Source organism: Cydia pomonella, chromosome 9 (assembly GCF_033807575.1).
Source record: "Cydia pomonella isolate Wapato2018A chromosome 9, ilCydPomo1, whole genome shotgun sequence".
Taxonomy (NCBI): domain Eukaryota; kingdom Metazoa; phylum Arthropoda; class Insecta; order Lepidoptera; family Tortricidae; genus Cydia; species Cydia pomonella.
Window position 1 is genome coordinate 21,509,762 of NC_084711.1, and position 144,179 is coordinate 21,653,940.

General features: G+C 37.6%; 3 protein-coding genes and 1 long non-coding RNA gene across 6 annotated transcripts; 1 reads left to right on the forward strand and 3 right to left on the reverse strand.

The window, feature by feature from the left end:
- Positions 1-7,329: 7,329 nt before the first annotated feature.
- On the reverse strand, positions 7,330-114,639 carry LOC133520941 (uncharacterized). 3 transcript variants are annotated; one of them, XM_061855649.1, is made up of 2 exons: positions 114,562-114,639; positions 7,330-9,416 (listed from the first exon to the last, which is right to left on the reverse strand). In XM_061855649.1, exon 2 carries the CDS (start codon positions 8,994-8,996, stop codon positions 7,551-7,553), a length of 1,446 nt encoding a protein of 481 aa, XP_061711633.1. In that variant the 5' UTR covers positions 8,997-9,416; positions 114,562-114,639; the 3' UTR covers positions 7,330-7,550. The 3 variants fall into 3 exon arrangements, with proteins under 3 accessions (XP_061711633.1, XP_061711634.1, XP_061711632.1); XM_061855650.1 differs by lacking the exon at positions 114,562-114,639 and adding an exon at positions 12,419-13,990 and having other exon boundaries at positions 7,330-7,807; XM_061855648.1 differs by lacking the exon at positions 114,562-114,639 and having other exon boundaries at positions 7,626-7,807; positions 8,103-13,990.
- LOC133520970 (uncharacterized) lies at positions 28,363-33,302 on the reverse strand. Its single transcript, XM_061855690.1, has 2 exons — positions 32,000-33,302; positions 28,363-28,838 (listed from the first exon to the last, which is right to left on the reverse strand). The coding sequence occupies exons 1-2, from the start codon at positions 32,084-32,086 to the stop codon at positions 28,641-28,643; spliced, it is 285 nt and encodes a 94-aa protein (XP_061711674.1). The 5' UTR covers positions 32,087-33,302; the 3' UTR covers positions 28,363-28,640.
- LOC133520954 (uncharacterized) lies at positions 35,381-56,388 on the forward strand. Its single transcript, XR_009799845.1, has 3 exons — positions 35,381-35,666; positions 55,727-55,804; positions 56,060-56,388. It is a non-coding gene; the product is annotated as an uncharacterized LOC133520954 (long non-coding RNA).
- Positions 67,031-70,751, reverse strand: LOC133521660 (uncharacterized). Its single transcript, XM_061856747.1, has 2 exons — positions 70,281-70,751; positions 67,031-70,193 (listed from the first exon to the last, which is right to left on the reverse strand). The coding sequence occupies exon 2, from the start codon at positions 69,448-69,450 to the stop codon at positions 67,447-67,449; it is 2,004 nt and encodes a 667-aa protein (XP_061712731.1). The 5' UTR covers positions 69,451-70,193; positions 70,281-70,751; the 3' UTR covers positions 67,031-67,446.
- Positions 114,640-144,179: the final 29,540 nt, after the last annotated feature.

The window sequence follows — 144,179 nt, forward strand, 5'->3', positions numbered from 1 at the left end:
CACGTCAGCAGCTCGAACAAGGGTAATTTGCTGCTTAAAAACAGTGAGCAAAATCGCATTTTGCTCACCGAGTGAGACAAAATATCATTCAACTGACCTTTATATTCGAATGTCATTTCGACGTGCGGGGCCTAATACAAGTTCGAAATATTTGGATTCTATTGTCTTTATCCCTTTCACGTCTTTAGCAAAAAGAAAGAGACAAAAAAGTGCATACGTAATTCAACGGTATGCTGACGGTTTATAATAGACCCCCGAAATAAGTCAGACCGCATCGTTCCAAAACACCCTACGAGTCTTCATTCGTAATAATTAATTAATGAAATAAAAGTTTAAAATTTAATAAAAACACCATATTTTACGTATTTTATTATACCATCAAAACAATGAACTTATACAAATTTACGCAATTGTTACGCAGTAAATAAATAATTTTATTTAACTACTTTTAACGATCTCTATTATAGTTGACAAATAGTAGTATCCGCAATTCGGACCGGATGTTACAAAGTTTTTTTTTACAAAAAAAAAGTTGTCGATTGAACTGTCAATTGATGTTCGTTAATTCATTATTTTCATATTATTTTATTGTAATTTCTTTCGTTTTGTTTTATTGCGGTAATTATAGTTAATTGTTAGAATACCTTCAGAAAACATGAGTGAAATAGTGGTACGTCCGTCTGGATTACATTTTTTCAGGTTGTATTTTTTGATGGCTGACTGACGTGAAAAATTTTGTGTACTACACGAGATCAAAGTTATTTACATCTCGTGCGCTTATGAGTCCCTTACTACGCTCAAGATTCTAAATTAGATTCACTCGCTACGCTCGTGAATCTATTATAGAATCTTTCGCTTGCACGGGACTCAAAACAAGCACTCGAAGAAATATCAAACTTTGCTCTCTTGTTGTACAAATAACTATTGTTATGCTTATTCAGACTAAGAATTCAATAGTATTAAGATAATTTTACGGCTTAAGAAGAAAGAATAGCTTTGCGATCCTAACCGAAAGTACGTACAGTTTTGATGAAATTTCTATTTCAGGAGAAAACAGTTTTCACTAACGAAATCTTAACAAATCACTTTGATTTTGATGTCGATCGCTTCATCATTTTTTTTTTTATATACTACGTCGGTGGCAAACAAGCATACGACCCGCCTGATGGTAACCAGTATCCGTAGCCTATGTACGCCTGCAACTCCAGAGGAGTTAATTGCGCGTTGCCGACCCTAACCCCCTCCCGCCCCACGTTGAGCTCTGGCAACCTTACTCACCGGCAGGAACACAACACTATGAGTAGGGTCTAGTGTTATTTGGCTGCGATTTATATCATAATGATATAAATACAATTAAATAACAAATAATATAACGCCTTAGTTTTAAATTGGACACTCAATATAGTTCTAGATTCAACTTGTATACTTGTTGGGTTGTCACCACCAAAATAATATGATCTTAAGCAATTTGGCTCGTCTAGAAAGTCTGCCTATAATCTTGGGTGGTTATAGTGCCAACTTTATTGGCTGTGAACCAAATCTTTACTCCAACGACGTATGCTTAGCATGAGCATGACAGCTTGAGCACAGATTACTTCTATTAGATTCATTATTATGAAACACTAGCCCCTCTCTTGCGACTAAAGGTACGGTTCGGATTCAGACTGCACTAGCATGCAGTATTGCAGCGCGACATTACTGCCGCAAATGTCAAAAATCCGGGCAGCAACATCGATTTTGACATTTGTGTGCAGTCGGTAGTGTCGACTGCATTACTGCAACTGACTACTGACTAATGTGGCTCAGCGACCCAAAGAGGGTCTTGGCCTCCCAAACAAGAGCACGCCACTTTCCTCGATCCTGTGCCGGTTAATGCCAATTATTGCATTACTGCAGAAAATGTTAATTTACTTAATGTACCTATATTTCTCGTTAAAATAACCTTCATAAAGTTTGCTGCCGTAATATAGTTGGCTGCATTACTGCAGCATTGTTGACAGCGCGACTGTATATAAAATAAAAATAAAATAAAATTCATTTATTTCAGACCTTGGTCCATACAGTGTTAGTTTAACTTACTCTAAAAATTATATATAGAGTCAAACAAAGATAAAGATAGAGATAGTTTATTATTCTAGTAGGCATATTACAATGCGCTTATGAACGTCAAATAAAGCTACACCGGCTCTAACCCTACACCTCTGACCCGAGAAGATTTAAATCCTCCCTCAGTTGAAGGAATGTATCCCAATAATTAACATGCATTAAATAAGAAAAAAAAATACAATTTAGATTACTATAGAAATCATGCAATTACATACAGTAGCTACTTTTCTTTATAGAAATTTGGTAGCGATTTTCATCAATGTTGCTGCTCATATTTTTGACATTTCCGGCAGCAATGCAGTCGGCAGTAATGTCACGCTGCAATACTGCTGCATTAATACTGGTCTAGTCTGAATCCGAACGGTACCTTTACCAATTTCAAGCAATTTGGCTCGTCTCGAAAATCTGCCTACAATCTTGGATGGTTAGTGCCAACTTTATTGGCTGTGAACCAAATCTCTACTCCAACGACGTATGCTTAGCATGAGCATGACAGCTTGAGCACAGATTACTTCTATGAGATTCAGAGAGAACAAGCCTCTGCTCAGGACTTGGGCCGCGTAGAGGACATACCAGCTAAAGTATGAACGCTAAGCATGAATAATTTCGTACACTGGCCCGCCTATTCCTATCTCTATCGCACGCGCATGATTATATTGCTGTCCCGCTCGCACAGTGGCATTGTATGCCGGCATCATTGGCCTTCGTCCTTTCTATAGGCGGTTATCACACCGGGGCCGTCAATCCAGAAGCGGTGTGTTAAAATATTATCCTATTTTAACTCACTTAAATGGACGGTTGCCGAAATCAATAATACAACATATGGTAATTGAAGTTAAAACCTTTTTTTTTTCAGTTAATTACAAAAAAACTAAGCTTATTTACTAAGTATCGTTAAACCTGTAAGGTTTGTCTCGATACTCCAAAACCTACATCAATGTTTTGAATGAAACTGTTGTTTTGCGTGATTAAGTAACCGTAGTTCTTTACTTACTTAATGGTGCAGAAACCCAAAATGAGATTGGCCTCCGACACGAGTACACGCCAGTTGTCTCGATCCTGTGCCATCTCCCACCAGTTATCGGCTTGGAGATCGCGCAAATCCGCTTCAACAGCATCCTGGGACGTCCAATAGTAGTAGTAAAGTGGTGTAGTTCTGGTAGCAGTAGTGATAATTTTGATTGTTTTTTTTTTGTACCACGTCGATGGCAAACAAGCATACGGCCCGCCTGATGGTAAACAGTCACCGTAGGCTATGGACGAATGCAACTGCTGAGATGTTACATGCGCGTTGCCGACCCTTTAAAAACCTGTACACTCCTTTTTTGAAGAACCCCATACTGTATACCCTCGGGCAAACCTCGGCAGAGAGGTCATTGCACATCCGGAGCGTCTGCGGGAGGAAATTCCTCTTGAACCGCACAGTACGCGACCATTTAGGTTCTAAGGTGTGAGGATGAACTCCTTGCCGATGGCGAGCGGTGCGGTGATAGAAAGTGGCCGTCAAACAATTCCTCAGAGCACAGCCCATTGTACAAGCGGTAGAACACACACAAGGAGGCAAAGTCTCTCCTTAGACTTAAAGGTTCAATACCGCTTGTGAGTACTTTTGCAACAGTTCTACCATAAGAGATTTCACTCCTTTTAATTCCACACTCCATAAGTTATACAGCTGCAGTTAACATCCGAATAACACCTTAAGCGTAAGTATGACAACGATAATAACGTAGCTCTTATATTCATATCATCTAGTAACGAGTCTGAGCGTCATATCTCAAACAATATATCCTAACATGACACCCACTACAATCGCGAACGCACTTGTGAAACATCATAAATTCATACCCATCGTAAACGGCTTTACGAGCCATTAAAATTAAACTGGCCACTAACATGGGAATATACTTATCATAACCTAAGATGACGGAGGAATACACCAGGACATGCGAAAATTATGGACACGCGATGGTTGGGAATTTAACCTTTTAACCGCCGTAGTCTGATATATAAGACATACAATATCCAGCTCGTTTCGCCGCAGACTGATAAATAAGACAAATTAAAACTTCGTGTAACTTTTTGCCCGCGGCGACACGAGCACGCTCGAAGAAAAATTATAAGCGGTTAAAAGGTTAGGAGACATACGAGCAGACGAATCGCCTTATCGTCGAATCGTCTTCTACGGACACCCGCAACACCAGAGGGGTTGAAAGTGCGCTACCGGCATTTTTTCAATTTATTTCGAAAACAAACAACCTTTTACTGATTTTATAAACATGTCTTTCATAAATGAACTAAAAACCGGCCTAAAGCTTCCTACGTTTCTAAGAAAATTATTACAAAGAATTGTAGATTACGCAATTAGTAGTACTATACGCAAGTAACAAATACAAAACAATGCAAAATATGACTGGAACCAATTTATCAATTTCTAGAAAACAAAATTACTAGGAGTACGCTCATTTATTGAAGGTAAGAAGGTCGTATTGGTCCGGAAATACCGCGGGCGACAGTTCATTCTACAGTTTAGCTGTGCGAGACAGGAAGTTTCTGGAGAAACGCACAGTTGAGGACTGCCAACCATTTATTTGGTGGTTAATCACGACAATTAATTTCATCTCGCTCAAACTTATAATGATTATGCGGGTGAGTGCGAAACGCACTGAGATGTCAGTTTAAAATCAGATATAGAATTAGTGTCACACTTGAGTGAGATGTTATTGACTGCGTATAGTTATAATGTGATACATACTGATTGTTGAATAAATGACTAGCATAAACCGTGGGGACTCACCTGTGATGTGGTCTGCAACTTCCTCAGGGGCCCCTGGTTTGGTTCCTTCGATGGTGAAATGTCGTAATCTCACAGGCTGGCGTCGGGAGACGACTTCTATTTATGCTGTACACGGTGTCAATTTGATTTTGGGTTTTTCGGCTCAAGCTTTCGACGGAGCGAGCAGATATCGCGCGTTTCGATTTGGAGATCGTTGGCAAGAGAGAATGGCAACACTCGAGCTTCGGTGTTGCGCGCTTTTAGGAAAGCGTTCCGTTTCAGGCTTATCCCGTTTGGAATATGCTAGTCCATGAAGTATTAATTGATTTTAAAATAATAAACGAAAATACGTAGTATTTGTGCGTACATATACAAAAGTACCGAACACTGATCTAATAGGTATCATTCCAATATGAGATGGTTCCAATTTCCTTTAGAGAACCTGCCGAATTGCGCATTATGTGAACCTTAAACCAAAAACGTCACTTTTGACACTAACAGATCACTATCATATCAGTATATAAAACTCGAATTGACCTGTTAATCCTGTATATCTCCTGGATTAACCACTGTTTATAGAAAACGCTCTAAGAACAAAAACTTGAATATCTTGTCCATAATTTTCACCTCGTTGACGTGGCTGTCGCATTACTTTTATTTTGATCCATATAGGTCGAATGCATTTAAATTGCTCCACTTAGTGTTTATGGGCGGGAAAATCGCTGAACTAACCTAGTGCTAGGCTTGGCAGCCGACAGGGCTTGTTCGAGCCAGCAATGTTCGGGGAATTTTATTGCGGCTGAATTGGCAGCCATATTGGATTAATAGTGTAATCAGGGGTGCTATTTGGGAAGTTGTCATTATACTGTGTGTAAATGTAATAGGGGCGAATAGTTACGGTGGTTAGTGTAGGATCTAAGAATTATATTGAGATTAATTTTGCTTAAGAATATAATGAAAATATAGTAAACACCCCTATATATGGAACAGGCACCAGTAATGGTATGGTATAGACTAATGCTGTAAAACAAGTATTTGCCATCAGTTTTTAATCGCTGGCAACATTTTACCATAAACAAGAGCCAAAGACCTGCTTAAGTTTAATTTTTCATTCTACCCAAAAAAATTCTACCCAAACACAAAATAACATGATTCAAAATTAAATATCATTCTGTCAGCCTACGTTCGAACTGACCTGTATTTATTTTACGTGTGGTTTATCCATTCAAGGCTAATTTAATTGTTACGGCTCGATTCGAATAATGATAAAGACACGTTTAAGATCTTGGAAAAATCTTTAAAAGATCGATAACTAAACGACATGTCAAAATTGACGTTTATTTCGTTTCCGCTGTGATCCCAGTAAGATCTATCTACGATATTCGTAACGTCAAAGTGACATTGGTTGCCCGAATCGAGCTCTTTCTGTCAATTATATGACACACAAATAATATCTAAATGAGAACTTATCTAAACCAGAACTTATCGTTATCGTATCTCATTCTTCGAATCGGGCCGTTACACAATGTAGAGCGCAGCACAACGTAGCTCGTACAGATGTAGTAAATATTCCTTTTCCGTCGTATTATCTCGGAATCGTTCGTATTTGTCATGTTAGTCAATCAACTTCAGTAGGGCTAAGATGGTCGGCTCTTTATCATTTGTCACCATGCCTGTCACGTTCTAACAAGTATGTAAGTGCGAAAGTGACGGGCATAGCGACAAGCGATAAAAATGGAACCATCTTAGCCCTACAGTACTTTTTGTATCGAGACTGACTGAAATAGCAAGACACGTTCGTGTGTTTCCGTGAAAATACGATAGGAAAGGATTATTATTATTAACTACATCTGTAGCAGTACTTTGACCAAATTCGAATTTTAAGATACGTCAAATATTATTAGGTCTGGATACGATATGAATCGGACATGTCAGTATCAAAAGTGACGTTTTTGTTTGAAGAAACGTCACTATATGCCTCTATTGTTAAAGTGTTAGACTGCGTGTTCAGATATTTTTGAGCACTTCGGTCACTCTGATATATCTGATGGCGACTGTACCACCTAAAGTTGAACGAAAAATATGTTTTTATTCAATTTCGATTAATTTCGAAATGATGAATTAAGGACATAATAACAAACTGATGGCCCGTCTGATGGTAAGCAGTCTCCGTAGCCTATGTACGCCTGCAACTCCAGAGGAGTTAAATGCGTATTGCCGACCCACACTTCGCACCTTCGTTGAGCCCTGCGACCTTACTCACCGGCAGGAACACAACACTATGAGTAGGGTCTAGTGTTATTTGGCTGCGGTTTTCTGTAAGGTGGAGGTACTTCCCCAGTAGGGCTCTGCTCTAGATCTGGAATGACATTCGCTGTGTTGCACCCTACCACACAAAACGAGATGACACTTGTTGACGAAGGTTCGTAAATGATGAAGACGACACCAAATTGTACTTTAAAACCGTATATTGGTCTGAGCGATTAAATTACATAAAAAATAGGTACGTGTATCGCGAGCACTGATTAGCGGTGTGCGCGCGCGCTCTGGTCGAGAGCGCTGGAGGAATGAATCGCCGACGCGCGATGAGGCGACGGGCCGGCGGTGGCGGCCCGCGGGGAGCGAGCGCGGGAGGCGGGGACCCGATCAGCGAGTCCGCGAGTGGGGCGCGTTAACAAGCTGGCCCCCTTGGACCATCCTGGTCCAATGTCAGTGGGAGCGGGCAGAGCCTGTTGTAGGCCCTTCTCAGCGTCCCTGTGGTGGTGGTGACGTCAGCGACGCGACTGACTCCGTCGTTGCCCGGGTAGACTGCGGTGACTCGCCCAAGCAGCCATCTGCTGGGGGGCAAGCGGTCGTCTTTGACGAGAACCATCTCGCCAAGCTTCAGCTGGCCTCCATCCCTGCGCCATTTGTTTCGGACCTGCAGTTCTGAAATGAATTCTTTATAATACCGCTTCCAAAAATGCGCTTTTAGTGCTTCTATTCTCTGATATCTCGTTAGGGTATGTATCGGCGAGTCTTGCACCAAGGGAGCAGGTATCATAGTGAGCGTTCGGCCTATCAAAAAATGCGCAGGGGTGAGAGGAGTAAGATCTGACGGATCAGATGAAATAGGGGTTAAAGGCCTAGAATTAAGCAAAGCTTCAACTTGAACCAAAAATGTAACCATCTCTTCATAATCTAAGTGAGCCATTGAGGTAACTCGTTTTAAATGATGTTTTACCTGCTTAACTGCGCCCTCCGCCAAACCATTAAAATGTGGGCTATAAGCAGGACAAAATTTGAATTCTATTTCCTTTGTAGCTGAATATGACGTTATTTCTTCAGAATTATTTTTAAGGAACTTTGCTAATTCGTTACAAGCCCCTATGAAACAAGTACCATTATCTGACAAAATGGTGGCTGGTTTGCCTCTGCGGGCTATGAATCTATTTAAAGCGGCAATAAAGCCCATGGCTGTCAAATCAGTGACGAGCTCCAAGTGTACCGCCCTCACTGCCAAACAAACAAAAACAACTATATATGCTTTCTTCGTTTGACAACCACGACCCTTTCTGCTCGCTATCAGGATTGGCCCAGCGTAGTCACAGGATGTGTTAGCAAATACATATTCGGACTGTACCCTTTGCAGTGGCAAGTTGCCCATAATTGGCTGATGAGTTTTACCCGAGTATCTTAAACATGTAATGCAGCTTTGTGAAGTCTGTCTGCAAAGGTTACGGCCGTTAATTATCCAGTACCTGTGACGTAATGTTGCTAGCATCAGCTGTGGTCCAGTGTGCATCAACATTCGATGGTAATGGTGTACTAATATTTTAGTGATGTGATGCGATGCATGTAATAAAATAGGGTGTTTTGTATTATAATCGTAATATGAACTTGCAAGTCTACCGCCTACTCGCATAATTCCGAAAGTATCTACAAATGGATTAAATTTCAACAGAGTATCTTTGTGAGAAAGTGGGCGCTTATTTAGCAAACGCGAGAGTTGCTCGCTAAATTTGTCAGTCTGCACTTGTTTGCACAACATTTGTAAAGACAGATTAAGCTCTGACACCTTTAATGGACCTGTATTCTTGTTTGTTACATTTTTACAGTTATGAACGAATCTATTCATGTATGCTACAATACGTTGCAATTTACAAAAGTTTGAGTATTTAGAGGTAAAATTATCCTCGCATTGTTCAGTTGAAACGTGACATTGTATTTTGACTTCAGGCAAATTTTCTAAAGGTAAGTTTTGAGGTTGAGTAGGCCATTGTATTTCCGTTTCATGAAGGAAGGGCGGTCCTTCCCACCACAAAAGTGAATTTTTGAGGTTTGATGCGCTCTGACCCCTACTACCTATGTCGGCAGGGTTCAAGGTTGTGGGTACATAGTGCCAATCTATGGGGTCAGAGTTGTTACTGATTTCTGTGATCCTATTGTAGACAAATTGTTTTAATTGTTGTTTACATGTTTTTATCCAGCACAGAACTATAGTTGAATCAGACCAAAAATGCTGTGAATCGATATTCAAGCGCAGTGAATTTTTTACCTTTTTTGCTAGTTGTATCGATAAGAGGGCCCCTAGTAATTCTAAGCGTGGGGTACTTAATTTCTGTTTCAGTGGAGCAATTTTGCTTTTGGCTAATGCTAAATGTACACTAACCTGTCCTGTATTGGAAATTGAGCGTAGGTATATGCATGATGCATAAGCTTTATTACTGGCATCGCTGAAAGCATGTAGCTCGACCTTGACGTAAAAATCACATATTATTCTGCGCGGGATACGAATTTCGACTATTTCTGGTATTTGTTTAGCAAAATTGTTCCACTGAGCCTCGATGTCCTCGGGTAATTGACCTTCCCAAGAAATATTTTTAGCCCACAAGGATTGTAAAATTAGTTTAGCTGGTAGCAAACATGGGTTTATTAGTCCCAAAGGATCAAAAATCGTGGCAATGGTGGATAGAATGCTGCGTTTGTTAGTGGGTTTGGGTTTTAGATTTTCAGCTACAGAGAACAGCAGCTCATCAGATTGACATGACCAAAGTAAACCTAAGGTTTTCGAGTGATTTTCTGTGTCCAATTTAAATAGTTCATCGCTACTGTTTTCTGCAACTAATTTATCAAGTAATGATGGTGTATTTGAACGCCACTTTCTTAAGTGAAAATGAGCACTTTCTAGTGTTTTAATGACGCCTCTGCATGTTTCTAACAGAGTGGCTTTGTCATCATTTCCTGAGATGTAGTCATCTACATAAAAATCGTGTAAGATTGTTTCACTTACATTTTTTTCTGCGCATTCTTGACCCAACTGTACAAGACATCTGGTGGCAAGATATGGAGCACTGGATGTCCCATAAGTGACAGTATTTAATTTATATTGTTTGATTGGTTGTGAAGTGTCTGAGCGCCACAGAATTTGCTGCAGACTTCTTTGACTTTCAGTTACATAGATTTGTCTGTACATTTTTTGGACATCTGAAGTGACTACGAATTTATGCTGTCGGAATCGAATTAATATGCTTAGCAAATCGTCTTGTACAGTCGGCCCAACGTATTGTATATCATTAAATGATTTCCCTGAGCTAGAAACTGCAGAACCATCAAAAACTGTCCGCAAGCGAGAAGTTAGACTGGATTCGCGACAAATTGCATGATGTGGCAAAAAATATGAAGTTTCGTTGGTATGTATGTCAGTGTTTTCTGACATGTGACCTAATCTTAGGTATTCGTCAATAAATTCTATGTATTTTTGTTTGAATTCTGGATTGCGCTTGAATTTACGCTCTAATGCTTGAAATCGAAGTAATGCTTGTGTTTTAGAATCGCCCAAACATTCAGGAGATTCTTTTAATGGTATTGTGACAACAAACTTACCATCTGGGTGGCGGGTTGTTGTTTGTGTAAATATGCGTTCGCATTCACTCTCACCTTTAGTGTGGATTTGTTGAGTGGATGGAACTGATTCTAGTTCAAAAAACTTGTCTAGTTTTGCATCGAGCTCAATGTTATTGATTAGATTGCAATGGACTGTATAGGGTTGCTTTTGTTTAGAATTTTGTGTATGTATAGAACCTGCAACAAGCCATCCGAGTGTTGTTTCAACTAGGACGGGTTTTTTCTTGCCCAGGGATATGTGATTGTATGTAATGCACTCCCAAAAGAGTTCTGCACCCAGCAGCATCTGCACCTCGGATGGCTCGTAAAAGTTCGGGTCCGCTAGGTGGATGTGAGGGGGAATAGTGAACGAATCACAATTTAGTTTGGTGAATGGAATCATATCAGTGATCTCTTGGACAACGAAGCAATTGACTTCTGCTGTGTAATCTTGCGTACGTGAAGTTATGGTTACATCACAATGTTCGGTGATGCTTGATCTTTTCTTTTCTAACCCTGTGACGGATATGCTAGTGGAATAAGAAGGTAATTTTAATTTTGCTTGAAGATCTTTGGTAATGAAACTAGATATACTTCCGTTGTCCAAGAGAACTCTAACTTGGTGTGTGTGGCCATCATAGTCGCTGACGTTGATGACAGCTGTAGATAACGGTACACGATGGCTACCGAACGTGGAGCATAAAGCAGCACTGTTTGTAATTTGTTGTGGAGCTTGTGTATGCTCTTTTAGAGTTGGTGATGCTACACAATCATTAGGTTTGGATGTGGAAGACTTAGGGTCTGCCTTTGCTTGATTGTTTATATGTAGCATGGTATTGTGTCTTTGTGTGCAAAGCCGGCATGAGCTCAGCCTGCAACGTTGTTCGTCATGTCCTGATCGCAAACAATTTGTGCAAAGATTCAATTGATTCACTTTATTAATGCGGGATTCAACTGGCATTGTTTTAAACTTAGTACATTGATAAATTGAGTGATTATTTATGCAAACAGGACACTTATATTTATACTGAGTCTGATTTTGAGCATGGTTTACAAGAAATGATTTAGGACGATTGTGAGTAATGTCGCTGTGTCGACGTGGTTTATTTAGTGTTTGTGCCTCCTCCATGGTTTCTAGCAAATCTGCGCGATTTCTTAAGAAAGTGGTAAATTCCGTTAATGTTGGTAGTTTTTTAATATTATTGCGCTCGGTTTCCCAATCGCGCAAAGTGGCTGAATCGAGTTTGCTAGTTACCATGTGGATTATGAGGATGTCCCAGTGCTCTGTGGGTAAATTAAGAGTCTTCAAAGCCCTGAGATTTTTATTGATTAAATCTATGGTATTTCGTAAGGCCCTTGAAGATTCTTGAAGCACGGGGTTTATGTTAAATAATGCATTTAAGTGATTATTTACCAATATTCTATCGTTTGTGTAACGTTCACAAAGCAAATCCCATGCGACCTTATAGTTATCAGACGAGAACTCTAGTGATTTAATTACGAGTGAAGCACCGTCTTTCAATGAACTTCGCAAATAATGAAATTTGTGGATGATTGGAATTGATTGATTATCGTGTATGAGAGATTTGTAGGTATCATGGTATTCTAACCAGTCCTGATAGCGCCCAGAAAAGGTAGGTAAATGAATTGTAGGTAATTTAATATTTGGCCCACCTGTGAGTGCAGTAACGACATTGGAACCCGTTACCAGATTGTCCTCAGGCGCCGCAGAAGCAGCACCAGCCGCGGTGTGCCTGCTGAGCAGTTCCTGCGCAGCAGCCAAGGCACCGAAGTAGCTTGTCTCGAAATTTTCCCGTTCTGTGTGTTCGTCACCTGGAATTTCCGTCAAATTTTCTATATCAGTTTGAACGGAATCAAAATCATTGTACATATCTTGGATTTTAATGAATCTGGTATTCAGCTCATGATTTTGCAAATTATTTAGCGTATGGCATGACAAAAGGGGCTCTAAATATGATTTAAATATGGTAAGCTTTGATTTGAAAGAGGCACGTGTTTTTTTGAGATTTTTTAAATCCATTTTGGCAATGCGTGAAGTATTGAAAAAATCAAATTTTTAAAGAAAACAAAAGATTTGTGATAGAAAGTGAAAATTTAGTTAAAAGTTATAGAAATGGCGATAGAATTCAAATTTCCAGCTGCAATAGGAAAATGTGATTAGCAAGTGCTTAAATTAAAAAAAATGTGAAATAATATAGTGTGTGAAGCGATACGTAAATTTTGAAATTTTGCAAATAGCACGTGTGCGAGAGGCAATGGCGTGGCGTGGCGTGGCGGAGGCAGGCAGGCAAGCAAGCGCGAACACTGACGGAAGCAGGTGTACACGTGCACGTGCACGCTGTAGCTCCGGCCCCGGCACGGCTTGGTTACGTGTAGGTACAAATACGAACACGTGTAGATTTCTGAAATATTCCAAGTAAATATTAAAATATAGCAATGATGGCACACGGTTGGCACAAATGGTTGCAATACAATTAATTAGGCCTTGAAATGTGGTTACTAATTTTAAGCTAATTTTACGGAAACTGTAATAAAAATATCCAAAATATGAACGGGAATGTTAACCTTGATAAGAAAGCTTGTAAATTAAAAAGGAATATTAAAAAAATATTACGATTTAACTAAGATGTAGACTGATTAAGAGTTGGGTGACGTGAAACAGGAATGTGATTTTAGTAGCTAGAAGAGAATTAAATTGAAAATTAAAGAAATAAGTACCAAATAAAGGTGGTCAAATTATACCTGCGCAATAAGAAATAAAATAGGAACGACTCACAAATAAATACTGCAAACCCTTTTCCTGGTATGTGGAGCCGTTCTTGGTTTGTGGAACCCTTTTCTGGTTTTGAATGTCTCGTTTCTTTATTCTCGGGCAGGACAATGACTTCACAAATTTCGCTTTATTGTAGTAGTTGTAGCTTAGGTTGGCTCGCGGTGATTCACTCCGATGTTATAAAAATGGCGATTGTAGTCTCGGCCAGGCGCGCTATCTTCTTTGTGTTTGATGGACCTCGTCGAAACGGCGTCTTTAAAGTTGCTTTACGTCAAATCCGGTTCGAAACTTGTTGACGAAGGTTCGTAAATGATGAAGACGACACCAAATTGTACTTTAAAACCGTATATTGGTCTGAGCGATTAAATTACATAAAAAATAGGTACGTGTATCGCGAGCACTGATTAGCGGTGTGCGCGCGCGCTCTGGTCGAGAGCGCTGGAGGAATGAATCGCCGACGCGCGATGAGGCGACGGGCCGGCGGTGGCGGCCCGCGGGGAGCGAGCGCGGGAGGCGGGGACCCGATCAGCGAGTCCGCGAGTGGGGCGCGTTAACAACATTCACAGTGCCCATACCTCTCATTCGGACGTAGTTTAAGGACATACTCGGGTCCACCCGTTTACGGAATAACTGCAACACACCTCACATTTTTGTCCCCGTCCGTGGTCCAAAGTCTATACCGTTTATTACATGCAAGAGATATATATCTTGGGTACACTTGAGAACAATTTTGGAGGTATCTAGTTATTTATAGTTGTAGTAAATAATACAGAATGTGGACTGTTATGGTACAGGTAAGTTATTGCGATAGAGCTGGGTGCTCTAGAATATTATACCTACAAGTACTTAAACTAAAGAGCATTTGAAATAGAGGTGTATTGTTAAAGAAAATTTTGTAGCGACGTAAATTTACTGCCATCTTTCGACACAAATTGGACACATATCAGTGAAAGAATAAGGATCAAAGTCAAATGGCGTTCTAAAAGTTTGAATAATGTGTTTTTTTGTACCTTTTCTAACATACTAAAAAAATATAAATATTTAAGTGTTCAAAACGCGTTTTTTCGCGGCCAGCGCCAAAAATATTAACTTCGATAATGTTCAAATAATATTAAAAATCGTGTGTGGTATCAAATTACAGGAAAAAAATGGTAACAAAAGGTTATGTCGTTCGTTGTTGAAAATAAAAATTAATAACAAAATGGTGGAATATATATGTAAATTTCAGCAATGTTATATCTAACACAAACAATGTTATATATAAAGAGATTACTATATCTTTTATTTATTTGTCGAATATTTTTATTGTTTTTTCAAACATATAGTAGTTTATTTCAGTGCTATGTACATAATGTCTAATTATATATAGTTAAAAGTGTGGTGTGTTCAGGGCTATAACCGCGAAAATCGAAGTTCGTCAATTGCGAGCATTTTTCTCTGTCACTCTAATTACGTGTTAGTTAGAGTAAAAGAGAAAGGTCCCCGCAATTTGCGAATTTCGGTTTTCGCTGCAGGTCCCCAGGAACCTCATGTTACGGCCGAAATTTGCGACATTTATACAGATAAGAAAATATTTAAAAAAATCGTTTATCTTTATGCCGGTCGGGATTCGAACTATTTCGAACCCGGTAAGTAAGTAAGTGTTTTATTTGTAAATATAGGTAGAGTTACATTGGTGGTCAGTTTATATATGTACAGTTTCACTATATTTTGCCAAACGGCGTACAAAAACATTAAACTTAATACTAGAAACAGTAATTATGTGATCCTACTTAGTCCGGGTAGGCCAGCTTCATAGCCAAGGGCTACCGACTACGCTAGGACGTCATTAGAATCATTTATAATCTAACTTTGCACCGATATAATAAAGTGTGGGGTGTCATTATAAACGTCGTATTTTCATAGAAATCTGACATTGATAGCGACATTACTACACTTTGTAATTGCAAATAAAATGTAAGCTGGGTCCTAATTCAGTTATGATATAAGAAGTTTACATATCTATGCATACTTATTGACCGAGGCGTTAGCAAAGGTCTCTATTTTGGCTCAGGTAAACCTTTCGTATGTCCGGATGTACCTACTCGTCTACAGGTCGCAATTCTCCACCGATTCTCGTTAATTTTTGTGAACAGGTTCAGTAGTAGTAGTAGTAAAACACTTTATTAAACACTTATTCTACAAAGGCGAACTTATCCCTTTCAGGGATCTCTTACAGTTAACCTTTGAGCAATTGAGGAAGAATTGGAGAAAGGTAGACATCAAAACTGTACTAAATTGCATAAAAGAAAATATTTAATTTCCTAAAAGATAGGTGAACCTATAAGTCCTATAACCTACAATATATAAATGGGATATGAAATAAAACAAATATGTAAATAGTCATATATACTTATAATATATAATACATTCTATACTATACAATACATATATACAAAACTACCTAACCGCACACATATTTTTGATTAACTCTATCCGAAAGCCACAACTTTTTTAGCGATGCGACCGATTGACACTGTCGAAGAGAAGACGGTAAGGAATTCCATAATTCAACAGAGTACATAGTAAAATACTTGTCATAGGATTGGTGTTTGTAAGGCGGCGGGTTCAGTAGTAACATATAATTTTTCCGTCGTTTCGTTTTTTGGAAATTGTTCAAAGGTGTCGAAATTGGCATAACACTTAAGTCACAAAATAAAAAATAAACAGAAGGTCCGTTCTCGCCGTTCTTGAAAATACATACCTAAACTTGCCCGACTCACTAGGGTTGCTTCTGTATTAATTTCGAATTTTAAAAAGGAGTAGGTAATATAAGTTTACAGACTACACCGATTCGTTTATACATACATCTTATCATGTTTACATTCCTTAGAGACTGTATTTTGACGTAGGTACATGACATTAGGTCGGCGGGGACGTCAAATGAGCAACGCGCGCACAGCCCGAGAGTGCCCGAGAACGCCTGTAAATGTGACGTCTGTGTGCGTGCGGCGAAAATGGCACTTTGTACAGTTTGTACTAAGCGGACTCTGCTCTGGCGCGCGCCGCCGCTATTTACTTTGTGCGTAAGTGCCATTAGGGTTTGTGTCACTTAACATCATTGTGAGTACGCTGTGATGACTTAATGAAGTAAGTATTTTTTGTTGTTACATTTTTTAAGCTCATCAATCTTATTGCGAGATGTACAGTCACCTTAGCGTCAAAATTACGCAGTCGATTTTGATGAGTGAGGTGTCAATCGATTCGCCTTTAACTGCGTTTAAGTATATGCCTTAATATACTCGTATATATCGGGTGATAAAATAGCTGCGTTTTGCAACTGAATTCCAAGCCACGCTTACCATACACCATTGGTTTTCTATCACCTCCTTTAACTATCTTGGACAGGGTATTCATTCAGCGTCAGATTACCGTTTTTATGATTTAAATGACTCATAATGTTTTATTTTAGAAAAACTACACATGATAAAAATAACAGCTAATCTATTACAAATAAAAATGATTCCAATTATGTAATAAACACAAAAAAAATACTTAAAAAAAAAACAAAACTTAGGACTAACTTAAGTCTAGTCAAAAAGACCCCCCGAGTTATCCCCGGCGCAAAGGTACCCATAACGCTAGCCGCATTGCCACGTTGAACGGTGATTTAAATTTAAATAGTATTTTACAAATTCGTGATAGAATAGAGAGCTTTTCAATCGAGTACCGTGTTTAGGCAACTAAGCTTGCTGAGTTGCGTAAGGTACGAGATTGAAAAGCTTGATTATATCACTATTGTATACAATACTTTTTCTACGAGTCATCTAAAATAATAGACAAATCGCGCGACTCCCGCCCCGCGCCCCGCGCCCCTTTAGTATTTTCTATAGGAGCGCGCGGCATGTGATTGGTAAATTTTTTTATTGTTTTTTTTTTTAATACACAATAAGAAATACATAGAATAATTCATTTTACATATTTTTTCGCCCGAAGGGTAGCACTCAACATTCTTCCTTAATCTACTGTGTAAGGTACTAACAGCAACACACTTACCTGACCAGTCCTTGGGCCTTATCTAATCGCAACAAGGTTCAAAACTGGTCAGAGAACTGTGACACTGATGAAATATTTGTATCAGAGAAAATACTCAACATACAATCTTATATCTAGTACTATACTATATTATAATAATAATTGTGTTTATACTAAGGAAATATAGGCAATAGGAACTAGTATAGTATGGTCGCCAAGCCGCTCCGAGGCCAGATTTAATTGACTCAGCTCGGCCTTACCCACAACCGGTATCAATGTGTTCGGACAGTTCTCCTGATCACCGTACATGCGGTAGTAAAGCGGAAAAATGGTGGAGGGGATAGTAATGACGTCACAAAGATGGCGGCCGGACCTATTCTTTTTGGCGGTGTATCTCGAAAACCACTTAACCGATTTTAATCATCGAGGTCAATCAAATAATAGCTTATATTATGGAGATTATTTCCTTTTCTACAAACATTTACGTGAAACCTATAGGAAAAAAAATAATCACAAAAAACAGTTTTTTTATAAAATTATTATTTTTATTTTGTAAAAATCTCCGTAAATATTAGCATTTCGCAAATTTTGTTTAATATAAAACATATTGCTTCATTATTAAGGAATATAATGAGCCTTAAAACAGACAGATCGAGTAATAAACAATGAAGCTACACTCATTTATTTGCGCATGGGTAACGATAACTGGCTTTTACCGGTCGAAACTGTGGTGACTGTTACGATACGTATTGAATGGAATTTATAGAGTATCGGTTTTAATTACTGAAATTATAATTAAAATTATAAAAACCAGACACAATAATGTTACCTTACTTCGACGTTTAGTCTCTTTTTTCGTCTTAATCATAGGTAGGTACATATTTCTTTTTACTTAAAAATTTTATACAGGGTGAACTTTTAACCACCAGTCATACTCTGCGCAGCGACTTTATAGGTCATACTTAACAACTTTTACTATGGGACCAATTCCGAAATCGCGAAAAAAATTTTGACTGTCCCATATAAAGGTGCGACCAACTTTACCAGACCAACACTTTTCCAAACTGAGCTACAGCTGTCCGATGAAGTTAAGTACTTAGGACTAACTCTCGACAATAAACTCAATTGGAACAACCACATCAACAAACGGATAGACAAGGCGGGAGTTGTCTTCTGGCAGTGCAGAAGGATGATTGGTAAGAGGTGGGGACTCAACCCGAAAATTACCCTCTGGCTCTATAAGACGATAATCCGCCCCTTACTCTGTTACGGTGCTCTGGTTTGGTGGCCAAGAACAAACCTAGGCAACGTACGAGACAAACTACAAAGACTTCAAAGGCTCGCATGCGCGGCCACCACTGGCTGCACGAGGTCTACCCCGACTGCAGCCATGGAGGTCATGCTAAACCTTCCACCGCTGCACCTACACATACAGCAAGAGGTCAGTCTCTCAGCGGTAAGGTTGCGAACCCTCAAGATATGGTCTAACATCACAGGAGCTCTTCACACAAAATGCCTGGAAAAGGTGTATGACGAATTTCCAGTGCTTAGGTCAGGCACGGACCGGATTCACAAACAAGCTATCATCGATAAAAGGTACAAAATACAGTTATATGAGGACGACAATCATGAAGGACTCAATCCCCGGGAGCTGAGAATCTTCACTGATGGGTCCAAGACAGACAGCGGATCGGGCTCTGGAACCTTCTCAGAAGACCTGAACATGTCGATCACCACTCTGCTAGGAGCCCATAACTCGGTATTCCAAGCTGAGTGCATGGGCATCATAAACGCGGCGGCTGCCATCACTGCAAGGAAGGTAGTAGGATCCTCCATCCGCATACTCTCCGACAGTAGAGCAGTCTTAATGGCTCTAAATAGCCATATAGTTACATCCAAACTTATACACGAATGCCACGAACGACTAAGGGAGGTATGTCATAATAACAAGATCACCCTACAATGGATCAAGGGACACAGTGGATCCCGAGGTAACGATGCTGCGGACGAGCTTGCCAGGCAAGGATCGAATGCGGGGGCGATTGGTCCGGAACCGATTCTTCCGATACCATTTAGCAAGGTACGCTCAATGCTGCTGGCACGTACAGGGAAACTACACACAGAACACTGGCTGAACCAGACTGGATGCAGACAGGCAAAAGAAGCCATGCCTGGCATCAACGGAAAACTCACAAGGGCGCTCCTGCAACTAGGGAAGGTCCGACTGAGTATGGTAACCAGTGTCATAACAGGTCATGGACTATTTAACAAACATCTTTTCACAACAGGTGTCACAGACAGTCCCCTGTGCCGAGGTTGCATGGAGACAGAAGAAACAGCCTCTCACGTGGTGCTGGAATGCAGCGGAGTGACTCCATACAGGGCTAAACATCTCGGATCTCCGAGAGACCTCCCCGAGGTCCTACTCAACATCAAAGGTTTGATAGGATTCCTCGAGGAGCTGGGCTGGCAGGACTAGCCCACCCCCAACATATCACGCAAAATAGGCGCAAGTCGTCGAGTTGCGGAAAAATCGCCCGAATACAATACAATACAATACAATACAAGGTGCGACCAGACCGCAGCTTAAAAAACGGTCACGATACGGAATCGCAGTGACGCGTCGTATGCGTACCGTTTTTGACGCATGCTCCCCACACCGCTGTTTAAAAAACGGTGACGGTACGGAATCGCAGTGACGTGCTTCACGCGAATCTTTTTTGTTCGCAAAACACTTGCGTCTTTTACGTCACCGGTACGGTGTCTGCCATAAGATCTCCGTGTAATATTTTTTGCGATTTTTACGCAGTTCAATTTACGGTGCGTCAGCTTATTTTAAGCAGCGGTGTGGCGAGCATGCGTCATGGACCCGGGTACGTCCTTAAACTACGTCCAAAAGAGAGGTATGGGCATTGTGAATGTCATCTCGCTTTGTGTGGTAGGGCACAGCCAGTGGGTGTCATTCCAGATCCAAATTTTCTTGCGTGATTCGGCATTGGTCCCATAATAAAAGTTGTTCAGTATGACCTGTAAAGTCACTGCGCAGAGTATGGCTGGTGGTTAAAATTTCATCTTATACCTATATTCGACACAAGTAGTAAGTACTTACAGACCAACTATGATACACATTTTGCCTGTATAGTGATACATAGTGAATAAATTAATACCTGATTTAAAAAATAAAACAAAAATAACAAATAGCATGTTATTTAATTCAGTAATCACTAATCAGTCTTAAACAATGAACATCATACTTTTAGATTAGACAACAAAATGTATATTTATACTGTGTTTCGACTTGAAAGATTTTACTGCTTTAAAACATAAGACAAACCTACCAACCAAATGTATAAAAAAAAATGTTTTTTGTGATTATTATTTTCCTATAGGTTTCACGTAAATGTTTGTAAAAAGGAAATAATCTCCATAATATAAGCTATTAGTTGACACCTCGATGAATACAATCGGTTAAGTGGTTTTCGAGATACACCGCCAAAAAGAATAGGTCCGGACGCCATCTTTGTGACGTCATTACTATCCCCTCCCACCATTTTTCCGCTTTACTACCGCATGTACGGTGATCAGGAGAAACGCCCGAACACATTGATTCCGGTTGTGGGTAAGGCCGAGCTGAGTCAATTAAATCTGGCCTCGGAGCGGCTTGGGGACTACTAATAGTAAAAGTTGTTCAGTATGACCTATAAAGTCGCTGCGCAGAGTATGACTGGTGGTTAAAAGTTCACCCTGTATAAAATTTTTAAGTAAAAAGAAATATGTACCTACCTATGATTAAGACGAAAAAAGAGACTAAACGTCGAAGTAAGGTAACATTATTGTGTCTGGTTTTTATAATTGTCATTATAATTTCAGTAATTAAAACCGATACTCTATAAATTCCATTCAATACGTATCGTAACATTCGTAACAGTCACCACAGTTTCGACCGGTAAAAGCCAGTTATCGTTACCCATGCGCAAATAAATGAGTGTAGCTTCATTGTTTATTACTCGATCTGTATGTTTTAAGGCTCATTATATTCCTTGATAATGAAGCAATATGTTTTATATTAAACAAAATTTGCGAAATGCTAATATTTACGGAGATTTTTACAAAATAAAAAAAATTTTTTTTATAAAAAAACTGTTTTTTGTGATTATTTTTTTTCCTATAGGTTTCACGTAAATGTTTGTAGAAAAGGAAATAATCTCCATAATATAAGCTATTATTTGATTGACCTCGATGATTAAAATCGGTTAAGTGGTTTTCGAGATACACCGCCAAAAAGAATAGGTCCGGCCGCCATCTTTGTGACGTCATTACTATCCCCTCCACCATTTTTCCGCTTTACTACCGCATGTACGGTGATCAGGAGAACTGTCCGAACACATTGATACCGGTTGTGGGTAAGGCCGAGCCGAGTCAATTAAATCTTGTTTCTAGAGGGCTTTTGAGATTTGGCGACCGTACTAAAGGGTGCGCGTGGGCTCCACAGGGAGCTTGGAAAGCGATTGAGGGAGGCAACGGGAGACCCTCGCGCAGGCAGTTTTCTCGCGCAAAGGCTTGCCGTCGCGATACAGCGCGGGAATGCTGCCTGCGTGATGGGCACCCTGCCAAGAGGCCAGTAGTCATAATTTAATTTAAAATTTTTTTTTTTTAGCACATTTAAACTAACTTCAATATAATTATACTGTGTGACATGTAAAATTATTTATAATTTTATTAATAAAGGATCTTATAGTTGAGTAGGAGCCCATGAAAAGTACGCAATTATAGTTTGGTATACGAAATCTTAATTCAACCATTACAGTCGACAAGTAGAAAAAATATAAAAGAAAACAAAACAAAACAAAGGAAGAGACATTTCCTAAATGTCGACCTTCGCTGTTCCCACTCTTTCAACATTTTCCGCATATTCCGAAATTAATGTAAAATTACAGCTTGCGAAGCCTTTGTTTAAAGAATCCATTGTTCTAAATATATTCTACATTCTGTCAAGTTAAAGAGAAGTTACAAACAGTCCGTAGACAAATTACGCACCGCCTTCGCCTACACAATGTTTGTTGAAGTGAGTTTGTGTCCGCCGGAACTAGGCACGAGCAAGATTTTATGTTTAAATTTAGAATTCGAATTTATAATTCTAAATTTAAACAATTAGCTATTATTCGGCATAAATGACGAGCATATAACATAATATTTTTGTATATTTTTTCATGCAGAATTTTTAGGGTGGTAAGGCTTTCATCGTGTATTTTTAGGGTTCCGTACCAAAAAGGTACAAAAGGATCCTTTGTGGTGTAACTCTCTCCGTTCATCTGTCTCTGTCTGACACATCATTATATCTCGAGAACCACTTAAGGTAACAATTTGAAATATGGAATAGTTATTAATAACGCTAACCCAAACAAATTAAAGTATTTTTTCCATTAACTATGGAAAATGCCCAATATGAAGAGGGGGCAACATTTCAAAATCTAGTGACGAAGTCAAGTGGGGTATAATTTGAAAGAGCTCAAATTGTATATCCCAAAACATTTTTGTTTTTTATGCATAGTGAAAAATAAAGGATTTTTGTAGGAGAATGTGAAAAAATACCCTCTCTATCGCACCAATATATCCGTGCACTACGATCGAGTTTATGCATTCGCTAACGTAAACATCAATTATCAACCCGTGGTACGGCTACTGGACAGTTCAAATCATCATTAGTTTTGTAATTGCTGAGATGAATCAAAATACCGCTAAGTAAAAAAGTATATTGCCAAAAAAAATATTAATATGTCGTGTCTTACAGGGACCTAAAGAACTTGGCCGAGGACCGCGAAAACTGGCGTCTACTCCACCGACAAGTGCCATGCTCTTAAATGATGATGATGAAAAAATATATTACATTGCTTATCCGCGAAAAAATAACCTGCTAGTCAATCAGTGCTAACCCGTTATACTTACTTGCGTATTTTTACATGCAATTAATGTTCCCACCCTCCCACCGCAAAAATAAATACGCAAATAAATATAACAACCCACCATCGAAAATACAAAACCCGACACGTGTTTCGCCTCTCTACGAGGCATCCTCAGGAGATGTTGACGGTCCGACGTCCGACGACTGACAGCGCGGCTTACGTGGGCGATGACTCGCGAATGCGACGCGGCGCGGCGCGGCGGCCCAACGGCATTCGGAGATCGCCCACGTAAGACACTTCCATAGGTATCAAAGGATTGAATTCACCCGCGTCGCGCCGCGCCTTCGCGAGTTATTCGCTCAGGTAAGACACTGCCTTAATCCATCGGACTGACTCAGTCTTTCTCAATTCTATCGAAAAATCAGGCAGTTCTTTTCATCTAAAAACCATTCATCAAAATCAACAATAATCTGTCTTTCACCGGTCTCCCTCATTGAAGTCGGTTTTTTTTTCTTAAAAATTATTACAAGCTTTCATTTAACTTGCCTTGTAAAAAATGTTAGTTAGTGTGGGTCAAATCTTGGAAGCTAAAAAGTAAAACTTCCCGGATTTCGATTGAGTGGAGTTATGAAATTTACTCCTATTATGACAAGGAGCATATCTGACGATGGAGACCGGAGGTGGCCATGGGAACTCCGTGATAAAACAACGCAAACTAATTGTATTCGGGGTTGTCAGAATTGTCTCGATGAGTATTAGTTGCCTGTGGAAAAAAAATTAAAGTTAACGACAAAAGTTTGTAACAAAAATTCAATTTGTGAAAAAACTTATTTTTTAATGCATTTTTTAGACAGCTTTAATTTAGAGTAAAGTGGATTCATCCCATCTCTAGCCGACACACTAGAAGTTGTACAGTCGCCTCCGATACACGAGCAAACTTGCGAGCACCCGTGTTAATCATAACTTGTTGGAGCAAGTACAACCGTGTTCGAGGATTGTTGCGCATATAACGGTTTAAAGCTGCCTTTCCACTTGAGTGGAGATGAGAAGAGATGAGCAAGAATTCATATAACATTGGCTCTCTTCTCCGCTCCGCTGAATTACAACCAACCACCCACCACCCTCGTAGTTTAAGACGACGCACTGTGGGGCTGAAATTTGGCTCTCATTGAGATAGAAACCGAAGATTTTTGTATTTAAGTATTTATATATTATATATATCGTTGTCTAAGTACCCTCAACACAAGCCTTATTGAGCTTACTGTGGGAATTAGTCAATTTGTGTAATGATGTAACTGGCTCTGTAATTCTATTGGAAGTTCTAGATATATATAGCGCTGTTGGTTTTCCATATACTAAAATAAAATAAAATAAATAAATAATATTTATTTATTTATTTATGTTTTTTTGATTGAAATAGGTTTAGCCCAGCATTGTTATGGTAACCTATGAATTTTAAACGATTTGGAATGAAAAATGTCGAGTTACGAATTTTCAACATAACAAACAATATCACAAATAATTCGTAGTATAACCACCTGCGAGGATATTACGGTCTGTTTTGCGGTTCTTGAGTGATAATGCTTTCTTGTTCCTGCTCCATATTTGCGAAAATTGCATACATATGTAAGTCGGGTGACAATGCAATATTATGGTACTATCGAGATGATCTGATGATGGAAACAGGAGGTAGCCATAGGAGCTCTGCGATAAAACAACGTAACCTAATTGTGTTTGGGGTTTTTAGAATTGTCTCGATGAGTATTAGTTACTTGTGGAAAGAAAAGCTTGTACCAAAAATGAAATTTTTGCCAAAAACTTATTTATAAAGTAATTCTAAAAATATGGTCAAACATTTAATAAGTACATAGAATATTTTCTTTTCAAAGATCCAAGCAGTTGTCTCGTCAACTCAATATTATTCCGATTGTGGCCAATTTTATGAACTTGTGAGTCGTCATGCGTATCCAAAGAAATACCCACAAGCGGCAGGCTATTAAATAACAGAGGGTCCGTAAATAATCCGCTGGGACGTGCGGGCCCTGCTAAACCCTAGGACCCCTTAGACCTCACGATTATTTCTCAGTCAGAACTGATTAGTTTTTTATCCCCTAAGGAGAGAATAGATTGGATGAGTAATACCTACAATAGATCAGCCAAGATTCATTGGTGGCTCTAATGAAAAGGCTCAAATCCCGCATAGCTCAAATGAAAAAGGGTAAAAGAGTCATTCAAATTAAAATAGTTACACAACATTATCATGAAATACAATCAGATCAGCAGATCAGAGCAGAATCATGAAACGTATACCCTTTTTCATCAGAGTTGCGCGATATTTGTACCCTATCAGCATTGATCGTGTTTGTAAAACCTAAAAACGAATTCGTTCTTCGAAATTGACAGCTAAGAAGACGGCGCTATATGGCTCTGTACAGTAGGTATGCAGTAACTTTAGTTGGAAAACGTTATTTTTTGTCAATTCTGTGTCCACAAACCACCAAACTGAGTAAGTTATCGGCAATGTTTGTGGAGGCACACACAGACAGCTACTACAGTGCGATCAATGGGGTGTTGCTGTTGAAGCGGACTTGCACGATCTCCAAGCCGACAACTGGTGGGAGATGACACAGGATCGAGACAACTGTACTCGTGTACACGCCACGCGTGTACGTGTGGCGTGTGTCGTGGCCCTCGGGCCAAGAGTAATTTTGGGTCGCTGCGCCATTAAGTAGTAGTATATAAGCACCGTATCTTCCAGTATAATGTTTGAATCGTAGAATGTACGGACCTCTTATCCTACGTTTTGTAATCTATTATTTATTTATCATTCCCACTCTTTCTCTCATCCTTCGTGCGTAACATATTTTCTCTATAGTTTTGACGTGTCGCCAACATGTCGCCAGTGTCGCTACCGTGTCGTATAGTATAAACGAATTATACGCGTCTTGTTTACTGTTCTATTATCGTTCGCACTCTTTCCCTTATCCCTGTGCGTATCACTTTTCTGCCATCTTGGCGCACACAAAATGACACTTATTTCAGATATTTCCTCCTTCGCAAGTTTTTATGTAGTTTGAGGCGCTGGTTCTTCAATACATTTAGATTTACTGAGTTCATGAGTTTTTTAATCTTGGTCCTTTGAAATTTCCTTAGACAAACCTATGAAAATGAGAACAAAAGTTTCTTGTCAAAAATGAATCAAGTAAAGTTTTATAGCTGACTGTATTTTTCCTTGAAAAATCAGCTAATACTCAACAGTACCTTACCAGTACCAGTATATTAGTGTTTATGTGAATTATAAAGTTATACAGTATTTTATGTAGAAGAAACTTAGCAGTAAACTACGAAAACAAACGAGTTCCAAACTTAATACAATATCTCGTAACATTTTTATTGTTACAAGTAGCGTCTTAATAAAACTATGCAGTTTAATAAACAAGTGACAACTCGTAAGAAATTTAATAAAATATCTGGCAAGTATCTAGAACTGCCAATATCCACTGTTTCGACTTTCGACTCGGCGCCATATTGCATCTGCCAAGCCATTTGGCGATTTAACAGATTAGAATAGAACTGCCACTTGAAATAAACCATTACAAAAGCATAATATTGTCTTTGACATAAACATACAAATATATTAATAATATATATTCTATGTCTAGTTTTAGTTGCTAGAAATTGTAACACAAAATAAAATAAAGCTATACTTCATTGTTTTGGCATTAGAAAGTTTTTATCAGGCTCTTTAATTGTTAAAAATGGAAGTATCTTGTGTAGCATGGTCAATATACTCATAGTTTACTTTAAACTTTTACTGCAAAAAATGCCCGCTTTTGAACCTCAAGCTTGCTTTTGAAGTTATTTTTAATGCTAAAAAAACCCAAAATATAGTAGAAGTTTTACATAGAAAACTTCTACTTCCTCTATTTTCCTAGACATATGTATGTTACGTAAATATCCAATATACTTAAGTTTAATTTAATCATGTCATTTTAAACTGAGATCATAACTTCAATTGTATGGAAGCGACTTTTTAGCGGTGGGTTTATGTGACTATATTTGTGTGGTGGGTTTCGCATTGACATTTTAACGAGTGACAAGCCAATTCGAACGTACACGTATCAGACTAACTGATGTCATTCAGTGACCGTGCATTTCGTACTTGTCTGGACATGTATTGGAGCAGGCGAGACACAGGGATAACTAAATAACATGATTCAAATATCATTCCGCTGGCGGTGTACGTTCCAAATCCAAGCGATATTTAACTAAAGTGGTTTCGTTGGACTAAAGAATAAATGCGGGATGGATGAAATGGCGACAGGTCTCTGGAACAACTTGCGATCCACGAATGCCCCTTAAACTTAAGGGGAAAATCTACAGGACGATCGTGAGACCTGTTGTAATGTATGGATCAGAATGCTGGGCGACGAAAGTGACGGATGAAAGAAGAGTGCACGCAGCGGAAATGAGAATGTTGAGATGGATGTGTGGAGTGACGAGAAAGGATCGAATTAAGAATGAGTATATAAGGGGAAGTTTGAAAGCCCGCACCGGTAGCAGAGAAGATAAGGAGTGGTAGGTTAGCGTGGTATGGGCATTTAATGAGGAGGGATGAATGCCATATAGGAAAAAGAATGTTAGGAATGAATGTTGATGGACGGAGAGCGGATGGTAGACCTAAAAAACGATGGATGGATTGTGTGAAAGAGGATATGAGAAAGAAAGGAGTGAGTGCTGAGGTGACGAAAGATAGAGGAGAATGGAAGAGAAGAACATGTTGTGCCGACCCCACATGACATGGGATAAGGGCAGGAGGAAGAAGGAGGAGGTTTCGTTGGACTAAGCTGTGGCCCTGCAATTGTCTAAGGCGACAGATGCACCATCATTGCCGGCACCTGCGACGAATACACTGAATGCTCCAGTTAAATAGAGCTTTACTGACATATAACTTTATACAGTAAATCTAATATTTTTACTCAGTTGTACGGTATAAGTTGCTATCCTTTTTTTTTATTGCGTTTTTATTAGAAAACGGTCATATCTTTCGTCAATTTATAAATTACAATTTCCTTATCTATTTTTCATTTGTCCAATAAATAATTTTGAAAAAAAAAGGCTCAATACAATTAAATATCATTTTTAATGTTATCTATGTCAGAAGGTATTTCGATTATACATGAAGCTATACGACATGATTGAACTGTAAAAGTATAATAGTATAGTCGGTCGTAATGGCCAAAACTGCGGTGAGCAGCCACATCTGCACCGGCCACGCCAACAGTCGCACGTGCAGCGGCGCCGCAAGCAGTCGCCGTGACAACGCACGCGCAGATCGCACGCACTCGGTCGCCTCGCGTGCTGTTGCTGAATAATAAAAACTCTTTTTAAAAACATCAGTAATAACTATGTGTCACAAGCATGTATATAGGGTAAAACCCCCTTGGTAGTGTTTTACAATGCCCCAGTTCGATAGGTGCCTCACTTTAAAAAAAATTAAACTTCCCAATATCAGAACGAAAAACAACAGTTTAAATAGGAAGCCCAAACCCCACATACCTCAGTCTCCCAAAAGCTATTGCCCAGGAATAAATGTGTTTGCATTGTTTTTGCGATAAGCTCCACGGCGAGTGCGTAAAATGCTACGTTTTAGTATTTGCAGTGGTATAAATTTTGAAGTCGTAAGTATAAAATAAATATTGTATTGATACACTAGTGCATAAAGTACACTTTCAAGTGCGAATTACCGCTATTTTGTGTTTATTTTTGTTAAAACCATAAAAGGCTTCTATACATGACAAAAAGAATAGTTGCCGCCATATTCTTGCCGTTTGCTTTCTTACCTTACACACCATGACATATGTACGTAAGTATCTTTTTAAGAGATTCGTATTCCTGACTTTATGAGATATGAGATATGAGAGAGAGAACGCTGGCCTGACGTGGAGTGCGCACATTGACGCGTGTTGCGACAAATTGGCCTCGGCCAATTACGCACTCTCCAGGCTTGTGAACAGCCTATCAACTGAAAACCTGAAAAAGGCTTACTATGGCTATTTTCATTCTATACTTATTCAGGGCGTGGACCTATGGGGAACAGCAGCCGACCGTAACAAACTTTTTAAATTACAAAAACGCGCAGTACGCCTAATTGATAACAAACCCTTAGATTACCCGGCACAAGAACTATTCAAAAAACATAAAATCCTCACGTTACCAACTATTTATATACAAACTGTATGCACACATGTAAGGGAAAATATGCTTAATCATATAATTCTCAATCGAGCTTCTGTTAGAAGTACTCACCGACAAAACCTGTTACTTGTTCCAAGGTACAGGCTAGCAAAGTTTGGAAAGTCGCTCGGTGTCATGGGACCTAAATAATATAATTCACTACCCAAACCAATAGTTGATTCTGCCAGTGACCAAATATTTACGCGTAATTTAAAAAAGCTATTCCTAGAAAAAGCTTATTACACTATTGACGAATTCCTCACAGGGAACAACCAACATGTAGACTGTAGACTGTAGAGATATTTCAAAATATATATTTTGCAGCATTAGGAGGTAGGTACAGATTAGGTTTTTCGTTTATTGTTAATTTAGGCCTAATTTATGACTTGGGAAATATGTAAATAAATATATTTGATAATACTATGCCGCGACTTGATATATTAATTCATTCCATAGGGCATCTATCTATACCTGTGAGGCATCTATTCTCAAAAAAATTAAAAAACGAAAATTCTGCATAAACTGTAGTTATTAGAACAATCGACACAAGTCTCAGAGTAAGACATAAGATTAGACTAGCTAATTTAGTTGACATTATTCACGTAATATCAAAAGTTATTAAGTTATATTTTGATAGAAGTACATAAGGTTTCAAGGATTTCATTCAAACATACCATAGCATTGTAACTTAAAATGCTCATATTGCATTCCCTACGCCATCGAATCCTTTATAGAAATCAAAAGTTTATGAGTCGAACGTCCCTTATCTAAATATATATGTATAATTTTCTTAATACTTTGCAATCCATTACATATAAATGTTGACGAATCAAGACTCAAGGCCTTAACTACCTTACTTACTTACTGCTGTAGCGCAGCGACCCGAAGTGGATCTTGGCCTCCGACACCAAAGACCACCATGCTTCTCTGTCCAAAACCGTTTATGTCCAGTCGACGACGCCGAGTTCGCTAAGGTCTTTTTGCACTTCATCTCTCCTGCGGTACCTAGGGCGTCCAGACGGTTTTCGGCCGTTTGGAAATACAAAGTACGCCCTCCAGACTGCACGATCTTCACCCATCCGGGCTACGTGCCCAAGCCCCAGATCACTTAGATACCAGATCTTCAATCTCCTGGTTCCTCCGGAGTCTCCAGTTTCCATCCTCTCCACGTGTACCCTAGGATTTTTCTGTAGATCTCAACTACCTATGTACTTTTTTTAATTCACCTTAGTCAGAACTTACAGCTTACTATTGCATTTGCGAGTACAGCCAAAGACTTGTTCAGTTTTTCTGCCTCGTCGTGCAGGCGCTGTCCACTCGTCACGATCAGTATTATCACCATCACGTAGTCCGTCAATAATGTCAGCAGTGTTTGTGCGTTTAAATGCCTTGTTACTTCCTGTACCCCTAGTGTAAATAAATTCGATTTCGAAACGTGACGTACGCGTTTGCGTTTAGTCTCATTTTGTATTGGATTTAGAAAGAGCGCGCCAAGCGGGACGTTTTGAAAACTCAAAATCCTATACAAAATGAGACTTTACGCAAACGCGTTCGTCACGTTATGATGTCGATCAAACTTACACTAGGGGTACAGATTAACAAAAAAATATTAAGGAACCAGTTTCACAGATCAAACCTATCCCACAGTAAGCTCAATAAGGCTTGTGTTATGGATAATCGAAGCAAAATTAAGAAAAAATCGAATATCTCAATTTGACATAAAGAGGTTCAATAATTTCTATTATAGAAGACTTTTAGTGTCAATGGATCGGACATTTGGTTGCAATTGCTTAGGTTTCCCATTTATCCAGCTCTCAACTAAGCAGATTTCACTGTATTTAATATGTTTTCCTTAATGCTTTTTTGATTGCATAAATGCATACAAAAGAAGAATATATCCGCTTTCAGTAACCTAGAATGAAGACTACTATCAGTTCTTCCTGAATTATTTGTTTAATATTTGATCCTTTTGGATAATATATGATTGTGATTTTCGATCTTTGGAAACATTCACGGCGAGAGAAATGGGATACAAAATCTATTACGATATGCAATCGTACTAAGGGTAGTGAAACGAGTTCCACGCGCATAAAATAAATAAAAATTACTAACGTAAACAGCAACAATCTATAACAGTAGGTACATTTAATTAAAAGTGGTAGGTCAGAGACTAACAAACTCATATCTTTTTTGGTACTTAGAAAATGTATACAAAAATATGGTTTATTGCATTTGCATAAAATAATGTCTATGCGTATTATAGACGTCATCGGATTAAAAATATTAAATACAATAAATAATACTTACTGGGTGCATCAGGGTAAAAACACATTTATATAGAATCAGTATATAGTATATTGTAGTTGTAAATAACACCATTGCAATCTGTAACATGAATAAATCAAATATTGAGAAATGCGATGCAGATTGCAGGCTGATATTTTACATTTAAGTTTGTATTTGTTCATTTTTATTTTTTTCGTGAAAGTAATGATATAAGTAAATAAATTGATAATTGTTTTACTAAACATTTAACTGCAGCCCAAAACACGAAGAAAGCTGATTGCAGCATTCAAACAGATTGGTAATCACCACCCACCACCGTTCAAGTTTATGTTCTAGATCCAGCAATTCCTCTTGATTATTCCTTAACTTGTTAGTAGTCGAGAGAATAGACTCGTTCAAATATTGCAAGCAAGTTACAATTACTTCAATCAAGATATAGAACGTCAGCGCTTCCACGACATAACGATACTGACAAATTATACCAAAAACCGTAAATAGAAAGTAAACCATTGAATCAAAATATTCTAATTTGTTAAAAAATTCTAGTATAACATTTATAGTCACACTAAATGCTACAATTGCAACTATTGAAGATCTTGTTAGCACTCTTATGTTTAGTTTTCTTATTGCGTGTAAGAACAACAAATCACTTTTACACAATTCTTGAATAGCGTCAATGCAATTAACATATGTTTTAAAAGATTTCATATTGAAGAAACTCAGAACTATTGCCCATAATGAATTTGTACTCGAGAAAATGTGGTACAAAATGAAAGAATAAACATTAACGAGATCTGAATAAGACATTCCTCTTACTACATAAAATATTTGATAAAATAATACAGAAACATAAAAATGCGAACAGATAACTATAAATATAACAAGTTTTATAAAAACAATTAGCGTTGGTTTAAAATAGAAATAATTTCTGAAAATAAACAAAACATTTTCAAGAAATATGATGTTTTTAATGACTTTCAATGACGACATTTCTATTTTTCTGGCACGTTTGATGGCTAACCTAACACCGAACGGTATATCGTACCATTTGAAATGATCAATATACTAGGCTTTCAAGTTTATTAAAACATTAAGGGCAATTATGTGAATGCATCGGAAACAGTAGTTGTGTATCCTTGAGAGTAGTTTTCATTAATTTACCTCAAGGGCGACCTGGATATGGAGAGGGAACGAAGGGCCCTGTCGGTCCGGGCGAATATGAGCGCCCGCAGATTTGCAAGGTGCTCAAAAGAGGTTAAAGTCACACTGTTTAGGGCATTTTGCACTTCCCTCTACACTTGCAATTTGTGGGCGCAGTATACGCAACGGGTGATTATTTCGGTCGAAATGATTAATTATTTATTATATTTGAATAATGATGATGAAATGGATATTCCAATGTATGCATTTCCTTTGTTGTTTTTATTATATTTGTTTGACATTTAGAATTTATTCTAGAAACAATCTAGACTAGTATTTTTTATACATTTTTTTGTATGACTATATTTTGTGAAATTTTTAGTATTAAATTTGATCTATGAATTATATTCATTAGCATTATATATGGAATAATATTTACAACATCAATAAATTGCTCTGATAATTAGATTAAGATAATTATTATGTAATACTGTCTTACTTTTCATAAGTGCTTGTTGCTAGGCCTACATGAATAAAGTATATTTGAATTGAATTGAATTGAATTGACGGGCATACGAGGCCCTTAGGGTCCAGTTCAACAATGCGTTCCGGGTGCTGATGGGGCTGCCCCGTTTCTGTAGCGCATCGGGGATGTTCGTGACGGCGCGCGTGGACTGTTATACTACCATGCGTTCACGCGCAGCATCCCTGGTACGCCGGGTGCGTGGCAGTCCCAACAGCATCCTACGAATGATAGCGGATAGGGTTGACTGTCCCTACTTGTCGCACTGTGAGGGATTGCATTCCCCCATCAGTGTTGTTTTATTTTAAATTAGTGTTTGCTGTACCTACTAACCCCTTAGTTTGTAAGTTCTACTAATAAAAATATGTGTCCATGTGTTACATGTAATAAAAATATTCATTCATTCATTCGTTCATTAATTTGATTATTTCACTTTTTTATCGTCCATGGCTATGTTTGCATGAAAAAGAACGATTGATTTCAATCCTGGAACTGTATTTTACGTGTTGCATTGTAATATTGTATATTTGCAACCGTTACACATAGTTCCCGATATTATGTATTTTGGTATTATATATTATAATTATACGTGAAATACCTTTTAGAAATATTGAAGGCAATGGAAATTGTGAATGTTTATAGCGTAGAATTGTGTAATTTTTACATAATAGAAAAACCAATATAACGAAAGAACATACATTTATTGTATTCAAGATTGTGTTTGAAATTATATAACAACAGCATAATATACCAAATATTAGATTTTATATAGACAGTAACCATTAAATTACATCTATGCCAAAGCTTAAGACAAAATAGACAGGTCACAAGTAAAAACTAAAATAATAAATTACACTAGATTAACATAATTAAATTTTTCATAGTAATATATTATACGTAATAACTGCTATGGCATGTCAATAATTAGCACTACTGATAAATTCCTATACCTACTGAATATAAGTTCTGAACTATATACTAAACAATGCAAGCGCTTTATTTACCCTCTCACTCAATTCTAACACTTTGTCAACAACAAATACTAGCTGAATACATGGCAAAGTGTTGTACCTATATTATATCATATCATTATTGACTAATTAAGGTTGACTGGTAGAGAATGCCTTACGGCAGTAAGTTCGCCTATTGTACAGTAAGTAAATATTCTTTATTGCACCACAAAGAAAACAGTGTGTTTTCTTATGTGCAATAAAGATTAAATAAATAAAAATAAAAATAATATAGGTATAAACAGTATTGGGCCTAGAATAGCTCCCTGAGGGACGCATATATACAGCAGCAGTTATTGATTTAACGCTTTTTTAGTGAAATCTTGCACCCACTTATTTTCTAAAAACTGCTGTCTGTTACTGATATAGGATCGAAGAAGAGACAGCAGTTATGCCTTACGCCATAGAGCTGCAATTTGACTAAGAGTATGCTCCATGATTCACTGTATCAAACGCCGAGCTAAAGTCTAGGAAAAGACCCGCTACTTTATTTTTATCGTTTAACTGTTTTGCAACATCTTTAATTAAGGTGTTTATGGCTTCCTTACTTTTTTGATACCAATACTCACGGTAACTCAAAATATTGTATATATATGTATAGGTGGCTTGTAGCCTATCTTTTATTAATTTCTCCAAAAGCTTTGAGAGAGACAGCATGTGTTGTAACACCATGTCTGTGATGAAAGACATAACAAAAGTGAACTTTCTTTGCTCTAAAAGTATAAGAGGTTTCTGGAGGTTTATTTAAATTATGGCATCAGGCTTGTATAACGCTAAATAATATGATTAAATTGAAGCAATATGACGCTATAGTTAAGGACGAACAAGAATATGTCGGCGAGCAGCGCCGCGCGCACTGGAAGAGCGCGCTGCAGTCGCACGCGCAGCGGGGCCACGCGCAGCTGCCGACACAGCGCACGCGCCGACCGAGCGCAACCTGTCTCGCGTTCTAAAATAAGTAAATCTAATTAATAAAATAAACCCGACATCGACAGCTAAACAGTTATTGGTTAATGTATGTTTAATCCTTTCCTATCAATACATAAGTCAAAATGACAGCCAATTAATAGCTAATTGAGATATTTAGTGGGTTGTCGTTGAGATTCAAGATGGCGAAGATGTCTCGAGAATATTATTTTGTGTTTTGCTCATTCATGTTGTTCAAAGTGTAATATTGATAGCTTATTATGCAGTGAACTATCGTGGAAGTGTGCAGCTAAAAAACTAATCTTGAAACGCGTTTAACCATGTTATAATTAACACCCGGCAATCCATCGTGGCTTTTAGTATATGGCTTCCAGCTATCTCTTTACTAAAAGCAACTACCGAACAACGTCATGATCGACGAGCACACTTTAAACTTACAACGAAACTTGACATTGGCAGAATCATCGTAGATTTGATGGAATCCATATTTTAAAAGAAGAAGAAGATTTGTAATGTATCTACTCGTATGAATAACGCCATAAATATTATAGATTATGTTTTACACGTGATTAATTGAGGTCAAAAACATGCATTTTGGGTTGAATGTTAAAAAAAAGAAAAATGTGTGAAATTATCATACTTATCACTAGTAAGGTTTGCAGCTTGGTCAGATTAGCTTCCAATATTTCCGCCTCATTTTGGGCGCGCTGTCCGCTCCACACAATAACAAACTTCATCGCTATATACATCAACAATGACAGTAAAACGCTGCTAATACTGGCGTCCCATAACAGTTCCTATAAGCAAAGATATGAATATTATGTAAGGGTTACCTTCGGATTTATTGTCCATTCATAAAATAAGTCATGGATTCAACGTTATTACTCGCGACAGTGATGCGCCAGCAAACGTCATCTATTATATCATGTAAATCGACAGACCGAGCGCCCGCGTCAAGGCCGCATCAGTAATAACGTCTCAGTAATGTACAATAATAATTTGCTTACCTGTTTTATTGAATAAAGTATTCCTTGGTAAAAGTACATGATATAATACAAAATAGTTGTACATAATGAAAGCAACACCTGTAAAGAAAAAAAATGTGCTTATACATTAGTTTTCTTTTTTTTTCGAAAATTCGCGGAAATTGGGACCGTGCGAAGTGCATGGTGGGGGTAAGTAAAGCGATCCCAGCGCATAAGGTGGTAAAAATTTGAACTAACTGCGGATAGCGTCTTTAACATTTCGTACAATTATATGGCTCGAAATGAAACTTTGATTTACGATTACTCCTGAAATATTCATTTAAATTGTATGGTGTAAGGGACCATTGTAAGCTGTATGAAATGCTTAATACAACAACGTATTTATTTTGATAATTGTTAATAATGTATCCATGTAAATAGCTTTGCAAATGTCACATATTACGTGATCTTTTTCTAGAAGTTACGAATATGTATAGTTAGTTATCCTTAAAAGATAGACATTTAACATCGCGGACTTTTTTGTAGACCTATGAATGAGAAACAACCCCACCATACATAGTGTTGTTATAGCTCAAACGGATTAGGCAGCGTTTTCGATGAAAGCTCCTAGCCAGCGTGATTTTTTCCGACAACATCGTTATATTTTAAACAATTTACACAAAACCTTAACAAGTTATATACTTAAGCCTTCCTCAAGAATCACTCTATTGATAGATGAAAGTCGTATGAAAATCCGTTCAGTAGTTTTTAGTTTTGGAGTAGTTTTATAAGATGTAGTGAATTGACGTTTTCCCCTAGACTTGCGGACACTAGGTTGCGTGACAGTCGTGCACGCTCCCAATATAACGGACAAATAGCTACCTTACAATTTTAAAAGCTACGATTTACAACCAGCAAGTTACAATCGCATCAATATTGTCAGCTTAATATTTACGCCGGTAAAATTTTATTTTTGTAAAATGAGGTCCTGATGGTTAGACGCATGCAAATATAGAATTATTATTTTTGCCTAACCTACTCGGTAATGTTACCTGTCCCCCAAAGCAAACTTGAAGTCGATCACATGCGATCGCCAGCAGTTGAATGATCTCACTCCACACTTCCAGTTCGTTGGCGATTTGCGCCGTGTCACCAACTTCATCAATATCATCCTTATTCAACTTCTCTACTGACGACAATATGGACTGGTTCAAATATTTAAACAGCGTAACCAAAATATCAATCAGCACAAAAAACACAATATTTTCAAAATAAAACCTATATTCTAAGGTAAGATCGAATACGATAACTATTAGCGTACTAATCATCTCACTAAATTTTCCCGATTTGTACTGTTCAATAAAGTACATTAAAGTAATCGAGTTTATAATTGTAATAGCGAATGCGAGTTGTATGCGAAATCTTCTCTTTTGTTTTTTTAGAATATGCTTGTAGTCGACATCATTCACACATAATTTTTGAATTTCGTCAATAGCATTAACGAAATCTTTATATTGATTTGAGTAATGATAACTCAAAAATATGGCCGCCAAATTGTTGGACACTATAAGAAATATGTATAAAAAACTAAAAACATTAGCAATGGGATGTTTTTTGTTTTCTAAGAAATGCATCTGCCATAGAAGGGTGAACGCACAAAATAACAAAACTAATCCACTTTCTACAAAAAGTCGGATTTTCACCGAATACTTCGAACTATAACTGAATGATGAAACGTTGCGATAAATACACAGGATATTCTCAATTTTGTTTAGAATTTTTATTATGTTTAAAAGAGACATACTTGTTTCTAGGATAAATGTTTTTGGACTGTCCGTAAAGCCCGCTAGAGAAGAAGTAAATTTCAATAAGTCCAATACTGCATTAGTTAGATTACTTCCACTTGACAAGTGATGTTGTTAATATAAGTGATATTATAACAAGCTTCAACCATCAAGCTAATTAAGAAGTGGACCTACTTCATTAATTATTATTTATTACGATATTTTTAACACAAACAAATGTATTTGTATTCTGTATTTGTTTTTTCTCTCTATTACAATCAATTCTCTTTGCTATAATCAAACTAGCGCCTGGAGATTTCAATATTACCTATAGTTTGTAGCCTACAGAGGGCTATTCACTTATTTATTTCAAGGCTATTGAAAAAAAACTGCAGGTAACAAGTACTTATGCTTCAGAAACTGGAACAAGGATACACGAGCATTGGCACTAAATCATTTACCAAAATTAGATTTTGCAGCGAGCGTGAGACAATCAACTTGCTCAAACCTATTTTTAAACCCGATGCAAAAAAGAGGGATGTTATTGTTTGACACCAATGTCGGATGAACCGATTTCTATGCGTTTTTTTTAATTTGTAAGCGAATTTCCTTGCGGAGGTTTTTAGCTATGTTTGATAAAAATCGATCAAGCAGTTGGAAGATTATCTGCTCTTTTCCAAAATTATGTAAGGTATGTTTGGTATTAAATGGAATTTTATGACATAATGCGTAGGGAGTTTTTTTTAAATTGAATAATTACCTACTGCCCTATTCCAGCAAAACAGCGTATCATATTACATATTTCTTGTCGAGATAAGTACTGTTTTGTCGTAACAGGGCAGAATATGTGTTATTATAGTTGATCTCTCAATCCAAATATACAACAACACAATTATTTGATCAACAATGGACCTTCTGTCTTATCAATAAGGCTTACAATAAGTCAAGTTACAATGTGTACGTTACAATGTGCCTATTATAAGGGATGAATCTAATCAATACGCCAATTGTCAATGCATCAGGTTTCAAGTACAATCAAACTAGCGCTCCGGCTCCGACACGTGCCGAATTACAATATGGAAATAATAGGGAAAGGTTATTCGTTAGATTCGAATACAATGTAATACGAGTATACCTGTACCGCTGTACCGCTAAGAAAACCCCATTTACTGTGGTCCCACAGTTCCAAGGCTCAGTCCTTACCATATTAGGGGGTATTAAATTAAAATTAAATTAAAATTCGTTTATTTCGAGTAACATAATGACTCATACATATTTGGAACACTAGACTTAAACACTATTCTACAAATACGAGTACACATGCATTAATACAATAAAATAATACAAGCAAAATAAAAGTTTTTAATGCATCAGTGGTTAACACATTGACAGTTATCACCTCCTATATCTCAATGTGTTAACCACAGCGCTACCGGGCGCATGGAGTCCACAGCAAAATGACATGTATGGGCAAAACTTGTCCGCAATCATTGCCAGGACACTGTTGGAGCTGGCGCGCACGCGTCGCACCAGAGATGCGGCTCGCAAGCGCATGGTAGCTTTAAAACACGCCACCTGCTCCTCCGCAAACATCCCTGATGCGCTGCAGTATCGCGGCAGCCCCATCAGTGCCCTGAACGCGTTATTATATTGTACTTGTAGGGCCCTATACGATCTCAAGGTGTACCTTCTCCATAGACTGCAGGTGTAGAATGTTGTGCAAAATGCTCTGAATAAAGTCACCTTACTATTATTACGTATTGGGATCCTCGGTGTCGACATTTCCAGTGACGTCCAATTCCGTAGCCACCTGGAAGGAAAGGCTGCGCTGGCATCCAAAAAACTGGGTGTGCTCAATAAAGCGAGGCGATACTTTACTCCGGGGCAAAAACTGCTGCTTTATAAATCGAAAGTCAGACCCCATATGGAGTATTGCTGTCGCGTTTGGGCAGGAGCACCTGCATGCCAGCTTGGACCATTCGACTCAGTCCAAAGGCGCGCTGTACGAATCGTCGACAATCCCAAACTCACAAGCGGTTTGAACCTTTAAGTCTAAGGAGAGACTTTGCCTCCTTGTGTGTGTTCTACCGCTTGTACAATGGGCTGTGCTCTAAAGAATTTTTTGACATGATGCCAACGGCCGCTTTCTATCACCGCACCGCTCGCCGTCGGCAGGGTGTTCATCCTCACACCCTAGAACCTCAAACCTGTGCGGTTTAAGAGGAATTTCCTCCCGCGAACGCGTCGGCTGTGGAATGAGCTTCCTGCCGAGGTTTTCCCGAGGGGCTACAGTATGGGGTTCTTCAAAAAAGGAGTGTACAGGTATTTAAAGGGTCGGCAACGCGCATGTAATGCCTCTGGTGTTGCAGGCGTCCATATGCTACGGTGACTGCTTACCATCAGGCGGGCCGTATGCTTGTTTGCCACCGTCGTGGTATAAAAAAAAACCTGTATGTCGTTTATTTTTGATATAGTCACAAATTTGAACGGGTTTCGTGCTCAACAAGGGTGCGGAGTGTTATGGTCAGCAACACCCCTTACCTGCTAGCACGAGTCCATGCTTGAAGTCGCGCTAGATGTATGGAGTCGTGCGCGAGAACCCAACATATGCTAGCAGGTCTGGAGTTGCAGGCGTCCTTAAGCTACGGATACTGCTTACCATCAGGCGGACCGTATGTTTGTTTGCTACTGTCGTGGTATAAAGAAATTATCACTATATGTATAAAAAAACTCGACATACTTAGGGCGGCACGTATTGCAACCCCAGGTACAGAACATTACGGACCAAAGAATCTGTAAATTCCTGGATTCAACAGGCATCAGTAATGAACAATAAAGGGCCGTCACAATAAATCACTCTGCTCGGTTGACGTGGCACTCAAAGGCCCGCAACACCCCAATAATAAATAACCTGTACTATTGAATTGTACGATTCCCAAGCCGTTTTAAAGTGCTACAGTCGATGTTCACCCCCGGGATCTATTCAACGTTTATAATTTTAAGTGTACCTACTGACAAGAGTACAGACTCGAACTCAAAAGAGTCAGAAAGATTTACTTTTATACCCAATCAACATAATTAATATATTACGGGTTCAACTGGGGAACAAATCACATTATGTTAATAAATATTTTGATTAGTACTTTTAAGTATTAAACTCACGTGGGACTCGAACATATTAGAATAATAGAATAGAATAGAATAATTTTTATTCGTAAACACAAACAAGACACATTATATTACGTGATATAACAAAAACTAAGAAAGTATAAAGTGCCACGACATGGCCTCATCTCAGCATGTTGCTGGTGGCTTCCTGCGCTGATCTTCCGATGAGACCATCAAGTGAGAAAAATCACGAAAGGTAACAGACAAGAAGGAAAAAGACAAAATAATATAGAGTGAACAAATTGAAAAATAGATGAAATATAACGACTAAATTAAGTAAAGATTATTTATATATCAAACATCGTAAACATAACACTGTATCGGTCCGGTCCAACCATACCTTGGCTGAACATTACAGCTGCATACGCAACAAGCGCCAACGGTAGCAATTAAAACAATTTTAAGTAAATATGACGTGATGATACGTGAGTAACCCGTTTCAAATAATACAATACAAATCCTCTTTATTGCACAACCTCTGAAAATAATGTACATGGAAACACATAAAAAACATGAAGATAGAGGTAAACAACAGGCGGCCTTATCGCTACAGAGCGATCTCTTCCAGATAACCTTTAGGTAGTGGAGAACTGAAACTTAAATTAACTAATTAAGAGGTGCAAAAAAACTAAATAGCAACCTAAAATACCCTTAAAATTTAAGTCTACAACAGTAAGACAATACATATCGAGGGCTTCAGGCCAAAGGGGCGTATACGCAAAAATGCCATTTTTCGTTTTTAACGGCATCGTATTCGTCTTGTAACAATACGTAAGCACAATTTTTTTCATAATTTTATCATAACAATTAGTTAATTAAATAATTAAAAAATCATTTGGCGTATAACAGACAGTCATAATTTTATGTCGTTCCAAAAAGCCGTACTGAAGGCGTATAAGTGATATTTTCATTCTGTCCCCGATATTCATCGGAGTATAAAGGCGTACGTACATACTTCTCTCACGTGACAGTGCGAATCACCAAATAGTGTCACGCTATATAGGCGTACATACATACGACCATAAACTTTTACCAACTATCCTCAAAGTACGTCGCGGCAAAGAGGCGTATGAACATACGACCGTACAAAAATTACGTTGGCCTTCAAATAATGCCAGGCCAAAGGGGCGCGGAGACAGCGTCCTTGATTGCCGCATATTACTATCTCTTTCTGTCAAGCGGGTAAGCGCACTAGGGCCGCCTGTCTCTCAGTCAGTGTCTAGTGCGTTACAGTATGGTGTAAATCTCGTGCGAATAATAACAATGAAGTGGAGCGCTCTGATGCTGATAGCTCTGCCCTGGGCATTCAAGAATGACGTGGGCGGCTGTCTCCTCTACCTCCAAGTACGCTCTGCAGAGGGGGCTATCTGTAACACGTAGGGTTAGTAGGAGTTTGTTTAGTGGGGCGTGGCCGGTTATGGCCCCAGTCAAAAGCCGGACCTGTGGCCTCTTCAGCTGTCTCAGCCTCCTCGACAAACCGGGGTCGATTGTCGGGAGGGCTTCCTTCGCCTGCCTGCACGTGCCTAGGTTAGACCAGTACGGTTGGTGTTTTACCTTGGTGTTGTGTCGCAGCATGTTCCGGAGCCAGGCATAAGGCAGAGGTATAATTTGCTGGCAGTACTGGAAAATCTTAATGTTTCTGCTTTGTAAGTTCATCTGATTTCATATATATATATATATATATATATATATATATATATATATATATATATAATGTATGTATATGTAAGTATATGTATTTGTATCAATATTATTAATATATATGTATGTTTATGTATGTGTATTTTTTATGAATGTATTGTGTTCGTACATGTATCAATTGTATCACCTATACCTATGTTTTTGCACCGCCTACAACTTATCTGCTTTGCCTAAAGGTTGACTGGTAGAGAATGCCTTACGGCATTAAGTTCGCCTATTGTACAGTGTGTTTTCTTATGTGCAATAAAGATTAAAATAAATAATAATAAATAATAATTGGCTCCGGTCCTGCCACCCTCAGTTCCGAACATCCTCTCGCCAATATATCGGCCGCATCGTTCCCTCGCGAGTTGCTGTGTCCCTTGATCCACTGCAGAGTTAAGCTGGTGGTAGTGCTTACCTCTGACAGAGCTTTGTGGCATTTGTAGATTAGCCCTGAGGTCAAAGTATAACTTTGCAGAGCTTGTAGTACTGGCCAACTATCAGAGAGTATGCGGATGGAGTAGTCCCATACTTTCCTTGAGGCGATTGCGTGTGTTGCCATTATGATGCCAATTCTGCCTGGAAGACTGTATTGTGGGCACCTAGTCAAGTCCTAGTGGTGTTGAGATATGTATGTTTAGGTCCTCTGAGAATACTCCAGCGCCTGTGCCTGATCTTGTCTTTGATCCATCCGTGAAGCTTCTCAGCTCTCATGGGTTGAGTCCTTCACGAGGTTCTTCGTGTAACTGTATCTTATATTTCTTGTCGAAGACGAATTGTCTTGGTATCCTGTCAGTCACCGCTTCTATTAGCGGTTCCTTACCTATCGTCTCGTAGAGGATCTCGGTGTGTGGTACCCTAGGTGGTCTCCAGAGATTAGATTTTTTGAGACGTACCGCCGTAGCTAGCGCTTCCTGTTGTATAAAGAGGTGCAGCGGCGGCAGGCTCAGTAAGGCTTCCAGGGCCGCGGTTGGTATTGTCCTCATGCAGCCAGTGGTCGCCAGGCCAACCTCTGGATTTGTTGTAGTTCAGCTTCAACTACGGATAGTTTGGTGCGTGGCCACCAAACTATCGCACTGTAGCTTATTATTGGTCGCATGGCTGCCTGGTAAAGCCATAGAGTTATCTTTGGGGTTAGCCCCCAGGTTCTACCCACTATCCTACGACATTGCCAGATTACGACTGTGCCTTCGTCAATTTTGCCTTAGGTGATTGCTCTAATTCAATTTGCTGTCAAGTATTACCCCTAAATACTTTACTTCCGCAGATAGTTGGAGTTCAGTGTCGAACAGGCGGAAATGTTTGTTGGTGAACATAACCAGCTCAGTTTTGTTGGGATTGTCCGAGAGTTCGTTGTTAAAACACCAGCGTTCCACGATGGCTAGTGCAGAGCGGGTACATCGCATACCGTACCTGCATTATTGCCGCTCGTCAGTATCACTATGTCGTCAGCATAGCCGATTGTGTAATAGTGATTATTGTTTAGTGTGGTGATCAGGTCATTCACCACATGGTTCCATAGTAGTGGCGATAGGACTCCTCCTTGGGGGCATCCTTTTGCCATTAATGCCTGCTGTGTTTCGCCCGTCCCGAGTTTGATGGTTCGTTGGCTCAACATGTTGTTTATCCATTCTGTCATAACTGCATTCGCGCCATGTCTTACCAGTGCTGCTGTAATGCTACTGAACCTGGTCCTGTCGAAAGCCCTTTCTATATCTATGAAGGTTCCTAAGCACATGGATCTGTTTTTGACCGCCACCTCAATTTTACTTACTACTGCGTGAAGTGCCGATTCTGTAGATTTGCCAGGGCTGTAGGCATACTGGTTTGGATGCAAGGGCACATGAATATGCACCCTCTCTCTAAGGTACCTGTCACACAACCTCTCTAATGTTTTCAACATGAAAGAGGTCAGGCTGATGGGCCTGAAGGATTTGGGGTCCGAGTAGTCGTTTTTACCTGGTTTCGGTATGAAGATAACCTTGACCTCCCTCCATTTCTTCGGCACGTACCTGTGAGCCAGACAGGCGCGCAGGAGGAGGAGGGGGTGCATGGTCAGCTTCAGAGTGAGATGCTTCCCGCTCCATTTAAGAAGCGCAGGGAAGATCCCATCCATTCCTGGAGATTTGAAGGAGTCAAAGCTGTTTAAGGCCCACTGCGTGCGCTGCGGGCTGATTACCTCATATGTCTGTAGCCACTCGTCCTCCGTCGGGGTGGTAGTAATTCTTAAGTGTAACATTCCTCTGTTATAATTTGATGGAGACGTAAATGAGTTAAGTTGTTAGCTAAACTACTTTTAGGTTTATTAGTACAGAAGATTTAATATTGTTTCTTTTTATGAAATGACGATAAATGATGTCGTATTTATTTGTTTAGAAGTTTTGATTAATATTTTATTGTTTAAGATAGTTATAATTTTGTTACCAGTGGTACCATTAAAGAAGGAGTAATGTTTATTGTCTGAATACAAGTTTTGATACGTTTTAACTTTAACCTTTTGTTTTAGTTAATGCACTCTAAATTTAATCGTTTGATTGTTTCTTGACTGCTTTTTTAGTAAAGCTGTCATTGTGTTGTCTTAACAATTTCCATGCATCCTTTACTACCAATTTCAATTCTTTTCTATAAAATCGTTTTGTACTACTCGACTTTTGAGCGACTACCATTTACCTACTATCACAAATAGTAAAAATGATCTTATTGGAATTCAGTTAAGTCAGTTTTCTTAAGTAAGCCCACACGTCTTAACTCTAACTCCCAGCGAAGTGATAAACGACTGCTATTATAGGCAAAAATCAGAATAAGCGGCGTGATTGCCTTTTGAAACACTTCTTCTTATCGTGTGGGTTGTAAGATTGATGTACCTTTAAAACCTTGGTGTTAGAGTTATTGAGTCGCCAAAGGCCTCTGACATGGCTCTCATGACGAGCACCACCGGATAGATAGCAGCCGGGACCAACGACTTTACGCCGTGCCTTCCGAAGCACAGTATCATCTTACTTTTCGGACAATCAGGTGATTCAGCCTGCAATGTCCTAGCCAAACCGGGAATAGTCTCACAAAGTCACAAAGCGATTTTTGCTTGACAATGTCCCCACCGGGATTCGAACCCGGAACCTCCGAATCGAGAGACAACCGTTCTAACCATTAGACCACGGAGGCTATTGAAACACTGAAATGCTCAAAGTGGCAATTCAAAATAGTTACTTACCCAATCGGTAACCTGCTCGAGTCGACATTGCTTAATCTCGTGGACAGTTGTGATACTATCAAAACCATCAGGAATCATTTTAATGGTAAAATCTAGATGAACTTATGAATATTTAGTCAAAATATAATTTGGCGCCCTATTATACGGCCACAAATAAAGGATACTTACACGATAGATTCGTCAGCCCAGACGGGCGTATAAAAATCAGAAAAAATAGAAGAAACTACACAATGATGACTAAATTACTGTAAAATTAAAGTATTTCGCATTATTAACAGTATTTCCACCTTTCATGATTAAATTATCGAATAGAAAAAAAAAGAATTATACGACCATAAATCTCAAGTATTTTTCAAAAAATTTCAACCTATATGTCGGAAATTACTGTCGTGGTAAAGAGGCGTAACTACATAATTACTGCTTTTTAGAATACGTAGAACGAAACTAGGCATGACACATGAAACAGACAGTAATTTAAATACTCTATGCAAAATTGTAGAACAATCGGTACATTGTAACAAAAGTTATTCAGTTTTTTGTGTCTCCTGAAAAGTAGGGTTCTTGCTTATACGCCCCTTTAGCATGAAGCCCTCGATATACATACTACTTACATAATTATATACCTACATATATACAATACTATATAATTCTTGCCAAAAGTGATAACCAGTAACGCGGACAGAAACACTAAGGAAGGGACAGATAATAGTCTTTAAGATGGGATTTGAAAACAGCAAGGGATTGAGCGCGTCTTAGTTCGACAGGGAGAGAGTTCCATAACCGAACAGCCCGAAAAGTGAATGAGCAATTATAAAATTAAATAATTATAATGTTTACATTTTTTTAAGTAGTCTTAGGGCATATTATATACGATGGCAACCGGTCTAGTCTAGTTGATAGGTACGGTCCCGAGTTCGAATCCTCGTAAGGGCATTTATTTTTATGATGAACACAGACATTTGTTCCTGAGTCATGGGTATTTATATGTATATAAGTATGTATTGATATATAGCTATATACGTATATTGTCGCTTAATACCCATAGTACAAGCTTTGCTTAATTTGAGGCTAGATCTATCTGTCCCCAAATATATTTTCACCACACCAACTGGTAAAGTCCTTCTAGTTTGTTCAAAAACGAATGAGGAAGTTGCATTTTATACACATGTGGGGCAAAGTAAGCAGATGTAAATCTTAAGTTGTTTCGTTATGTTAGCTGGTAAAATTGACTTTTAAATGAAGGTTTTTAATGATACATTTTTTATTACATTCATTTGGATTTGATTTAGTTTGATTTTATTGGTATTTCATAGCTAGTATAATCTTCGCGATGGTGTGGTGAAAAATTTTGTGTTTCACTCGGAGGCAAAGTTCTCTTGTGCCTTGAAACCCACGCAACGCTCAAGATTCCACTCTTCGAACCACTCGCTGAGCTCGTGGTTCAACTCTGGAATCTTTCGCTTGCTCGGGTATCAATATTAGCACGAGCGGTTAAACAAGAACTTTGTCCCCTTGTAAAACAAATAACTATTATTTATTATTAACTGCTGCGGCAGATGACGCTGTCAGTTTTCATGATAAATTGTGTTGATGTTGTTACTACATTATTGCCGTGGTTAGAACGATGAATCCGCCACCGTGTACCTACTTTATAAATGATGAGAACGCAGTATACGCAGTATATACCTAGAGGTACGTGGTAAACTCGTACAGTCTTATATAAGATGTGACAAAATAGTGGGCATCCAGTTAGCCAATAAGCTGTATCGTGACCTGATTAGGAAAAAAAATTGACTTGAATAATTTTTGGCCTTTTGGAGGGTTGGTTGACTTGGACGACCAGTCACATGATGATGACGATGATGTTATCCTATTATCCCTCATCAGGGACATATGGCTTACAGAAGCGATTTCTATTTTACACGGTCCAGCGCGGCCTCCTCCAGCTCTGCCCAGCCGAGGCCAACTGATGCCTTTTCTACTGTGCGCTTCCAGGACCAGGCCCATAGAAAAAAATATCGCATATTTTTTTTTTCTCCCCCTTTTTCCTAATCAGAACATGATACCTAATATGCAATGAATGGATCCCCACTATTTTTGTTACACATTGTACGAGTATGCTATTGTATTGTATGTAGAGATCGCTTTTTAGCGATAAGACCGCCTGTTGTCTGCCTCTAAATTTAATCAATGGTTTATTTTTCTTGTATATTTTTATTGAGGTGTGCCAATAAAGAGTATTCTATCTATCTATCTATGCTATATCTAGTTGGAAGCCCTCTGTGTGGCAAAGATAACTTTTTCTTTTTATCGGATTGTGTTTTGAGCTTAAAAACTCTAATTTTCTATTAGTTTTGCGCGTTTAAACTTAAATAATAAATTGTTTACTTAAGTAGGATTTTAGATAACTTGAAAACATTTTGTTACTAAAGTGCAATTTTATTAGAGTTTTTGCTAGTTTTGATTTAAGAATAATCGCTGAAATAATTAACTGAATCAAATTCAATACAGTTGATCATTTACAATTAATAATATCAGAAGAAGAGTGACGGATGAAAAGAGATTGCATGTAGCGGAAATGAGAATGTTAAGATGGATGTGTGGTGTTACAAGAATGGATAGGATAAGGAATGAGTTTATAAGAGGAAGTCTGAAAGTTGCACCCATAATAGAAAAAGTAAGAGCGAATCGCCTAGCGTGGTATGGGCATGTGATGCGGAGGGATGAAAGTCATGTGACGAGAAAGGTATTACGAATGAATGTGGAAGGATGGAACGGCAGAGGAAAACCTAGGAAACGGTGGATGGATTGTGTGAGAGATGACATGAAACGAACGCGAGTGAACGATGAGATGACGAGTGACAGAAAGATATGGAAGAAAAAGACATGCTGCGCCGACCCCAAATGAATGGGATAAGGGCAAGCGAATGATGAATATCAGAAGAAGAGTATCAATCTATACGACATGGTTAAACTGCAACAGTATAATTGTATAGTCAGCCGTGATGGTCAGCACGGCGGTGAGCAGCGACATCTGCACCGGCCGACCCCAGCAAACGCACGCGCAGCACGCACGACGCACCCGGTCGCCTCGCGTTCTGTTGCTAAATTATAAAAATTGTCATGTACTTAAGAGCACAGAATAAGTAACACTGACTAACTGACTTACCTACTGAGTAAAGAGAGGTGGATTGTCAAAGTAAAATTTTGTAGCCAGTACAGTAAATTTACTGCCATCTTTCGATACATGATTAAAACTTTTAGAACGCCATTTGACTTTAATCATTCTTATACTGATATGTGTTAATCCCAACCAAAATAAAAATTGTGATCTTTTGAGTCTAAAAGAAGGTTTCGTTTTAATAGCGACATAATATCGTGTATCATATTTATGTGGAATTTAATAAGCTTCCATTTCGTCATACACAATATTCACATAAAAATCATAGATCCTGAGAAAAATAGAAAAACAAATAAGACATATACTTCTCATGATGGCGCCTGATCCTCGTGGTCCCCGAAGCTCCAATTTTAAGGAACGTCTACATGTATCCCAGATATTGTATGTGTTAAATTTGATTATTGTCACTATTAATTGAACCCCATTTAAGACCTAAAATCTGTTTTTGCAATCACAATATTTAGCCCTAAACATTATTTTCCGTTAATATTAGTAAATTTGTATTGCATAGAACTCGTGTACCAATTACGGATCTATTCGTACTGATGTCTGTTTTATTGAAATCTGCTATAATTTAGGCGCTCTAGCTCTTCTTAGAAAAAATATGATTAAATATTCGGAGTCCTCTCAAGACGGATCTTCTGTTTTTTTGTAATAAAACAATGTGAACAGGTTATGAAGGGCAAGATAAATCTACCAATATGGCATTTTTAAAAATCCGGCTAGTATCCTAAGCTACAGGCTGTACTGAATCATCAGTACTTAAACCCATAACCCTACTTACTGGTTAAGTTACAGACGAGTAAAATTGTATTGGGGTAGATCATGTACAAATGTATAGACAAAACTGGAATTGATATTCCTCCGAGTTTCCTCTTAAGAGAATGTCCCCTGGAAGCGAAGTATAAGCGCTAAACCTTGATTCAGCAAATATTTTCTATAACAAGATGTAGTTTTTCCGCAAAGAATCTAGGAATTCTTCGTGTACAGTTTAATAAGCTTTAATATGGTCTTAAGCCATATTTTCCTAGATAACGGAGATTTTGAGTAAAACGCGAATTTCTTCAGGATGGTACAAATCTTCCAAGATGGCTGCGATTCTTCGAGGTCCCCTAATGTCAAATGGTTTGGACAAGAAAAATGGGCTTTTAATTTACATACATTTTAAATTTCGAGGTTTTTCTATTCCGATTGTGCTATACCGATTGACAACGTCAAATATTGTAATGCCACGCAAGATGTTTGACATGTAGAATTTTATCTTAGCCAATCAAAACTTTTCTTAACCAATCAAAACTTTTTTTATATTAAAAGCAGCGGGTGGAGAGTATTTACCGAGAAGGGATAACTTTCAGTGATATATGTCAGATAAATAAACGCTTTTCGAAATCAAAAATGTTCTTCGTCTATAATTATATGTTCCGTCGCTATCCGTAACGCTTTTTACATTCAATGAGTGTCCAGATTTGGACCCTTGGTCCACAGTCATTACACACTACCAGCAGATAAAACTCAAAATTGGACTAGCTTAATAACACTTACTGGTTGTATCAGAGCAAAAACACTTTTATACAGAAGCAGAACCACCACCACCACCTACCACCGTTCCAGTTTATGTTCTAGATCCAGCAGCTTTTCTTAATTATTCTTTAACATGCAAGTAGTCAAGAGAACAGATTTGTCCAAATGCCGCAAGCAAGTGACAACTGTTTCAGTCAAGATATAGAAAGTCAAAGCTACTACGACATAACGATATTGACAAGTGACATCAAAAACCGTAAATACTGTGAAAATCATTATTGAAACCAAATATTTTAACTGCTTGTAATAATCTATGGCAACAATTGCACTCGTCCCAAACGCAACAATTGCATCTATTAAAGATATTTTTAGCACTCCTTTATTTAGTTTGTTAATTGCGTGTAAGAATAATAAATCACTTTTACACAATCCATGAATAGCATCAATGTAATGAATGTATGTTTTAAAAGATTTCATATTGAAAAAACTCAGAACTATTGCAGAGAAACAGTTTCTACTCGAGAAAATGTGATACATAATTGAAGAAATAGTATTCATTGGATTTATATAAGACTGTTGCTTTACCACATTAAATATTTGATAAAATAATACAGAAACATAGAAGTGCGCACAGATTACTGTAAATATAACCAGTTTTATAAACATTCTTAGTGCTGGGTTATAATGTAAATTATTTCTGAAGACACACAAAACATTTTCAAGAAATATGATGTCGACACTACTTTTTCCTTCCAAGTCTGATGGCTAAATGAATAGCAATGAAAAATCAAACAATCTAAAACTACCAATATAAATGTCAGGCTTTTAACGTTATTAAACCATTAACGATAATTAGGTTAATGCAGCGAAAACATTAGAAGTGTCTCCACATGTGTTAGTTTTCATTAAATTGATATCTGCCCCGTTTAATTTTATATAAAAGAGAACGATCTATTTTGAACCCGGAAAATCCAGAAATAACTATTTGCGTATTTTGTTTATACTAGGCATTTTATAAGTTTAATACGAATAATATTAAAATGTAACAGATATTAGAAATACGAAGGTGCAGAGAGAGGTGACCTCCCTGCATATAGTCAGCCTATGCAGGGGTCGCCTCCTTCTGCAGCTGACTGGCGTCTTCGATACGATTTAGTTAGCCAATCATGTAATTGCAATTACAAAAATAAAGATGATGTCATGAATAACTAGTTCACCAATCAATACTTCTATGAGTTTTGTAATTGCTGAGATAAATCATGATACCTGACGTCAAAATTTACGTCGTCTTAGCTAACTATATACTTACACCGTGTTTTTATTGAATTCCGTTAACTTCGGGGTATTGGTAAGTACGTTTAAGGAAACTACATGACATAGTTAATTTTCCAAAAAAAAAGCTTTTTTTAAATATTTTTTTTAACTTTTTTTTGTTATAAAAAGTAATTAAATGTTGCAGATAGCGTTGTTGTTGTACGGGCATTACATTAATCTCATCCAAACAATTGAAAACTGTGACATGTCAAAGTCATTTCGAACATAGATCTTCCGAGATAGTACTTACGTTTAGTAGCTAAGTGTAAACACTCGTGAGGGCTTTATAAGATAAAAATAATATATTGATTATCTCCGAAATGGAGTTAATTAGAATACCGGTGTCTTTCAGAAAGTTACTTAATTTAAGCACATGAATGCACCCTTGAAATTAACGGAAATAAAAAAAAAACACGGTGTATAAGCAAACGATCTAAGGTGACTCCGAAGTACTTAGAGGTAAAGCGGTGTACCCTCCCAGACTACATTTAACTCATAGTTCGCCAGTTTGTTGTGGAGACGAAAGCACGTAAATTCTGTTTTGCGGGGGAATAGTACAGAACAAACAAATAATTAATCTGCTTTGCCTCCTTTCTAATATTCATTCCAGTTTGTAGATTAGATGGTCCACGTGTCCACGTTATTAAATTGTCTGTACCTTTCAAATGTATTTCATTTCAACTTCAATTTGTTAAAATCGATTCGTGCCGCTAGTATTTATGATTATGACACTTTCGGAACAGGTGACAGCTGAAATGAAGCACAGGATAAGTAGCTTTATTTTATATTGTTACTTAAGTCGGTTTTAACCTTCATGGATATAGTGGCCAATAAGTATATACGTGGAAGCCTGAAAGTAACACCGATATCTAATAAGCTAGTCGAAACGAGACTGCGCTGGTACGGACACGTTATGAGAAGGCCCGAAGATCATATGGCTCGTAAAGTGCTACCTATAGATACTGGTCCAAGACGTTTCGGAAGGCCCCGTCTCACATGGCTATCGGTAGTAAATAGTGACCTCGAAGCTCTAGAATTAGATCTAATGACGACCCAGAACAGAACAAGCTGGCGAAAAGCGATTAGGAGAGCCGACCCCAACTGAACATGAGATAAGGCCGGAGAAAAAAGGAGGAGAAGAGAAGACTTAAGTCGGTTTTGAATTAAATTTATATGGTGTGTTCTAAGTGGTTGTCTATATTTTTAATTTAAAAAATACATTTAGCCCGTTATAGTATCCCACTGCTGTGTGAAGGCCTCTCCCCATGATCTCCACAGATCCCGCTGTTGTGCTATTTCTGGGCAGTTACTGATGAAGGTGTCTGGGTTGTCCTGCCATCTCCGTCTGGGCTTGCCACGTCCGCGCCTAACTTGCGGCATCACCTTTGTGGCTATTCTGACGTGATCCGCCCAGTCTCATTTCAGCTTGGCTGTCTTCGCCCCTACGTCAGCTATACGTGTTTTCGAGCGCAATGTAATGTTTCGGATGCGATCCGTCCTTGTGACATCTAGAATGCTGCGCTCCATTGCTCGCTGACAAACCTTCAATTTGGAATTCTGACTTTCGGTGAGTGACCATGTTTGGGCATTGTAGGTTAGGACAGGCAGAATACTCGTGTCAACGAGTTTACGCTTTAGTGACATTGGAAGGCCGCCCACATAGGTATTTTACATTAATTCTATTATATTAAAAATATTAATAAATGAAGTAGGCCCACTTCTAAATTAAATTGATGGTTGAATCTTAATATTCTATCACCTACATTAAAATTATCACTTATCGAATTTAAGTTATTTATCTAACGCAGTATTGGAATTACTGAAATTAACTTCCTGTTTAGCGGCCTTAACGGACGTTCCAAAAACATTCATGCCCGAAACAAGTTCTATAAGCATTGAGACATGCTAAATATAATAAAAACTCTCAACAAAATTGAAAATATCCTGTGTATTTATCGCAACGTTTCATCATTTAATTATGCTTCGAAGTATTCTGTGAAACTTCGACTTTTTGGAGAAAGTGTATTAATTTTGTTATTTTATACATTTATCCTTCAATGGCAGATACATTTCTTAAAAATCAAAAATCATGCCATTGGTAGTGTTTTTATGTATTTATACATATTTCTCATTGTGTCCAACAATTTGGCGGCCTTATTTTTGAGTTATCATTACTCAAATCAATATGAAGATTTCGTTAATGCTATTGATGATATTCAAAAATTATGCGTGAATGATGTTAACTACAAGAATCTTTTAAAACAGCAAATGAAACGGTTTCGCATTCAACTCGCATTGTCTATTTCAATTGTAAATTCCATTACTCTTATGTACTTTATTGAACAGTACAAATCGGGAAAATTGAGTGATACGATTATTAGTACGCTAATAGTTATTGTAATCGATCTCACCTTAGAATATAGATTTTATTTTGAAAGTATTGTTTTCTTTGTGCTGATTGATATTTTGATTGCGCTGTTAAAATATTTGAACCAGTCCATATTGTCGTCAATAGAGAAGTTGAATAAAGATGATATTGATGAAGTTGGTGACACGGGGCAAATTGCCAACGAACTGGAAGTGTGGAGTGAGATCATACGACTGCTGGCGATCGCATGTCATCGACTTCAAGTTTGCTTTGGGGGACAGGTAACATTACCAATTAGGTTAAGATAAATATAATTATTCTAAATTTTATATGTCTAACAAGGACCTCATTATACAAAAGTACTTAAAAGTACAATTTCACCGGCGTAAATACTAAGTTGACAATATTGATCCGATTGAAACTTGCTGGTTGAAAGTTTTAAATTGTGCCTTTCAAAATCTGGCCCACCATGACAAAACTGTAAGGTATATCCGCTATATAATTATCTCGCAGATTATGTCCACGTAGATCTTTAACTAATCAACCTTATTATGCTATATCAATCAGACTTAATCCAGTTGACAGTAAAAAAGAAAAGTAACATTTCTGCTTCTTCTTTGTTAGGGGCTATGTAAGGGTCTACAGCCTAAATATCACTGCGACCAATCCTGATCTAATGTGATCGCCACCTACTACAACTCTCGATGCAAACCTGCAACTCTTCTTGATCTCAAGAGACCTTAACTCCTCCAGACGTAATATGTGTCTGCCCAGGATTGAGTCACGAGTGCGCATTAGGAAAGGGCACTCTGCGAGGATGTGCAAACGCGTCTCCTCTGCCTCCATGCAGAGTCTGCACCGCCCCATGTCACGTTTCCCCATAGTGAGCATGTGCTTATTTAGGCCGCAGTGCCCAGTAAGAAAGTAACATTTACATTTTTTTTTCTTTACAGGTGTTTCTTTCATTTTTTACAACTATTTTATATTACATCATGTACTTTTACCAAGGAATACTTTATTCAATAAAACAGGTAAGCAAATTATTACTGTACATTACTGAGACGTTATTTCTGATGCAGCCTTGACGCTTGACGTTTGCCGGCGCATCGCTGCCGCGACATAACTTTCAATCCGTCATTAATTTTATGAAGGTAGATTTTGTTCGGAAAGTGAAGAGTCGTAGAATGTATGGGGCCGAATACATTCCACGACTCTTCTCTTTCCGAACAGACTCTAACAGACGTTTACATAACATCATTATAAATATATATTTTTTTTGCTTATAGGAACTGTTATGGGACTCCAGTATTAGCAGCGTTATAATGGCATTGTCGATGTATATAGCGATGAAGTTTGTTATTGTGTGGAGCGGACAGCGCGCCCAAAATGAAGCGGAAACATTGGAAGCTAATCTGACCAAGCTGCAAACCTTACTAGTAAAAAGTATGATAATTTTACACAATTTTCTATGATTGATATAATTGTTTAACCCTAACATTATAACCTAAACCTTGCTGTTTGAACGGCAAACGTTACACCTAAATTAATCATGTATCACGCGTTATTCATAGACACGCTACAAATCTCAATTTGCTATTGAACGTTTGTCTGAATGACTTATGTATTAGTAAAAGGGTTAATATAAATAACTGTTTAGTTATCACTGTCGGGTTTATTTCATTTATTAAATTTATTTATTTCAGAACGCACGATAGGTTGCGCTCGGTCGGCGCGCGCGCTGTGTCGGCAGCTGCGCGCGGCACCGCTGCGCGTGCGACTGCAGCGCGCTCTTCCAGTGCGCGCGGCGCTGCTCGCTGACATATTTTTGTTCGTCCTCAATTATAGCGTCATATTGCTTCAATTTAACCATATTATTTAACTAGTATTATAAGTGCACGCCTGATACCAATATTTCAAATAAACCTCCAGAAAGCTCTTTTCATTGTCTGTTTTGCAGTGCCAACGAACTGGAAGTGTGGTTGCTATTCTATGTTTTTATATATTTCACACGCAGCTCCAGCTGCAGCTACGTTTCAAATGCACAGCATAGCACATCTCTGGTCCAAAGGCACCCTTATACTTTCAGAGCATAGAAAGTTCGTTTTTTGTTATATCTCTGTTGAATAGCGTCATGACATAGTGTAACGACTCATGCTGAGTGGCATCTTTTCTAGTGTATTATCTTCCCTTTAATCCTTAACTTATAACTAGAGACTTTGTTCTGTAGACCTTTCGAGCATAGCTTACAACTAAATAAATATTACCTATATGAAAGTTTGAAGTTCCATAAACTTAAACGACAAAAAAAAAAATCGACTTATTCATCGAACCTGCTCACATTCACGAGAATCGGTTGAGAATTGCGACCTGTAGAGAAGAACATTATTTTTTATGTTATGTTATAGTACAGTACAGTTAGCAAACGAGCAGACGTGCCGCCTGATGGGAAGCGGTCATCGTCGCCCATGGACATAAGCAACATCATAGGAGCCATATAAGCGTTGCCGGTCCTTTAGAACCCTATATACCCGCTGCTTAAAAAATCCCATCAACAAAACACACAACGAAAGCATTTTTCCCCAAACCAAGACGAAGACAAACGAGGGTAGACCATTTCTGTAAGGAATTTACAGGCCGGGATCAGCCTCGTGTCTCGTGCTAGGTATATCGTATAATTTAAATCACTTCACTTAGGGCTACTCGCACCATCCCACTAACCCGGGGCTAACCGGTTAAACCGTTAACCTAAAGCCAAATTGTACTGGTAACTCCAGGTTTAACCGGTTAACCCCGGGTTAGGAGAATTGTGCAAGTAGCGCTTAAGTTCGTTTAAACTATAGAATAGAATAGAATATCTTTTATTGTATTGTATACGATACATCAAAACAAAACTTATTTAGGTAATCCGAATTTTAGATGTTCAGAGGTTGGGGGTGCGCACAAGATTATTCTTTTTCTACATTAAGAACGTACCTGGTCTGCATCAAACAACTGACATAGAAACATTAATGTTTAATAAGTAGGTTAATTAACAGACAGACAACAAACATAAATCATACCTACTTCGCAGATAAATTAATAAAATAAACCTTAATATACAGATACAGCACTCAATGTGGTTACACATTGTAAATGTAGATGTAGTGTAGGGACGCCCGGCCGGAAACAGGCGGGCTGTCGATCACGTGTCGCGTTCATTCAGCCCAATTCCCTGAGGCTGGAGCTGCAGGTTACTGTCCCGGCGGCATTCCCACACTATTCTCCTCAAATCTCCTTGTTTTCCTGCAGAACAGAAGTACATCTTTAAGTTAGACTTCTTTTAGTGGTTGCACATACCTATTAACTGACAATCAAATTTATAAGTTAATGCAATCAAAAGATACGTTCGTTTGTGTTGCATATTTCATATAAAAATCAATATTTTAAAAACCTATCTAATTTCTAAATTAAGAGTCCCCAGCAAGCTCAGTATTCCATAATACAAACGTAGTTACACGCTCATTTTAAAATGACTAGTTAGATTGCTTTGAAACTTTGTACAGGATAAGGTATATTTAGTCCTGTAATTACTTTATATGTATAGCTTGAGATATCATAGTTAAAAAATACAGCGACTTTAAATTTTTCATACAAAGTTTGTTTTTGTATTATTTTTGCATGTAACTCCTCTGAAGTTGCAGGTGTGCATAGGCTACGGAGACTGCTTACCATCAGGCGGGCCGTATGCTTGTTTGCCAACGATGTAGTATTAAAAAAAAACGTTTATTTTATAAGCTAGAGCTATATAAACAATTGAAGCGCTGGTGGCCTCGCGGTAAGAGCATGCGACTTGCAATCCGGAGGTCGCGGGTTCAAACCCCGGCTCGTACCAATGAGTTTTTCGGAACTTATGTACGAAATATCATTTGATACTTACCAGTCGCTTTTCGGTGAAGGAAAACATCGTGAGGAAACCGGACTAATCCAAACAAGGCCTAGTTTACCCTCTGGGTTGGAAGGTCAGATGGCAGTCGCTTTCGTAAAAACTAGTGCCTACACCAAATCTTGGGATTAGTTGTCAAGCGGACCCCAGGCTCCCATGAGCCGTGGCAAAATGCCGGGACAACGCGAGGAAGAAGAAGAGAGCTATATAAACAATTACAAGACTAGATAATACCTCATGTTATGTGCAAAGTTTCATTACAATCCAACACGTAGTTTTAAAATGAGAATAAAACTCCGTTGGTACGGGAAGGTGAAATTCGGCCCTGCTTGCCGGGGATTCTTAATAACGAGAAATTATAGTTCTATTTTTAATTTTTTTCCGACATTCAGGCCAATTCGAACGTGCAATCATATCAGAATGACATCAAAATGATGTCATTAAAATATAGTGCATTTCGCTCGTACTTGACCGTACATGTCTTAGGGTCACGAGAGAGGGTTCGAACCCGCGGGTGGAAGGTCGGGACTTTAGATACCCATCAAACTATATCCCCATATAATATCAACCGTTTAACCCGTTTCAAAAAGGGCATTGGTAGGAAAGCTGAATGTGACATTAAGACTGGGACGCCATTGAGAGAGAAATCACGATTTGCATTCAGAACTGGATTATGTTACAACGTAAAGCAATGCTGTCTTAAGAGGAAAGACGGCCAATTCTCCATACACCCGTAGTAGTTTGTAAGATTTTACAATAAACTTCCTAATATTATAACTGAATTGTCTGTTAGTAAATTTAAAAATTATGTAAAACGTAAGCTTATCTCTAAAGCCTATTATAGCACACAAGACTACATGAATGATGAAACACCGTGGGATTAAGTGTGATTGTAAAGAATGAATTATTTATTGTTATGTTATTAATGATGAAATTGATAATTCAATGTATATATATACCGTATTATTTGACATTTAGATTTTATCCTAGAAAGGTTCTAGACTAGTATTTTTATACAATTTTGATGTTTGACGATCCTTTTGTGAAATTCTTATTATTAAGTTTACCATATCTATAATAGTTCAATGTTTTTTTTAGAACAATAATAACTGCATCAATAAATTGCTCTGATATTTAGATTAAGATGATATTTGTAAAATTTGTCGATTTAAAAGTGCTTGTTGCTAGGCCTATTTGAATAAAGAATATTTTGACTTTGACTTTGACTATGAAAAGGTGAAAGTCAAAGTCATATATACCTATTCTTTATTCCATTAGGCCTAGCAACAAGCACTTTTAAATCGACAAATTTTAATACACGGTGCCCGTGAGCATTGCGAGAGATTTTAACGGTGCATTCCTGATGGCAACAGAAGCAAAAAATGTTATATGACTTTTTTGTTTCCTTTTTTCCCTTTTTTTGAACACTCCTGTACATAAAACGTAATTTTTATTGATAAACACATAACCTAAAATTAACTACAAAGATTTTTATTTTATTTGGGGGTAGCATCTCGAATACATTTTTTTAATTTTTCGATGTCAATCAATAGGTACTCGTATGTCCAGACTAGACCTCAAAGTGGCAATACCGCAGTCAAAAATGTGTTTTGTATCGACTTATGGCGAAAGAATGATTTCGAACTAGGCCTAATCCAGAAAATTTTATATGACATTTTAGTTTCTAAATATTACCAGGAATGCTTAGTTAAAATGTCTCGAAATGCTCACGGGCACCTTGTATATAATATAAGCGGTGGTGGCCGAGTGGATATGACGTCCGACTTTCAATCCGGAGTTCGCGGTATCAAATCCTGGCTCGTACCAATGAGTTTTTCGGAACTTATGTACGAAATATCATTTGATATTTACCACTAGCTTTTCGGTGAAACACACAATCTACCGCCTCGACAATAGAGGCGTGTTCAGCTATTTTCGAGCATCTTGGCCGCTCCGTACGTTGTTCCACTTCGGTGTGCAGGTCAGCCCAACTCCATAATTGAGCATTTGTATTCATAATTGGCTCAATACCTACCGCTGTTAGTTCATTTGCATTTAGAAGACTGCGACTGCATTGGACAAGTGCCATTACCATAAGATTGCCAAGAAACTATGACCCTGTACTATAAGCATTGTAAGCTTTTAACGGAGTAGTGGCCACTATTATTTATTTTTCTTACTCTTCTACTGTTATCTGTCATTTATGCATTCATTAACACGAATATAATAACATACATAAAAGGTTTAAAAAAAGTCTATATTCTCTATTCCTCATAAACAGCTCTTGTGCTTTTAATCGCTATAACGTTACTGCGATTAATGGCTACCAACCTAACAAAATCAAAACGAATACAGTTTTAAACTAAGTGCATTGCTGCCAACTTACAAAATATTCATTTGGTTGCATAGTAAAAACAATCACTTCATAAGTCAGAAACACGCATGTAATAACCCGTAATATAGCAACACCCATAGACTACGAAGACCGCTTAGCGTTGCTTGTTAGTCTCCGTAGGCTACGGTGGCCAAAATCGAGAAAAAACTGTCCAAAAATTTAATTTAGCAAGTAGCAAGTACCAGGGCCTCATGAGTTACGAGAAGGTGTCGCTGACCGGCCGGGCCGGGCGCCTAACAAGGTATGCTCGCGCGTCTTGGCGATGTACTTTTGATTTGTTTGCCTAAATTAAGATTTATTTATGTTGACTCGTAGGAAAAGTATTGTATGCAACGTTGTATAAGTAGGTCAAAAAATGCTCGTGGCGTATTCCTTTACTAAGGCGTAGGCTCATATTGTAACTCACGCCACTCGCCTTTTTTGACCCTTCTTATACAACTGTTGCATAAAATACTATATCGTATGGCATATCTATGTCACTGTAGAGCTAAGATGGTCGGCTTTTTATCATTTGTCACCATACCAATCACTTCGTAACAAGTATGTAAGCGCGAAAGTGACGGGCATAGTGACAAGTGATAAAAATGGAACCATGATACCGCCGCTGGATCACATAGAGAAACTTATAGTTAGAATTTCGCCCTTTGTTATTGGCGTGAATAATGCACGACTTTCACTTCATATCGTACGAGTATGCATCAATCAGCGTCGAGCGATCTTTAAGGTCGTGTCTAAACCCTTTTAAATTAAACCATAATAAATATCTTAATCAGAATTAAACCGGGCCCTTGGAAGGTTTTCAACGGTAATTTCACTCCCTGTTTTTTACATCAAAAAGCTTTGTAATTCAATACCCAGAATTCAGATTAAGACAATATTGCGGTTGTTTACGGAAACCGACGAATTTGGCGTTTAAGTAATTTCATTAATAACGGAATTTGAGGAAAACCGCGTAAATTAAATTCGTAATCGCTGGCAAATTGGGCTTTACGCCCACAAATTCGTACAAATTCTATGTAGTAATAAATAAACTAATAACAAATTTCAACAGTAAAATTAAATTAATTTGATTGAATTTTCATATGTCATATCACTAATCTATCTGTCTATTGTACTAAGTGCTAATATTTGTCTACCATTCTTCATCAATTCTCATCTACTCAAAGGTTAACAGGAAGAAATCCCTTAAAGGGATAAGTTCGCCTTTGTACTGCTTATCCTGTGCCATATTTATATTTTGTCTTTTGTACAATAAAGAGATTATACATACATACATACATACTAATAGTCATAATTTATGAAGCTGGAGTGCAGACCCACCCATCTATGCATCATCGGAGAGTCCCACCTCCCGGCAAATACCTTCATCGTGCTGTTCGGACTCCGTATCAGTCTGAACTAATAAAAATATTAGGGATTGCTATTTTTCGGAAAACCAATTTTTGGATTTTTCTGCTCAGAATTACAAGGACTACGTTTTCAAAACGATTTCAAAAGGAAAATATTGTCCGTAAATAATGTAAGTTTTGTGACGTATTTTCTTATTCATTTTGTATGGACTGTCACAAAACTGACACCCAAAATTTGTGAAAAAACTGCGGACACATTTTCCGTTGCATCATTCAATAATCTTCGTGATCCTGAGTCGCAATAACCCAAAAAAAATTAGCTTTTTCAAAAATGTAAATGGCACACTTTTTTCTGAAAACCCCCGTAAAAACCTTTCAACTCAATACCCTTTAAATATCCAATGAATCTCTTACAGCCCTTTCCGCACAATTGTAACGGAAATTGCTCCAATTTCCCACAATTCGCTTACGCCCGAAGCAAACAATACAATCCCACGTTCCAATTATATCGGACGCCATTAGGACGTGCATTGCTGGTAACGAAGTTGCAGTGTAGTGTAGCTACAAACTAGGTACCGTTCGAATTCATACTACACCAGCATTACTGCCAGCAGTATTGCAGCGCGATATTGTGCGAATTTCAATTATTTTTCTTCGATCTTCACCAAAGAGTTTTGGCCGATTGGTGTCAAGTTTCGGCGGTTCGCGGCCGGCTCCCTGACACAGCGGGGTTGCGAAATGCATCGCAGCCATAGTGTTTGAATTTAGTCAATTTGTGTAAGAATGTCCCTATAATGTTTATTTATTTAAGATATATTGTATAAAACGTATGCTAGTTTTAAGGTATTTCTCTATGGGCTAATAGTTGCCTGAAAATAAAGATTTTTCATAAAATAAATAATATATAAATATTTTTTAAATATTATAGGGACATTATTACACAAATTGACTAAGCCCTACAGTAAGCTCAAGAAGGTTTGTGTTGTGGGTACTGAGACAACGATATATATAATGTATAAATACCTAAATATGTACATATAAAACGTCCATGACTCAGGAACAAATATCTGCGCTCATCACACAAATAAATATAAATGCGCTTACCGGGATTCGAACCCAGGACCATGGGCTTCATAGGTAGGGTCACTACCCACTAAGCCAGATCGATCATCATTATAGTTTTTCCAAACATTATGGTTACGGTGACAATACAATACAATACAAATATTCTCTAGTGCTCACCCCAATACCGAAAACAATACAAAGAATAAAGAAAATTAAAAAGAGGCAAAACAGACGTCCTTATCGCTAAAAAGCGATCTCTTCCAGACTACGTTTAGATAGCGGAATTTACATTACTGCCGACTGCCCGGTTTTTACGGCAGTAATATCGCGCTGCAGTACTGCTAAAGCAATTGTAATCTGTATCCGAACGGCACCTTAACTGAAGGTGGATCTGCCTTCGGTACAAGGTTCCCTAAATCGACACTAATAGCAATGGTACCGTCAATACAGTTAATTAAACTATCTTGAACCTTACTGCCACGAGATAAAGTATAACATTGGTCAGTGCTGTTAGTGGTTGCTATCGTTGATTGTTGATAATAAGAACACTAGATGGAGCCTGTGTGGTGGGCAGTATGTTGCGAGGATTTAGGAACTAGTTCATTTTGAAAATTTTCTGCTGTCCTGGTTATTATAGTAGCTAGGGTAAGCCGTCTATTACTAGCCACCCTCCAATTACTGACTACCTTATACTAAAAGGGATTCTGTTTAATAATCACACAAATTTTCAAACGCTTCTAGTTCTCATGGATCCTCCCATCACTGGAATTCTTCTTAAACACATACAAGAAAATAATATAAAACTTTAACGGCTCTACATTTTCTAGTAAAATCATCTTATGTCTATTGTCCATTTCTTATCTCTCCTTATGTTGGTATGCCTTCTAATTGTCAAAACTGTTACCTTTCCCGCTCTTTTTCTAATAAACTGTACATGTCCTGTGTTGTATGCGATGTCCATAACAATAAATGTTTTTTGTTTTAGGTACCTACCATAAATCCTTTTACCAAACCAAAATTTATCATATACCGAACATGCTTATCGTGCGTGGTACGTCTTAAAACGTCGTCATTGGCAAAATCCCTCCTGCCAAAACACAAGCGGGGAAAGCAAGGAAAAAAAAAATCACACAATCTAAGTTAATGATCAGAACGATAGTTATTTAGTTTACTTGAATTGTGTAAATAAATAAATAGAATTATTATTTTAGCAATTTTAGTATAAGGTGGCCAGTAATAGGAGGGTGGCCAGTAATAGACGGTCCCTATAACGTAAGTAAACAATATCTTACTTAATAATGGTGGAGGGTACAATAAGTTTTCTGCCAACAAACTTCTATGCAGTTAGGCGGATAAGTAACAATAATGAATGTAACTTCTCTTTTTTAAGGTTGACTCACGCTACACAGGGGCAGGGCCGGGCCGGAGCTTCCGGCGCTTCGTTTTCTATGGAAAGCATTACGTCATCACCGGAGCTCTGTAGTGGCCCGGTGCGGGCTCGGACCGGAGACTAGCCGGTCATGCTATGAGCAAAAATCGGACTTCCCGGAGCCTCCGGGCCACCCGGTGACTCAATTCTTCCTTTCGGGTGATATTCCACTAGTCTAAGATCTTTGTCCAATGTGCATTGCGTCTCACTCTCTCATTAAGCAAAATGTCAGACGCAAATACACATTGGACCAAGATGAAAAACCAGAATACCACCCTTCGCAATGTGCATGCTCGGATGTGTCGGTATATATTTGCCAAAATAAGAAGGTTACAAAACGTCATAAATTTGTTTGTTAAATATGGATGGTATAGCCAATACATTACTTGGTCGGGTTATATTTTACTCGGCGCAGAGAGAAGTTAATTAACAATGACTGTCAATCTCTATATGAAACCAAATTTCTGTAAATAAAGCTACACAATTCTACATATTGCCGGTTTTGTGGAAAGCAATAAAAAAATAGTACTTATATTTATTTTAGTCACGCTGGCTCCACATTTTACTTGAGATAGTTGATAGCGCCAGACAAGTTGCCTAAGAATTTGTTACCAATTTTAATAGTAAATGAAGTGGAATAAAAAAATGTTCAGAAGAAGCAGAGCTTTAAGAACTAAATACTGCCGTTTCGTACATATTGTCGGATTATCATATTATTGACAATGAAATAAATTATATAACAAAAGAATAACGTACTATAAGTATATATAAGTCGTTACGTAGCCGCCTGTTGTCTGCCTCTACATTTAATCAATTGTTTTTTTTTATTTTCTTTTGTATCTTTTTACTGAGGTGTTCCAATAAAGAGTATTCTATTTATACATCTATCTATCTACGCAAGGTTTATTACAAGCGACTTAGTTAAGTATTTATTTGACCTATATATATTTCCCGAACAACGCGGTATCCGTGAAGATTCAGTCTTTATTATTTACTTTTCCATGTTAGGTGTTACTACATGAAAGTCGCAACGGTCGCAACACGGGCGACTCGGATATATACGTCAAAATTATATAAGTTGCATAATGTCTTGATTTATTTTGTGAAATACGGAGGTGTTGCGGAAATGTAATTTAGTCGGATTATATTAAATGAGATATCTAGTAATGTTACTGCTTGTAAAAATTATTCATTAATGAGCATGTAGGTTATAAATAACAATATACATAATGGATATATACAGATGATTACTATAAATTAATATAAATATACTAATTTTTTCTCATATTCCCACGTATTACTTTTCATTTCGTACGAAGTTATATATAATGAAATATCTCGTTAATAAATTTGTAGATTACGGGAAACTATTTCTTTTACTTAATTTAGAGCAGAGATGGGCAAATCGTAATCGATTCCTGATTCCACGATTACTTGATTTTACTTTGTAATCTACTACTAGGTGTCAGATTACTTGTAATGTAATCAAGTGAAACGGTAAATTACCATTACATATTATGGAATCAGTAATCATCTATACAAATATTACCATTACTAATAATTGGGAATCATTGTCGATTGCAAATTACTGGAATTGTTGACTTGATTACTTCCAGATTACTTCTATATGTTAAGTGTCTTTTAAACGAAGTTTTCTCAAACATACAATTAAATATCGTGTTGACTGATTCGCATACGTGGCATCCGAATTTAGGGTCAATTTTAAGATCCAAGATGGCAGCAAATTTTTTTGCAATATTCTTTATTATACTCGTTTTCGACTAATTCGTATACAAAATGGATAGGTAATATAGGTATATTTTATGCAATTCCGTCCGTGCATTCTGAACTCATAATATGAATTATGATTCACAATGTGTAAGGCCGACCTAAGGGTTCCTGGTTGACTTGCGTGACCCTAAAAACGTGCCGCCATCTTAGATTTCAAAATGGACCCTAAATTCGGACTCTACTTAAGTATGCGAATTTTTGAGAAAACACTATACAAATCTCGGCGAGAAAAAAAGGATTGCTCAAAGAAACTCAAGATATTCCTGATTCCACATCCATCACACAACATGTATGAAATAAAAATAGTTTCTTCAATCATAAATATTAGTTTTATTTATTGTACTCAACTAAATAAAATTAAAATAAACTTGTCGCTATTACTTAAGCTTTAAATTAAATATGCGTAATTAAAATTAAGTACGGCTTTAAAATTTATCGTTTAACCCTTTAGTGGGTAACGGCAACGGTAACGCCTTGACTGTACTTGCAGTCGAGTTCATAAATATATGAGCATTTTCCATAAAAAAAAGGTTTTCCTAAAGTATAATTATGAATGATGAACTTTCCCATGTACATTTATTTGTGAAGCCCTGGCAATACTCATATATTTATGAACTCGACTGTACAATATCTTTCATTACAAAAGAGTGAGGTGGGTCCAGACACAATTGACAATATGAATTATCGGTCAGGTACAAAGCTAAGTGAATTATTTCTTAGATTTAAGAATGTTTTTCATTATTCAAGTTGGCTTTTAATATAACTCGTCGCTCAAAGTTCTCGTCTGTTAATCGGTTGCTTTTTGGAGTATTTGTCATAGTCGCATAAGAGAACAGTCGTTCTACGGGAGCTGAAGAGGTCAGAGGTGTATTATACTTCAGAAAAACTTTTTTTATCTCAGGATATTTGTTCAGGATATCTAATGACCGTGATGTATCTGATAGATATCCTAATATACAATATTCTGCTCTGATTGAGTGTCCGCCGCTGCCGCCGCTAGTGTTGCTGTCACTATTTGAATTACTGAAATCGTAAAACGCGTCATCAAAGTCATGTGTATGTTGAAATATCTCAGGCTCGATATTTGAATGATGTTGAGATTCCTCCGATACAGCCGTCAAAAACATATTTTTTAACCTAGCGTGATGTTCGGAATCCACGCATTGGTACCATGAGTTCTTGAACCTGGGATAGCTGTGAGCGGCGATAATTGCTTTTTCTGCTGCAGGTCCTGTAAGTTTCAATAAATCGTCGAAACGACTCTGCACTTGTTTTAATAATTGAACCGCAATTGGTTTACAATATTGATAATTGTTTTGCTGTAGGGCATGTACTTTTTTTTTAAGCATCAGTAGTGTTGGTAGCAATAAACCGTAATAGGTATTATTTTCTCCTTGAAGAATATCCAGTACTGCTGCTACGGGTTTCAAACAAGACAGATATTCTTCTATATAATTGAAATCTGTATTACGCAGCGGATTTTCCAAACCGAGCCCTTCATGTAGAACACTGTTTTTTTCTTTAATCGATAAAATTTGCTTTAGGGCATCATACATACTGTTCCAACGAGTTTCGCCTGGTCGACTAAGATTATGTCCCAATATATTTTGGATGATTTCAGAGCTTTTGGGACGATTCGCCATTTTCCAAAGACGATTACATTTATCTATTACACTCTTATGAATGTTGGACAGAGCAGTGTCAGTGGTAAGTAAATGTTTTAAATCTGTTGTGGCTATCAGATTCAAAGTATGGGAACAGCATCGCATATGATACGGTAGCAGTGCATGATCATTTAAAAAGTCAATACAACCTTTATTTGAATCTGAAATCATCAAGGGCTCTTCTTCGATATCATCATTAGAGACATTAGAAACGGTCTCACAATTGTCATTTGTTTCTATGCTACCTGGGTGAACTCCGAATTCTTTAAAAGCCTTAACAAAATTGCTACCATTATCTGTAGTAATAGCAACAATCTTAGGCAAATCTAAGTCAAATTCATGTAAAATGTCTCTTAGTAGATTAGTTATGCGTTCATAATTATGCACTCCCGGGAATCTCCGACATGCCAATGCCCTCGATGATCTTAGAAAAGTATCAGGATCGATCCAATGTGCCGTCAGGCCTAAAAAACTTCTTTTCCGGCTGGACCAGATATCTGCAGTTGCACAGATAAAATTTACCCTGCTCATTAAATCTTTAATTACTTTAACTTGATCATCATAATGTTGATTTATACGACGGGTCAAAGTTGTACGACTCATAATAGTCAATCCCAAACTGTCGACATGCAGTCTCTTTAAGATTCGAATGAAATGTGGATCTTCTACACAACTGAGTGGTATCATCGAATGTAAAAAAAATTTTACTACGTCGCTATCAAACTCTTCTTGAGAGTAAGAGCTGCTAGTTTTAAGCACTTGACGATTTTGAACTGATGTTGATTGCGGCTTTTTTCTTTTCTTCTGTATGCAATATGATTTGTATTCTTCAACACAGTCAGGTCCATGTTTTCTCTTCAGGTGTTTAATGAAGTTGGAAGAGCATTTTTTATAGCCTTTTACTTCAACGTTTAATGGTAAACATTTCACGCACGCTGCCACAGTGGACGAATTTGTTGTTTTAGACGTAATTTTGGAAAAAAACGTACCATCAAATAAAATTTCAGATTCGGAACTTGAGGCTGATGTTTCTTCGCCGACAGCTGGTGAATCCAAATCCATAGTGGAGTTATGGGATGGATTTATAAATTGGACTATTGGATTGTAAACCCGCTGAAGTGTAGTTACATTTGTCAAGTTCAATTGACATTGTCAGTGAGGCATATTATAATATTTTAGTAGGACCTCTTCAACGTTATCTAAATAGGTCTGATAACACAATTATAGCGGCAGAGACGATTCAAAAACATTATGCACTACATCTGTACTCTGTACACTTCCTTGGGAATTATAATCTGGTATCTGAAGTGTTTATTTAACACGTTCACTGCGGGAAAATCTTCAAGTTCGAGTACAGGTACAGGTGTAATGAATTATACTTACTTTACTATCGTATATTGATGAAAATTAATAAAATTTACCCTATCTATTTTAATTTGCTTTAGGACTCTCCCTGAAATAGTTGACAAGGCACGAATAATTTCCATAAAATACGACGGGAAAACATTATTTACTAAAATCGTCTGCATATTTTTCAATTTTATTTACAGCCTCAAACCAAAATGTTTCAAATACTTGTGGAGGTATCTTCAATAGTTGTTTTCTTAAATGTGATGGCTGTGTAACACATGTGCAATTATCATCTCTTAGGTCTTTATTGTAACGAAGGCCCTTTTCTTGGTGTTTTCGAAATACCTCCATTACTTCTTCCCAACAATCTTCAAAATCTAAAAAGTGTTTTCGTTTGAACATCACCTTCAGGCACCTCTCACGAAAATTTAGCAGACAGCAGCATAAATTGGGCTCTGTAAAATAAACAGGTACCTAACATAAATAAACATGACCTTTTTATGGTTTTAAAAATAATAACTATTATTTGTTTTATATCTTACCGTAATTGGCATTTCCTTGACGAATTTTGGTTATTTCTAATTTTGCCTGAAGTTCCATTTTAAAACATCGAAATTCCTCCACATCAATCATGCATGTCATTGTGTTATAAATATTAACCCAATTTTTAAGATTCAACACCAAAATTTAATGTGAAAGTGAAATGCTAGAATGACATGTAGACCAAAAACAATTTTAGTGACATTAACAAAATTATAAAATAAGGTTTGCCAATTAAGTAATAAGCCTGGAATTGAAGTAAAGTAATTCAGATTACTTAAGTACTTGATTACCGAGGAATCAATATTACAGTAGTGGATTACAATACCGATTCCAAAGGAATGGATGACAGACGTAATCAAAGTACAGTATTACATTAATTTTGATTACCCAAATAATCGATTAATGAGGAATCATGATTACTGGAATGTAATCGTGTAATTAATTCCAAAAGGAATCGATTACGTCCAACTCTGATTTAGAGTCCAACTGATCTTCTGTAAATCTGCCTGCAGAGAGTACGAACATCATATTTCAGTGCAGTTGTTGAATTACTCATAAAGGTGCCTATATTTCATTTGCAATCTGTCGTTGGCGATATTATTGCTAACTGCTCGCGTACGATGCATTCTCCTGAAATAGATAGGCCATACATTTTTTCAGGCTGTAGAGAGCAGCACTAGCATGTATTATAAACCTGAGAGTAACTTATGCATACTATGCCTTAAACAGTTTTTTGACAAGTTTTCACTATGGCATTGATGCATCAAGGCGTTTTGGTTACAGATGGTCTAACGCGAAACGAAATTTCGTTACCTATCTGCCTCTCTGTCTATCGAATATGCAAGAATGATGGAGGCAGAAACCACAATTTAGATTTTCCATTTCGCGGTAGGCCCCGTGTGCGTTAGTAACGCCCTCTACGCAGAGTTTTGCGTAATATTCCCTATTTTATGCCTATTATTACTGTAACTACTGAAATAATACAATAATACTCTTCGTATGTTTTATTGTTCTTAAATTAATGATTAAGACGTGGAACGCATAATTTCGTCAGGGGGAAGGGGAAGCCTATGTGCCTCTCTTTCGCACAAAGAAAGATCGCGCAGTGATAGAGAGGCGAATAGATGAACTAATGAAGTGGTTCGCGGTTATAGCCCTTACTGTATTGTAGTATCGTAAGTGTCAGGATGTCAGGACCATGATAGCTATTTATAACGATATAAATAGCTATCATGGTCCTGACATCCTGACGCTTACTCCCAGTTTTAGTACCTTTTTTGTATTATTTAGTACATGACATCAAAAAAATTTTACTTCGCTAAAAATCGAGAAATATTGAAAATAATGTGGTCAAAAAAGTTACAGTTAGAATAAACTTTGTATGTGCACAGTGGTGCAGCCACTCAATGTGAACCGGGCCTTCAATATAGTTCAACAGTTAATATTTTTGGCTAAAACAGTTATGTATTTTAGAGAAGTGGAAATCTTGAGCGTTTCGGGGGTTTGAAGACACGAGGGTTAAACAATTTTTTCTAACGACTGAAACACAACATTTTTATAGTACATATGGTACTACTTTACCGCACTAGGGCGTTAATTAGCACTTTACGCGCCTATGTCGAAAATTTAAAGTGCCATATGTACTGTAAAACGTTGTATATGTGCGAATAGATAATTGGCAACTCGTTTCGATTTAAAACACTCCTTTCGATCGTGTTTTAATTTACTGCCACTGGTTGTGAATAATTGAACTCGTTATGAATTAATGTATAATTACCACACCAACGCCAAAAAATATTTAAACTTCAAAATCATCACAAGTAGTCGTCGTCGTTAATTTTACATTCCTAGGTGATAAAATATTTCAAAATTTGAATTATTAAATTACTTTGCATTTCTTGTGAATAAAATGTAAGTAACTTTCCCATCCGTTTTTAAAGAATAACGGCAATACATGCGAAAGACCGACTATGACTGTTAACCACCGAATCCCAGCGCTCAAAATGTATTCCACTGATGTCATGCTTAAAACAATCCAACATTTTGAGAATAATATGGTTAGTTATAATTTTTTACCCCTCTCATTTCTTGAAAATATAATTATGTTGAAACTCAGTAAGAGTTGCTGGAGAGATGCTATCTAGCAACCCTTACTGGACTTGTACTCCCTAACTATAGAGCTATTTTTTAATAAGTAAAAAGAAATGCAAAAAAGCAGTTACTTCTTTTACAGTCAAATATCCATTAACTTTATAACTTTTTAATATTTTGTGTTCTACGTTGTATCGATATATGTGTACCCGAAGTCGATAAATGAGAACTCTCTATGACAGTTCAAGAATGCCACAATAATTCCGGTCTCTGTTAATAATAGTTTGCCACCTTATTGACGTGCATTTTTACATATCAAACAAACAATAAATAAAAAATATTGAATGTGGATACATTCATCCTCCTTAGACGTGGCTGCTACAGTCTTCACGATTTTATTTGCCGTGTGATCATCGCTTTCCAGTTGCAGCTTGTTGCCATCGAGGAATGTCCATAGTATATGAAAAAAGAAAAATGTTTATAATACCATTCATTGTATCACAATATCGACTAAGTACTACTAGAGGGCACCTTTAACCTTATTTTGGCAATGTTAAATATCCTTACAATTGTCTATTAATGATAGTTTTCAGTAAGTAGCTCATAATTGGGTAGTTTCTCCCCTACACCCTAAATTCATCCAACGAAATAAAATGTTCCGTAGGGTATACATGGTGGCCTATTTAGATCGTTCAGTATGGGAAAGTTTGAAACTATAACACATACGAAGATCTGTTCTAGGAATCATGCCATCGATTTTCTATATATAAAGACGGGCCAATAACACCTGCTTTGTATCTACTGTTTTATTTTTGAAGATTCTATACCTATGTTATAATTATCACCTACTAAGTTTTTGAAATTAACAAAACTAAAGCTATTTTAGTCTAACAAGCATATTGTTATACTTTCTCTTTCACATATGTAAACTATTGAATGAAAAACAATAGCCCATAGGTAAGCCCATATAATATACCTAAGCCCTAACTCGTAAAATACTTGTCAAGGAGAAGTTATATTCAAATCTTCATGAACACGTTTCACCAAATAGCACTGTTTAAATGCAAATATAAAAATATACTATATGTAAAATATTTGAAGAGTTTCATCCATTATTCCTGGGATCCATTATCAGAAATAGATCTTGACTAAAATGAAGCTTAAAAAATAACTTGCAGAACAATCTCAACGAAGAAGATATCGCCAAACGTGAAATACGCGTAGTTAGGTGTTCCGTCTGGTCTTCATCAGCAGTTCCACTTAATTAAATGTCACTCACTTTTTTAATGTAAATGCTTGATTGGTTGATACAACAACAAATATATACAGGGTGTTTATTTAGTCACCTGCAAATAATTTACGAGGTGAATAATAGGTCATACATTCCTTTGTACATCTCTACAAATTTTATGATATGAGCTCTGTTCATGGGTTCTGCTCGTTTGCCTCCTGTATTTAAAAAAATACTTCTACTTAACATAACGCCATTCCTTTGTACATCTCTATAAATCTTCTGATACGAGCTCTGTTCGTGGGCTCTGCTCGTTTGCCTCCTATATTAAAAAAAAAAATTCTACTTAACATAGTGCCATTTCTTTATACATATCTACTTATCCTATGATACAACCTCTGTTCATGGGCTCTGCTCATTTGCCTCCTATATTTAAAAAAATACTTCTCCTTAACATAGCGCCATTTCTATGTACATATCTACAAATCTTATGATACGACCTCTGTTCATGGGCTCTGCTCATTTGCCTACTATATAAAAAAAAAATACTTCTACTTAACATAGCGCCATTTCTATGTACATATCTACAAATCTTATGATACGACCTCTGTTCATGGGCTCTGCTCGTTTGCCTCCTGTATTTAAAAAAATACTTCTACTTAACATAACGCCATTCCTTTGTACATCTCTACAAATCTTATGATATGAGCTCTGTTCATGGGTTCTGCTCGTTTGCCTCCTATATTAAAAAAAAATACTTCTACTTAACATAACGCCATTCCTTTGTACATCTCTATAAATCTTCTGATACGAGCTCTGTTCGTGGGCTCTGCTCGTTTGCCTCCTATATTAAAAAAAAAAAATTCTACTTAACATAGTGCCATTTCTTTGTACATATCTACTTATCCTATGATACAACCTCTGTTCATGGGCTCTGCTCATTTGCCTCCTATATTTAAAAAAATACTTCTACTTAACATAGCGCCATTTCTATGTACATATCTACAAATCTTATGATACGAACTCTGTTCATGAGTTCTGCTCGTTTAGCTCCTACTTAAAAAAAATCGATTCTACTTAACATAGCGCTGTTTCTTTGTACATATCTACCAATTCTATGATAAGAGTATGACCTCTGTTCATGGGCTCTGCTCGTTTGCCTACTATATAAAAAAAATCTACTTAACATACCGCTGTTTCTTTGTACATATATATCTACTTATCCTATGATAGGTACGACCTGTGTTCATGGGCTTTCCTCATTTGCCTCCTATATTTAAATACCTAATACCAGACAAATGCGAGCCGGACTCGCCCATCTAGGGTACCGTAGTTTTTAGTATTTGTTGTTATTGCGGCAACAGTAATACATCATCTGTGAAAATATCAACTAACTATTACGGTTTACGAGATACAGCCTGGTGACAGACGGATAGACGTACTGACAGCGGAGTCTTAGTAATAGGCTCCCGTTTTACCCTTTGGGTACTGAACCCTAAAAAGGAACTTTTACTTATCATAGCGCTCTTTTTGGATATACTGTATAGTAATATTGAATTTACTGCTCTTCTGACCTATTTCGGTACCTTTTATGTACTTAGTACATACCTACATACATATTAAGGTTATACAACTATTATTTCTAGAATCAAAAAATCAATACAAACAAACCTACGTTTAAAATACGTGTATATTACACGTATTTTAAAAACATAATCCTCGAAACTCGAAAGCTCCTCTTTTTGTAAATGCAATGCAAATAAAACGCATTAAACTTAATCATGACGTCACGATCAAGTATCATTTAATAAGGGGCGTTTCGTGCGTAGATAACGATTGTCAGATTTGACTCTCATTTCTAACTTTTGTATTGCTTCAATGTTATGGGTCCCATAAAGACATGTTTCTTTTATAAAAACTTATTATCTAGCCTAGCCTTTTGGCAGTATTTTCTCGAGCTTTACGCAGTTGATTGAGGAAGCTGCCATACAAGACAAAATCATTTTCAAAGCGACTTTCTCTTAGAACACCCCATCTATCCGTCTATCTATCATAATTTATTTCAGGCAACTAGCGGCCCATAGATAAATACCTTAAGATTAGCATACACATTATAAAAATATATTTTAAAACTAAATACTACAAATCACATTATTTTACTGCGGCATGAAACTATTTATCATAAGACATACCCTTTGAGACTGTCTACCCATTGTTTTTGTATATGACAGCTACACATCCTTTCAGCAATGGCTTTTAGGAACTGCAAACTAATAATCTATGGCCCGCTGATTTTACCAGTGCAATCAGTCAACTTCGGGCAGCTTGTGGCATGCAGTTGGGGAGTAACGATCTCACGTACCCGAGTGTTCCTAGGGAGTTCTGTCATTCGAAGGAGGGTGGGTGGGACAGGATTATCTGCTTCTGGGTTGCCTTGGCCGGCCGGCCAGGGTGGAGTCGTTAGAGCTATAAGTTCCAAGGGTGGAAGTGCAAGACGCGAGTTGGCACAGTGTCTGTTACAGCCACTGGGTTGAAAGCGGTGCACGCCTCTCGATACCCCTGAGCCGCTCACACCAGTGTTACTCTTGAGCCATCCCAGATGTCGCTTTTTGTGTCGTCTGCCGGAAATAAAATTGTATACCGTTTTATTAGGCAGGCGTCTGGTTTTTTATCCCATAGCTCAGTGTTTAGCCCATCGCTTTCACACAATAACCTAGTTTATTTTAGATTCCAACAACTCTCAATAGTCCTTACACCCTGTCGGGCCTGCCTCTGCGTGCGTCCTATGACATGGGCAAGGGCAGCATCAGCTCGGTGTACATCTTACATTTCATGAACGTGTCAAAAGGGCCTCTACGTTAGGTTAGGGCTCGGCGCACGCTTCTCAAAGGTCCGGAATACCATTGTTCCGTGATGGGAAAGACATACAAATTAAAATAATAATAATCGTTAATGCAATGCAGTGCTCTATTTGTCAAAGAAAATAAAATTGTTTCACACTCACAAAACATTCATTCTTATTTTTGCTTATTTTTTCATACATTAAGTATCTTTCTGTAAATAAGATCACAATTTTCTCTCTTGTCAGATTTATTTTACTATTTGAATAACATGACAGCGTCAAATGTCGTAAAAAGTATACAAGTAAAAAGGTTTAAGAAAAGAGTCCGCAACATATTATTTATTAGACCTATTAGCAAAGAATATCCTATTAGTACGGTCGCGGAAATTGATTCTTTAGCAACTTGCGGTTCAAGTAAATTTGGCTGTACATACTTATGGTAAGAGCTGTCCATTGTAACGTGACACGTTAACTGCTAAATAATCAACTTCCTCGACTGTACTTACAAGCTAAGCCTAAAGTGCCATGGCAATTAATGCAAGCTTACGAATAAATAAAAAACCAGACAAGGGCGAGTCGGACTCGCCCAACGTGATTCCGTAATTTTTTTAGTATTTGGTTTTTTATATACTACGTTGGTGGCAAACAAGCATACGGCCCACCTGATGGTAAGCAGTCTCCATAGCCTATGTACGCCTGCAACTCCAGAGGAATTATATGCGCGTTGCCGAGCCTAACAACCCTCCTTCCCCTCGTTGAGCTCTGGCAACCTTACTCACCGGCAGGAACACAATACTATGTTGTTATAGTGGCAACAGAAATACGTCATCTTTGAAAATTTCAACTGTCTATCACGGTTCATGAGATACAGCCTGGTGACAGACGGACGGACGGACGGACGGACGGACAGCGGAGTCTTAGTAATAGGGTCCCGTTTGGGTACGGAACCCTAAAGATGAAAACTGCTGCCATGTTACTATACATTTAAGAAACACAGAAAATCTGGAATTGACATATTGAAAAAATTATATTGTTATCTTCTTCTGCACGACTTTTTAGTATGAGGAAGCTACTTAGGTACGTAAGGCTACCCCCGATTCATTTGTTATGAGGGGGCCCTCGGCCTTAGAGCACGCATAGCACAAGGGCTACGCCCGACTTTCTCAATATATGAGGCCGCCGCTGTAGCCCGACGTCAGAGCGTTCATATCATTTCGGGCTAGCATGACGGGCTACGCAAGACTCCTTTGCCATCTCACTTACTTAAAAAAAATCTTAAATTTAATACTCTTTTACTTGAATAACCTTTTCACTTTTAGTTACATGTATGGCGTGCCTAAAAATTATATTTTTGTACATTTGAACTTCTAAACTAAGTAGTAGCTTACCATCAGGCCGGCCACCAACGTAGTATAAAAAATACCTACTTTCCACTTTTCTCTTTTGGTTATCTTATAGTTTTTGAGTAAAATAGCTGTGACATATGGACAGACAGATAGACAGACAGATGGACATGACGAAACTATAAGGGTTTTTGCCATTTTGGCTACGGAACCATAAAATGCACACTGTAAATTTCAACTACCTAACCCACTCGTATTATAGATCAAAAATTCCTTTTCCGCAAGAAGTGAGTAAGCCAGTAAGTAGTTTATTATTTGTACTTGTTAGACAATTCTATCTTAGTGTACCGAACTTAAAGGTTATTTTTTTACTTTGAGAGCGCACCACCGACATTCTTAGTGGTGTACGCGTATTTCTCTATAGCTGAATATCTTATATATATCGATGCTTTAAAATGTTGTGGTATTCCTACAGCCATTTTAAATATCTTCTCTTTTAAACTTAAGTTTTTCATGCATTCCTGAAACGGAACAAGTCTATGATAGGATTGATGGGAGAAAATAATGCAAAAACGCGGCATTAAGAGCAATTCCTAGCTGAGCAACTTTTCAAATCTCGAATTTTTGAAGCTATGTTTCTGTCGCGCTGCGGTGGGCGGGAGCCGGAGCTATCTAAGTGTGAGTGCGCGCACACAGACGCGAGACTCGTGCGCTCGCTCATTGCGCGCCGTTCCGTCGACATCGCCCGCGAGCCAGACGGAATTTATTCTGCGCTGCCCGACGCAAGTTGTTTTTGTTGTTACCACGTAATATTGTTTTTCATTTTTATATTATACTGTATCTATTACACCCTAATACCAAACACCCTATCACCTGTACTAAATGTATTTTACACCTATGATGACGAAATAATAAATGATTGATTGATTGATTGATATTAATTACCATATAGGTAAAAACTGCAAAAAATAATGATGTCTCAGCTTCGGTTGTCGTTGTACAGTCAAGTGCAAAAATATGTATCGAAAGAATCGTCTCATAAATATGGTACTACGCTCTTATTACACTAAATGCTATGGGACATATTTTTGAGTAAGATGTGTACACCCATATTTTTACACTTGACTGTACCTATCCGTATCAGTAAGTTGGGAGTGATCATGGTGTGTTGTGAAATTTTGTAAGTAGGTATAAATATACCTATGGTTAAACTACAATCTATTTAACTTGTAGTACGATGGGGCTAAACTTGGGCCGCCTTATTGAAGAACGTATCGCAATGACAATCTGGGTAAAGTATGTTGGGATAATGCCGGACAATTTTGGGACCAATTGAGAGAACTCGTGAAAAAATGTTTTTTCGAGATCTCACCACGTGAAAGATTCTTGAAGTACGTAGCGAATCGTTAAATAATAACCGTAGATTCGGCCTGAATTTTGGTAATCTTCAATATAGAACGGTTTTAGCTTTGTACCTGTGTAAAGATGAGACATACTTTTTTTTAGGGTAACGAGTGTTTTGCCATCAAGGGAGAACATTGGATGGTGAAAAAAAGTTGCTTCTAATGGAAAGAGAATAAGGTATCACAAAGAAATAGGTCCGGTGTCTACCCTTTTGTATCCGATCTTAACCCTGATACAAAAATTGGTAAAATTGTGGCTCTCAAACTTTGATACCTATGTCATAAGGCAATTTGATAAGTAAACAATGTGCTAAGAAACTACTTATTGTAAGGTTTACCCGAAGTAATAGAAAAAAACCACTAAAATAATAGATACGTTGCGAAGTTTTGACAATTTAAGATTTCGTGAACTGTACAGGTTTAGGGAAAGTGTAAATGTATTGTTTATTGAATGGAATGTACTGGAAGATATTAAGTACTTAAGTAGGAGGGACAAAAATCAAAATAAAAAATAATCGTGCCCAGTCATTTTTAATGAAGGTCGCCAAAAAAATAAGAATCAAACTTAGAAATCAAAAAGACTAAGTAGTTCTTTAAAAAGGTCAAGGTCACTGAGAGCCCATCTTGAAGTATGGAAAATAATTAAAATTGCGATTTTGTTGGTTTAATTTTGCAATATATAGTTGATATACAATCTTTTTTTTTTTTGATAAAATGTAAGGATCGTATGTAAAGAGTAAAGTAAATAATTAAATATATAGGAAAAGAGAGCCCTCTTGAAGCATTTTAAGGAAACTAATTTCGAAGCCCTATCTCTATTTTGTATCCGAAACTAGCAATGTATGTATGCGTGCACATCTACATATGCATCCGTATGTGTAGGTACTTTATTGCGAAAAATTGCTCATTTGCTATCTATTTTACTCGATTTTGTTATAAATTTCAACATGTATCATCATCCCTATACAATATAAATACTCTTTATTGCACACCTCAATAAAAGAAAACAATACAAAAGAAAACATACACATAAGCACAGGTAAACAACATGCGGTCTTATCGCTAAAAGGCAACCTTTGGGTTGCGGAAATTAAAAAAATTACATTGTCAGTAACCGTCGCGCTGGTAGTGGTACTGGATAAAAATAATGGTACGAAAGTGTGATCAAGAAAACAATAAATGTGATAATTAAGGTCAGTAGGTAAATTGAAGAAAATTTAAAGTTTGATAATCACTGCTGTTTTTTAAATAGGTAAAGATCTGATTGTTTCTGGTCTCTCGGTCTACAGCAGTGCTAGGTCTGTTAACACAATTACAAAAACAAACACAGTTTCATCACAATACGCAAAATAAATTACAGAGCGAAGATCGGATAGAAGGAAGAATTCGCGAAATTTACCTTGCTCTCTGTGATTGCACATAGCACAAGCCCGACTCCCTGAGCGACGCGGGGACACTGACAGTCGAGGCGCAATGAAATGGCGTCTTACACAATGTTGTCAACATTAAAAAATAAAGCCAAATTAGGGGGAAATGAATGTCCTACGTTCTTCACCCGCATCCGGTATTTACCCAACATACCTTAATCGTTGAACCGCCGCATTTCAAAATGGCCCTTATTTTGATATCGGCTAGCCGTAATGTAATACGGCGGATTATACAATACGACTGCGATACTTATATATAAATCCCCTCGTCAATGTAATTTCATTAAATTTGCTATCTAGTGGCAAACATTTCCGTGGCCAATTCCGTAGCCACCTGGAAGGAAAGGCTGCGCTGGCATCCAAAAAACTGGGTGTGCTCAATAAAGCGAGGCGATACTTTACTCCGGGGCAAAGACTGCTGCTTTATAAATCGCAAGTCAGACCCCATATGGAGTATTGCTGTCACCTTTGGGCAGGAGCACCTGCATGCCAGCTTGGACCATTCGACTCAGTCCAAAGGCGCGCTGTACGAATCGTCGACGATCCCAAACTCACAAGCGGTATTGAACCTTTAAGTCTAAGGAGAGACTTTGCCTCCTTGTGTGTGTTCTACCGCTTGTACAATGGGCTGTGCTCTGAAGAATTGTTTGAGATGATGCCAACGGCCGCTTTCTATCACCGCACCGCTCGCCGTCGGCAGGGTGTTCATCCTCACACCCTAGAACCTAAATGGTCGCGTACTGTGCGGTTTAAGAGGAATTTCCTCCCGCGAACGCTTCGGCTGTGGAATGAGCTTCCTGCCGAGGTTTTCCCGAGGGGCTACAGTATGGGGTTCTTCAAAAAAGGAGTGTACAGGTTTTTAAAGGGTCGGCAACGCGCATGTAATGCCTCTGGTGTTGCAGGCGTCCATAGGCTGCGGTGACTGCTTACCATCAGGCGGGCCGTATGCTTGTTTGCCACCGTCGTGGTATAAAAAAAAAAAAAACATCAAAGTAGTTATCTTTTACTTGTGACGCACAAGTGTGAGCAATGTAAAATACTATATTTCTAAAAAAAATTGCCTACTACGTAATAAAAGAAAATGTGATTATTAAATTATAATACGAAAGGTGGTCTAATCGCAAAATGCTGTCGTTTTATTTAAAATAATGAAATAATTAGACCAGTTCCGAAAGTACCGGGAAATCCCGGTTCTTTAAAACAGTACCGGTTCTGCAATCCCTAATAAGGATGTTATGCCCATCACTATTCCTTCTGTGTACGTATATTTAGAAACTGTCTCCGCCTCCAATTCGTGCGATAAGGACAACTGCAGCTCGGACCGAAATTCACTCGCAAAAAACTCAAAAATCGAGGTTTCGCTCTCGACTGTTTCCTCCTCCAAAACGCAACTAATCATTATGAAATTTTGGAAATTGCAAGAGGAAGAAATAATCAATGCCGCTATGTTTTGATTTTTTGGATATTTTTTGTCATATTTGTATACTGTGCCTTTTTTTACAGCCAATTCAATTTAGCCGTTTTTGCGATTTTCGAGGCGCTGTATCTTTCTTCAAAATAAAATAATCCAAAAAAGCAAAACATAGCGGCACAGATATTGATGATATTGATCTTATTTGAAAAAATCACTGCTCTAGGTTAAACATCCAGGGAGGAATCAGTCGAGAGCGTTTGTATGGAAAAATCGCAACTAGGAATTCCTCTTAAGCAAAATGATCATTTGTGATTCAGGGTTAATATCTATCGGGTATCACTGAACCCCAACGGATATATTTTTGCAATACAACACAAATGCACACCTCAATAGAAGAAAATAATACTGAAAAACAATAGGCCTGTCTACTCGCTAAGAAGCACTTAGGGCAGCTTGTGATGAGTCAATCTCTAAGTAATCTGCCTAGTTACCTACCTTAAAACGAGACCGCTTTTCCATACAAACGTAGTCCCCATTACGGATAATATTTTTACAGTACATATGTTGCTACTTTACCGCACTAGTGCGAAAATTAGCATATTACGTTACTGTGTCGAACATTTAAAGAGCCATGTACTGTAAAACGTTGTACGATACATGTGCGAATAAGTAATTCGCAACTCGTGTCGATTTAAAACACTCCCTTCGGTCGTGTTTTAATTTATCGCCACTTGTTTCGAATTTCCTATTTTTCGCACTTGTATCGTAATGTACTATTACAAAATTGGATGTAGAACGAAGGGAATATCAATATCCAGAGAGGAAAATGGGGACTATGTTTGTATGGAGAACCGGTCATCCCTTTTCCTTTTAATAGTTTAATATGCTTCGGCACATGATTATTTGAGACAATATACACGCATTGTATTTCCATTACCTTAAGCAGAGAACACGGTGGCTTCGAAAGAGTCTCGGGTCATGTGGAAATAAAGCGCTTCACATAATGTTGTGTAATTCTCCTTTTTCCGAAAGTGTCCGCGAAATGTCCAAATGCACAATTGCCCAGAGTATGCAGTATTCTCTTCATCAGCTATTATGGCAGCCAGGGCCAATATTTTGATTTTATTATTTATTTATATATCGACTTGCTTCCCATCGAACCAATTTTTTCAATATGATTGACATTTGTGACATTTGTCATGAACAGTCCGTTATTTGGACGGCTCGGTGAGCTCGGACAGCCCGGCCCGGCCTGTCTCGCGCTCGGAGACTCAACGATAGTGTCAACGCATAGAGATACTATAATATAGAGATGATGGCCCGGTCGCCCCGGCCCCGGAACGGTCCGGCGACGGTGGCGCTCCTGAAAGTCCGTGTGACGGCTCGCTCCGGTCCGCCCCGGCCCGGTCCTGGCACTGTGTAGCGTGAGTCATCCTTTATAATGAATAAAATTAACATCTTTTGAAATGTGCAGTACCATCTTAGGTACAATCCACATTAATTTACACCATGAAATTTAACCGGTGATCAGGAAACAAGTTTTCTAATTCAGTCATCGAGGGCGATCGCCTTTAACTATTGGAGCAACCCCGAAATGCGATAAAAATTGACTCTCAACATAACGTCAACATTAGACCAGCCGAAATTAATGAAACAGCTTATTGTTTGGTGATTACGGGATTGGTTCCATAGTAAAATGTGATCGCCATCGATGACTGAATTAGAAATATTGGTTCCTGATCACCGGTTGAATTTCATGGTGTATATAGTGGAATTACCTATGATTAAGGCGAAGTTATGAACTAAAGGCGAATTCAGGGAACGTATTATTGCCAACCCTGATTTTTAGGGTTCCGTACCCAAAGGGTAAAACGGGACCCTATTACTAAGACTCCGCTGTCCATCCGTCTGTCTGTCCGTCTGTCACCAGGCTGTATATCATGAACCGTGATATTTAGACAGTTGAAATTTTCACAGATGATGTATTTTTGTTGACGCTATAACATCAAATATTAAAAAACAAAATTAAATAAATATTTAAGAGGGCTCCCTTGCAACAAACGTGATTTTTTTGCCGTTTTTATAGATAATGGCACGGAACCCTTAGTGCGCGAGTCCGACTCGCACGTGGTCGGTTTTTAATAAATTGCAACATTCATAACGAAATTTGCTTATGTAGGTATTGCGAAAAAGTTCACAGACACAATACGATCAGCTACATTGTACGAATTGTACGGTGCACGGTACGTGGTGCATTATCCGAGACGTGCGATATGCACACGCAGGGTTGTCACTGGAATGAATACAATGTACAAAGTGTGATTTCATTGTTCTGGAGTGTATGCAATTTTGAGTCGCAGAATAAATTTCTTAATTTGACTGTTTAGGCCAATCAACAAGAAGGGAAATGCTTGGAACACAATCTTTGTGAAAAATGGGGCCTTCGAACTCCCCTCTCCCCCCGGAACAAGGGCTACGGCCGGAGACTTTTGATATGTTCACCTCCTAACTAGTCCAAACAAAGTTACGGAGTCTAAAATTGTGTTCCAAGAATTTCCCTGTAACTTTTTTGAGCATTCGTTGCGTGGCCTAATTTGTGTACAGTGGTTTCATTGTAGGATACGAGTATATGAAGAAATTGCTAGCCCTGTTATTTCACAAAAAGTTGTTAATTTGAATGCTTTACATAAAACGAATTTCTTGATTTGACACTTAGGTATTGCGAAAAAGTACAAAGACACAGTACGACCTGCAACGTGCAGGATTGTACGGTGCTGTGCACGCTACGTGGTGCATTATCCGAGACGTGTGTTATGCACACGTAGGGTTGTCACTGTAATGAACTCTAATCCTCATAAAGTGTGATTTCATTGTTCTGGAGTGTATGCAATTTTGAGTCGCAATATAAATCTCTTAATTTGACCGCCGTAGTATTATATTTTCGTTGACATTTTTTTGCTATCCAGTGTAAGGATAGAGTATATGATGAAATTGCTAGCCCCATTATTTCACCCAATGGGAAATATTACGCAAAGTCGAAAAACTCTGCGTAGAGGGAGCCACTAGTACATTCAGAGGGTCTACTGCGAAATACGAAAATCGAAATTTCGTTATCTGCCTATCAACCACTCTTGCATATTCGAAATTTATTTTTTGCGTTTTGTGGTACCCTGTAAACAAACCATCTTGATGCATCAATGTTACATTTTTACTGTCGAAAAACTGTTTAAGGCGTAGTATGTACAAGTTACTCTATATTTTAGGATGTGCGCTAGAACTGCACTCTGGTGGCAGAACATTGCAGTAACACTCCCTATGCAATTTTGAGTAGCAAAACAAAGTTATTAATTTGAATGCTTCTCGTAAAACGAGTTTCTTTATTTGACACTTAGGTATTGCGAAAAAGTTCAAAGACACAGTACGACCTACAACGTGCAGGATTGTACGTTGCACGCTACGTGGTGCATTATCCGAGACGTGCGATATGCACACGTAGGGTTGTCACTGAAATGAACTCCATACAAAGTGTGCTTTCATTGTGTATGCAATTTTAAGTTGCAAAACAAGGTTTCTAATTTGACTGCTTGTGTAGTTGCATTATATTTTCATATACATATTGATATGCGAAATTCTAGCCTTATTATTACATACAAATGTTCTGACAGTAGTTGAAATTGTTTTACAGTTCGGACGAGGATAAGTTTCGACAAATTCAAATAAATGTATATTTTATTAATAACATTTTTACTTTGCAGATTTTACCTGATAGTTAACCATAGGATAGGAGTAATTACCTAAAATCGTAATAACTGTTTAGTGACTAATAAAATAAAGGTAATACAGTTAATATCTGGGAGATCTATGAAAACTCTAAAATGCGCTTTTTCCCAGAAATAAGACCTAGCTAGATCGATTTTTCGTCACCGAAAACCCCCATATAGAAAATTTCATCTTAGGGCTATTTCAGAGATCACCGAAATATATAAAAATATATACAAGAATTGCTCGTTTAAAGGTATGAGAAGATAAAGATAATGTAGTTAAAACACTTAGTTTTTTATTTTGTTTTATTGCTGCCTTTTTTGCGTACCAATTAGAACACCATACTTATTTAATAAATTTGCTTAATGGCATGTTCGGATTAGCTGAATATAAATAGCTACTTATGAGTTATGATATATTATTATGTTGGTACTTTCTTTTAATTGTGTGGCAACCCTGACAGATCGCTCATTGCGCAGATGTGAGCACGTCGATATGTGACGACTGGACGTGAAATTGAGATAAAAGAGACTTACTGCTCAAAGAGATTTAACCAGTTAAGTGCTTATCAAGCTTAGGTACCTACATCAAATATAGGCAGGCTGTCGATCGCTTGTCGCATTCATTCAGCCCAATTATCTGGAGTTGGAGCTGCAACTGTCCCGGTGGGAATCTCACACTATTCTCCTCAAATCTTGTTGTTCTTCATTTTATTACTGTCAAAACGATTTGCTACAATGGAATTTATATGAAACACTAGCAAATGACGTCACGGTCCTGTTACCTACTCTTTATAGTTCGATATCAATTATAAAAAAAAAACCGGCTTAGTGCGAGTCGGACTCGCACAGGTAGGGTTCCGTACCATTATCTATAAAAACGGTCACCCATCCAAGTACTGACCCCGCCCGACGTTGCTTAACTTCAGTGATTGGATGAGAATCTCGAGAATGGAAAGAAATATTTATTTTATTCTGCTTTTAGTATTTGTTATTATAGCGGCAACAGATATACATAATCTGTAGAAATTTCAACTGGCTAACTATCACGGTTCATGAGATACAGCCTGGTGACAGACGGACGGACGGACGGACAGCGGAGTCACAGTAACAGGGTCCCGTTTGACCCTTTGGGTACGGAACCCTAATGACATCCAAAACATAACCAAGACGAAACCATAAGGCTCGCACTGTCAAAAAGTTATCTTTTGTAGAGCCAAGCTTCTAACTCTACAAGCCATAACTTCACAAACTCTACACCTTAGTCAAAATATGTGGCTTAGCCATTTTGTTACTACAAGAAGTATTGTATAATAAACAATAATTAATAGTGAATACATTTTTCACCTTACGCCAATGTAGCGAAACGGCCAAGCCACAAATTCTGACTAACGTGTAGAGTTTGTGAAGGTAGGGCTTGTAGAGTTAAAAGTTTGGCTCTACATGAGATCTGTACCCCTAGTGTAAATTTTATCAACATCATAACGTGATGAACGCGTTTGCGTTAAGTCTTATTTTGTATAGGATTTTGAGTTTCCAAAACGTCCCGCTTGGCGCGCTCTTTCTAAATCCAATACAAAATGAGACTAAACGCAAACGCGTACGTCACGTTTCAAAATCGAATTTATTTACACTAGGGGTACTGATAACTTTTTGACAGTCGGCCCGATTCGAAGAACGATTAATTCACGTTTAAGATCTTGGAAAGATCTTTAAAAGATCGATCGATCTACGATATTTCTAACGCCAAAGTGACATTAGTTGCCCGAATCGAGCTGCTTCTGTCAATTATACGAGATACAAACGATATCTAAATGAGAACTTATCTAATCCAGAACTTATCGTTATCGTATCTCATTATTCGAATCGGGCCGAGTGCCAGCCTTATGGCTTCGTCTTGACAACATTTTACCTGAAAATGTTTCTGGTGGGCTTTTACTTCTTTTCTTTTCATTTATTCATTGTATACATTTATTTCTTAAATCTTTGTTTAATTTGTATGAAGTTATAATTTTTTATTAAAACGTGATGGTAACCCTGACGTATAATGCTTATTACGGAGACGTTGAGTGCGCCCCGACGTGCGACTCTGAACGTGAGATTATGACAAAGCAGACTTACTACTGAAAGAGATTTCACCCGTCAAAAGATCCTTTTAAGTGCAAATAGAAATTGCTCGATAATCTTTTACTTTCACGTTGAACTTTTTTGAGAGATACTATAATTCATAAAGTGAATTTAGTATAAGTGAATGTGATTTGCTAATATTCTGCTTAAATATAAATATTATAGGATAAAATATTATAGGACATTATTACACAAATTGACTAAGTCCCACAGTAAGCTCAATAAGGCTTGTGTTGAGGGTACTTAGACAACGATATATATAATATTTAACTAACTAACTAACTGCTTTGGCTCAGCGATCCAAAAAGAATCTTGGCCTCCGAAACGAGAGAACGCCACCTGACCCGATCCAGCGCGGTTTCCTGCCATGAATTGCCGACGCAGGTCCGCCTCCACGACATCACACCAGCGGTATATTTATAAATACTTAAATACATAGAAAACACCCATGACTCAGGAAAAAATATCCATACTCATCACACGAATAAATGCTCTTACCAGGATTTGAACCCGGGACCATCGGCTTCATAGGCAGGGTACCCACGAGGCCAGATCGGTCGTCAAAATGTCGTCAAATATGAAATAAAAGTAATGGTAAGGGCGAAAGTTCAAAGGACGCCTCTTAATCTGACTCCCAGATTGACCTTTGTTGAACGAAGAAATTCGATTTGGAGCCTTGATTTAATTAGACAGGGCTTTCGCTAGCTGGCGCGGATGCACGGATGCGGCCGCACATGCCTTTTTTAGGGTTCCGTAGCCAAATGGCATAAAACGGAACCCTTATAGTTTCGCCATGTCCGTCTGTCTGTCTGTCTGTCTGTCTGTCTGTCTGTCTGTCTGTCTGTCTGTCTGTCTGTCCGAGGCTTTGCTCCGTGGTCGTTAGTGCTAGAAAGCTGAAATTTGGCATGGATATATAAATCAATAAAACCGACAAAGTCGTACAATAAAATCGAAAAATTTAATTTTTTTTAGGGTACCTCCCCTACACGTAAAGTGGGGGTGAATTTTTTTTTTCGCTTCAACCCTAAAGTGTGGGGTGTCGTTGGAAAGGTCTTTCAAATCTAATAGGGGTCTTCAAGAAACATTTCTTGATAAAGTGAATATATTCGGAAATAATTGCTCCGAAAAAAAAATGTGTCCCCCCCCCCTCTAACTTTTGAACCATAGGTCCAAAAAATATGAAAAATATCGTGGAAGTAGAGCTTAAGAAAGATATTAAATGAAAACTATAGCGGACATGATCAGTTTAGCTGTTTTTAAGTTATCGCAAAAAGTTTTCCCTTCATAGTAAAAAGACTTACTTTAATTAGGTACTGATTATGCAAATTTGCCTATTTGTTTAACTCGGGTGAAAGGTACCGTTTCATCCCTTGGTTAACAATTTACTATACTTTAAGCTCCAGTTTAGCTTATTGTGACGGAAGAGTAACTACGGAACCCTACACTGAGCGTGGCCCGACATGCTCTTGGCCGATTTTTTTATTACGAAAAGGTTTGACCACAATCTCACCTGATGGAAAGTGCCGATGCAGTCTAGGATGGAACATGCTTACCTAAAAGATGTCTGTTCACTCTCGATTTAAAAAGGTCCAAGTTATAGTGGACTGGGAATAGATTTGCAGGAAGTGAATTCCACTCCTTAGCCGTTCGCTTGATAAAGCTGGATGCGTAGCGTTTACTGCGAATCAGTGGTAAAGTAATGACGTAAGGGTGAAACGCAAGTCCGCGTCTAGTCCCATGGTGACAGAACGGAGATGGGGGGATAAGATTATGTAATCCCATCGCACACTCCCCGAAATGTATCCTGTAGTATACCGATAAACAGGCTGCCTTTCTACGGTGTTCTAGGCTCTGCAGTCTAGCCTCTACCAATCTCGCATCCCCAATAAGCTTCCTAGCGCGTTTGTCTCTATAGACATACTCTATAATCTAGGGTGGCTAGCTGATACTTGGCGGATCCATCCCAAAGGTGACTGCAATACTCCATACACGACCGGACTTTTGGACCCGGGTATAGTTGTTAGCGTTGTAGCTGGCCCCCAACGGCTTATCCTTTGTCCATTGTTAACTAAAACCGCGCGTGCCACTACCTGCAAAAAAAGGGCCCGGTATAACTTTAACCGGTTATTTAATTACAACTCTTATGGTAATTTTTTGGACCACCGGTTTGGCCTAGTGGGTAGTGACCCTGCCTACGAAGCTGATGGTCCCGGGTTCAAATCCTGGGAAGGGCATTTATTCGTGTGATGAGCATGGATATTTGTTCCCGAGTCATGGGTGTTTTCTATGTATTTAAGTATTTATAAATATTTATGTATTATATATATCGTTGTCTAAGTACCCTCAACACAAGCCTTATTGAGCTTAATGTGGGACTTAGTCAATTTGTGTGATTATGCCCTATAATAATTTTTTTTTTAAATACGATTCAAAATGAACAAATGGAAAAATAATTTGTGACTTCTTGTGTGCTCCCTATATGGTTAACTGAGTGCAGGCGAGTCGAACGCTACCGAACCAGTCTAAAATGTGTCCTCAATATGCACAATAAAGGCGCGTTATCGGAAGGCACACCTACACTGGTTTTTTGAGCGTTGGACTAGCCCGCGCTCAGGTGCCAATTAGAATTATACGACTCTTTTTTTGCAGGTAGTGGCACGCGCGGTTTTAGTTAACAATAGACAAAGGATAAGCCGTTGGGGGCCAGCTACAAAGTGAAATTTTGGAAGCGAGGGTGGGAATTAAAGACCCGACCTTGCAATATTCTTACCCCCGGAGTTACACAGAATGTTTTTCATCACGCGAAAAAAAACTAAATTTTAAGCGAAATTATTCTTAAATACGGTGACATATCAAACATTCGTCCGCCATATTGTCATTTGCTGATGACCTTAAACTGTTCCTAGGTATCAGCAGTATGGCTGACAGTGCGAGATTGCAGGCTGATATTGATGCTGCAGCTGAGTGGAGTGTGTTAAATCGGCTACCTTTTAATGTGAACTAGTGTAAGGTGATAACTTTCTCACGCAAACGTTCGCCACTCCTAACTCAATATAGTTTAGCCGATGCCACCTTGGAAAGAGTTAGTGAAATCCGCGACTTGGGCTTAGTTCTTGTTGATCGATTTGACTTTCACACACATGTCATTAATATTAGTAAGCAGGCGAGTAAAACATTAGGGTTTGTTATGCGGATATGTAAACAGTTTCATGTTGGAGTGGCTAAAGTTTTATATAACGCATATGTGCGCAGTAAATTAGAGTATGCTGCCATTGTTTGGGATCCTTATGAGGACAAGTACTCTCTAATGTTGGAGAGAATACAGCGCAAATTTGCTCGTTGGTTATATAAAAAAGCTTATGGGTACTATCCGTATCTCTATCCCTCCATCTTTGTCTCGGGGATGGTCGGGCTGGAAACACTTGAACTAAGGATCGATCGTTCACCATCGAGTCGACAGTCCCGAGGTGTTGGAGAAGATGGGATTGATAGTTCCTAAGAGGATACCCCAGGATGTGGACGGGGCAGTAACACCACGCCGCCGGCCATGCCTGTTGCAGCGGCCTTCTGCTCGCACATGCTACGCGAGGCACGCTCCTACCTCACGCGCTCTATCGAGTCTGCATTCAATGCTCGCTCAGTACGCAGATGCCGACATGTTTGCCAATAGGTTAGCGTACCTATGTAATATTGCTAGACACTTTTTGAATTTGAATTATTGTAATTAATTGGCTGAATTTGTAAATTTGATCTTCCTTGACATTTTATATATGCTAAATATTGTAATTAATTGACTGACTATGTAAATTTTATTTTTCTTGACATGTTATCTGTTTGTATGTTTTTATTTTCCTGACATCTATTTTTTCTAGTGTGTAAGCGAATTGGTGTAGTACTGTAAGCTTGCACTGTGTTAAATAAATAAAATAAAAATTTGTTTAGATTAGTCTTATGTTTGGGAAAACGCGTGTTTTCGAGTTTTCATGCTTTTTTCTTTCGACGCAGAATATGGTCGCTAATTTCGTGTTGCCGGCCACTCTCCGTCTGGTCCAGCGGGTTAAGACGCAGACTGCTAAAGGAGTGTTACGGGTTCGAATCTCGCCCGGTGACTAACTTTTGTTTTTTTTTATATGTTCAAGTTTATATTTTTTTTTTAATTTTTATTGTTTTAGACAAGTTTAATTTAGTAAAAAAAATGTAGTTAAGATTATCACCTATACACCACCATATTACAATAAATAGTTATAACCGAGCAAAGCTCGGTCGCCCAGGTACTAATTACTTATTTGATATAATTCATGACGAATTGAATAATAAACATAACGCTTGACATGTTTCACTTCGTACCGAGAAATATCGTCAGGAGCTTGCGTTGCATAGAAGCGGAGTGTGAACCTCGCGTACTAAACGATTAAGCGCCAAAAATTTTAAGGCGCTTACCACATTTAGTCACATGCTACAGGTTGCAATTGCAACATTTCATTGTTTGGTATGGCTTCTCTACACTAATAACTGCTCAATGTGTGTAAAATAGGCTGTACCTTATCGCCTACGATTCAAGCCTTAGAACTTGAATCAAAGCCTTCTCTACCAAGAAACCCGACTTAATTACAAATTTAACGGAAGGAAGGAAGTTCAAACGCTCAATGTAGCTCTTGAATGAAGTAATTATGTCTAATATTATCAAAAGGAGTGAAAATAGGTCAAACACTTTAAAGCTGTAACTCTCGCAATATCTTATCAAGATTCAGCGGTATACGCTATTTTGAGCCATAATAGCAAGTAACAAGATCAGGTTTACAGTGAAACTTTAAGAAGAGATATGAATTTTGGTAATTTATATTCTGAATTTTAAGCCTTGCTTTGTCCGTCAAATTGTTATGAATATCAGAATAGAAGTATTTGCAAACGCTTGGTTCTCCTTTTTGATTGAACATTATTATAATTATTCTGAAGTATCGTGAAGCGGTGGTAGCCGAGTGGATATGACGTCCGACTTTCAATCCGGAGGTCGCGGGTTCAAATCCTGGCTCGTACCAATGAGTTTTTCGGAACTTATGTACGAAATATCATTTGATATTTACCACTAGCTTTTCGGTGAAGGAAAACATCGTGAGGAAACCTGCATACATCTGCGCAGAAATTCAAAGGTGTATGTGAAGTCCCCAATCCGCACTGGGCTAGCGTGGGGACTATAGCCCGAGCCCTCTCGCGCATGAGAGGAGGCCTGTGCCCAGCAGTGGGACGTATATAGGCTGAATTATTTTATATAATTATTAATTATATCTAAAGCATTGTTTAGACGGTTCAAGAACTTGCATACGTTTTTTCGTTACATTGTGGTAGGTTGATCTGTCGCAGTCAAATCGTAAGATTCGCCATTTTACAAATAGTGTCGTCATTTTACAATGTGGCAATGCAAATTGCCGAAGGCGAACTGTTAATGCGCTGAATAGTGTCAATATAAACGTGATGGTAAAGGTATCAATTTATATCACCTTTTATACCACACCACCATCCTGACGGCCACCAAAATCTCAAGCCAAATCAGAGTTCCACGTGTTTCCACGTGTCCACGTGGTCTTGTCTGTCCTACCCCTACAAAGCTATTGCGAAATCGGAAGCGCGGAGAGAGAGCAGCCCTCGCCCGCTGTGACGGAGTGCGGGGACGACCGAAGCGAGTGGCTGAGGCTGGTCGGCGAAGACGGAAGGGCTGCTCTTCCTTAGCGCCGGAGCCACCCAGATCCAAAAGCCTCCCCCACCTCTCCGAATAAGTCCGGCGAACTTCAGATTTTATGGACACCCCAGCGTTTTTAATAGCTACAGCTCGTTCGTGGTTCGCGTGCCGCGGCCACTGCTGGAGACCATCGAGAGTGCGGACTTCTGGCTGAAAGGTGTGATATTACAGCAGTTCCGTGGAAATCTGCCCATCAAAAGACTGTTGTGTCCCCAAAACGATTTTACGCAGCATAAAAGATTTTTAGTCTTTAAGATTATATTTATTGTATACCTATATGTACGTTGGTATGAAAGGTTTATTTATCTATGGGCTTTTGTTGCCCCAAATAAATAATTTTTGATTTGATTTTGATATTTCAACAGTAACGCGATTTTGGTTTTGAGAATAGACGCTCTCGTTACTAGTATTCATATAATAATGATATGAAAATCTTCAAAGATAACAAGAAACACTTTGGCTGCATAGGAATGATCAAAGGAACGAGTATAAATAAAACACGTAGGTATGAGTCGCGAATTAAATGCCTCACAAAAAGAATACGAATTTCCGCGATTTCTAATGGATTCCTTACGGTTCATTCCTTAATGGAAGAGCGACTGGTAAAAAATATCAAACAATTTTTAGACAAAGTTAAATAAAAATTCAAGGTTTCGCTAATATCACACTTGAATATTAACACTATAAAATTGGACACATTTTAAAATTATTAATGAAATTAGAAAGGGGGATAATTTTGGAAATCTCATTGGTAAGATGAATCGTCCTCCATTTTGAAAGGTCGGCCTTCCCTTACAATACTGCTTCTATGAAAATGATATAACATTTTTTAAGCCTTAATACGAAAGTATTCACATTTGATTCACATACACATACCTTGCGGGGAAAAACTGACATCGTCTTCTAACATACGTCTACTCGTATAAAAATTACAAGTTTTCGTTAGAAGGATTTCGTTTCCGTTGGTTAAAGAAATTTTCTATTCAGTTTTAATCTTATACCTTTAAACGAGCAATTCTAGTATACATATATATATATATATACTTATATATAAATATATATATTTACTTATATATAAATATATTTCTGTGATCTCGAAAACGGCTCTGACGATTTCGCTGAAATTTGGTATATGGGGGTTTTTGGGGGTATACAATCGATCTAGATTAGTCTTATGCTTGGTAAAACGCGTGATTTCGAGTTTTCATGCGTCTTTTTTTCGACGCAGAATATGGTCGCTAATTTCGTGTCGCCGGCCACTGTCCGTCTGGCCCAGCGGGTTAAGACACGGACTGCTAAACGAGTGTTACGGGTTCGAATCTCGCCCGGTGACTAACTTTTGTTTTTTTTTTATATGTTCAAGTTTATATATCATTTTTTAATTTTTATTGTTTTAGACAAGTTTAATTTAGTCAAAAAATTTAGTTAAGATTATCACCACCACCATATCACAATAAATAGTTATAACCGAGCAAAGCTCGGTCGCCCAGGTACTAAATATTTAAAAGACAAATCATTATGTATTTACAATAAGAGTATACATAATGTATACATACAGTGGTGTTACTATAATTAGCTTAAATCTAAAATAGGCCCTTGAGGCATTATACCAAGAATTTCCTCGTTGTATCGCAATGCTAATACGTTGTTGGAGGAAGCCGCCTGGTCTTCGGTTACCAGTTACGTCAACCAGACATTTCGCGATTTCTGCAAAATACTTGTGCGCGCTGGGATCTCACGGACCTTGTGTTTCAACACCAAAAAAAATAATTAAATATAAACCTAAACTTTGCTTAGTTTAGCTTGCTTTTTAGGTAATAGGTAACAATATACCTACATACTTTACATAGATAAATACGCGAGACCAAATCTTTTTTTAATTATTTTTTTTTTAATATTATAGGACATTATTACACAAATTGACTAATTCCCACAGTAAGCTCAATAAGGCTTGTGTTGAGGGTACTTAGACAACGATATATATAATATACAGGGTGATTCAGGAGACGTGAGCAGGATCAAGCTTGGGCATTCAGTAAGTTATAAGCAACTGTTTCGTACCAGTATTTGTGAGATTAACGTTCTTTTATTTTTTACTGTTCAAAAAAAATTGTTATAATTTATTTACACCATGTATGGTCACCGTATTTGTTTTATCCATAACAATTGACAAATTGAATGTCATCGGAGTCTGGTTACTTTTGAAAAATCGTATCTCACTCAAGTGTGACATTTTGTTTTCTTCATAATCAAAGTGCTGACATAACGGTTAAAGAGGTTTTATCTTTCTTAATTAAGTGTTGTAGGGTGTCCATGATTGTAGATTATCAAATTTGTCCTTCCCAAAAAGTTAAATAACAGAAATAAAGCGAGATTGTTTTACCTAAACATGATGGTGAACGGTTCATTAACATTTACTGATTGTGCAGGCTTAGTCCTGCTCACGTCTCATGAATCACCCTGTATAAATAATTTTTCCTGAGTCATGGGTGTTTTCTATGTATTTAAGTATTCATTTAAATACATAGAAAACACCCATGACTCAGGAACAAATATCCATGCTCATCACACGAATAAATGCCCTTACCAGGATTTGAACCCGGGACCATCGGCTTCATAGGCAGGGTCACTACCCACGAGGCCAGACCGGTCGTCAAATCTACATAAGAATGTATCGCTTCCACGCAACTAAATATTATACTTAACTATTTTACGTAAGGTGCATTGGAGTAACTACAGAAGCGGAGTAATTTTGAAAATCGCTAATATTTACTAAGAAGCACTTAATACTCTTTTTTTTTTCATTTTTTTTGTTGTGTTCCTGCCGGTGAATAAGGTTGCCAGAGCTCAACGAGGGTGGGAGGGGGTTAGGGTCGGCAACGCGCATGTATCTCCTCTGGAGTTGCAGGCGTACATAGGCTACGGATACTGCTTACCATCAGGCAGACCGTATGCTTGTTTGCTACCAACGTAGTATAAAAAAATATATTTTGTTTTAGTATTTTGTATATTCTTCAATTATTGTAGAGCTTGACAAAGTCACAGATAATTTTTTTAAATTATCAATCTCTGAGAGCTTCAAAACCCAAACGGCTTTTGAACGCTTGAAATATCTCCACAGATTGGTCACAAGTTCCTCTAATAAATCCCTATTAGAGGGTCCGAAATTTCCGGGAAATATCGAATGTTTGCGGGAATTTATGAGGAATTCTGTAAATTATCGCTTCCGAGCCCCATCGATTACGGTAACGTGGTCACGCAATACTTAAGGAAATGTGAGGTATTCCTATTAAACAAGTGAAACGTTAGAAAAAATATGCACCCATTGTCTGTCGTTTTTTTTCCTCAGTAATGTGCCGCTGAAATTTACAACAGTAATACTTCTCCTTTTTTTACATATGGCCTCCATCAAATCTGTGATGATTTTGCTAGTGTCAAGTTATTCAGTAGTAACTTTTAAGTGCGCCCGTAGAGCATAACGTTGATCGGTAGTTGCTTTTAGTTAAGAGATAGCTGGACTTTACTGAAAAGTGTAGGTTAAAACATGGGTAAACGCGTTTCCAGACTAGTTTTTTATTAGGCAAATGATAGCAAAATGGCATTATTTCGATGTCAAAATGAAAGTTTGAATTGCCTACTTACTCGTAATATTCGGTAAGGCGAGGCCTCTCGTGGCGAAGCCAAGTAAATACGAATTATTTGATAAATTAACGTCCCTACGGGCTCTAAAGCCCTAATAATTCCTTCTGGAAACCAAACGGCTTACTTATTTTTATAAAAAAGAAAAACATAACAAGGAAAGTATTCCATGTAGAAATTTAGAAACCGCAGACGATTTTTTAAAATAAATATTTTGCATTCAAAATAGATGATCTCATATTCAGTCAATCGTATGCTAATCTTATGTCTATCAAACACCCACTTATTTCTTATATAATGTAGATAATATACAAGACGTCGCGGAGCCAAGTTGTCTACATAGCAACATATGATAAGAAGCTATACGTCACTTTGTTTACAAGTAGATTAAAACTTATTCGAAATAATTGTCTAAGAACCGTAGGATTTTCACAGTTATACTCAGCGGAGCTCTGGTTGTCTCCAGGAATTGGTGGATGTTGCCAATCCCGACGATCCACTGAAACAAAAGATGCAAATTAGCATTTAGATATAATTAGTAGTGTCTTGATTAGTCATCTAGGTACTTACATGAAGAATACTTCGACCGGTTCTGATGTGGCGGTCTACTACTCTCCAGGGCAGGACATTCAGCATCCAGTGGACGTCATCGATGTCAAAATCCCCGAGGACAACCAGAAAGGGGTCCAAGAACGGGAAGTCCTTCATAGTTTCTCCTGTAACCATTTCGCGGGGGATAAACGGCAGGTTTACTAGTTCTTGAGGACTCAGCTGGTGTGCGTTCAGGTAAAGTCTGACTCCATGGAGAATTAGATCTTCTTCTGTCAGTCGGTTGGCGTCTGCAGCTGAGATAAACGGTTCTCTAAAGCTCAGGTCGTCCAGGATGACTGTTGTCATTAGAAACCGGTAGAAGTTTGTGTACTGTTCAGGAGCTTGGTTTCCATTTGCTTGGACCTGATTCAACGCAGGAGAGACGACTCTAGATGGCGCCACATCTCTGGTAGATTCCGAGTCTATTTCTTCTGGAACCTGGTTGTCAGTCTGCGACGTCACTGGAGTACTTCTGCTGCTCGGCAGTAACTCAACAAGACGTCGCTTTAGTTTTCTTCTTTTCGGCTGCGAGGTTCCTGCTTCATATTCAGAGCTCATTAGCTCTATCACATTACTCTGGTACATTTCAGAACGCTCGAACCACTTTTCAATATGACGACTGTCAGCCATTGTGACAGAATAAAAACTGAATCCGTTTAGTGATGATCTGATCGTATTTATCCTTTTTGTTAGAGGTGACTCGAAAATATCAGTATCTGTAAATATATCACCGCTAAATATAAAGTGCAGCCGAACAATCGTCGAGCGCCGAACCGAGATACTGACGTGGGTTGTGGGTTTTATTATTTAATATAACTGCACTGTAAAAATAAGATAATGCATGTGTTTGCGTGGTGATTATTTATTATCACTACCAAAGGTCATTGAAGTTTATTATGAGTTAACACATGTCCTTGGCTCGCACGAAGATACAAAGAAACATAATTTATATTGTTTGTACAGAACTACTATTGAAAAGTCATTTGAATTGTAAATTATTGACTACATTAACATTTGATCGACTTCTACCTGAAACAAAGAAGACAACAGTTAAGTAACGTCGCAAATATTTGCCTAACTGAACCCTAAAACGCTTCTACGTCGCATTATAACTTAGGAATGCATTAAAGAAGTTAATAACCTAAACAAAGTTACATTCTTTGTTTGCAAACACGAAACCGGTTCAAGGAAAACGAACTCAAGTCATAGAGCTACGAAAAATGGATATGGTTTTCGTCTATGGTAAACTTACCGGCAGGTTCCTTAGGGTTCAGAAAATTTGTATTTCGTGAGGCTCAGGGACAATCTGCAAAATGTAAGAAACTGTGCTCAGATTTGCCACATCCAAATATACATCGCTCATTGTTCCTATCAATGCTAAAATATTCACAGTGTAAATTGAAAAGTTTGGGATCAGTGACTGGGGTCATTGAAACATTTGATAAGCTAATAAGCGAATAATTACTTACTTGATTAGACGAGATCGTAGCAGGCAGACAGGCTCCCTGATTCTGGTCCAGCAAGTATCCAAGGTTCCAGGATTGCTTCCGCTCGAAACTTCAATTACATTGTTGTTTTCATCAATGTGGGAAACTATTTCATAGACGTTATCTTCAACGATTTGTCTGCAATCGAGACCAAAGAATTTACATATAAAGAAGCTAAATTTTTAGTTTGGATAGATTTGAAATAGTACTTACGCTTCAGGGACTAGTTCAAACACAAATGGAAATCCGATAGGGTGGTTCCTTATCAACTGGACCGAAATGTTGTTTATTTGAATGACAGGACTCTCCTCTTGGCTGGTTTCTATCATCCTTCTTATAGTTTTCAAAACAAAGCTTTCCATTCCGTAAATTTGCCAGGATAGCGGCACTAAAACGTCGGGTGCGAGCTGAATGTACTCAACAAAAGCAAACTGTTCTTCCATAGCAAACACAAAAAAAACAAACGTCCTGCTTCTACGAGCTTTAAATACTAAATAAAATCTGGGAACGATATCTACTTTAGGTCATGAATAGATGTAAGAGGTGAAATACTTAATTCATGTACTTGTGATATGTTAAGAGGCAGTTATACATTCAGATCACGTCAGAGAAGATATGAGACATCTCATAAATATAATATCCATTTAATTGACATTTCCTTCGTTGTGTGACGTCCAAACAAGATTTTTTATTTTCTATACATGGTATTAAACCCATTAATTAGATATCTCAAAAACTACGCCTTGTATCAGTCTGTACCTTGCTCCGTCCGTTTACCTCATCACAGAACAAAGACCCAGGACTTAGGTCATCAGTCAAGAAATTGCTCTAAGTCACTAACCTACCAAGTAAACACGCAATTAAGCCTATCACTTACTTATCCATAAAAACATGGACCTTAAGCTGACTGTCAATGTCATCAGGTTAATGCCTGTGCCACTAGATTACCGCGTGCGGCAATAAATCGAGCGACGCACACAATCTAAATGTAAAACAGGTTACGTCGGTATTAGTTAACCGAGATCAGTTCAAGGTTTTTGCACCGATGACTCGTTAGGTAAATAGAATAAGTAGGTAAGACTGGTGCGTCCTAAACATATCGTTATCATATGTAAACAAAAGATTATGAATGGATTTTTCGGTGCATGACTAACAACATCGTAACCTTGGTAGTAGACGTTTGTATGTTTGTATGGTAATTAGTTTGCATAATGTAGTTGCATATTATTCAATCTTATGCAATCTTCTCAAGTACAATACGGTCGACGTCTACATTAAGATAAAACAGTTATCATTTGCTCCCGGATTTCAATTACGTATAGATAACGTTACACCTCCCCATCTACAGAGTGATTTATAAGCTACTCCTATTTAGACTGCTACGTACATGTTTTTATTGAATGAAAGCGAGTGTTGACGCACTAACGCATCGTAAAAGATATTAACCTGTCAGTTGCAAATATTATTAGAATGTTTTCGCTTGTACATGTCACAAAAACGAGCTTGTTTATTGGGTAGAATTGTAATTTGTTCAGTTGCATTTTATATTTATTCGGTGCGCGACGTAACCATGGAAGAAAATGGTTTTACAAATGGCGATGAGTATATAGAATCTACTGAAGCTGAGGGAAATATTTTCCAATATATTTGCCGAGAAGATGTTAGAGAGCTTTTGGAGATTGTGCAATTTATGCGATGCAGAGACGTATTGTTTCAGTACGACGTCTATGGTAGACAAGTTACTCATGCTGCGTACCACGTGGCCTGCAAGGTTGAAGATTTGAGGATGATGGAGCTTTTGAGGAGCAATGGCGTGGAGTGTGACGAACCTGAAGAAACTCTTGACCTGACTTTGGGGTAATCAGTGACATTCTGCGGGGAAGTGTAACGTCATTTTGAATGATAACTCATGACCTATTAATAAATCTGTTATCATACACCCGCTCATTTTTAACGAGCTAGCATGAAAGTCAGTCGTGTTCTAGCAGTTGAATTATAAACTCGAAATGTATCGACGAGGGATAGCCATGACCGGGTCCAGAAACGAAGAAGGAGAAAATTTGGCGCATTATTTATGTCGTACTGGAGACGCAAGCCATCTAATATTTCTTCATGACCTAATAGATGATGGCAATAGACACTGCCTGTTGGAATACAATGAAAAGCAGCAACAATGTGTTCATATTGTTGCTATGGAACCTCTAGACGCTGTGGAGAAGATGAAGCTTTTGGCGCTTTGGGGTGCGGACCTAAATGCGAAAGAATTGAACAATGGCGACACTCCTTTGCATATTGCAGTGAAGATAAGGAATTATGAGATGGTAGAATGGCTGTGCCAGCAGCCCAATATCAACCGGGAAGCTATGAACAAAGAATGTATGACACCATATCATTTTGCGTTTATGATTTATGATCAAAAGATGATGGACCTGCTGAAGAAAAATGGAGCAAAGTGCAAAATCCCTTTGCAATCAGAGTCTAATTCTGCAGATGAAGACTATGAGCCGCAGAATAAGAGTTTGAAGCATTTGTGACATTTTTAAAGTATAGTGTTATTTGTTTTAAGTTCACATGTAAGTATTTCATAATCTAGTTGATAAGAATATTTATTTGCTATGTGAACAAACTTTAACTGTTAGATAATTTATCAAATTTTTTACTGAGTCACTAGAGCACTTTGGCAATGATCTATAGCCGTTGGAATGTAAACACCGATTGACGTCAGCACATGCATCGAAATTTGAATTACGCGTGCGCAGAAAGACGTGTTTATTTTTGCCAGCGGTCATCGCACTTGTCACTCTCCAAAGAAAAAATAGTCTTCTTTATCCAAATTTATAAGTACGAATTAGTTCTAATGGTTTTAAAGAGCTAATATGTAAAAAAAATACAGTCTAATTATGCAAATTTAAAATATTCAAATTTTAAATAATTTGAAACTATTGTCAAGTCTATATAGTTCATTATCATGTATAAAGATATACATAGACCTGCTTTATCGATTTCAATGCGTTATTTAAGAAGAAATAGGTCATGGACATAGTTATAAAATAACTAAGATTTCTTCTTAATGTATTTATGTTGTTATTATCTCAAGTTTTAAAAGCATGTCTTTGTTCAAAAAACTTTGTAAGTGTAATTGCATGTTTTCTTCATTAATTTTTTATATACTACATACTTTCTTTGTAACATTTGTTACGTATTTTTGTTCATACTTCTAAAAGCTATAAGAATGTACCATCTGTTCAAATATAATTCATCTTTGAAACTCTCCTTTGCTGACATTCATGCACGATTAAAATTCACTTTATACAATGTAACAAAAGCGGTTCGTAGCTCGGTTTACTGGCTAATTTATAGCTTGGATACTATACTGAGGCCTAACCTTGCAGAGGACGAAAACTGAACGAAAGTCATGCGGTCGTTGATTCCTTTTGCCTGGAATATAAACAAACGTTGCACCAGAGTGACTTCATTCTATAAACATTCGCCGTGGAATACATTCGGGAGAAGCATAGTAACAATGGACTACTTCAATTGCATCGTGCCAAGGGCCTGGGACTCTGTTCCTGAGTTTTTCGTCGACCTGCTTGTCCATTTCTTCCTGGAAGACCATTGGAAACGCTATCACACTCTCTTCGGGCTATCATTGACCTACGAAGGCATCTCGGCGGTTTCTACGGACTACCAGGAAGATATCGTATGGTTCAAGATTATTGATGACAATGAAGATCATCCAAACCATGAGAAGTACATGACTATTGAAGTTGCCAAGATCCAGTGATCTCACATGTGAAGTGTCCAGTGCTAGTGTTAGAGTTAAGAATTTCTCCAATTGTAAAAGTCCTAGTCCTAAGTAAGTTAAGTTTAATTCTAAGTGGTGATGGTCTTACTTAAATTTTCTTATAAGAATTTTCCTGTTGTTTTCCTTCAATCTTTTGATGCGCACCCTCAGAAAATCTCTAAAAAATTTAACTTTGCCAAGTCCCTAACTTTTGAGTTCAAAACACTTCCTTGTAAATACCATATTTAAAACAGATATCAGTTATTTTTCTATCTGATATATATATGTATATATATGCATCACTTATAATTTTGCTCGTTTCAGTTAACATAATTTTCTGCAATATGCTCGGAAGTGTTCACCTTATTGTAGCAAAAATAGTACGGGAAGTTCTTCGTTATGGTCAAACTCAAATTAAAAAAAAATTCAAACCATTATTGTCGTGTTTTAGCGGGCGGAAAAGTTATCACTGTATTGTTTTTTACTCTTTGAAAACATGTATCCACTAAGAAAGACACATTTACCTACAGCCAATTAATATAGCCGCGGGATGCGTCTACACGACCCGGTCAGCATCATTTCAAGCTTCAGGATAGAGTCGTGTAAGATCGTGCGAATACTGCTTAAGAGGCTGTCAACACCCAATGTCCTTGAAATTGATGTTACTTAAACAGTTTTTTAAGAAAGACTATTTGTTTTAGTCAAGTAAGAAAAATATATGTTCATATTAATTATATTTCAAAGACCGTGGTTGTACTCGATACATGATTGAACGAAATCGGCTCGATAGAAAATAATTGCAAAGATTGGTCTTAAAATCACAATTAAACTTTTATGTCTTTATTGTTTTGACTTGTGGGTCTGCAATTAAAATCACAATTTCAAAACATTTATATCTAAACCGTGGTTGAGTAAAATATTACACTAATAATCCACTTTTTTTTATTTAAATATTTTTCTTATTATTCCCTTGCCCAGGCCCAGTAACATGCGACAGTGCTATCTCATTTACTCCGATACAAATAGACAGTGTGCGCGCTTTAGGTATTGACAGCCTCTTAATCAAATCAAAGACTATATAACTTTTATATTTTTTAAAGAATCTCATGCGTGCAAATACAGCTTATATTGCACAATTATATTGAATGAGTGAATATTGAATGGTACTGAATGGCAGAATAGTTGTGCCTTTAACTTTTAAAAAATAATTAAAGAGGGAGATTGTTTTTGACGTTTTTGATGTGATGGTTCGATTTGAGAGCTGGTTTATGTTTAAATTATGTATATTTTACCTGATTTTCTCGCATGTTTGGAGAAAAGCACTATACAAGGTGCCCGTAAGCATTGCGAGACATTTTAACTACGCATTTCTGGTAATATTTAGGAACTAAAATGTCATATAAAATGTTCTGGATTAGGCCTAGTTTCAGAGATAATTAAATGTTTTTCGAAATCATTCTTTCGCCATAAGTCGGTACAAAACACATTTGTGACTGCGGTATTACCACTTTGAGGTCTAGTCTGGACATACCTATTGATTGACGTCGAAAAATTAAAAAATGTATTCGAGAGGCTACCCCCAAATAAAAAAAACTTTTTAGTTAATTTAAGGTTATGTGTTTATCAATAAAAATTACGTTTTATGTACAGGAGTGATCAAAACAAGGGGAAAATAAACAAAAAAAAAAAATTTTTTTTTTGGCGTTTTTCACTAAAAAATTATGTCATTTTTTGCTTCTGTTGTCGTCAGGAATGCACCGTTAAAATCTCTCGCAATGCTCACGGGCACCTTGTATATGCCTCGGCAGGAACAGCAATTCGTTGATTAGTCTTCTTTGTCGAACTCCGCTTCGCGTCGTCGAAAATCGAAACTCATCCACGAATTGCCCTTTCCCGGCCTCTGCAATAATGTATTATTATGATTATGAACCTCCAAGTCTTTCGGTTAAATTTTCTTTTAGTTGCGGTATTGTTTATTTATTTATTTTATTGGTATTCAGGATAACAACAGCCGTAAATATAACTAAACATATAAATGCTTACATAAAAGAAGGCCAATGACAGTCATCCATTAAATTGCAATACGTAACAAAGTAAAATAACAAAAAAATCAAAAACGACGAAAATGTACAATATACACACAAATGCTCGAAACCTTAAAAATACATATCGATTGTATTGCATTTTTGATATGTTTATATTTTAAATAAATATTATAGGACATTATTACACAATTTGACTAAATCCCACAGTAAGCTCAATAAGGCTTGTGTTGAGGGTACTTAGACAACGATATATTTAACATATACATATTTATATATACTTAAATACATAGAAAACACCCATGACTCAGGAACAAATATCCATGCCCATCACACGAATAAATGCCCTTACCAGGATTTGAACCCAGGACCATCGGCTACATAGGCAAGGTCACTACCCACTAGGCCAGATCGGTCGTCAAAAATAGTAAAATCATTTATTATCGGGCAACAAAGGCCCATAGATATATAGCTTACATACATATTTTTTGCTGCGTTTTCACACTGACAGATCTGTACCCCTAGTGTAAATTTAGTCGATAGCGAAACGTGACGTACGCGTTTGCGTTAAGTCTCATTTTGTATGGGTTTTTGAACAGCGCGCCAAGCGGGACGTTTTGGAAAGTCAAAAATCTCATACAAAATGACACTTAACGCAAACGCGTACGTTACGTTTCGCTGTCGAAAATATTTACACTAGGGGTACTGTATCATAACAGTGTCATATTGGAAACTAATAATTAGAACTAAACTTGGTCTGGAAGTCTTATTACATAATTGTTTATTGACCGAGCGTTAGAGAAAGTCTCTGTTTCACGTTTGGCAAAAAATCTTTCGTATGTTGGGACGTTCTCTTTTGTAGATCGCATTTCTCAACTGATTCTCGTGAATTTTGTGAGCAGGTTCGGTAGTTACATAGATTTTTCTGTCGTTTCGTTTTTAGGAAAATGTTCAAAATGTTGGAAAATAGGTCTAAAGGATTTAAGTGCTAGTAGGGTATACGGTACTTATGATCATTGTGAGTTTGTTATTATAATGACTCGACGAAGTATTTTTTATTTTTAGGGCCGTACCTGAAAAGGAAAAAACGGAACCCTTATAGGATAGATTTGCAGAGCGACCGTCCATCCGGGAACGCGTGAAGGTATCGAGTTGAAATTAAAACCATATACTCAAGTCTATGATCCCTTGAAGCGGTGAAAAAATCAGACTTATAAGTTAACGTGAAAAAAAATACGGCCGTTTATGCCGCAAAAAAACGTATATTTCGACAAAATATCTGGTAACTATAATTTTGTAAAAAAAATTGATAAATTTATACGGAACCCTTGGTGGGCGAGTCCGATTCGCACTTGTCCGGGTTTTTAAACTTGTGAAGTTTATTGCAGGTATACAGCGCACAGGGCCACTTGTATATAACATTTTTACTATTCCATCAAATAACATACATAATACAATAATATAACCGTTTCTTAAGAAGACTTAGGTACAGCTTAAGGCCAAAGTATCTAAGACTACTTAGTGGGGTCCATTAAAAGTTCTACTTGTCGTGTAGGCTCAGACGATTTCTTGCCAAAATTTCACTTAGTTTTGATAATAAAAAAATCTGCTCGTGTACTGTAATGGTTGAATTAAGATTTGGTATACCAAACTATAATTGCGTACTTTTCATGCACGGGCTCGCAACTAAACTATAATATTTATTTCGATACGCAGTAGTCAACGATAAAAAAATGACTTATGACGTGCCGCCGCGCTCCTATAGAAAAGACTGAACGGGGGACGGGCGGCCTGGGGTTCGCGCGTTTATGTCTTTTGTACTTATATTTTTATCTATCGAGATAATTACCAATTTTCATTAATTATTTAGGATTTTTTACATGCCTAAATGGTATGTTGAGAAAACATCATGAAGAAAACATTAAAGTATTGTTTAATAAGTCTAAATTTAAAAAAGGACTCCTTCCATTCTGACAAAATCAAGAATTGCTTAAAATTTCGATTTAGAACGGCAGTTAACTTTTGTCATAGAGGAATAAAACGTAAGCATAGACTGCTCACTCCATACAAAATGGTCCCAAAACCCTTATTATTTTCGTAGTCGACATCTATCGTCGAGTACTGGAATTATCACTACCGCTTCTTGACACTTGACGGGACACTGACGAGAATTGTATTTCTCAACAATCTTCAACTAATATTACAAGCCGGTTATAATATTAGCTGAAATTTGTTGAGCATTAGTCAAGTCAAGTCAAGTCAAAATATTCTTTATTCAAATAGGCCTAGCAACAAGCACTTTCAAATCGTCAAATTTTACAAATATCATCTTAATCTAAATATCAGAGCAATTTATTGATGCAGTTATTATTGTTCTAAAAAAAACATTGAACTATTATAGATATGGTAAACTTAATAATAAGAATTTCACAAAAAGATCGTCAAACATCAAAATTGTATAAAAATACTAGTCTAGAACCTTTCTAGAATAAAATCTAAATGTCAAAAAATACGGTATATATATACATTGAATTATCAATTTCATCATTAATAACATAACAATAAATAATTCATTCTTTACAATCACACTTAATCCCACGGTGTTTCATCATTCATGTAGTCTTGTGTGCTATAATAGGCTTTAGAGATAAGCTTACGTTTTACATAATTTTTAAATTTACTAACAGACAATTCAGTTATAATATTAGGAAGTTTATTGTAAAATCTTACACAATTACCCATGAATGATTTCTTAATTTTATGGAGCCTAGTGAAGGGCACTGCGAGCTTATGCTTATTTCTAGTATTAATATTATGTATTTCACAGTTTTTCTTAAAACTGGCAATGTTTTTATGTACATACAGAACTTATTAAACTTTTCGTTCGTCGCAACATCTATTGTCAAGTAGCAGTACTGATAATTCCGCTACTCGATGCTAGATGTCGACTACGAAAATAATAAGCGTTTTAGTACAAAACTGATGTATGGTGTGAGCATTCTATGTTTACTTCTTATTTCTCTATATGCTTCTGTGGAACAACTGTGGAGCGACACTGTACATAAGCAACAAGGTAAGTTACCTAATGTTAGAGTCTGTTCAGAAAGAGAAGACTCGTGGAATGTATTGGGCTCTATACATTCCACGACTCTTCTCTTTCCGCACAAACTCTACTCTGTTGCACAGTATTGGTCCACAACAGTTAACTGCGGTGTGAAAGCACCTTTAAGCAAGGCTCAGAATCGGTTTATAAAATACCAGTAAATACCGGTTTATTTCGGTTTTTCTTCGAACTTTTATAAGAACGCAAAAGTTATTGTGACCTAAAAATCGGTTCACTCGACGAGCGACAAAGGAGCCGGCCGGCCTGGTGGTGTGCAACGTAAACATAGACACTGACATAGCAAGAAACCGGTTTTTATTGCTCTAAACCAGTTAATTTGACAAGAACTGTTCTCATAAAAACCGGTTTAAGAATAACGCTTTATCGAGCGAAACCGGAATTAAAAGTTTTGCACCAAGTACATGACAACGGTTTGGAAATTTAACCGGTTTCCGAGCCTTGCCTTTAAGAATTTGAACAAAAGCAGGCGTTTGCCACTCCGTGCCATGCGGTCTGCTCCAGATCTGGTGTCGCATAGAAACATGTCTAAAGTACACTGTACATGTACTGTGTACATTTGGGTTGCAGAAAAACAATTTAAAAAATGTTGACAACTCATGAGTATTTATGATATGTCCAGTCGGCAACTTTTGATCACGTTCGGTACCGATACCTAGAGGTATTTTGTTATGAAGTGTACCTTCTGTATCGTAGTATTATTATTTATTCTGTCTGTGGCGAAAGCTAGTCTTGTATTTATTACTTTCCTTTAAGTATTTTTGGATGGCCTAAATTGCTAAAAAAAGGGGAAAAACGAGCGACACGCCATTTTTGTAATGGCTTTTAAAGCTCCAATTCTAACAGAAAACCAAAAATAGCAGGTAACTAATTTTGTTTCATACATCTCCTAGATTTCAAAGTTATTTGCGTAGAACCAATTAAAGTTTAACAATGAAAATTGCCGTGTTAAAATTCCTCATTAAATGAAGTAAGCAACTTACGAAACCTTTGAAGAAACTTATGAATTCCTGAGGTCTCAGATTTCCAACTTTTCCACTTGTTTCTCAATTCAGCTTTAGGCCAAGTTTCGAACTAAATTGAACGTAGTTTTAGAAACGGGAACAAAGTACAAACAAAAATTTTTGAAATACGAACATTAGTTTAAAAGAACGTGAAGCGAAAACTTGAATGGAGATCTAACCGTCTCGCGTCGAATAATGGTATCTATGACATTTCCTTCGAATATTTGTTGGTTGTGCTTAATTTAGAAAAATAATTGAAAAAGTTTTTTTTACCAGTATTGTTATTATTTAAATGTTCCAGTTTTATTATTTAAATGCGTGCCGAGGAACACTTGGTTGGAACGAAGTTAAGAAAGAGTCGTGACGGAATTCAAGTGTGGAAAGAATTTGCTACATATGAGGAAATCATTTCCATGTTCATGCTAATGCGTGAGTGCCGAGGAACACTCTGTTACAACGAAGTTTAGAAAGAGTCGTGACGGAAACTCGTGACGGAATTCAAGTGTGGAAATAATTTTGCTACACATGAGGAAATAATTTTCATGTTCATAAATAAATAATAATAAATAAATATTATAGGACATTATTACACAAATTGACTAAGTCCCACAGTAAGCTCAATAAGGCTTGTGTTGAGGGTACTTAGACAACGATATATATGTATAATATATAAATATTGATAAATACTTAAATACATAGAAAACACCCATGACTCAGGAACAAATATCCATGCTCATCACACGAATAAATGCCCTTACCAGGATTTAAACCCGGGACCATCAGCTTCGTAGACAGGGTCACTACCCACTAGGCCAAACCGGTCGTCAATTTTTCATGCTTATGCTCATGCTCAGGATCATACTCATGCTCATGCTAATGCTCATGCTAATGCTCATGCTCAGGATCATACTCATGCTAATGCTCATGCTAATGCTCATGCTAATGCTCATGCTAATGCTCATGCTAATGCTCATGCTAATGCTCATGCTAATGCTCATGCTCATGCTCATGCTAATGATCATGCTAATGCACATGCTAATGCTCATGCTAATGCTCATGCTAATGCTCATGCTAATGCTCATGCTAATGCTCATGCTAATGCTCATGCTAATGCTCATGCTAATGCTCATGCTAATGCTCATGCTAATGCTCATGCTAATGCTCATGCTAATGTTCATGCTCATGCTTTTGCTCATGATCACGCTTTTGCTCATACTCATGCTCATGCTCATGCGCATGATTATGCTACTGATCATGCTCATGCTCATTTTCTTCGTGTTCGTGTCCTCATCCTCATCCTCATTTTCATTCTTTCATCGTATGGGTTATGACGGAAAAATCTCTCACTTCTTTTCACCTAGCTTCGATAAGGAACTTCATTTCAAAAATGTCTACAAGCATTATACTTGACGGCTACTCCATATAAAAATGAATAGGGACCATCATTCGATGCGAGAGGTATAATGTGGTTTGCCAGACGCAAAATTGCATGGCCATACGATTATATTGTATCATGTAATCTTGTACTTCGCTGTAAATTTCTTTGTATTAATTAGGTAGGTATATTTAAAAGATAGGTTAATTGACCCCATGGTCTCGAGATATCAAAATGAAAAGAAATGAAAATGAAAATATTTATTGCATTAATAAATGTTACATACGGTCCGATTCGAAGAATGAGTAAGACACGTTTAAGATATTTAAAAGATCGATAACTAAACGACATGTCAAAACTGACGTTTATTTCGATTCCGCTGTGATCTCAATAACATTTATCTACGATATTTCTTACGTCAGAGACATTGGTTGCCCGAATCGAGCTGCTTCTTTCAATTATACGACATACAAACGATATCTAAATGAGAACTTATAAGCCAGATCGCGCGGCTGCGCTACGCCGCCACTAAGTGTTGGAATGATATCCCCCCACCTGTGCGCGAGGCTAAGAGTATCCAACAGTTCAAATCTAGGCTTAAAAGTTGTATATTAATCATCAAAAGGAATTCCAGGATATACACGTTACCAGCCCGATGAGGGATGCGTTTGTAAGAATAATAAGTTAAAATGGATGTCCGAGTAGATAAAAGCAAACCTAGCTGCTAAACAAGCAATTGAAACAGAATTAATAGTCAATATTACCTTAAATTCACAATACTGCTTGATAACACTAAGTTAACTGTATAAATTTGGCATAACTTGTCATCAAGTTATTTATTTACCTTGATTCAGAATTATTCAAAACTGCTAAAACTATCATTAGATGCTATTTGGATTATAGTATGATAAATTAAATAATGAACAAATATATTTGAAAATAATGCCTTTTTATTAAAGTTACTAATCCAATTTATTCACCTTATCATCAACAACTAATAAATACAATAACTAACACTTTATAATTCACCAATATATGTCTGAATGAATTATTTAATAATTAATTCAGCATTAAGGTATATAAACATTAAAATAATTATCAACATAGTATTTACTTAACTTTCAATATTCCTGTGGCGACGATTAACTCAGTGCTGCAGCGCAACGAAGAATCACAATGAGAATGAATCAAAATGAAACAGGTCGGGCCCTTTTATATCCACTGCTAACCAGCCACTCACAACTGGTTAATCATGCCATTTGTCGTTCGAGAAGTGACGTCACAAACGTATCTTCTCATTTATCGAATAATGCAGTAAAAGTTTTACTAATAATCTAACACGTTCATAAAGTTAACATTAAGGTAATTACTAACTCCATGATACACAATAGTACATGTTTTTTTATTATTCTGTACCAGTGTTAATTACCCCGTAAAACTCTTGTTACCTACTAAATGTTCTCATTTTTTTATGTCAATTGTACAATTCGCTAAATGATACCGATACCTCTCCAATTAGCTGACCAAGGGCGGGTTTAAATCCAGCAAGCTGTACCCGCACCTTTTTCATTACCTACACAACAAAATTGTTGCACATTGTTGAGATAAATAAGTTAAGTTATGGAACGAGATTCCGGTGTCCGTGAGGCAATCCCAATCTGTAGCATCACTCAAGGAGAAGCTTAAAAAATTGTGGCTTTCCGATACTTTGGTTACGACTTCCTAGTTCCATTGAGTACTTCTACTTTTTTAATTTCCTTTACTTTTCTGGTTCGAATTCATATATATTTATATTATATATTGAATATTTATTTATTTATATTTATATATATATGTATGCATTATTTGATGGTTATTTTTCTATTTATGTATATTTGTATCAATGTGTATTCAAAACGTGCATTTCATTAATTTCAGTGATTGTACACTTTTGTTTGTATTTGTCATTCATTCACCGTTACTTCTGTTTTACTCATTTCCTCAAAGGTTAACTGGAAGAGATCCCATACAGGGATAAGTTCGCCTTTGTTGTATTTAATTTACTCTGTAACTGTGTTTTTCGTGTTTTTATTTCTATGTACAATAAAGTATATACATACATACATACATAAATACTTACCTACATTTTGTACCTAAGATGGACTACTTACCTACCAAATACATATTTGTACCTATGAACTGCTGTGAAAAGTAATGAAATAAACGTATTTGTATTTATATCTTAAAATTCGAATCGGGCCAGGACTTAATAAAAAGGGAATTCGTAATAATTATTCGCTTAGCTAATTTCAAACGACGTAGCTTTCAATATTTCTGCCTAATTTAAATTCCAGAAGGTAGCATTGTTGAAGATATTTTCCCTATACCTCTGAGTGGGAACTCAAAGATTTGAATGAATCATCGACGAAGCAACATTTATACCTAACTAATTTCGGAAAACGCTTTCTTAGAAAAACACAGCGCTAATAATAGCCCAATTAATTACTTAATTTTTAAGCTTACTGTGAATTTTTACAATCAATAAAAATAACAAATACAATTACAATTAAGGATTCAATGAAATATAAGGTACTTTATTAGAGATGCATACAGTCTCTGAATGTCGAATTACACAAAAAAAACTATAATAAAAAATATCAACAGCAGATACTACAATTTTTAGAGATGTAAGTCTCTAAGTGTCAGTGATGAAATATAAAAAAAAACGATCATTAAAATATTTTTAGAGATGTAAAAGGTCTCCAAGACTTGAATTCTTATATAATGAATTAAAAGACATGAAATTAAACAAGAACTGAATGAAGTGTCTCACGTTAATGCCACTCAAAAGTAAAGTTACATAACATGTAGCCCATGGTGTAAGCTTAAAAATGACCGGTCTCCACTAACAGCACTCGTTCACGAGTATAACGCGTATCGCAGCCATCTACTGTACTTTTTTACTATAAATACTGTAAGCAAGATGCCTTGGTTGGCGTTGCAGTAGCGTAAGCATTGCCAGACTGTAAGGTGCTGCAGGTTTAGAAGATATTCGCGATTTACCACCAGGAGCACGACCCGAGTATGTCCTTAACTGCACAGGGTATAACTTTAACCGGTTATTTAATTACAACTCCTATGGTAATTGAAATACGATCCAAAATGAACAAATGGAAAAATAATTTGTGACTTCTTGCGTGATCCCTATATGGTTAACTGAGTGCCGGCGAGTCGAACGCTACCAAACCAGTCTAAAATGTGTCCTCGATATGCGCAACAAAGGCGCGTTATCGGAAGGCACACCTACACTGGTTTTTTGAGCGTTGGACTAGCCCGCGCACAGGTGCCAATTAGAATTATACGACCCTTTTTTGCAGGTAGTGGCACGCGCGGTTTTAGTTAACAATAGACAAAGGATAAGCCGTTGGGGGCCAGCTACAAATCTAACGACTACATGTCCTAAAATACGTCCACAAGAGAGGTATAGGCATTGTGAATATCATCTGGCTTTGTGTGGTAGGGCACAGTACAGCGAATGTCATTCTAGATCTAGAGCAGAGCCCAACTGGGGAAATACTTCCACCTTACAGAAAACCGCAGCTAGACACTACCCATAGTGTTGTGTTCCTACGTGAGTAAACTTGCCAGAGCTCAACGAGGATGCGAAGTGTTAAGGTCGGCAACGCGCATGTAACGCCTCTGGAGTTGCAGGCGTCCATAGGCTACGGATACTGCTTACCATCAGGCGGACCATATGATTGTTTATCGACGTAGTATATATAAAGCCATCAAGCAATTTGTCTGCTCGTTTGCCTCATATATCAGTAAAAAAATTAACCCCGCTTTCGAAGTTATTCCAATGCACCTTATTTCAAATGCTGCCTTTTTAGGGTTCCGTAGCCAAATGGCAAAAAACGGAACCCTTATAGATTCGTCATGTCCGTCTGTCTGTCCGATTATGTCACAGCCACTTTTCTCCGAAACTATAAGAGCTATACTGTTCAAACTTGGTAAACAGATGTATGAACCGCATTAAGATGTTTACACAAAAATAGAAAACAAAAAAAAAGTTCCCCATACTTAGAACTGAAACTCAAAAAATCTTTTTTCATCAAACCCATACGTGTGGGGTATCTATGGATAGGTCTTTAAAAATGATATTGAGGTTTCTAATATCATTTTTTTCTAAACTGAATAGTTTGCGCGAGAGACACTTCGAAAGTGGTAAAATGTGTCCCCCCCCCTGTATCTTCTAAAATAACAGAATGAAAAATCTAAAAAAAATATATAAGATACATTTCCATTCAAACTTCCACCGAAAATTGGTTTGGATGAGATCTAGTAAGTAGTTTTTTTTAATAAGTCATAGAATTTAAATAAAAAATTTTTTCATCAAACCCATACGTGTGGGGTATCTATGGATAGGTCTTCAAAACTGATATTTAGGTTTCTAATATCATTTTTTTCTAAATTGAATAGTTTGCGCGAGAGACACTTCCAAAATGAAAATGTGTATCCCCCCCCCCCCCCTGTAACTTCTAAAATAACAGAATGAAAAATCTAAAAAAAATATATGATATACATTACTATGTAAACTTCCACCGAAAATTGGTTTGAACGAGATCTAGTAAGTAGTTTTTTTTAATACGTCATAAATGTTACGGAACCCTTCATGGGCGAGTCCGACTCGCACTTGGCCGCTTTTTTTAAACGGTTCTAGTCAGTCTCTACTATTAACACGATGAATATACATTATTTATTTTGTGAGTGTGACTTCTGAAGGTAACCTTGGCAGGACAAACTAGTCAAATGAGCTTACAAAATTAAAAATTATTCAAATAGTCAGCGACGAAGAATGTAGCCAAAATTAACATCTAACGAATTTGAGTAATGAAGTCTGTATTTAAATTACATTCGCTCAACTTAATTTACGAGACACTCAGAAATATATACAGTTGCGTCGTAATATTTGAGTACCTCATGTATAATGTACCGGGCAAAGTGCTATATTCCGCGGCCATCATTTTTACGATTGCAATAAAAGACAACTCTTTGTCTCTGATAATGATGTCCCGATATAACGGGACAAAGTACGACGGGACGGGACGGGAGAAAGTAGCTCAATTTGAGCAGCAGCGTCTGGAAGACCTAGATGCTAAGCGTCATATCCGCAAGACGCGACCTAAGCCCTCCTACACATACACCCGCAACTCGACTGGACAACTCCATTGCGCATCGTGTGACCGCATCTTCAAAACAAAGTTTGGTTTTGCGAGCCACATAAGGGCATTTCATAATCCGGACAAGAATTGTTGATGGAGTCGCCATTGCCGGATACGGCAAGGAAGGAGTAGTAGTAGTAGTATAACGGGAATATTGCTAAAGGAAATATTGGTGGACGGTTGCTATGGTGCGTGATAAGTAGATAGTGTTTCCTCTAATGATTTCTATTATAGTAATCTAAATTGTATTTTTTTTCTTATTTAATGCATGTTCATTAGTCATTACTTATAAGATGTAATGTTTTGAAAATATGTGTCCTGCCGAGTTTCATGCCGGTCCATATTGGGATACCCTCCTCCAATTGAGGGGGGATTTAAATCTTCTCGGGTCAGAGGTGTAGGGTTAGAGCTGGTGTAGCTTTATTTGACGTCCATAAGAGCATTGTAATATGCCTACTTGAATAAATGATAAACCATCTTTATCTTTTTCAACACGCACAACAGCCAGGGTATGCAATCTGGATACGAAATATATGAAATTATCCGGATCTGGATCTGGATCCACGGATCTTCTCATTCATTTCAGATCCACCGTGCAAACTCTAACAATGGCGGAAAGGTCGTGGACTGGACTCGAGCGGCGAGCGGCAAATCAAAGTAATTTTGACGACCGGACTGGCTTATTGGGTAGTACCCTGTCTATGGAACCGATGGTCTCGGGTTCTAATCTAGGTAAGAGCATTTTATCTGTGTGATGATCACAGGTATTTGTTCCTGAGTCATGGGTGTTTTCTATGTACCTATAAAAGTATGTATTTATCTATATATTATTTTACTTTATGCACTAGAGTGAAATAGCTATTTATTCGATAACGCTTTTACATTGGAAGCCGATATAGGCTATTATCAGCCCATGGTTTTACGATTCACCCTATTCAGCTAACTCAGCAATGAGTGAACGAATATATTTGTCTCGTTTATTTGTATGTATTATTGAAGCGTGTGAAGCAGAGAAATAGTCATCAATATTCTGCTATCAATTCAAAAAAATTAAAGGTAACCCACGCCAGTGTTGGCCGAACGTTAATTAGAATTAATCATTAAAAATTGAATTTGTGGTGGTTAATGGTCAATTGCATTAACGTTTCAGCCAACACTGACCCTCGCCTTTATTATCTTAACTAACTAAACGAACTAAATATAAATATGACCTCGGTCTCTTTAAAGCAAGAGTGAATAGGCTACTACTGAACCGGTGAGCTCCATCTTAGGCCCTGTCTTCACTTTCCATCAGGTGCGACTAGAGCCAATTGCCGATCAGTTTTTAATAATAAAAAAAAAAAAAACTGCTTTAGCTCAGCGATCCAAAAAGAATCCCGGCCTCCGAAACGAGAGAACGCAACCTGTCCTGAATCCTGATCCAGCGCGGTTTCCTGCCATGAATTGGCATTCAACCGACGCCTTTATTACCTTTATTGTCTTAGGTGTATTTAATTTTAGCATTTAAAAAAGGATAAATGGCAGTATAACCCTACCTTAAGCACTAAATTGTACGAAAGCTACTGTCATCCAACCTTGCAAACCAGACTCCCTTATTGAGATAAAATAAGATTTTCTCACCATGCTTTTCCTAGCCGAAATTATTTGTACATTTGTACATACGTTCCAAGAAAGTCATTGCAACGAGCCGGGGCTCGAACGTGTGACCTTCCGCTTGAGAACCACATGCTTTTTTACACCATTGCACAAACATATCTTTCGGCTTATACAGGGTCATTCAAGAGACGTAAGGCGGATCAACACTGGGCAATCCGTAAATTATAAGCAACTGTTTCATTCAGTATTAGTGAGATTAACGTTCATTTTTTTTTAAATTAAAAACCAACCGAGCCAAGTGTGGGAATAAAGCTAACGCGAGCTCCTGATGATACTACTAGGTACGGAGTGACACATGTCGAGAGTTTTTTGACTTAAAATACGTGAGTGACCCGTTTTACCATTCACCCTGTATTGTGATGACGTTATTCAGTTATTGAACCATCGTAAATTCTACAGAATACCTCCGTGTAATAAACAACAAAGCTAGGAGCCGTTACAAAGCGAAATTAGTGAATAATGCCATCCAAAGTTACACACGGAAATAAATCCATTGTTTACGATGTCCCTTTCATGCTCTTAAAAAATCAGTCAAATTCCAACCTTCGATGTATTCTCAGAAGGACGATTTTCAAGAGAAATCAATGCAGAGGGCCTACTGCGAACACCGAAGTTGGCAAATTACGGGCAACTTTCTCTTATACTCCAATCATGGCGTAATTAGAGTGACAGAGAAAGATGCCCGTAATTTGCGAACTTTGGTGTTCGCGGTAGGCCCACAGTCCCTATTCGCCAATTACAATCGCTCAAGGAATTATCAACTCTAAATATATTGTAATAAGATTGATTATCCGTATGTGCTAGGTTAAAGTGATTTGCAATTATGACTACCAGCCATGTACTCCTGACAGCTAACTAGCCGAATGCTACAGAGAACCAGTGTATCTCAGGATCCGTAACTGACAAATTTTTTAAAGTTCCAATCGGATAGGACAACCTATATGATTTTCACTATAAATTGACGGATGTTTCTACCAGACTCATATGTAAATCTGTAAATACGTGTAGATATTCCAATAGTTAGATTTACGACATTAGGTTTCGATATCATTTGTTTTTTTTGTTGGAGATACGTTCCAGAGCGTCTGAAAGTGTAATAAATTATGACGGCTGCTTTTAGAATTTTTGGTGAAAATTGAATATAGAATTTAAGTTGGAAAAACGATGTCATAATGTTATAGATATATTTAACGACACTTAACACAAATGATTTTAAATAGGTCCTACATATATAATTATTTGTGTAAACTCATTTCCAAAGTCAGAATTACTGTTACGTTTGATGATATAAGGATATTGGCAGGGTCGCCATGAGTGGGAAGTAGTAGGAGCAATCAATCAAGTGCATGCTAATGAAAGACTAACCCCCTTATTCATAAACGTGTACTAAAGTTACGATGCCGCTAATAATCGTTTGTCCGTTTCCATCATACCAATTCGTCAGAAAGGGGGAAACGATTATTAGCGGCATCGTAACTTTAGTACACGTTTATGAATAAGGGGGTAAGGTTTTATTCAAGCAAGCTTGCACTATAATAAACAAACTCCTTAAAAAAACACATGTATTCTTACAGGTTTATTAGCATTTGTGAATCGTACAGTCAGCCAAACTACCCCACCCCTACATACAAATGTGTAGGGGTGCCAAGCTAATAGCTTTGCTGACTGTACATAATAAGTACAAATAATCACAGAAATAATCGAAGAATACATATACTGGAGCCCATTTCTCAAACGGTATTAGTCTAAGTGTCTAGTCTGTCTGTCTAGTGTGTTGTGATGGCAACCCATACGATTTGACAGTTCGTAGACTAATAATATTAGTCTAATACCTGTGTGTGAAGTTGGTGCTGGGAATGGCTTTTCTTTCTTTGTTTTTCAGTCTCGACCGATCTAAGGACAGAAGTGACATGGCGTTCAATGTAAGAGGGAGCGTCAGTGTTTACGATACGGATTCTGTGATTATGGGTTTTATTGTGACGTTGCTCCATGATTGGTGACATAGTTCAGCAAATAAGTCGCGTATTTCGTTGTGTCGTCTTGAAATTAGCCCCCCAGCCTTTCAACAGAGATAATGGTCATCATATTAAATTGGCTATCGCCACATCCATCACATGAGGGTGATGTGATGATGATGTCCAATGCATTATTACTGCCGGATATTTCAAAATCTGTTCAATTAGTACGTTAAACATAACATAATATTAGGCAGTGTTGGCCGAACGTAATGACCATTAACGCTTACAAATTGAAATGTCAACCGGAACGGACGGTTATAGTTTACGGTTCAATTTGTAATGGTTAATGGTCAATTGCGTTTCGGCCAACACTGATATTAGGTGACGGTACTCACTGCGGACGGTGTCAACCCTAGCGGTAGCCACGCCCATACCACGCCTTTCGAAAGAGCTCAGTGCAATCAGAAACGTTTAGGCACGTTCGGTATACCTAAACAGTGGTTTAGTTATACAGTGAATCTTCTGTACCTTATACAATTATTTATTCTGTGGCGAAATGAACCCGCGAATGACAGCGAACTGCTATGATTCTAATATTATTGTAATATCGGTTTAATGCCAGGTGCAGGTTCGAATTGGCCTGCAAACCTGTACGGTTGTTACTAGCTGTAAACCTGGATTGAACATCTCTAATTGGGTATTGAATTTCAAATCCTGATATCCTTGTACGGATGTTTGCTTAGATATCACAGAATGTGTCATGAGCATATTACTTACCTACATGAATATATAAAAACTGAGGTGCATGTATGTTTGGACTTTTTTTGTATACTACAGCAGTGGCAAACAAGCATACGGCCCGCCTGATGGTAAGCAGTCTCGGTAGCCTATGTACGCCTGCAACTCCAGAGGAGTTGCATGCGCGTTGCCGATCCTAACACTCCGCACCCTCGTTGAGCTCAGGTAACCTTACACTGACTGGACTATATATATTTTCGAAAGATGATGTTTATTTAATCTTTAGGCATAGTCCGCATAGTCCGTGAGGTCGCATAGGCGATGGTCATGTATCGATAGGTACTTTACTCACCTAGTCCGGAAAGCAGATTAGCGTCTTTATTCGACACCCGTAAAATTTTCGTTTTACGCGCGTGCTGACTCGCATGAGATACAGTAGGCCCGCCGCGTTTAGTGTTTAGGGTGCGTATAGTTACTTAAATACATGGACAATACCCATGACTCAGGAGCAAATATCCGTGCTCATCACACGAACAAATACCCTTACCAGGATTTGAACCCGAGACCATCGGCTTCATAGGCAGGGTCAATACCCACTAAGCCAGACCGGTCGTCTTATATATTAACGCGCTCCTCGCATCAACACCGGAATGTGATGTTTTACTTAAATATATGGAAAATACCCGTGACTCAGGAGCAAATATCCGTGCTCATCACACGAACAAATACCCTTACCAGGATTTGAACCCGAGATCATCGGCTTCATAGGCAGGATCACTACCCACTAGGCCAGACCGGTCGTCTTATATATCAACACACTCCTCGCATCAACACCGGAATGTGATGTATTTGTAAGTAGTAGTATATAAAAAAAATATTTATTTTCAGATTCCTCACATCCATAGATTCTGTGATCCATAGAGTAAAGAGTGTATGAAGTTCTGTGAGATAATGGATACACGTGAATCTTCCATCTTATATTCGTTTTTCATTTTTACCCGACTGCCAAAGCGAGGAGGGTAATGTTTTTCGAGTGTATGTATGTATGTCTGTTTCTTTGTGGCCTCCTGTAGCCTAAACGGCTTGATGGATTTTGATGTACGAGGAATCGTTAGATTCGTCTTGATCACGGGAGTGTCATAGGATGTTTTTTTGGGGATAACTAAAAAGTTATAAATAAAAAAAATAAAAAAAACAAATAATCCGACTGCACACTAAAAAGAGGAAAACAAACCCCACAAGAATATTGTTGTTGATGGTAAGTATCGTAGGCATTTTGGTTGTTGGTTGTTAAGTTCACCTTTTAGCAGAATGTTACTTAGGTAGGTAGTTTCGTTGGTGGGGGTCAAGTTGGTCCCCGCCTGCGATACTTACCATCAACAACAATATTCTTGGGGCTTGTTTTCTTTTTAGTGTGCAGTCGGGTTTTTTTATTTTATAATAATTTTTTTTTTTTGCATTAGTACTGTTTGTCATCTCCTTAGAACAGGGGTTCCCAATCTTTTTCAACATGCGGCGCAGTTACAAGTTTAGTATTTTGCAACGGCACCCTTGTAAATTTAAAATCACGGTCGAAAAAGAGTGACACGACGCTATATTATTTGCCGATGCGAGCGCTCAAATAGGTACCCGCGAATATTTGTGGTTTCGGATAATGATAGAACTCACGGCGCCCCTCTTTACTTTCTACGGCGCACCAGGGCGCCGCGGCGCACACTTTGGGAACCCCTGCCTTAGAATGTACCTAGTCTGTATAATACTGTCTGTTTTAAATTTCAGTGTAATGCTGTGTAATTTTATAAATCAATAAAAAATGAAGCTGTTTACTTTAATTCAGAACGCATCTTCTGTCTCTGTGCCAATGTCCTAAGTTTTAAGGCCTCGTAAACGTGAGTTTAAAAGCACAAGATATAAGGTGATCGTTTTGTCATTTCACAGGTTTATGGCTTTTAATAAATTCGTCAGATAGACACGCCTGGCGTCTTTTAATATAGCTTTATCTTGATCTATCTGATATATGTATACAGGGCGTTCCAAGACTATGGGACATCAAGGGAAAGTACCTTAAATATAAGACATAGGATATTTTGCTAAAAGGAGACTTTATTTTATTTTAAAAACTGAGTAATACTGCATTCAAAGATTTAAAAAAAAATAAGTTACTTTGTCTGGAAATCGAACCGACTCAAATGTGAAAAAAAAACCTGTATTTTTATGATTCCAATCGAAGGAATGCATAAAATATAAGTCATCTCAGAAATATGATATCGCAAAAGAAATGAATAAAGTAAAATTATTGATTAAAATTTCAAGATTCGGTTTAATTCCCAGAAAAATAAACAATTTTCAATGTTTTTTTTAGAAATTCTTTGAATGCAATAAATAATAATAATAAATAAATAAATATTATAGGATATTATTACACAAATTGACTAAGTCCCACAGTAAGCTCAATAAGGCTTGTGTTTAGGGTACTTAGACATCGATATATATAATATATAAATATTTATAAATACTTAAATACATAGAAAACACCCATGACTCAGGAACAAATATCCATGCTCATCACACGAATAAATGCCCGTACCAGGATTTGAACCCGGGACCATCAGCTTCGTAGGCAGGGTCACTACCCACTAGGCCAAACCGGTATTACTTACTTTTAAAAATAAAATAAAGTCTTCTTTCAGCATCTATCCTATCAACGATATTTAAGGTACTATCCTTTGATGTCCCATAGCCCTGTATAATAAATCGAGAGTTTACAATATTATATCAGAAAGGGCTGTAACAGGAAACTAGCTAATTTGGTGGATTAATACCCTAAGTAGAAACAACCAAATTTACTTGAACCCTAAATGGCCTAAGTCGCTTTGTGTAACAGGACACAGCACAGCGGATGTCATTCCAGGTCTAGAGCAGAGCCCAACTGGGGAAGTACCTGCACCTTACAGAAAACCTCAGCCAAATAATACTAGACCCTACTCATACTATTGTGTTCCTGCCGGTGAGTAAGGTTGCCAGAGCTCAACGAGGGGAGGGAGGTTTGTTAGGGTCAGCAACGCGCATGTAACTCCTCTGGAGTTGCTGCGTACATAGGCTACGGAGACTGCTTATCATCAGGCAGGCCGTATGCTTGTTTGCCACCGACGTAGTATAAAAAAGTGGCCGGATGAGCGAAATGCATGATAATTGAATGACATCAGCGTAGGTTCGAATTGGCCTGCAAGGTTCGAAGCATTCAAATGAACTCTTTTTCGTGTCGAATTTTTTTAAAGATAATAATTAAAAAGAAAACGTTAGGTTGTTATTACGTTATGAAATATTGAAATTTTGACGACCGGTCTGATCTAGTTGGTACTGACCCTGCCTATGAAACCGAAGGTCCTGGGTTAGAATCCCGGTAAGGGCATGCGTTTGTGTGATGAGCACAGATATTTGTGCTTGTATCATGTTCTATGTATTTAAGTATTTGTATATTATATATATCGTTGTCTGTGTACCCACAACACAAGCCTTCTTGAGGTTACCGTGGGACTAGTCAATTTGTTTAATTTCCCTATAATATTTATTTATAATATGTTATAGTAAACCGAAAAGAACCAACAATATTGAAGTTTATTTTTGTCTATTATCATAAATTTTATACTGGCTGTAAAAATACCCTATCTTTTTACACGTGGAGCCACGCCAGGCTTCCTCCATTTCATGCCGTTACCGCAATATCAATTATTAAACGGGCAAGTTTCCGCTTAGTATACTTAAGTTTAAATGAAAATAGAAAAGCTACCGTAAAAACCTGTTTTAGTGAAACCACATTTTCCTTAGTTAAGAGTTAAAACTAGTTTTTCGTATCACCATAGTGGAAACGCCATTAAAACCCGATTCTCAAGGATCGGCAACGCTTAAGTGGCTCCTGTGATGTTGCTTGTGTCCATAGGCGACGATGAACGCTTCCCATCAGGCGGCTCGTCTACTCGTTGGTTAAAACTGATATTTTTCGGTCAAAACTAGTTCTCGCAAAGTGCCTTAATGCAAGAAGTCTCCTGGGACACTGATGCAGAACACTAGTTTTAAAATTAAATAAGGATAAGGAGGATACGGGAGCTGAGCTTTAAATATTTTAGATGAATATATCCGTCTCACTAATGGAAGCGGCTCCTAAAACTAGTGGGATAAGGACAACGCCAGGTTAGGCGAAAAATCCTGCATAAAAATCTCAAAAAACGATGTTTCGTACTCTACTGTTTCCTCCTCCAAAACTTGACCAAATGTAATGAAATTCGTAAATGGTAATAATAAATTTCCGATTTCCGGTACCTTGGGTCATTGATCCAAAGTGACGGCAACATCGACCGTGATGTGAAAAATATAATAAATGCGGGATGGATGAAATGGCGACAGGTCTCTGGAACAACTTGAGATCCACGAATGCCCCTTAAACTTAAGGGGAAAATCTACAGGACGATCGAGAGACCTGTTGTAATGTATGGATCAGAATGCTGGGCGATGAAAGTGACGGATGAAAGAAGAGTGCACGCAGCGGGAATGAGAATGTTGAGATGGATGTGTGGAGTGACGAAAAAGGATCGGATTAAGAATGAGTATATAAGGGGAAGTTTGAAAGTAACACCGGTAGCGGAGAAGATAAGGAGTGGTAGGTTAGCGTGGTATGGACATTTAATGAAGAGGGATTAATGCCATATAGGAAAAAGAATGTTAGGAATGAATGTTGATGGACGGAGACCGGATGGTCGCCCCAAAAAAACGATGGATGGATTGTCTGAAAGAGGATATGAGAAAGAAAGGAGTGAGTGCTGAGGTGACGAAAGATAGAGGAGAATGGAAGAGAAGAACATGTTGTACCGACCCCACATAACGTGGGATAAGGGCAGAAGGAAGAAGAATGATCTAAATGGTAATAAAATTATCTGTGTCGGCCTTTATTGTTTTTTTAAGCTAATTAATGTCAAATTTGAATACCATGCTTCTCTTTGCGGCCTAGTAAATAAGGCCGTTTGTGCGAATATTTGAAGTGCACTAGCGCCTTAAGAAACAAAAATATCAAAAAAGCAAAAACAGTCTGACACAGATATTAATAAAAATAATCTGTGTTGAAAAAATCATTGCTCTAGCTTCAAAGAGCACGGAGGAAGCAGTCGAGTACGTTTGTATGGAGAAATGACCACTCCTGTTGCATCTTAATATTCAGGCAACTAAGGCTTATATTTGACTGGGGAAAACGCGTTTATACATAAAACTGTTTTTTTACGGTAATGTTACCGTTGTATATATACACAACGTTAACTTAGGCAGGTACTGTAAAGTTCGCAAAATAGACCTCCGTCTAACCTTCCAACCTGTAACAGGATTGTGTGGAACCTCGACAACTCGAACCTCGATAAATCGAAATGTCTCTGTCTGTAAATTAAATAAAATGCTACCCTTCCATTCAAAGCTCGAAACTTCCGTAACTCTTAATGAATTTGAATATATAAAATACTTAAATTCATTAAGATAAAGTAAAATACACGGAACGGTAACTCGAAAAATTTACTTCTATAACTCGAAAACTACGTATTTTGTGTTTTAACACCTCAGAGTTATTTATTTAGTCACAAACCTCTAGGAGCCACTTGCACCATCCAGGGTTTGCCAATAGCTCGGATTTAACCGTTCACAAGGTAAAATTGTACTGGCAACTCCGGATTTAACAACTTAACCCAGAATTAGTGGCTAACCTTAGCTATATGGCAAGTGCAAACTAAGAAAACAAAGATTCTACTGTACGTGTTTGTATAATTTTCGAATTATAGAGTGAAATATATATCATTTACTTATTTTAGATGTCATATACAAAGTGATTTAACCTCCCGAAGAGAATTCGCGACGGGTACCACAGTGACCGGGTGGTCAAGACGTTAGCCGCGTAAGCTGCATACGCCAGTTCGATTCCGGCCTCGGCGACCTTAACCTAAACAAACCTACAGTTGTGTGCAATATAATAGCAGTACATAAGAAAATGTAAATTAAGGGAAAACTATATCTTTAGATCAATAATATTGTATCTTTTTATATAATAATTCTGCATTACTTGATATTGTTTCAAAATTAACTGTAACCGTTACTTAAATGATATTGGAAGTAAAAAAAAAATATCATGAAAGTCGGCTGTTTTTACTAAGTTGCGGAAATTCCTATAAAACCGTAAAAACCTACGAAAAAAATACAATTGTGTACTATAATTGTAATTTAGAATCTTTCCTATTATTTCCAATCAAAGCTTTAAACCCAAGTCGTCCAGAAAAAAATAAACTTTTCTATAAGACGATCTTCGTCGCAGGGTTTACTGCTATTATATTGAACACAACTGTAGATCTAACGAAAAAGACCCCAACTGGGGAAGTACCTCCACTTTACAGAAAACCGCAGCTAAATAACACTAGACCCTACTCATAGTGTTGTGTTCCTGCCGGTGAGTAAGGTTGCCAGAGCTCAACGAGGGGGGTTAGGATCCGCAACGCGCATGTAATTCCTCTGGAGTTGCAAGCGTACATAGGCTACGGAGACTGCTTACCATCAGGCGGGCCGTATGCTTGTTTGTCACCGACGTAGTATAAAAAAGTGACCTAGTGAGGGCTAGGTCATTTTTATTTAGTATATTACATTTATTTCAGTTTATAATTTTTCTATATATAGTAATGTCGTTTTAAAAACACAAAACAAAAAATAAAATAAATATAATGATTTAATTTGTTCTTTAGTTGTACGTTGTTCCTTCGGATTTTTCGTTTGATTTACCTTTGATATTTTAAGCCTATTTAAAATTAACATTTAAATTAACGCCTGCCTATCGTTATAAAAAAAAACAAAATCTTAAGAACCTCTCTAAGTCTATAATACAAAGCTAGAATCTACTAGATCTCTTGTCAACGCTCAAAAGCGCGATGCAAATCGAAATGGAGTCAAGTGTCTTTGGAAGTATTTATATCAGAATTAATACTTGAATGCGTGAATAATTGGCTTTTGTAACAGTATATTCTAATACAGAACCAACCACCATGTATCTCTTTTTTCCAGCCCTAACGTAAATAATAATGGACAAACACTTGTAATTTATTAACATTGTACATAGAATAGAATAGAATAGAATTATATTTATTCAGACAACACATCAATTATTACAAAGAAGATAATACATTAACAACAACAATAATTAAAAAAAAAAAAGAAACAGTGGAAGTTGAATAGTACAGAACAGATAAGGATATGAGGCTGAAATGGTCTCCACTCAGCATTGCAGTTGGCACGACTAAGCGTTGTCAACGGCGCTGGTTTTCTGTGGAGCCAGTGAGGTGAGCGGAACGGCATACTGCGCGACTTGTGTGACTGATAATAATAAATAATCAGTTATCAAAATATATATTTTATTTTTAATTATTATTGCTTTAAGTTTTTGTGTATATTTGCATACCAGCAACCTACCGCCTTTTGTAACACCTATGTAATGATGCATGCATGTTATGTATGGTAATGTTTAAAGCAAATAAAATATTCTTATTCTTACGTTTTAGTGTATTCCATTCAGCTGATGTATTATCTCAATAAACGTAACCAACGTTTTAGAATTTGTTACCTGTCTCTTTTGCACTCATGAAATATTCATGTACGTGATGGCTTCCCTTTTGGGCACTTCAATCATCTTTAAGCGAGCGTCATTTTAAATCTTTTGTCAATACCCGTTTTGGTGATTCCCTTGACATTCGTATTGTCGGGGTTCTACTGTAAACTTTCTTAAAAAATAAAATTAAATCGACTTCCCATCGTACATCAAGCCCGCTGTATTTTCGATTCACTTGAAACGAAAACGATGTGAAAAGGATATTCAGCGAAGCAGCTTTGATCTTCGCTGATGAAACTAAATTTGTCTAAAAGGCCTCTGGAATTCTTTACTAAGAAGTACTGAATACTTCATCAAAGTATTTTTGTTTTCAAATAGCTATTGAATGCAGAGTTTAGGTAACTGATCTGATCTCGTTTTTAGGGTTCCGTACCCAAAGGGTCAAACGGGACCCTATTACTGAGACTTCGCTGTCCGTCCGTCCGTCTGTCACCAGGCTGTATCTCATGAACTGTGATAGTTAGCTAGTTGAAATTTCTACAGATTATGTTTTTCTGTTACCGCTATAACAACAAATACTAAAACCAGAATAAAATAAATATTTCTTTCCAATCTCGAGGTTCTCATGCAATCACCGAAGTTAAGCAACGTCGGGCGAGGTCAGTACTTGGATGGGTGACCGTTTTTAAAGATAGTCCGACTCGCACTTGACCGATTTTTTTTAGCATTTTGCTTGCGACTGTGTTATTTAAATTGCAATCCCTATTACATATGATAAAAAAATAAGGATAACTAGATAACATAGAATAAAGGTTAAATAAATAAATATTATAGGACACCATTACACAAATTGACTAAGTCCCACAGTAAGCTCAATAAGGCTTGTGTTCAGGGTACTTAGACAACGATATATATAATATATAAATATTTATAAATACGTAAATACATAGAAAACATCCATGACTCAGGAACAAATATCCGTGCTCATCACACTAATAAATGCCCTTACACACTGCCCTCAAGACCATACAAAGAAAAAAAACAAAAAAAATGCCCTTACCAGGATTTGAGCCCGGGACCATCGGCTTCATAGGCAGAGTCACTACCCACTAGGCCTGACCGGTCGTCAAACCTAACCCTTACCATACCTTGGTTACCTTGGATAACTTTTTTTTTCTGAATTCCATTTAAATTTAAATTATATTTATTAATTTATTGCATGTTAGTTATAAGATGTAATATTTTGAAAATGTTGTGTCCCGCCGAGTTTCTTGCCGGTTTCCGTATTGGGATACCCTTCTACAATTTAACTAACTAATGTGGCTCAGCGACGTACAGAGGGTCTTGGTCTTCAAAACAAGAACACACCACTTTTCCCGATTCTGCGCCGCTTCCTGCCAATTACATTTTTTTTAATACTACGTCGGTGGCAAACAAGCATACGGCCCGCCTGATGGTAAGCAGTCTCCGTAGCCTATGTACGCCTGCAACTCCAGAGGAGTTACATGCGCGTTGCCGACCCTAAACCCCTCGATGAGCTCTGGCAACCTTACTCACCGGCAGGAACACAACACTATGAGTAGGGTCTAGTGTTATTTGGCTGCTGTTTTCTGTAAGGTGGAGGTACTTCCCCAGTTGGGCTCTGCTCTAGATCTGGAATGACATTCACTGGCTGTGCCCTACGACACAAAGCCAGATGACATTCACAATGCCCATACCTCTCTTTTGGACGTAGTTTAGTAGGTGAGATTTAATCTTCTTGCGTCAGAGGTGTAGGGTTAGAGCTGGCGCAGCTTTATTTGACGTTCATAAGCGCATTGTAATATTCCTACTTAATGAATTAACTGACTTTATCTTTACCTTGAATAGAGGATCATTTTTCGCAATTTATACTATTAAGTAAGTACTTAGTACGTTTATTTCTCATACCCCAGTAGATTAAAAATAAACTGGATTCAGTGATCTAATTCGAGGAATCAAGATTTGAAGAGAGCTATCAAAGGCAAGTATTTTCATAACGTATTTTAAAAGGTAAGTATTTTCTACGCTCAGACTAGCTCTCGCCTCTTCGTGAACCAGAAATAATGAGATTCAAGGTATTGTTCGGATTCAAGCATTACGCGCGACATTACTGCCGGCTACATTGCTACTGCAAATGTCAAAAAACCTGGCAACTACAACGATTTTACTTTACTGCTACAGTAATGAAGCCGACTGCATTGCTGTAGGAAACGTCAAAAATAAATTTTATCTAGATTTTTATATATGTCGGGAATAGTGTAGAAAAGACAGCACATCAGGACGTTCAATCGTGGATAATGAGGGCTTTTTGAAATACGTCAACACAGTCTTTACTGGACAAAACTTCTGTTCACTTCACTCAGGCTAAGACGCTTAAGGTGCTATATTGTTCATATGTTAGAAGTAAGTTAGAATATGCCTCTCAGGTCTGGAACCCTTGCTACAATACATTGTGGCCCTAGTGAAAAAGGGTACAAGTCTCTGGCAGTTTAGGTGTATAAGGGCATAAGTGGTACGTGGAACTTACACCCCTTTACACCTGCGCTGCCAGAGACTTGTACCCTTTTTCACTAGGGCCACAGAATTTATTATATTGACAGAATTGAACGCATTCAGAAAAAAATCATAAAATACCTTTGCTTTAAATTAAAATATCCCTACAGTTCTTCCAACTATCTTAAAATATGTAAGCACCATCACCTTGTCCCTTTACAAAAACGCCGTGAAATAGCCGATATTACATATCTCCTAAGTATTACCAATGGTGTAATCGATTGCTCTGAGTTGCTAAGTAAACTATGTTTCAAAACCCCCATTCGTTCTAAAAGGTATCATCCCCCAATAGCAATCAGCAATGCATCTTTCAAATACAGACAGAATATTTTTTTACCACGCGCCAGTCGTAACCTAAATGAGCAACCTAAAGAATTGGATATGGATATATTCAACTGTGGCATTCCTAGCGTGAGACGTAATTTAGTGCAGAAATACTTTGAGTCTTTTGAGTGAGCGTGGTGTCGCCTTCTTGAATACCTATTAATTACGTATTTACTATTTATATTTTTACCTTAGACCTCATTATGTTGCTAAGTTAATTAGTATTTTGAACTCCCACATTATCCTTATTAAGTATCATTTGTATTCGCTTTGTTCACATATGTGGTTGCAATAGTGCGCAATCTTAGTTTAGTATTATTTATGTCACTACCTGTGAGTTCCTATAATTGGCTTCCTGTATCTACTATATTTTTCTATGTTAATGTCACAGCTGTTGGATCTCCAAATAAAAAAAAAATAATAAAATAAAAAAAACTTATTACAAATTATAGCACTCGTTACATTTCTTAAGTAAACCAGTGGGTTTGACTCAGGAACCACCACAGACGTCATCTTCTCTCTCCCGTTCTCGCCTGAAGATTGATTGACAGCATAACTTCAATTGTTCAGAATTTCAATTGTTTTGACAACGCACTCTATGGCGCCTTGGCGGCACTAAGTCGAACGCCACTCGGGTGTACGAAACATCCTAGTTTGCTCTATTTGTCTCGTATTCGTCTTTTTACTAAGAAGAGAAGATTTTTACCGATACCGATCATGTTCGCTATAGTTTTCATTGAAACTAGGTATTTACTAAGTTTTTGTTTCACGTTTTTTTTTCGTATTTTTTGGACCCATGGGTCAAACGCTAGAGGGGGGATCATATTTTTATCTTTTGAGGCGGTTATTTCCTTAAATATTAACTTTATCAAAAAATATTTTTTGGAGACCCGTATTCGTTAAAAGACCTATCCAACGATACCCCACACCATTGAATCAAAGCAAAAAAAAAAACGGCGGCGACTGTCAATGCCATGACGGGTATGACGGATAACCTAAAAGTTCTTGCCGTACAAGGTGCTGATGTATACATTGAAAATATTACAACGTTTTAAGCACTAAACGACATAAAATAACCATGAATACATTACAAAGCACAGGTTTAACAACCACCGCAAAATCTTTTCTAATTAAGGTTGACTGGTAGAGAAAGCCTGATGACATTAAGTTCACCTTTTTTACATAAAGTTTTTCTTTTTAAATATATAAATAAACATCTTTATAAACTAGTGCTACTTAAGCGCAGGGAATATCGTCTCATGCAATTACTTTCCAACCTCACTGAGGTAAACATGCTTTCGAACCAGCAAGCCGCTTCAATATGTCGGGAGTTATGAAGCCGATGTGTTTTACAAACATGGCCGACACTTAATCGTCGGTTACTGTTGCTGTCTCATTCTAACAAGTAAGTGCAAGAGAGATATGCTACGAGAAATGGTAAAAGCGCGAACATAATATCCGTGCGGATGAGATCACGGAGCAAAAGCGGTTCATAAAGACCGGATATTACAATATTGATACCTATTTGACAAGCAACTACATCATGTTATCAGTATTATACAGCGAAACCTTATTATATATATATATATTACCTATTAGTTTGTATACTGGCTTAGTAGTATTAGACTTAGTATTTAATTTTGGAATATTATTTTCACACTGCACCCACCTTAGCAAATTTCTGTTTGGCCCAGTGGTTGACTGGTAGAGAATGCCTCAAGGCATTAAGTCCGCCTATTGTACGACATACTTGTACTTGTGCAATAAAGTTTAAATAATAATAATAATAATAAACCTTCATAGCATGAAATGAAACCTCTGTATCTTTAGGTATTTAAATAAAAGTAAACAAAATCTACCCTTAAATACCTCCTTAAGCCAGTTGAGGTTAGATGTTAGATGAAACTACATGATCAAATAATGTAGGTTATAGTCAGGTAGTTCAGTCACAGAATCAGGCGGTTTTGTATTTGGGTGGTTAACCAATAAAAGTTATAAGGCGAGGTAGTGGAAGTGCGCCATGCCGTCTAAGTGCGCCTACCTTGAATATATCGAAAACTGCTTATATACTACTAATATTACTAGTATTTGTTATGGGGGCAAGTTTCAGGCTTCATTTTATGTATTCATTCCTTATCCCATTCCCGTGATGCCACACATCCATCTAAATATTCTCATCTCCATCATATGTAATCTCCTTTCATTTGTCTTTAACGAGTACATCATATCTAAATCCCTGGAAACTCAAACTTAACGTTATTAAGCGGGGTCATATGAACTAACTTGATAATATTACGTGGCAAATATTACTATGTTGCTGCAAAAACGTTGGTTAGGATCGGAATTTACATGTTCTTTGAGACCTTTTAGAATGGAAACATTGTTCCAAACGGGACCGGTCTGTGTCTGATTACCTTCTTTGTTGGGGGAAAGATATTTCATAATTTCCAATGCATGCAGAATGGTATTTAAAAACTGGAGATGTGCTCTCATATTGAGATATTGAACTCAATTAATTTTTAACAAGCAGAAACGTTTGCGAACGATGCTATTAAGCTTAGAATAAATTTAAAAGTGGAAAAATTACTGTCTTGGGTGAGACTTGAACTCAATATTTAAAGAAACTTTTAGAAAATGTTACATGTTGTTACTATCATGATTGTCACGTTTTTAGAATCCTATAATTCACTACATATTACACACTAAATACACTATTTTATAAGACATTTTGCATAAATATAGACTTCTCTTTTTCTGTCGTCCAAGCTTTCCGATTGCTATACTTCGTGTTTTTAGCACTAAAAAGAACTTCGCAGAAGTAATCTTGAGGTTCCAAATCGGGCATTATTTGCGGTAAAATTTAGAAGTCAATTGTTATTGTTGACCATGCTACATTAGATAATTACTTTTTTCATTTTCTATTCTTACGTTAGGTTTTTTACAATATGTATATAAAAGTAAAATATAATAACACTTACAAAACAATACAAAATATATAAACACATTATAAAAAACCTAACCTAGGGTGCCGCCAGCAGCGGGGCAAGGCCCAAGCTGCCGGTGGTCAGGGCAGAGAGGAACCGCCGGGCGATCCGCGCCGTGTCCAAGATCACCGCCTTCTGCATCTGACCCTTGATCCAAACACCTAGCGAGAGTCTCTCAAGGTGTTGGTCGAGACTCTTCGCTATGAGACCGTTCGCTGAAACGACTATCGGGACAATAATCGTCGAATCAACATCCCACATGGCGGTTACCTCGTGAGCCAAGTGTAGGTACTTACTGGACTTGTCCTTCTCGGCTTTCACGAGATTCTCATCATGGGGGATGGTGATGTCGACGAGCATGCCGGCGTTGCGACCGATCTATTATCACGATGTCAGGCTTATTGGCTACAATAGTCCTGTCAGTGATAATAGGTCGATCCCAATAGAGCGTGGCACGACCGTTTTCGAAAACTGGCGCAGGTGAGTATTTGTAGTAATTACTTTATTATTAGCATACACATTGATTTGAGAATTATTTGGAAAGAGCACGTTAATACGGTTACTTAAAAGTACATAAATACAACGCTTTGTGCCTACTATGCATTTATGCCCCTGCATGGTTACAATATGGCATAGTACTATGGGGAAAATCAATCATATTTATATAAAGTCTTCAACTGCCTCCAGATTACTGGCACAAAAACCCGTATTATATTTAGTAACTAGCCTACCTAACAATATGACTAGAATATAGGTAGATATACAGTCAGTATATTAACAATTAAATTCAACACACAGCCAAACACTCACTCACTCACTCGCGTTCGAGCGCCAAGCTACCTCAACAGGAATGAGTGCCTTTCATCCCTTGATTAACAATCTACATACTATTGTTATATCGTCTAGGTACCTATGTGTATCTTTGAATATCTTATTTCTTATGAATATTAAACTGAGAATAATTAGACATTAATCAAGACGTCTGCTAGAATTTCTGCGTTAATTAATCTGAAATTAAACACCAATTAGACGCCTATTTGGATTAATATCGACTGAAAACTATCTGAGAGTCTGTGGCGTAGATAATTACCAATTGCTTTCTACTCATCTTAAATTTATATCTTACCAAGTCATGTTTAGCGTAAAGGTGACAATCTACAATGAAATAATAAATATCATACACCTATCTAAAGATTTACCCTATGAAAAGTGCACTGCACTTATGCATGTCAAAAACCCCCTTAGTAAAGAGGTTTGTTAAAACAGGTAGATTTTAACGAAAGTATTATTGTAAAATTGACGATAATAATGTGTCTGTCAAAAAATATACCTATCACGATTTTTGCAATAGTTAAAGTACTTACATTTATAATTTTTGAGACAATCGTATTTTGTAATGCAGTGCAGCCCTTCACAAGGTGTTAGTGTCCATGTTTCTAAGCAGACGCACCAAGATCCGAATCTATAAGACCGTGATTCGCCCAATCCTAACCTACGGATGCGAAGCATGGACACTAAGACTCAAGGAAGAAAACATGCTGCTAGTTGCCGAGAGGAAAATCCTCCGTAAAATACTGGGCCCCAAACGAATTCCGGATGGAAGTTGGACAGTCCTTAAGAACCGTGAGATTGAAGACCTTGTGGCTGAACCTAACATCATGGGAGAAAGTAAAGCCCACAAACTCCGTTGGTTGGGCCACCTTGAGAGAATGGACGAAGATCGGAACGTAAAAAGAGCGTACCTGGGTCGCCTAGCAGGAGGACGTCCCTATCGAACGCCCTAGGTATCGCTGGAGCGACATGGTGGAGACGGATCTGCGCGAGCTTCGAGTCGACAATTGGCGAGAGGTCGCACAGGACCGAGAAAAGTGGCACTGTCTTGTGTCGGAGGCCAAGTCTCATTTTGGGTCGCTGAGCCAACGGAGTAAGTAAGTAAGTATTTTGTAACACCAGCACATTGAACGTGTGTAGTGTTAATTTAACCAATCGAATTTTGTCAAGAAAACGAAAATTAGGTAATAGGTTTTAGAAATGTTTCTCTTTTCTTCTTTTGAAAATAGCTTCCATTTTTATGATGATTTCACCAGATGTTAAAAAAACAGCACGATGTTATTCAGTAGTCGCTTTAAGTAAAGTGATTGCTGGACTTTACATATAGCTATGGTGGATTGCCGAATGTTGACTTAAGGATAGTCAAATGTATCTTAAGACTGATTTTTCATCTTCTTCTTATCGTGTGAAGGGATCATGACTAAATAATATTTTGCCAATATCTTGCCACCTCTAACCCCCGGGGGGTAGCTTTTATGAGGTCTTCTACAGTGCACGTAGTTGGACACAGGGAACACTCCATCATACGCTGCGTTGTTTGTAAGTAGGTCGCCACATTCGCATAGTACATCACTTTGTCCCGAGTTGATTCCCCATTTCAGAAGGTTGTCTTTAGATCGGCCAACCCCCGATATTAATCTATTTAGAGACTTCCAGGTCACCCATCCTTCTCTTGCGCCAGGGGGTAATTCTTCATTAGCTGCACACTTCCACGTTAGTTTACGGTGTACTGTGTAATAAGGTAATGTATTATTTTTAAGTAACATTCATGAACAAAAAAAAAAAAAAAAAAAAGTGTGACCCAACTGTTGTTTGTAAAACTGTGATATTTTAGATGTCACATTTGACATGTAAATATTATCCCCCCAAAAAAATTTCATGTAAAGTGTTGCCAAGACTAACATGCGCCTAAAAGTGTTGCATTTCAGATCTAGAGCAGAGCCCAACTGGGGAAGTACCTCCACCTTATAGAAAACCGCAGCCAAATAACACTAGAGCCTACTCATAGTGTTGTGTTCCTGCCGGTGAGTAAGGTTGCCAGATCTCAACGAGTGGGGGGGGGGGGGTTTAGGGTCGGCAACGTGCATGTAACTCCTCTGGAGTTGCAGGCGTACATAGGCTACGGAGACTACTTACTATCAGGCGGCCCGTACGCTTGTTTGCAACCGACGTAGTATTTAAAAGTTGTCACACTAAAAAGTCATTAGATCTTTTAATAGGGACTCCCTCTGGTCGCATTTAAAGATTACTTTTGTCAAATTTTTAATAGTCATAACACTTTATGCATAAAATTGTAAGTCATAAAAATCTTTAATCAGAATTATTCCTGAGCATAACTGGGTTTTTGTCATAAATGAGTTAATGTCACAATTTTTTTAGTCATAAATTTAATTCGCATAAAATTTTAGGTTAGGTTCGTTAGGTATGCACAAAAAATATATGACAACTGCTACGTATGTCATCAAATATTATGGCTAAAAATGTATGACACAATATATCTGACTTTACATTTGTATGCTCAATGATGATTATGATTATGACACAAGTTGTTATGCGTATCAAAGATATGACTTAAACTTGTATGCAACCCAATATGGACCCCTTTTAATAGCAAGACTTTTACTCCGTTAATCCTAACCCTTAATTAAGTCCTAACTTTACATACTCTAATTCTATAGGAAGCGTGCATGAACTGTAGGAGGCAGCACAGGAGCCGTCAGATTTTTGGCACGAGGCGTAAATGTGATGTTTATAGCAGGGATCGGAAACCGGTATTTTTGTATGGGAACGAAAACGGTATTTTTTCGTTCTTCGTTAATTACTTCATTTCTAATTAGGCAATCTAATAAATGTCTGTGAAGTTGGCATATCAAAGTCTAGCAGATCACGTTTTTATTGGAGTTCTATTAGCATGCACCATAGTTCTAGAGTTCCTGATACTTTATATCAATAGTTCTGGCGTTTTTATCATAAAAACCAATACTATGGATTTTTAACAAATGATATGCTAACTTCACACACTAGCATATCATTTAGTTACAAATGGAATGAAAAAAATTGTATTGCCTTGTCACGTGATAACAAAGAGTTCCTGACACAAAAAAGACATCTCTGAGACCATTCATTACAATTATTAATTATTTTTAAATTCAATGATATGCTAACTTCACACGTATTATGCTGATGTAATTTAACAAGGCACAGACATATATTTGGTTTCAAACGATAGCTCTTGCTCTATTGTTCGTAGAACTCAGGAGTTCTCGGAGTTCTCGGTCCTAAATCAAGCGAGCGAGCCAGAAAAAACTTAACTTTAATAATATTCAATTTTAACAAAATTCATATGAAATATAGAAAAATATTTTTAAAAGTTCTAGGTATTATTTGCGTATTTATTTATAGCTGAGAGTCTAATTAAAAAAACAAAAGGATTACCCGGCCCCTGTCTCACATTTATGGTTAAAAAAATATCATCTTTAAAATTTGGATTTTTTCAAAATAGAGACATGATATGCTGAAACATTTTTAGCAGCATTAGGCTTGATTTTGGTCTCCATTGATAAACGTGCATCTAAATTGTATAAAACAGCGGAGTTCCAGGCAATCGATACACTATAAAAGTAAAATAAAAAATTAAGTTTGAAATTTCGATTTCGTCAATATTCAGGTGTGATCTGCTGAAAGATTTTCAGGAGATATAGGCTTGAATTTGATCTTCATAGATAGCTGTTAGTCAGAAGTATATAAAACAGCGGAGTTCTCGGCAATAATACGAAGTCGTTATCTGAAAACACAACTGAGTCCTACATTTGGAGTATAAAATAAACCGAAATATAAAATATTTCGAAGTTTTTGCAAAAAACCGGTTCCGATCCCTGGTTTATTGTTCCGATGTAGCACACAAGACGGCAGAATCTACTATGCACAAGAAAATACGTGACGTGTAAATGTAAATGTTTATTGTTCCGATTCAGGCCACAAGATGGCAGACCCTCCAACGCGCACGGTCCCTATAAAGCCATCATCGAAGAATCAGTGAAACGGTCAAACAGTACAGCTTGGCCGTTTCACTGCTGTCACAAAAGTTGACCACGAGCATGTCTAATGCCACAGCAACTAAACGGCCAGGCTGTACTGTTTAACCAAGATGATGGCATTATAAAGTTTGAGCTTGTAAAGTATTTATAATCAACAAGGTAAATCACGATCAATTTCGGTCTGTCACACAAAAAATGTCTCCAGAATACTCATTTACTGATTCCTAACCATTGTTATCCATACTCAATAACGCTTGCTCGACGGACAATAAGTATTCCCTTTTCATTAAAATATTTCGCAGAAATGACTCTCTTTTCGCGACAACGGTCTGAATTATAATCCGCATAATATATTGTTCAGAATATTATATGGACCGCTAACAAGTACTCTTCAGAACTAAAGACTAACGTATGTAAGGAAGAAGGGTCACGATTTTATTTATATTAACATCTTAATCTTACATCATGTTTGAGGTAATACTTTTTTCAGTTACGGTAGATTTTAGAATAGAATAGAATAGAATTTGTTTTATTCATAAACACACAAACAGTAATAGACAGATATAAAAGAGAACATAGTGAAAGTAAAGTGTCACGAAATGGCCTCATCTCAGCATGTTGCTGGCGACTTCCAGCGCTGATCTTCCGATTTTCTTTTTCTTGACGTTTATGATTATCTGGTAGAAGTTAAGAGCCTCTACAAAAAAAGGGGAAGGTCATGACACAAGTGTCAATTCTAGCTAGCTCTCACACCTGACTACCAATTCAACGATTACTGTACGAAGAAAATAGCAGGTATCTCTTAAATACGAAATATCGTCATATTAAAATCGAAAAGGTGTCTTAATTGACAATCGCGCAACTCTCGCGAGGTCTTTTAGGACAGGACACCTACATATTCGTCTTCGATATCTTTGATCGCAAATCCGCACGAGTAAAAGTCGCGCGAAATTCCGATAATTGCGTAGTCGCGTTGTATTAGCACGACCCCTCAACCAACGAGACGGGTCAGCATGGCCGGCCGACCAGATAAGTGCCAATGTCACTCGGATGGCAAGCAAGGTTACGAGGACCATTGGTCTTTTTATATAACATCCGTTATATTTACTACACTCACTTGACTTTTTTCGTCGCTATTGGCGACATGTTTCGCACCCATCTGGGGTCCTTTCTCAGGCTTGTGCTCGCGTCGGCTGCACTCCGTGTACTGCGCGCGTGATATTTTAGAAGATTTCTCACGAAAGTGTAATGTCGATTATCCGGTATATTATTGCAAAAAACATCTAGTTACTAAATGGCCCATATTTGCTCGCTTATATTATGTAAGTACATGAGAATCAACCTTAACTTATTTTGGTCGTCCGCTAGCTGGCGCGGGTGCACGGTCGGACGCACGCAAGCTGCTGCTATTGCAGGTTAAATCCGTCGCACTCGTCAGCGTCAGATAGGTTGGTCTTATTATTTTTCTTTAACCTGCTCACACGCTCCGTGCAACCGCGCCAGCTAGCGGACGCCCGTAATATAAATTCAACCAACTAGCTACAGGCTAGCGAGTTTAATGTGCATTGCAGGTAAGTAATATTACTTCGTGATACATAGTGGTTGTAAAGTTTATGAGCTTTCTATGCGAGGTATTGCACCTGAGACTGGGAAGATGAAACGTGTTGTATGTCGTCGAATGTGCAAACAAGTATTTTGTGCAATCTAATAAGAGTTCTTAAAATTTAAGGTCCAAAGTTACAAAACGAGACGAAGTCGAGTTTAGTAAAGGGTTCAATATTCTTTTCGCCATCTTGTTTTTGTCCCCAAAATGTGCGGAGTGGAGCTTTTTGTATGGGATGAAATATAGTTTTTAATTTTTCTCAAGAAAATTATTAATCTACAACTAGAAAGACATGATTGAGAAGACTACCACTACTAGACTTGTTCATAGAGTTTGCGTAGGGTGGTTACACAAATCTCTGTTTTGTCATTTTGCTGGGACATCAGAGATCTATTGTAAATTTATTCGATAACGAACGAGCGTACGTCACGTTTCGCAATCGAATAAATTTACACTAGGGGTACAGTTAGCCGTGACCATGACCAGTGAAACCTGTGCAGAAACGTCGGTAAATAAAGGTAATAAAATTAATCCCTGAATACGATAAATTTAATAGCAAGTGCGCAGGCTAGAAAACGAATAAATCCTGAAGAAAATTACAAATTGAATGTAAATAGGAAATAAGGCCATTTTTCCGAGCTCGTCAGAAATTCTGTGTTTCGACATCGATGAATATTTGATTAATTTTGAGAGGCAAGGCAGGTAGGAAATATTTATTGAATTTGGAGCAGGCTTGATTGGGAAGTAGGAACCTGTAAGGTTTTTTGATGAAGAACTTGTTTTGTGACACTAACCCCGATTACGCGTTTTATTTTATTAGCTTTTATTTAAATTGCCCTATTAGTATGTATTATAATTATGTTTGTGTGGGTCAAATTTTGGAAGCTAAATTTGATCCACTTCCCGGTATCCGATTGAGCTGAAATTTTGCATACATAAATATGTAAGTCGGATGACAATGCAATATTATGGTACCATCGATCTGGTCTGATGATGGAGACAGAAGGTGGCCATGGGAACTCTGTGATAAAACAGCCCAAACTAATTGTGTTTGACGTTTTAAGAATTATCTCGATGAGTACTAGATGCCTGTGGAAAGAAAAGTACAGTCAGCGATAAAAGCTTGTACCAAAAATGATTTTTTTGCCAAAAACTTATAATATACGTTTGGATAATCAGATGTAACCGTTGTTTTGCGATTTTTAGGGTATCTCCGACGTGTAAGTTGATTAGATCCCTTAACCAGTTTAAACGCGTCGTACCAACAAATATTGATATTATCACATCACAAAATTGTATAAGATCCCTGAATACGATAAATTTAATAGCAAGTGCGCAGGCTAGAAAACGAATAAATCCTGAAGAAAATTACAAATTGAATGTAAATAGGAAATAAGGCCATTTTTCCGAGCTCGTCAGAAATTCTATGTTTCGACATCGATGAATATTTGATTAATTTTGAGAGGCAAGGCAGGTAGGAAATATTTATTGAATTTGGAGCAGGCTTGATTGGGAAGTAGGAACCTGTAAGGTTTTATGATGAACAACTTGTTTTGTGAAACTAACCCCGATTACGCGTTTTATTTTATTCGTTTTTATTTAACTTGCCCTATTAGTATGAATTATAATTATGTTTGTGTGGGTCAAATTTTGGAAGCTAAATTTGATCCACTTCCCCGTTTCCGATTGAGCTGAAATTTTGCATACATAAATATGTAAGCCGGATGACAATGCAATATTATGGTACCATCGAGCTGGTCTGATGATGGAGACAGGAGGTGGCCATGGGAGCTCTGTGATAAAACAGCCCAAACTAATTGTGTTTGACGTTTTAAGAATTATCTCGATGAGTATTAGATGCCTGTGGAAAGAAAAGTACAGTCAGCGATAAAAGCTTGTACCAAAAATGATTTTTTTGCCAAAAACTTATAATATACGTTTGGATAATCAGATGTAACCGTTGTTTTGCGATTTTTAGGGTATCTCCGACGTGTAAGTTGATTAGATCCCTTAACCAGTTTAAACGCGTCGTACCAACAAATATTGATATTATCACATCACAAAATTGTATAAGATCCCTGAATACGATAAATTTAATAGCAAGTGCGCAGGCTAGAAAACGAATAAATCCTGAAGAAAATTACAAATTGAATGTAAATAGGAAATAAGGCCATTTTTCCGAGCTCGTCAGAAATTCTGTGTTTCGACATCGATGAATATTTGATTAATTTTGAGAGGCAAGGCAGGTAGGAAATATTTATTGAATTTGGAGCAGGCTTGATTGGGAAGTAGGAACCTGTAAGGTTTTATGATGAACAACTTGTTTTGTGAAACTAACCCCGATTACGCGTTTTATTTTATTCGTTTTTATTTAACTTGCCCTATTAGTATGAATTATAATTATGTTTGTGTGGGTCAAATTTTGGAAGCTAAATTTGATCCACTTCCCCGTTTCCGATTGAGCTGAAATTTTGCATACATAAATATGTAAGCCGGATGACAATGCAATATTATGGTACCATCGAGCTGGTCTGATGATGGAGACAGGAGGTGGCCATGGGAGCTCTGTGATAAAACAGCCCAAACTAATTGTGTTTGACGTTTTAAGAATTATCTCGATGAGTATTAGATGCCTGTGGAAAGAAAAGTACAGTCAGCGATAAAAGCTTGTACCTAAAATGATTTTTTTGCCAAAAACATAATATACGTTTGGATAATCAGATGTAACCGTTGTTTTGCGATTTTTAGGGTATCTCCAACGTGTAAGTTGATTAGATCCCTTAACCAGTTTAAACGCGTCGTACCAACAAAAATACTCTGCAAGAGAAATAACAGCAGGTTTATAGTTGCGGTAGGTTTATTTTTTAAAGCCCCTTTCGTTGATGCCCCAATACAGTGCATTCGTAATCTAGTTTAATTTGATCGTACAATTGTATAGGGATTTTATTACAAAAAAAAAATGGAAATTTAAAAAATGTTTATCAATTCATATTTTCTTCTCTTACCCTACAGTTCAGTATCTGATGGCGACTGTATCTTCGCAGGGCCGGGTCGTTTTCCCTAGTGATATTTCTTTCTACATCTGTTAAAATCCTATACTATATAATTTCAAGAAAATCCTTTTTTACGCTTCGTACACTTGGTATTTATATTTTCTTGTATATAAACTTTGTCATTGCAGAATATTTTCAACCAAAATTGTAAAATGAAACTATAAACTACTTTAGTATTAGTCTTAAACATCATTGATTTCCAATCTAAAACATTATTATAACATTTAAAACTTTCTCGTTTTGAACAAATTTTAAAACATATTTAAAACCGGGTATATTGTGAATTTAAATCTGTTACCTTTATTTCCGACGTTTCGATGCAGATTTCTCTGTTCGTGGTCGCGGATAACTGCGGTGGCAGCATGGTTCCATTTTTATCACTTGTCACTATGCCCGTCACTTTCGCGCTTACATACTTGTTAGAACGTGACAGCCATGGTGACAAATGATAAAGAGCTGACCATCTTAGCCCAGTGATGTCCCGGCAAAATGTCAAAACAGAGATTTGTGTATCTAAGCGACTAAAAGTCTGTGAGAAAAGCCCCCCGCCCCCGCCCAAAGTTGAAACAGCATTACAAAAAAAGCGGCCAAGTGCGAGTCGGACTCGCCCATGAAGGGTTCCGTACCATTTATGACGTATTAAAAAAACTACTTACTAGATCTGGTTCAAACCAATTTTCGTTGGAAGTTTGCATGGTAATGTATATCATATATTTTTTTTAGATTTTTCATTCCGTTATTTTAGAAGTTACAGGGGGGGGGGGACACTTTTTTTCACTTTGGAAGTGTCTCTCGCGCAAACTATTCAGTTTAGAAAAAAAATGATATTAGAAACCTAAATATCATTTTTGAAGACCTATCCTTAGATACCCCACACGTATGGGTTTGATGGAAAAAAA

What these genes read in the sequence shown, in the direction of transcription:
- LOC133520970 (XM_061855690.1), bottom strand. Translation starts at nt 32,086, where the DNA reads ATGTTACAGATTGCAATGGTGTTATTTACAACTACAATATACTATATA. An exon ending in TTTTTACCCTGATGCACCCA is followed by an intron (nt 28,839 to 31,999) that starts GTAAGTATTATT and finishes GTTTTTAAAAAG; the next exon opens with AGTTTTTATTATTCAGCAAC.
- LOC133520941 (XM_061855648.1), bottom strand. Translation starts at nt 12,785, where the DNA reads ATGGATTTAAAAAATCTCAAAAAAACACGTGCCTCTTTCAAATCAAAG. An exon ending in CGGAGGGCGCAGTTAAGCAG is followed by an intron (nt 7,808 to 8,102) that starts GTAAAACATCAT and finishes AATTCATTTCAG; the next exon opens with AACTGCAGGTCCGAAACAAA.
- LOC133521660 (XM_061856747.1), bottom strand. Translation starts at nt 69,450, where the DNA reads ATGGATTTGGATTCACCAGCTGTCGGCGAAGAAACATCAGCCTCAAGT.